This window comes from Carcharhinus amblyrhynchos, unplaced genomic scaffold, assembly GCF_965287045.1.
Source record: "Carcharhinus amblyrhynchos unplaced genomic scaffold, sCarAmb.v2.hapA chromosome_200, whole genome shotgun sequence".
Taxonomy (NCBI): Eukaryota; Metazoa; Chordata; class Chondrichthyes; order Carcharhiniformes; family Carcharhinidae; genus Carcharhinus; species Carcharhinus amblyrhynchos.
This window is the reverse complement of record NW_027649940.1, coordinates 169518-313696: the sequence shown is the minus strand read 5'-3', so window position 1 is coordinate 313696 and position 144179 is coordinate 169518. Positions and strand designations below refer to the sequence as shown.

The 144179-nt window shown below is 45.6% G+C and overlaps 1 protein-coding gene across 1 annotated transcript; it reads right to left on the bottom strand.

Moving 5' to 3' along the window:
• Positions 1-82586: 82586 nt before the first annotated feature.
• On the bottom strand, positions 82587-142592 carry LOC145338836 (NACHT, LRR and PYD domains-containing protein 3-like). Its single transcript, XM_080183246.1, has 10 exons — positions 142509-142592; positions 139987-140082; positions 138268-138434; positions 126437-126608; positions 126268-126333; positions 114919-115505; positions 104543-105669; positions 98351-98437; positions 85086-85256; positions 82587-82713 (listed from the first exon to the last, which is right to left on the bottom strand). Exons 2-10 carry the CDS (start codon positions 140048-140050, stop codon positions 82587-82589), a joined length of 2568 nt encoding a protein of 855 aa, XP_080039372.1. The 5' UTR covers positions 140051-140082; positions 142509-142592.
• Positions 142593-144179: the final 1587 nt, after the last annotated feature.

Genomic DNA, 144179 nt, shown 5'->3' with positions numbered 1-144179 from the left:
AGGACTTGTGGACTTGCACACCGAGGTCCCTCTTGTTTCTATACTCTTAATGGTCCTACCATTTATTGTATAAGGATCTTGGGGTCCGGGTCCACAGGACTCTTAAATCGGCCTCGCAGGTGGAGGAGGTGGTCAAGAAGGCGTATGGTGTACTGGCCTTCATTAATCGAGGGATTGAGTTTAGGAGTCGGGAGGTAATGCTGGAACTTTATAAGACCCTTGTCAGGCCTCATTTGGAGTATTGTGCGCAGTTCTGGTCGCCTCACTATAGGAAAGATGTAGAAGCTATTGAAAGGGTGCAGAGGAGATTTACAAGGATGTTGCCTGGACTGGGAGGCATGCCTTATGAAGTTAGGTTGAGGGAGCTGGGACTCTTTTCCCTGGAGAGACGAAGGTTGAGAGGCGACCTGATAGAAGTTTACAAAATGTTGAGAGGAATAGATAGGGTGGACTCTCAGAGGCTATTTCCCCGGTTTGAAATGGTCGCTACGAGAGGACACAGATTTAAGGTGCGGGGAGGGAGGTTCAGGAGTGATGTTAGGGGTAAGTTTTTCACTCAGAGGGTGGTGAGTGAATGGAATCGGCTGCCGTCAGTGGTGGTGGAGGCGAACTCGCTGGGGTCTTTTAAAAGACTTCTGGATGAGTATATGGGGTTTAATGAGATTGAGGGTTATAGATAGGTCTGTAGGTTGGTAGGTGATGTGGTCGGCGCAACTTGTGGGCCGAAGGGCCTGTTTGTGCTGTAGTGTTCTATGTTCTATAACTCCCCCCTACATTATTTCTTCCAAAATGCATCACCTCACATTTATCTGGATTAAATTCCATCTGCCATTTCTCTGCCCAGTTTACCAGCGTATCTATATCCTGCTGTATTGCCTGACACTGCTCCTCACTGTCAGCAAATCCAGCCATCTTTGTGTCATCTGCAAACTTGCTGATCACACCAGTTACTCCCTCTTCCAAATCATTTATATATATTACAAATAGCAGAGGTCCCAGTCCTGAGCTCTGCAGAACACCACGGACCTCCAGCTAGTAAAAAACCCTCCCACTGCTACCCTCTGTCTCCTGTGGCCAAGCCAGTTCTCAATCCATCTAGCCCCCTGTCCTCAACCTTTTTCATCAACCTACCATGAGGGACTTTGTCAAACGCTTTACTGAAATCCATATAGACAACATCCACGGCCCTTCCTTCATCAATCGTTTTTGTCACCCCCTCAAAAAATTCTACCGGTTTTGTAAGGCACGATCTCCCCTTTACAAAGCCATGTTGCCTGTCACTAATTAGAGTACTATGTTCTAAATGAGTATGTATCCAATCTCTAAGAATCCTCTCCATCAACTTCCCTACCCCTGACGTTAAGCTCACTAGCCTATAATTTCCTGGCTTTTCCCTACTACCCTTTTTAAACAACGGTACCACATTCGCTATCCTCCAATCCTCTGGGACCTCACCTGTGTCCAAAGAAGAGACAAAGATTTCCATCAGAGGCCCATCAATTTCATCTCTCACCTCCCCTGAGCAGTCTAGGATAAATGCCATCAGATCCCGGAGATTTATCAGTTTTAATGTTCCCGAAAAACCCTAACACTTAAGAACATAAGAACATAAGAACATAAGAAATAGGAGCAGGAGTAGGCCATCCAGCCCTTCGAGCCTGCCCCGCCATTCAATAAGATCATGGCTGATCTGTCGTGGCTCAGTTCCACTTTCCCGCCCTCTCCCCATAACCCTTAATCCCCTCTCTTATCAAGAACACATCAACCCGCTTCTTAAAAATATTTAGCAAGGCAGCCTCCACCACTTCAACGGGCAGAGAATTCCAGGGATTCACCACCCTTTGAGTGAAGAAGTTCCTCCTCAACTCCGTTCTAAACCGCCCCCATTTATCTTGAGGCTGTGCCCCCTAGTCCTACTGTCTTTTTTGAACGGGAAGAGTCTCTCCACCTCTATCCTATCCATCCCATTCATCATCTTATACGTCTCAATGAGATCTCCCCTCATTCTTCTAAACTCTAACGAGTACAAGCCTAGTTTATTCAGCCTCTCCTCATAGCTCAACCCCCTCAACTCCGGTATCAGCCTAGTAAACCTCCTCTGCACTCCCTCCAGGGCCAAAATATCCTTGCGCAGGTGCGGCGCCCAAAACTGCACACAGTACTCCCTTGTAATGGAGATTTCCTCCAACGGATCGACAACTCCCTTCAGGACACTTCCAGACAACAAGTCCCTTTCCTTTGTGAATACTGACGCAAAGTATTTATTCAGGATCTCCCCCATTCCCTCGGGGTCGAAATATAGTTCCCCTCCTCTGTCCCTGAGAGGACCGATTTTTTTCTCTAACAACGAGTATAGGGCTAACGGGAGGACTTTGAATAGTGTGGATGAACAGAGGGATCTAGGTGTGTGTGTACATAGATCCCTGAAAGTTGGGAATCAAGTAGATAAGGTTGTTAAGAAGGCGTACGGTGTCTTGGCGTTTATTGGTAGGGGGATTGAATTTAGGAGTCGCAGTGTAATGTTGCAACTGTACACTACTCTAGTGCGGCCGCACTTGGAGTATTGTGTGCAGTTCTGGTCCCCGCATTACAAGAAGGATGTGGAGGCGTTGGAGAGGGTGCAGAGGAGGTTTACTAGGATGGTGCCTGGTATGGTGGGGAGGTCCTATGAGGAGAGACTGAGGGATTTAGGGTTGTTTTCGTTGGAAAGAAGGCGGCTAAGAGGGGATCTTATTGAAACATATAAGATGATTAGAGGTTTAGATAGGGTGGATAGTGATAGCCTTTTTCCTCGGATGGAGAAAGCTAGCACGAGGGGGCATGGCTTTAAATTAAGGGGGGGTAGCTACAGGACGGATGTCAGGGGTAGGTTCTTTACCCAGCGGGTGGTGAGGGATTGGAATGCCCTGCCTGCTGCAGTTGTAAATGCGTCTAGTTTGGGGGCGTTTAAGAGATCTCTGGATAGGTTTATGGACGAAAAGGGATTGGTATAGGCTAGTGGGTCATTGTTTTTGTAACTGGTCGGCGCAACATCGTGGGCCGAAGGGCCTGTTCTGCGCTGTAATGTTCTATGTTCTATGTTCTAACTCTTTTGTTCCTAATGTACGAATAAAATGCCTTTGGATTGACCTTAATCCTGTCTGCCAAGACCATTTCATGCCCCCTTTTCGCTCTTCTAATCTCCTTCTCCCCCTTTATTCCTCCAAAGCTCTCTCTGTCCTCAGTTGCCTGGACCTAACATACTAATTAATTGTCACTTGTTAGTCTTGTTAGCCTTTCTGTGCTGATGATCGAGAGTAGACTGATGGGATGGTAAATGGACAGATTGGATTTGTTCTCTCCTTGTTGTTTACTGTCATATCTGGGCAATTTCCCACCATTTTGGGTAAATATCAGTTGTTGTAGCTCAACTGGAACAGCTTGGCTAGGAACAGAGCAACTTCTGGAGCAGTAATCTTCAGTACTGGAATATTGTCAGGATCTGTGGTCTTTACAGTATCCATTACCTTTAGATATTTCTAGACACCGTGTGGAGTGAATCGAATTAGCTGATGACATATCTGTGAAGCTGGGGACCTCTGGATGGTTCAGTCACTGAAGTTAGTTACTAATGTTTGGGCCATATCTTTTGCACTGATGTGTGAGTCTCCTCCATCTATGAGGATGGGATATTTGTGGATCCTCCTCCTTCTGTTATTTCATCGTCCACGACCATTCACAGTTAAATGTGGCAGGACTGCAGAGCTTCGATCTGAGCCGAGGAAACCAGAATTTCCTGAATGAGGAAAATCTCCAGTCAAACTGTCAGTGATATGAAACAAGATTTTCGGATAATCCTTTTCCTATGTGAGGATCTCCTGGGAAGAGGGAACTCCCAGGAATTCCCAGAGATAGAACACTAGCCATACCTGCAGTAAATATAGAGCCTGTTTACTGTGGAATGTAACGGGAGACACCCCTCCCCTATAAACTAATCAAACAGAAATATATCAACTTTCTAATGGGAGAATAATCTTTCCTTGTTGTATAAAATCAAGGGGATGGATCTTAAAGAAACAGTTAGCACAGTTTCACACTTTAACTCACCCTGAGATATTATACAGGTGATATAATGTCAATAGTTAAGAAGTACAGAGAATCCTGAGAGATCCACCCTCACAGCTTTACCATTTAACTCTCAGTAAAATCTACAATTCTTATAAAATCCTGGGTTTATGTAACAGCAGAAATGATTGGAATTTCTGGAAACGTAGCAGGGTCAGTGAGATTCAGAAAGGTAATTCTGATGATCAGGAAATGAGACCAGAATGTGGGACATGTTTAAAATTACTTTCTTGTTCACAGGATGTGGGCATCTCCTCCTCTAGGGGCCATTAGCAGTGGGAAATAAATGCTGGTCTAGCCATCGACACCCATATCCCATGGACAATTCAACAAAATATTGTTCCTTTTGTGGTACTGCCTGCCAGATCGCGGTGTCAGGCTCCTGGCATAAACCACTTCTGCAATCTCCCCCCACAATCTCCCCCGTGGCAGATGCACCCCTTGTGCTGGGGCCCTGCCTGGGGAAGAGAGGATGACACCTCTCCCTCACGGTATCGGGCAGCTACACATGGTCGGCCTCAGAAAATCTAACAGCCGGTTTTGGTGCAGACATTGTTGTGGTGTGACTGACTGTGTGTCCATCCCTGCAGCTTGTATAGAGCTCTGGTTTATGAGGGGGGTGCAGGCGCAGTGAGTGGGGCCACTCAAGGGCAGGTTGGCATCAAATCCTTGTGGAAGATTTTGAAGGCTGTGTTCAGGTGAGTGTCATTCATCCATCGGGCAGCCATTCAATAGGCTGCTGTGTTCAGGGGGGATTTAATACTAAAGATTCAATTCGAGAGAGGGAATGATCACATGTCAGGACAACACTAGTTCACTGCAGGGCAGCAGTGTGGATAATATGTTTGCAAATGTACAGGGCACTGGTGAGGCCGCAGCTGGAGTACTGTGTGCAGTTTTGGTCACCGTACTTACGCAAGGATATTTTGGCCTTGGAGGGAGTGCAGAGGAGGTTTACTAGGCTGATGCCGGAGTTGAGGGGGTTGAGCTATGAGGAGAGGCTGATTAAACTAGGCTTAAAGAGGTGGATGGGGGTAAGGCAGTTGACGTGGTATACATGGATTTGGAGAGGGTGCAGAGGAGGGTTACTAGGATGTTGCCTGGTATGGTGGGGAGGTCCTATGAGGAGAGACTGAGGGATCTAGGGTTGTTTTCGTTGGAAAGAAGGCGGCTAAGAGGGGATCTTATTGAAACATATAAGATGATTAGAGGTTTAGATAGGGTGGATAGTGATAGCCTTTTTCCTCGGATGGAGAAAGCTAGCACGAGGGGGCATGGCTTTAAATTAAGGGGGGGTAGCTACAGGACGGATGTCAGGGGTAGGTTCTTTACCCAGCGGGTGGTGAGGGATTGGAATGTCCTGCCTGCTGCAGTTGTAAATGCGTCTAGTTTGGGGGCGTTTAAGAGATCTCTGGATAGGTTTATGGACGAAAAGGGATTGGTATAGGCTAGTGGGTCATTGTTTTTGTAACTGGTCGGCGCAACATCGTGGGCCGAAGGGCCTGTTCTGCGCTGTAATGTTCTATGTTCTATGTTCTATGTTCTATGTACTCGTTAGAGTTTAGAAGGATGAGGGGAGATCTCATTGAGACGTATAAGATGATGAATGGGATGGATAGGATAGAGGTGGAGAGACTCTTCCCGCTCAGAAAGGACAGTAGGACTAGGGGGCACAGCCTCAAGATAAAGGGGGGGGCGGTTTAGAACGGAGTTGAGGAGGAACTTCTTCACTCAAAGGGTGGTGAATCTCTGGAATTCTCTGCCCGTTGAAGTGGTGGAGGCTGCCTCGTTAAATATTTCTAAGACGCGGGTTGATGGGTTTTTGATAAGCGAGGGGATTAAGGGTTATGGGGAGAGGGCGGGAATGTGGAACTGAGCCACGACAGATCAGCCATGATCTTATTGAATGGCGGGACAGGCTCGAGGGGCTAAATGGCCTACTCCTGCTCCTATTTCTTATGTTCTTATGTTCAATGGATGGAGGACTTGCATGTCTGCATTGGGGGCATGAGGTAAGTGGGCAGCCATGTCTGTCCGTGTGTGTTGCGGGGGGATGTTAGGGGTTAGCGATGCGGTTAGTGACGTGGTGGGCGGCTGTTGTAGGGGCCAGCCATGAGGTCAGCGGTGTGGGTAGGGTTGCGAATTGTTGTAGTAGCTAGAGATGAGGCTAGAGATGTGGGGACAGGTTGTGGGTGCCATCAATGAGGCCAGCAATGATGTGTGTGTGTAGGGGGGTGGGGGGGAGTTCGGTGTTGTGGGAGCCAGCGATGTGACTGGGGTGTGTGTGGGGGGGTGGGAGGGTGGCTGGTCGTTGTGGGGGCCAGCGATGAACCCACGGATATGTGTGGGGGGTTTGACAGCAGTGATCTGGATCCTGGGAAGTGTTTTCCACAATCTCTGAGTGATTTGTACATTGACCAACAAAACGGCCCTGGCTCGATCTCATTGTACTAAATGAACGATGGAATCGGGGTTTCTGATCATTTCATTGGCTGGTTATCAAGGAACCTTTGGAGTTTGAACTCTGCTAACACAAGTGCTTGTTTCTAAAGGCAGTGTGAAAATCCCAGGAACCAAGCAGACATGGAGAAATCACACCTGGAAGAAATGACTAATTCCAGCTCACAACAAAACCCTGGCCAGGTTTTAATTTCTAACAAAAACCAACCTTAAGTAAAGTGACAAGCGTGGGTGGTGTGGGGGCAGAGGGGTTCACATTGGGTGGTGTGGGGGCAGAGGGGTTCGCATTGGGTGGCGTGGGGGCAGAGGGGTTCACATTGGGTGGTGTGGGGGCAGAGGGGTTCACATTGGGTGGCGTGGGGGCAGAGGGGTTCACATTGGGTGGTGTGGGGGCAGAGGGGTTCGCATTGGGTGGCGTGGGGGCAGAGGGGTTCACATTGGGTGGTGTGGGGGCAGAGGGGTTCGCATTGGGTGGTGTGGGGGCAGAGGGGTTCATAGAACATAGAACATAGAACATAGAACATTACAGCGCGGAACAGGCCCTTCGGCCCACAATGTTGCGCCGACCAGTCTTATTTTTAAAAAAAAACATTGACCCACTAATCTAAACCAATCCCTTTTCGTCCATAAACCTATCCACCAATCTCTTAAACGCCCCCAAACTAGGCGCATTTACAACTGCAGCAGGCAGGGCATTCCAGTCCCTCACCACCCTCTGGGTAAAGAACCTGCCCCTGACATCCGTCCTATAACTACCCCCCCTTAATTTAAAGCCATGCCCCCTCGTGCTAGATTTCTCCATCCGAGGAAACAGGCTATCACCATCCACCCTATCTAAACCTCTAATCATCTTATATGTTTCTATAAGATCCCCTCTTAGCCGCCTTCTTTCCAGTGAAAACAACCCCAAATCCCTCAGTCTCTCCTCATAGGACCTCCCCTGCATACCAGGCAACATCCTGGTAAACCTCCTCTGCACCCTCTCCAAAGCCTCCACATCCTTCCTGTAATGTGGGGACCAGAACTGCACACAGTACTCCAAGTGCGGCCGCACCAGAGTTGTGTACAGTTGCAACATGACGCTGCGACTCCTAAATTCAATCCCCCTACCAATAAACGCCAAGACACCATACGCCTTCTTAACAACCTTATCTACTTGATTCCCAACTTTCAGGGATCTATGTACACATACACCTAGATCCCTCTGCTCCTTCACTCTATTCAAAGTCCTCCCGTTAGCCCTATACTCAACACATCTGTTATTCCTACCGAAATGGATTACCTCACACTTCTCCGCATTAAACTCCATCCGCCACCTCGCGGCCCAGCTCTACAACCTGTCCAAGTCACCCTGCAAACTTCGACACCCTTCCTCACAATCTACCACACCTCCGACTTTGGTGTCATCAGCAAACTTACTAATCCACCCAACTATACCCTCATCCAGATCATTAATAAAGATTACAAACAGCAGTGGCCCCAAAACAGATCCCTGAGGCACACCACTCGTAACCGAACTCCATGATGAATAATTACCATCAACCACCACCCTCTGTCTCCTATCTGCTAACCAATTCCTGATCCAAGTACCTAAATTACCATCAATCCCATACATCTGCATTTTCTGCAGAAGCATACCATGGTGAACCTTATCAAACGCCTTACTAAAATCCATATATACCACATCTACTGCCTTACCCCTATCCACCTCTTTGGTCACCTTCTCAAAGAACTCAATAAGGTTAGTAAGGCACGACCTTCCCGCTACAAAGCCATGCTGACTATCTCTAATCAATTCATTACTCTCCAAATAACTATAAATCCTATCCCTAATAATTCTTTCTAAAACCTTACCCACTACAGAAGTAAGACTCACTGGTCTGTAATTCCCAGGGAAGTCTCTGCTCCCCTTCTTAAACAATGGGACAACATTCACTGTCCTCCAATCTTCCGGTACTATACCAGAGACCAACGACGACCTGAAGATCAGAGCCAGTGGCTCTGCAATCACCTCTCTTGCCTCCCATAGAATCCTAGGGTAAATCCCGTCTGGACCAGGGGACTTATCTATTTTCAACCCATCTAGAATATCCAACACATCCTCTGTATCAACTACAATACTTTCTATTTTACACCCCTTCACCCCAGTGACCTCCTCAGCTACATTCATATCGTCCTGCGTGAACACCGAAGAGAAATAATGGTTCAATGCCTCTCCAATCTCTTCCGGTTCCACACACAACTTCCCCCTACTGTCTGTAACTGGCCCTAATCTTGCCCTAACCAACCTTCTGTTCTTGACATACCTATAGCACGCCTTAGGATTCTCCTTAATCCTATCAGCCAAAGTCATCTCATGCCCTCTTCTAGCCCTTCTTAACTCCCTCTTCAACTCCCTCCTAACCAATCTAAAGCTTTCTACTGCACTACCCGAGTCCTCAAGCCTCATCCGAACATAAGCCTCCTTCTTCTTCCTAACCAACAAATCAACTTTTTTTGTGCACCACGGTTCCCTAGCCCTACCAATTCCTCCTTGCCTGACAGGGACATACCTATCACAGACCCACAGTAGCTGCTCCTTGAAAAAACTCCACATTTCAGACGTTCCTAGTCCCTGCAATCTCCTAGTCCAATCAATGTTCACATTGGGTGGTGTGGGGGCAGAGGGGTTCACATTGGGTGGTGTGGGGGCAGAGGGGTTCACATTGGGTGGCATGGGGGCAGAGGGGTTCACATTGGGTGGTGTGGGGGCAGAGGGGTTCACATTGTCGCCTCACAGTCCTTGAGACACAGGCTCGATTCCCGGTTGGGTCACTGCCTGTGTGGATTTTGCACCGTGTCTGTGTGGGTTTCCGCTGGGTTAGATGTGTGGGTTAGGTGCCCTGGCCATGTAAAATTAGCCCCTTGCGTCCCAGGATGCGCCGGTTAGAGGGATTATGGGGGTAAATGTGTGAGTTGCGGTAATAGGGTCTCAGTGGGAATATTGTCAGTGCAGATTCATTGTGCCAAATGGTCTCTTTCTGCATCGTGGGGATTCAATGATTCGATGATAGGGAGTGCTCGGTTTACACATTGCAAGTGTAATGCTTATGCAACTACAGAAAGTTAACATTGTGCCTTTATTCACTGCAGATGTTAAAACACAGTAAGAAGTCTCACAACGCAAGGTTAAAGTCCAACAAGTTTACTTGACATTAAACCCACAAGCTTTTGGGGTTTCCCCTTCATCAGGTGAGTGGAGAGTTCTGGTCTCAAACAGGGCATATAAAGCCACACACAATTTACAGAACACTGATTAGAATGTGAGTCTTTACAGATAATCAATTGTTAAAGGTGCAGACAATGTGAGTGGAGATAGCATTAAGCATAGGTATTTTGTCCAGACAGTACAGTAAGTGAGGTTTTGCAAACCCAGGCAAGTCACAGGGGTTACAGTTAGTGCGACATGAACCCAAGATCCCTGTTGAGACCGTCCTCATGTGTGTGGAACTTGGCTATCAGTTTCTGATCAGCGACTCTGCGCAGTTGTATGTTGTGAAGGCTGCCTTGGAGAACACTTACCCGAAGATCAGAGGCCGAATGCCCGTGACCACTGAAGTGTTCGCCAACAGGAAGGGAGCAGTATTGTCTGGAGATTGTCGCGTGGTGTTCATTCATCTGTTGCCATAGTGTCTGCATGGTCTCCCCAGTGTACCATACCTCGGAACATTCTTTCCACATCATGATGTTAAAACATGCAGGTATGCAAAACAGGGCTATGGGCAGAGAATGGGGCAGTGGGATTAGTTTGTTGATTTATACGTAGCAATAGGGATTGAGCAGGACAGGCTCATGTATTTGGGGATTCATACAGGGCTATGGAGAGAGAGTGGGATTCATTTTGGGATTGCTCAAATGGCTATGGGGAGGGTACAGGCAGTGACGTTACTTTTGGGATTGATCCAGGGCTATGACAGTGCCGGTTAGTGGTAATAATTTGGGATTGATATGGGGATTGTGGAGAAAATGGGACTTTGGAATTTCATTGCAGGTTGATACTGGGCTACTGAGAGACAGTGGGGAAGAGGGATTAGTGTGGGAACGAATACAGAGAGATCAGAATCAAGCAGGACAATGTGATTAGTTTGGGAACTGATGCAGAGCTATGGGAGAAAGTGGGGCAGTGCAGACTCAAGGCAGACAGTCATTCGAGGCTGGAATTGAATCCCTGTCCCAGATGCTGTGAGGCAGTAGGACTAACCATTGTAACACCCTCCCATTGTTTCACTGCCGACTTGAAGTTTGCAAGCAAAAATGAGATCAATTGTTTTTGTTATCTCAGGACTCTCGTCTGTTCATGGCTTTTTCATTGTTGTGATGATCAGTGTCATTGGGTATGTCACTGCTTTCTTGACCTGTTCTCTGAACTTGGACTGAGTTACACCATAAATGAATGTTCTATGTTCTATGTTCTATGAATGTGTTTGTGCAGCAATTTAAGTACAGCAGCATAGATCCAACGGTTGTACACACGTATTCGGGAAATGTCATGTATATATACCCTTTAAATTTAGTATAAAATACATCAACAACATTGACAGTCCACAGGATTATGAAGGCGCCAGATATGGTGAAGATAAGAATTATAGACTTCCTTCTGCTCTCCATTTCTGGGTCATTCTCCTTCTTGCTCTGTCCCCTCAGTCTCTTACATACTTGACTGGCCACTAAAATGTATCTGATTGCCAGAGCATTGATTAACAGAATTAGAATGAATGGGGTAACTGGGATGACAATCTTTTCCAAGGAGAAATATGCCTTCCACCCAGGATGAGTAAAGAACCCTGGTGTTGGTTTAGTGAACCACGGTACATTATCAATGATCTCCCGAGGTACATACGTAAAGTACCAAGGCATGCATTTTAGACAAGACAGAATGCAGACTGTTGCAAGAACCACAAGCGAAGTCCTCTTCGTGCAATATTGTTCCTTTAGCTTTGGGAGACAGATGGCCACAAACCGATCAAATGAGAAGGCTGCAGTGAACCAGACAGAACAATCCGTGGCTACCTCCGACAGAACTTTCTTACCAGCCCTGACAGGGGTGATGTCAAGGAAAGACACTGGGAAATGAAATTGATTGACTTGGCCAAGTATGACGTCAATGATAACGTAAAGTAGATCTGCAACTGCCATTGCCACGAGGTAACGAATGGTGATGGCGGAAAGGCCTCACTTTCCCCCAGATAGGATCACAATTGTCACTAAATTAACTGCAAGAGACAAAGGAAAATGATACAGAAAATTAATGATTATTTATTCTCTGTGGCTTTATCAGGCAGTAAATATTTTATGAGCAAAGGCTGTGATGTTAGCCATTAAATTTACAGCAAAGTCACCCCAGTACCTAAGAAGGGATGGAGAAATAAATTAATCTAATGGATCCTGTGAGTAAGAAGTTTTCGGAAGGCCAGTATTTGAAACTGTTATAAAGCTTATTATACTCGATAACCATATAATTACAAAATGTAACATATATGGGCAAAGGCAACACGGATTATTGAAAGAGGAATTATGTATGACAAACACATTACTCTTTGAGGGCTTTCCTTCGGGAAAGGGGAAGTGGATAATCTGAGACCATCATTCAGATACCACATGAAATAAGTGCCGCTGATCTAACAGGTAATATTTTGGATTTCAATATATATTCCATCCCCCTCGCTATAAAGGCCAGCATCCCATTTGCCTTCCTGGTCACCTGCTGCACCTGCAGACTGGGTTTTTGTGACTCCGTTTAATTCCATTATTTTTCCAAAATTGTACATTCCAGCCCTTCTGTTTACATGACAGAAATGTGTTCCACTATCGTTTTTATTCACAAAAACTCTTCCAGAAGACAAAGAATTTCTCAAGATGTTTTATTCTATGCTTCTGTTGAAAAGAACATTTCCAAATGTATTGTGGTCGAACTTTGTGAGTAGGCACAGAGTTATTGCCCTCGATGCATTTTCCAGCTTTATCTGAGAACATCTTTGTGCTCTTGTTTTCACATTAATATCTCAGTCACTCCGAGTCGTACGCCTCCGTGTTATATTTGACTCCGTTTTTCACAATTAGAATCTGAACAGGAAGATTGCTGTCCTTCATTCCTCACTGTTATTCACAATAAATATCCAGATGTGCGGTGGACGAAAGTTCCGGAATATAAAAATAATCTGTTGTTCAGAAAAAAACTGCTCCAGCTGTATCGTGGAACTGTACTTTTCTTTCCAATACACTCTGCTTTTTATGATAAGAAATGGCATAGAACATAGAACATAGAACATAGAACATAGAACATAGAACATTACAGCGCAGAACAGGCCCTTCGGCCCACGATGTTGCGCCGACCAGTTACACAAACAATGACCCACTAGCCTATACCAATCCCTTTTCGTCCATAAACCTATCCAGAGATCTCTTAAACGCCCCCAAACTAGACGCATTTACAACTGCAGCAGGCAGGGCATTCCAATCCCTCACCACCCGCTGGGTAAAGAACCTACCCCTGACATCCGTCCTGTAGCTACCCCCCCTTAATTTAAAGTCATGCCCCCTCGTGCTAGCTTTCTCCATCCGAGGAAAAAGGCTATCACTATCCACCCTATCTAAACCCCTAATCATCTTATATGTTTCAATAAGCATCGCTCTTTGTAAGATCATCCCTGTATTCTTTTCTACAAAATCGTCCAAGACGACTGCAGAATAAATCAGTGTCACTTCTGGTTCGCAAAAAAAAAAGCTACCCTCTGACTGAGACACGGTAGCAGTAGTGTGTGTCATCTACAAATTGTACTGCAGGAACTCACCACGTTTCCTTCGGAAGGAAAGGTTTACCAGGATGTTGCCTGGTATGGAGGGTCTTAGCTCTGAGGTGAGATTGAGTAAATTAGGTGTGTTCTTCCTGGAAAGATTGAGGGGCGACCTAATAGAAGCTTATAAAAGGACATCGATAGGGCGGAACAGTTGGAAGTTCTTTCCCAGGTCGGAAATAACAAACACAAAGGGCCAGAATTTCAAGGGAAGGGGGGCAAGCTTCATTACAGATATGTGGGGGACGTTTTCTACACAGAGGGTGGTGGGGGCCTGGAATGCACTACCAAGCAAGGTGGTTGAGGCAGACACGTCAGGATCATTTCAGCCTTATCCCAATAGCCACGTGAACAAACTGGGAATAGTGGGATACAGAAGGATCGTCTAGTTCGGAACATATGATCGGTGCAGCCTTGGAGGGTCGAAGGCTCTGTTCCTGTGCTGTATTGTTCTTTGAAGGAAGTTCCAAAGCCACCCCCCCACCACCACCTTCCCCACCCCACGCACCCCCATCGCACCACCACCTATAAGGACCGGAGAGGATAAATACCCGGGAATACTAGAACCTGGAACTTTTTCACTCAGAGGGTGGCGAGTGAATGGAATCGGCTGCCGTCGGTGGTGGTGGAGGTGAACTCGCTGGGGTTTTTTAAGAGACTTCTGGATGAGTACATGAGATTTAATGGGATTGAGAGTTACAGATAGGCCTGGAAGGTATGGATATGATAGGCACAACTTGTGGGCCGAAGGGTCTGTTTGTGCTGTAGTGTTCTATGTTCTGTTATGTTGCAGCCGTATGAGGTGCTGGTGAGGCCACACCTGAACTACTGTGTACAGTTTTGGTCTCCTGACTTGAGGAAGGATATACTGGCGCTGGAGGGACACAGATAACATTCAGTAAGTTGATTCCGGAGTTGAGAGGGTTGGCTTATGAGGAGAGACTGAGTAGACTGGGGCTATACTCACTGGAATTCAGAAGAATGAGGGGAGATTTTATAGAAACATATACGATTATGAAGGGAATCGATAAGATCGAAACAGGACAGTTGTTTCCACTGGAGGGTAAAACTAGAACCGTGGGGCATGACTATAAAATAAGAGAAGCTGATTTCGGACTGAGTTGAGGAGGAACTTCTTCACACAAAGGATTGTGAACCTGTGGAATTCCCAGCCCAGTGAAAAAGTTGAGACTAACGTATTGAATGATTTTAAGGCAATTTAGATTAATTTGTAAAGGAAATCACTGGTTATGGTGAGCAGGTGGGTAAGTGGAGCTGAGTCCACAAAAAGTTCAGGCATGATCTTATTGAATGGCGGAGCAGGTTCGAGGGGCCAGATCGCCTACTCCTGCTCCTAATTCTTATATTCTTATATCCTTATATTTATGAAATGGATGTCAAGTCGCTTGTCATGCTTCTCTCAGCAAATACCCAGTCATTCAAATATATCGCCTGAGGCTCAGTCAGGTCGGTCAATATTGGTGATCCCGTTCATTCTACATGATCGACATTGCTAACCCCTTTCCAGAGTAATTTTTGATATTTGTCCGAGTTTCGGTGCTTTTCCCTGTTGTGGATCAACAGAGGAGATTATTGAGTCATTAGATGAGGGATGACAGGAGGTGATGAGCTGCTGAGGTTACAGAGATTTTGGTTGCCCTGATGCAATGAAACATGATGGAGACTGGCTACTGGGATGTCCTCCGGCTAGAACTTTCTGACTGCATGAAGATGCACTACTACAGCTTATAAATCTGTTTTGAGAGTGGGACATGATCTACACAATGATATTAATGGACAATTATGGGACACTTGTGGAAAAGCCAGATACCGTGACTGATGCCACGTTGGACGAAATGGATGATTGGCATTTGTGGCCTTCCCTCCCACCCAGTCAATGTAGTAACACAACGCCTTCAAATAAGAAATAAGAGACAGACAAGAAGCAGTGATTAATGCAAATTTATTTCATGGCAGGACTGAGACAGCTGGTGTGAGGGAGTCTGCCTGATCAGAGAAATCATGAGTCACAACGTCCTGTAGCCTCGGACAGCCTCACAGCTCGGTGCATCTTGTAATTGGATGTCATTGATGTACGCAGCAATGGTGGCCCCAGGGGCAGAGGTCGGGTTTCTCAATCATTCCCGATCCGCAGTGACCTTTGAAGCAAAAACCACCAACGGAGGTGCATCCGAAGTCATCACCTGTAATCAAGCAAGGAGCATTGATTTGGTCAATAATTCTAGGGGTGGAGTGAAGGTGGCGATCTTTGAAACATCCCCACGTTATACCTGTCAATATCACACTCAAGGTGAAGTACTGAGGAACACAGTGTGACATAAAATTACATTTCTGACTCACGTCCTTATCCAGATTCACCTTAAATGTATTCATAAAGTCATCTGAAAGCCTCCTCTTGGGTAGGAGATTGAATATTCTCACCACTCTCTGGTCAAAGACATTCCTCCTAATTCCTTCACGGCATTGTGATTCCGATAGCACCTAGATTTTAACTCTAGACCACAAGTGGAAAACTTTCACAACTTCCAGTCCACAAGAATTTTCCACATCTTAGTCACAAAACAAACAATTAGTGTTGAAACCGAATACAATTCACCACGGGGATTTTTGATGAGAATTGTCACATTAATTCACTCATTCCCCGACCTTGGCAAATACCAGGGCAGGTGGCCAGAAGCCAGAACAAATCAAATGGGGACAGGCTGAAGAGGTTTTAGGGAAATAATTCATCGGTCTGTTTCACTGGGGTTTTAACGCCACGGCAAATGATGCTTTGGTTCGTATGAGCTGGACTCTAATGGCCCGAATTGGAGGAGTTGAGAGATCTTGGCGAACAGTTAGACTGAATAAGATTGCAGAGATAGTGAATTGGCGAGGCCATGGTTAATTTGAAAACAAGCATGAGACTTTGAATGCTAAATAATTAAATGGACTCGAACCAAGGTAGCTTGGTGGATAAGGAGTCCCTGCGTGAACAGGACTTGGTGAGAGTAAAGACATTTCCGCAGCTATTTGGAAGGTGTATCTTTACAGAGCCAGGTGTGCATTGGGATTGTGGTGTATACAGATAACCAAGGGCTGGGTTTGGATTGCAGCGGTTGATGAGATAAGACAAGAATATTATCGAGTGATGCTGTACCGCTTGTAGTAGGCAGTACCAGAGGTATGCGATTGCATTTGCATGTTGGAATGGAATAACACACCTATGCTACGGAGAGTTTGCTCCAGCACTTACCTCCAGTTTTAGCCCAATCGCCTCTCTTATCCAGGATGTTGCTGTGGGCCAGTGACATGACACCAAGCATCAAGAGCAGTGTTTTCATCATCTTCGGTTCAGTTTGTCACCTTACTTTGCAAGCGGACTGGAGTTATATCACTTCAGAAAGCATTATCTAGTTAATGATCATACACCCCCTCTGCGGATTGGCTAGAACTTGGGCGAATTATATTGTCAGTTCAGTAACTGACAGCGATAATAAGTCCAATCATTGACTCAATATTTCTCCAAGGAAAGCCTTTGATTAATAACCAAAGCAAAACCTGAGGGAATAGAGCTGATTTATAGAAACAAAGTGCTTTGATTAAATTGACTCCTTTCAGCAGAACAAGAGGTCATTGGAGAACAGTATTTCCAAATTTTCATGAAAAACACAATCCAAATGTATCCAAACATCCTCCACCCACGGCGCACACTCCCCACCCAGCTCCCCAATGGCCTGACACAATTTCATTGTCTATTTGTTGATGCTTTTCATATTTTGATTTTTTTTAATAATGAATGTGTTTCCACCACCCTTTAAGAGAACGCAGTGTAGATCATTGATGCATCAAAATAAATTATCTACAACTTTGATATGGCCCTGATCTCCCAACAGCAACCTTTGAAATATTCCAGCTCCATCCATTGATGAAGAGTTTGGAACAATTCCTTTGCGCCCTGAGGCCAATGGCTCAGAAAACGGCACACAAAACTAACAAAGCTCATCAGGACTTGCTGTTGGCAAGATATTTCGGCACACACTTTGTCTGTCACATTAACTGTGCTATGATATTGACTCCAAATCAAGGGTATTTCATTGGATGTAGGGACCTTCCAATCATCGATTTGATGGTAACAGCACGATAGTAATACAAATCTTTACCATTTCTACATTGGATCTAAAGCCCATTGAACGTCATGGAATCACAGAATGACTGATCAGATATCTGTTGCAGCGCTAATGGAGTCCATTCTGCCTTTTGCAACTATAGCCGTGAAAATTGGATTTTTGGCTCAGTGTTTTTGGCTTGTGTGTTTTTTTTTCTCTGTATTCCTGAACAGTGTTTTTATTCAGATAATTTCCTCTTGCAGTGCCCTCTCGCCCCGACACATTTTTCCCGCTCTAACTACGCAATGTGTAGGTGCTCCAAATAGATTACTGCCATATGGAAAGGCAGGGGATGAACAATTCTTCAAAGACATATAGCAACGGCTCATCAAAGTTGGCCTTGTAAGTGGCTTTCACGTCCTAAGAACTTGTAATAATGAGATGTGGAAGGTGCCTGAATATTGGGTCGCAGTTTTGGGGGTCAGACTGCATTCCACGTGAATACAACAATTCCATTCTTGCCATTTGTGTTGCAACATGTTTTGCTGGTTTTGAGCTGTTATATATTTACCTGCATCACGGAACTGGCCAGCCACCAGTTGCCATCCTGTCTGATGGCCGTGAACATGGTATGAGGATCTGAGAGTGATGGATAGGATCCAGCCTCATATTGACTGAATATGAAGACAATTCACAGGCCAACATTCAACAAGGTTGTGTAAAAAAATGACCTGAATACAATCAGCCAGATTGTTCCCCCTTAACCATATTTCACTTGGCTATGATAAATCTACCAAACGCTGCATTAAAAATACCAATTCCTCTAGAATTGATTCTTGTTTGCAGAACACCTATTATAAAGATTCAGAGATATTTGTTTGTTTATAGTACAGACATCTGTAATTATTCATCTATTTCCTTCCATCGCTGGGATAGAAATCATCCTACACTGTGGAAATATCACTCCATAATCCCATTATTTCCTGAATTTGTGTATCATTACTTTTTCCAGCTCTTCAATGGGTATTTTATGTTTATTTGATCTGTTTCACTGGTGAGACACACATTCGTATCTTGTCGCTAGTTTTCTGTGAAAGGCTCACTGCGCTGTTTCCGAGAAGAATTAAATGTCAAAAAAAAAACTTTGTTTAGTGTCTGGAGTGATATAGAGGCCAATTCAGGGAGACTATAACTGCACTGTATCCTCTGCTCCTGGTTTTATATTTCCCATGAATGGTTTTCCCATTCAACAGAATAGTATCATTGTAATGTCACTGTGCCGATAATCCAGAGACATCAGTAAATGGTCTGGAGATGTGGGTGTAAATCTAAACGCCACATTCGAACAATCTCAATATAAATCACTCATTCTTTCTGTAATGAAAAGATGGGTCCAGAAATGGTGACTTGAAACTGGGAGATTGTCATCAGAGCTCATTGTAATTGCAATGCTTGATAAAAAAAGGACATTTGCTGTGCTTATCTTATGATTCAGTTATTTTGCAACAGAAGGTGGGTATTCGAGACGTGGGGGCAATGCCAGCTCTCTGTAGAATCATCCGCTCAGCCTCATTCCTCCTGCTGTGTGCTTGCCGCTCTGGGAGAATTTTAGCTTTGTCAAGTGAAGACCCCATGCCCTTTTTTAAAGTCTTTGATCATCTCACCTTCCAGCATCATTTACAGGGGCACTCATACTTGACAGAGGGTCACTTCTAAATGACAGGGGGCACTCCTGAATGACGGGGCACTCCTAGTTGACATTGGCATCCTAGTTGAGGTGTGGGCACTCGTAACAGTAATAGTCCCTGCTGCAAATCCAAATGGGGGGCACCCCAATCGAGATAGAAGGCTCCATTATTAGTGATAGGGAATTCGCCAAATCGACAATCCATATTGAGGAAAGGGACACTCCTAATTGAGACAGCCACCACACCTAATGGGGGCACTCCAAATCCAGAACTGGGGCACTCCAATTTGAGATGGGGGCACTCTAAATCGAGATGGAGGGGACTCCCAATCTGGATAGGGGTACACCAAGTCCAGATAAGGTACATTCCAAATCAAGATAGGGCACTTCATACGGGTACTCCAAACTGAGGTAGGGTACAGGAGACCCCCCTACTCAATTAGGAGTGCACCCTGTCATTTAGGAGTGTCCCTGTCCATCAGGAGTGCTTGTGGCAATTTTTAGTGCCCCCTGTCAATTAAGAGCGCCCCCTGTCTCGATTTGCAAATGCATTTTGATAATGTATTTCAGACAAGTAAATAAAGTTCTACTATCACCTAACCAGGTAGAGAAAGTCACCAGGAAAGATCCGGTTATGAGGCTTGTGGAGCTTGTCCTGAGAGGGAGGACGGGTAGACAGCACCCAGAGTTATGGTGATAAGTGTACAGAAGCTGGGTGTTGACAGTGTTGTTGGATGTTTATTCTGGGCTATGGGAGCCCCATTCCCCTATAATTAAGAGGAAAGGTGCTGGAACGGGAGCACCAAGAGCACCCGGAGATGCTGCCAATGGAAGAAATAACAAGAAACTGCTTGAGGTGCTACCCAAATGGAAGAGAAAGTGGGATGATGCGAATGTTGCCTTTGGGGGCAGAGGGCACTGCCCTTAGGGACAGAGGGTGCTACCCTTAGGAACAGAGGGCACTGCCCTTGGGGACAGAGGGTGCTGCCCTTGCCACCTCTTCCAGGCTGGGATTATCCAATCTACAGCGAGAAACTGCTTCATCACCATGTGCCCTAGTGAACCCAGACTGGCTGTCAATCATTCTGCTGGAGTGGGTTCCTCTTGGCTGTGGTTGTTGCATAAGGTTAAATCTCACGGGATCCAGGGTGATGTAGTTAAATGGATAAAAAACTGACTTGATGACAGAAGCCAGAGAGTGGTTGTGGAGGGTTGTTTTTCAAACTGGAGGTCTGTGACCAGTGGTGTGCCTCAGGGATTCATGCTGGGCCCACTGTGATTTGCCATTTACATTAATGATTTGGATGAGAACATAGGATGCATGGTTAGTAAGTTTGCAGATAACACAAAGATTGGTGGCATAGTGGACAGTGAAGGAAGTTATCTCGGATTGGAACGGGATCTAGATCAACAGGGCCAGTGGGATGACAAATGACAGATGGAGTCTAATTTAGACAGATGCCAGTAGATACATTTTGGTAGACTGAACCAGGGCAGGACTTATTCAGTTAATGGTAGGGCACTGGGGAGAGTTACAGAACAAAGAGATCCCGGGGTACAGGTTCATAACTCCTTGAAAGTGGAGTCACAGGTGGACAGAGTGGTGAAGAAGGCATTCAGCATGTTTGGTTTCATTGATCAGAACATTGAATACTGGGGTTGGGACGTCTTGTTGAAGTTATACAATATTTTGGTAAGGCCACACTTGGTCACCCTATTATAGAGAGGATATTATTAAACTAGAACGCGTGTCCTTTGTTTGAACAGAGGGGAGTACGGTAGGATGAGAGAAGAATTGGCGAATGTGGACTGGGGGAGCGTGTTGGAAGGTAGGTCTGCTGAGGAGCAGTGGAGGATCTTTAAGGAGATCTTTCTTGGTGCTCAGCAGAAATTTATTCCGATGGTTAAAAAGGACCATAGGAGGAGAGGTAATAAGCTGTGGATAACGAAGGAGGTGAAGGAAAGTGTTAAATTAAAAGTGGAGGCGTTTAGAAGAGCTAAGAGTAGTGGGCGAGAAGAGGATTGGGAGAGGTTTAAATGTCAACAAAGATTGACAAAGAAGTTGATAAGGAAGGGTAGGATAAACTATGAAGCTGGGCTTGCGCTTAATATAAAAAAGGATAGCAAGAGTTTTTATAAATATATAAAAAGGAAGAGGCTGGCTAGGGTGAACGTTGGTCCCTTAGAGGATAAGAAGGGGGACTTAGTGGTAGGGGATGGGGATATGGCTGAGGTCCTGAATAACTTTTTTGTTTCTGTCTTCACGGAGGAGGACGTGAATAATTTGCCGGGTGTTAGAGATGGAAAGGTGGTAGGACTGGAGGGTCTCGATGACATTACTGTTACTAGAGAGGTGGTGCTCGACAGACTGGAGGGGCTGATTGTGGACAAGTCCCCAGGACCGGATGGAATGCATCCGAGGGTTCTGAAAGAAATGGCGGAGGTGATAGTGGATGCCTTGGTGGTTATTTTCCAGACGTCGCTGGATTCCGGGGAAGTGCCGGAAGATTAGAAAACGGCTAATGTTACGCCGTTGTTTAAGAAGGGTGCCAGGCAAAAGGCAGGGAATTATAGGCCGGTTAGTTTAACGTCTGTTGTAGGTAAAATGTTAGAATCCATCATCAAGGAGGAAATAGCGAGGCATCTTGAGAGGAATTGCTTGATAGAGCAGACGCAGCACAGTTTCGTTAAAGGGAAGTCGTGTCTGACAAATTTATTGGAGTTCTATGAGGATGTGTCGAGGGCGGTGGATAGAGGAGAGCCGGTGGATGTGGTCTTTCTAGATTTTCAGAAGGCGTTTGACAAGGTACCTCACAGGAGGTTATTGCAGAAGGTCAGGGGACATGGAGTTGGGGGTAGGGTGTTAGCGTGGATAGAGGATTGGTTGTCAAATAGGAGGCAGAGACTGGGGGTCAATGGGTGCTGTTCGGATTGGCGGATGGTGACTAGTGGAGTGCCTCAGGGGTCGGTGCTGGGGCCTCAGCTATTTACCATTTATATAGATGATCTGGAGGAGGGAACCGAGTGTAGGGTGTCGAAATTTGCTGATGACACCAAGATTGGTGGAAAGGCAAATTGTGCGGAGGGTGTGGAAAGTCTGCAGAAGGATCTAGATAGGCTGGGCGAATGGGCCAGGAAATGGCAAATGGAATTTAATGTTGGCAAGTGTGAGGTGGTCCACTTTGGTAGGAATAATGGTAGGAAGGATTATTACTTACGTGGCGAAAAACTGCAGCAGGCGATGGTGCAGAGGGACCTCGGGGTCATTGTGCATGAGTCGCAAAAACCCAGCTTGCAGGTGCAGCAGGTGGTCAGGAAGGTGAATGGGATGCGGGTCTTCATAGCGAGGGGGATTGAATATAAAAGTAGGGAGGTCTTGCTGCGGCTGTACAGGGCATTGGTGAGGCCACAGCTGGAGTACTGTGTGCAGTTTTGGGCACCGTACTTATGCAAGGATGTTTTGGCCTTGGAGGGAGTGCAGAGGAGGTTTACTAGGCTGATGCCGGAGTTGAGGGGGTTGAGCTATGAGGAGAGGCTGAATAAACTAGGCTTGTACTCGTTAGAGTTTAGAAGAATGAGGGGGGATCTCATTGAGACGTATAAGATGATGAATGGGATGGATAGGATAGAGATGGAGAGACTCTTCCCGCTCAGAAAGGACAGTAGGACTAGAGGGCACAGCCTCAAGATAAAAGAGGGGCAGTTTAGAACAGAGTTGAGAAGGAACTTCTTCACTCAAAGGGTGGTGAATCTCTGGAATTCTCTGCCCGTTGAGGTGGTGGAGGCTGCCTCGCTAAATATTTTTAAGACACGGGTTGCTGGGTTTTTGATAAGAGAGGGGATTAAGGGTTATGGGGAGAGGGCGGGAATGTGGAACTGAGCCACGACAGATCAGCCATGATCTTATTGAATGGCGGGGCAGGCTCGAAGGGCTAGATGGCCCACTCCTGCTCCTATTTCTTATGTTCTTATGTTCTACCTATGCTACAATATTGACTACAAGTCAAGGGTATTTCATTGGATGTAGGGACCTTCCAATCATCGATTTGATGGCAACAGCATGATAGTAATACAAATCTTTACCATTTCTACATTGGATCTAAAGCCCATTGAACATCATGGAATCACAGAATGACTGATCAGATATCTGTTGCAGCGTTAATGGAGTCCATTCTGCCTTTTGCAACTATAGCCGTGAAAATTGGATTTTTGGCTCAGTGTTTTTGGCTTGTGTGTTTTTTTTCTCTGTATTCCTGAACAGTGTTTTTATTCAAATAATTTCCTCTTGCAGTGCCCTCTTGCCCCGACACATTTTTCCCGCTGTAACTACGCAATGTGTGGGTGCTCCAAATAGATTACTGCCATATGGAAAGGCAGGGGATTAACAATTCTTCAAAGACATATAGCAACGGCTCATCAAAGTTGGCCTTGTAAGTGGCTTTCACGTCCTAAGAACTTGTAATAATGAGATGTGGAAGGTGCCTGAATATTGGGTCGCAGTTTTGGGGGTCAGACTGCATTCCACGTGAATACAACAATTCCATTCTTGCCATTTGTGTTGCAACATGTTTTGCTGGTTTTGAGCTGTTATATATTTACCTGCATCACGGAACTGGCCAGCCACCAGTTGCCATCCTGTCTGATGGCCGTGAACATGGTATGAGGATCTGAGAGTGATGGATCAGATCCAGCCTCATATTGACTGAATGTGAAGACAACAGGCCAACATTCAACAAGGTTGTGTAAAAAAATGACCTGAATACAATCAGCCAGATTGTTCCCCCTTAACCATATTTCACTTGGCTATGATAAATCTACCAAACACTGCATTAAAAATACCAATTCCTCTAGAATTGATTCTTGTGTGCAGAACACCTATTATAAAGATTCAGAGATATTTGTTTGTTTATAGTACAGACATCTGTAATTATTCATCTATTTCCTTCCGTCGCTGGGATAGAAATCATCCTACACTGTGGAGATATCACTCCATAATCCCATTATTTCCTGCATTTGTGTATCATTACTTTTTCCAGATCTTCAATGGGTATTTTATATTTATTTGATCTGTTTCACTGGTGAGACACACATCTGTAGCTTGTCGCTAGTTTTCTGTGAACTGAAAGGCTCACTGGGCTGTTTCCGAAAAGAATTAAATGTCAAAAAAAAACTTTGTTTAGTGTCTGGAGTGATATAGAGGCCAATTCAGGGAGACTATAACTGCACTGTATCCTGTGCTCCTGGTTTTATATTTCCCATGAATGGTTTTCCCATTCAACAGCAATAGTATCATTGTAATGTTTGGTTTAGATTAGTGGGTCAATGTTTTTTTTCAAAAATAAGACTGGTCGGCGCAACATCGTGGGCCGAAGGGCCTGTTCCGCGCTGTAATGTTCTATGTTCTATGTCACTGTGCCGATAATCCAGAGACATCAGTAAATGGTCTGGAGATGTGGGTGTAAATCTAAATGCCACATTAGAACAATCTCAATATAATTCACTCATTCTTTCTGTAATGAAAAGATGGTTCCAGAAATGGTGACTTGAAACTGGGAGATTGTCATCAGAGCTCATTGTAATTGCAATGCCTGATAAAAAAAAGGACATTTGCTGTGCTTATCTTATGATTCAGTTATTCTGCAACAGAAGGTGGATATTCGAGACGTGGGGGCAATGCCAGCTCTCTGTAGAATCATCCGCTCAGCCTCATTCCTCCTGCTGTGTGCCTGCCGCTCTGGGAGAATTTTAGCTTTGTCAAGTGAAGACCCCATGCCCTTTTTTAAAGTCTTTGATCATCTCACCTTCCAGCATCATTATAGGCAGCGAATTCCAGGTTAATATAACTCACTGCATCATAGACTCACACAGTGCAGTAAAGGCCCTCCGTCCCATCAAATCCACACTGACTGCAATGGGCAACATTAATTTGTACTGATTAATCAGCTGGGGAGAATGTGAGGTGTGAATCATCAGGAAATATCACAGGCCATCCCTGACCGGGTGCCATGTGCCCATGTTGTATATTACCTGTGAGAGCAACTCCTGAATGTCCATCACTGTTCCCTGGCTGCCAGTGGGTCAGTCCTGCCAGTGCGAGAAAAGGTGTGGATCGTAGTGTCCGTGACTGGGAAAATGTCCCATTGTACATTGTGTGAGAATAAGTAAATTGGCGAGACCGGATATTAAAGTTGTCATGTTAAATTCCCCTCCCTCTCAGTCAATATGCTGAGACACTGACCCCAGAGAACAATCAGATAGAGTCAGGGGGGACAGTCATGAACGCAGCTACTTCTGTTCACATGATTCAGAAAACAGTGGGTCAGAGGCTATTTAATCACCCACTGCAATAGATCCTGAAACATGGAACTGTGACTGTCTTCAGTTGGTTTAATGGATCGATCTCACAGTGGGGAACATATTCTCTGGAGATAATGGTTTGAAGTCTGCGGCACTGCCAAAAGAAGCAGCAATATTCCCGGATCCATTCATTTCCTGAGCAGGATTCAGTTCTCCAGGTGCTCCATTCCTTGAGGCATTCTGGGAAACAGGAAAATGATAACTTTCAGGAATCTGTGGGGTCCACATTTGATCCCAGGTGAAATGGGAAATATGGCTGTGCAAAGTTCTTTCCCATCAATGAGAACCATGGAGAGCACTGCTGGGCACAGTGTTCAAACTGGAGGCTAAATGAGTGATTTAGGACCAAAACTCGACAGTGTCTCCAGTTCTGTGCTAATGATGGATATTGATGTTACAAATGTGTCCATAGTAAAGTCCCCAGTGCTGCGGTATTAAAGACTATGGATTAAAAACAAAACTGTGCAGATCTCCATATGTGGTCTCAGTTAATAATATGGAGATCAGGGCTGTGCACAGTGATTGCAGTGTGGCCAAATAGAGGATTAAATCTGTCTGGATTGTGCACCATTATCACACAGTTCCCCAAATGACAGATATGAATACAAAAGTTGGGCTGTGCTCCAATCGTGGTCCAAATGAGGCAAATGGAACAAACATCTCCAAGCATTGTCTAAATGAGAGTTAGGGATACCGATACGATGTACACAGCAAACAATATTGTCGGTGATATTTAGTATCAGCGCCCTACCAGTGATATCCGATATTGAGGGGACAGCTGTGCAGAATGCTGATGTATAACAGTGAGATATGGAACCAAAGGAGAGTGCTTCAGGATATGTGCAACTGAGGGTGATGGAAGGCGGGTTTGTGCACAATGAACCCATCAGTGTCTACATGAGGGATTTGGATTTCAGAAGTGTGCACAGTGCTCCAACTGTTTTCAAGAACAGGGAAATGGGGAAATGAGCAGTACTTAATATTCCAGGTGTGGTCTCAAAGATGGTTATAGATACAGGATCTGCACAAAGTGCTCTCATGGTTTGCCTGAAAGGGGGGTTACTGATACAATAACGGGGTATACAGCACCGACTGATCCTGGTGTGATGGAGGTGCAGACCACAACTGTACAGTGATGACACTGCTGTCCATATGACAAGTCTGGGGATCCACAATTAGCTCAGTGATCCATGTGTGGTCTACCCGAACCACGTGGAGACGATAACTCTACACAATGTGCTTCCTGTTGTCTAAATGAACGGCCTTGATATCAGAGTGGGACAGAGTAATTTCAGCCTTTCCTAAAAGCTGCACCCTGTGTTTTTTTCCATTAGACTAAATAAGGGAGAAGGATCGGGAAATGTGCACATTGATGTCGTTCTGATTGAATCAATACGTATGGAGAACTAAACTGTGCTCACTGATCTCAGGATATTAGCAGAATCATCCCATTCTGACCCTTTGTGTTATACAACAACGTGTTAATTTCGAGCTGTTTCCCTGTCTGTTAATTATTTTCCTCTATCCCGGAAATGACCCGCTATCAGTTGCCACAATGTCTGACAAACATTCCCGTGCTTTAAGGACCTGACATTACTGATAGACCAGGATAGGATCCTACAGCTCAGTGGCGCCCCTGCAGGACACACACAGGCTGCCACTCAACAATGTTCTGAAAGATTTGTGGTCAGAATCCTGATGTCCAGTTTTGCACCTTAACCTGAAGAACTTTGATCACCATAAATCCATTAAACCTGCAGTTAAAGTATAAGTTGCTCTGGAATCCATTCCTGTGCCCAGAACAACTAAATATTTTACCAAACATTTTGTGAAAGAGTGTTTCATAAATTTGCTAATGCAATGCCTGGCTAGACTTTGTCGAATATTAAACAGAGTCAGACTCCTTAAACAGTGCTGTAATTTTCTCTGTTTGTTGTTCTCTGATCTTTAATCAATGTTTCAAATAAATTTGAAATATCAGCGTAAATGTTTTAAATCACAATTACTTGTTTAAATTTCTCGCTGTATTTCCGTGCGTGTAAACTGCTCTCTTGTTCGATTGTATTCTTTCTCTTTTTGAGAACCATTTCACACTTTGCTGGTTATTCTATCAGTGCCTTAATATCGAATGTTTAAAACTCGTGTTAACCTGTGAGGAGCCCCACATCCATCCCCGATCTGACCATTGGCCAATACTAGGCCAGTAAATAAAATGACCCAAAACTGAAGAAGCGATTGGTCCTTAAACTTAATAGTCATTGCCAATGTTATACAAGCTGTATATCACTATTTAAAATATTATCCCCATTAATACTAAAATACCAAGAAAAAACACGATTATTTCATGTTGTGTAGATAGATGTCTGTCAATACATATTCTTATATTCTGGAGGAACGCTTGGTAATAAGGACAGTTCCTTGCTCACCTGGATCGATGCTTCTGCTGCTGCACCTGCTGTGGATTTTGCTGCTAAATAACAGCAGCATTGAAAAGTTGTACAATCACAATGAACATTAAGATAGTAATGAAGAAAAAACCCCAGCCCTTGAACAAGGTTTGGCCCAGATAACCCATCCAGCCAGTTGGCCAGTTCCACAGGGAAAGTTATGTTTGTCGTTTCAGTTTTTCAACTGGTGGGTGACCAATCCGTTCTCTTTTCTGAAGTGTTGGTTATGTGTGAGCAACACTTCATTCCACTGAAAGCAGAAGGTCAAATATTAGCTGCAAAAATGGAGACTAGTGTCGTTTAATTCTGTAGCTCAACAGTTCGCATTGTAACCATCTCATGACTCCACTCAATGAGAGCTGCCGCAGTGTCATTGAGAACCTGTTTCAAAACAGACTTAACAGCTTCAACATCAGTTAATATTCTTTCAAACACAAACGGGGGGATCATAATACCAACAAATTGGTGTCTTCTCACAAGGACACTTCGATCTCTCCCAAAATAAGCCGATAAGAATGATACATATATGGGAGTACATTTCGAAGGAAACACAATCCTTTCCACCCAATCGGTAGCTATGGATATTCCTTGTTCCCAAAAATATCCAGTAAGTGCCATTGAGGGTGGGATAAATGGCAGTACAGCAATATAGAAAGTTGTTGAACCAATCATTACTGAATGGATTCAGAAGAAAAACATAGAACATAGAACATAGAACATTACAGCGCAGAACAGGCCCTTCGGCCCACGATGTTGCGCCGACCAGTTAAAAAAAAACAACAACAATGACCCACTAACCTAAACCAATCCCTTTTCGTCCATAAACCTGTCCACAGACCTCTTAAACGCCCCTTAAACGGCTGGTTATATCTACTGAATGTTAACATTTGCTTGTGGCCATGTTCACACCAAACTCTTTATTCATTCTTCTCGGGCAATATTCCTTTTGGTTTTGCTTCTGCTTATTTAAAAATAAAGTTGGGTGTTGGACTGAATGTTGGACTAAAGATGAAGAAGGGGAATGGAATAACTGGAAATGTGAAAATGGCTGAGTCATTGAACAAGTATTTTGTTTCTGTCTCCACAGTGGAATACACAAATAGCATGTGAAAAAAATGATGCCAGGAAGACAGGTGAGGACTGGGAAACAATCATTGACACGAAAGGGGTAATGTCGGGCAAGTTAATCAGGCTAAAGTTAGACAAGTCTCCTGGTGCTGATGGAATACATCACAGGATACTGAAAGAGATGGCGGGAGAAATAGCAAATATACTAGTGGCAATTTACCAAAATTCACTGGACTCTGGGGTGGCTCCCACAGATTAGAAAACAGCAGGTTTGATGCCATTGTTTACAAAAAAAAGATAGACTTGAGGGGGGAGGAGGAGGGGCAGAAGGGATTCACTCGGTTGATTCTAGAGTGAAGAGGGTAGGCTCATGAGGAGAGGCTGAGTAGACTGGGGCTATACTTGCTGCATTTCTGAGGAATGAGAGGAGAACTTACAGAAACATGGAAGTTTATGAAAGGAATGGATAAGATAGAAGTGTTGCAGTTGGTTCCACTGGTGGGTGAAATTATAACTCGGGGGATGGCCTCAAAATAAGGGGAAGCCAATTTAGGACTGAGATGCGGAGGAATTTTTCACACAAAGAGTGGAGAATCTGTGGAATTCTCTGCCCAGTGAAGCAGTTAATGCTGCCTCATTCAATGTTATTAAGGCAAGGATAGATACATTTCTGAACAGTAAAGGGAATAAGGGTTATGGTGAGTGGGCGGGTCAGTCCACCAAAAAGATCAGCCACAATCTGACGGAACAGACTGGAGGGACAAACTGGCCCACTCCTGCTCCAAGGTCTTATCTTCTTGTATTCTTATCTAACCGAGGAAGTGAGTGAGCCCGAGTCATCAACTGACCAGCGAGGGAGGCTGACTGACCAAGATGGCCTGACTGAGTGGCACACTCAGTAATTGAGGGTAAGGGACATACTGAGTGAGGGATGCCGACTGACCGGCCAGCAAATGAGGCGATTGGCTGATGGAGTGGGCCAAGCCGACTGACTGATTGAGTGTGTGAGGCCCACTGACCAACTGAGAGAGTGAGGCTGACTAATTAACACAACAAACAATACTGAGAAACCAACCAAATAACGGAGATGGAATGGCCACCAACCTGAGCGAAGTGAACTGACTAACCCAGCAAGCAAGGCCAACTTACTGACTGAATGAGCAATATCGGCTGACTGAGCGAGTCACGGTGACTCACTGCATGAGCAAGGACGGCTGGATTCACAAGGGAGTCCGACTGACTGATGGAACAAGACTGACTGACTGTGTGACTGAGACTGACTGACCGTCCGACAGATCGAGGCCGACCGACTGACTGATTAAACCAGAATGACCGACCGAGACCGATTGACCACGTGGGAGAGGACAACGAGGGGCCATGGCTTTAAATTAAGGGGGGGTAGTTATAGGACGGATGTCAGGGGTAGGTTCTTTACCCAGAGGGTGGTGAGGGATTGGAATGCCCTGCCTGCTGCAGTTGTAAATGCGCCTAGTTTGGGGGCGTTTAAGAGATCCGTGGATAGGTTTATGGACGAAAAGGGATTGGTTTAGGTTAGAGGGTCATTGTTTTTTAACTGGTCGGCGCAACATTGTGGGCCGAAGGGCCTGTTCTGCGCTGTAATGTTCTATGTTCTAAATGACCAATGGAGCAAACAAGATGGACTGACTGACTGAGTGATTAAGGTGAACTGAGTGGGGAAAGGCTCCGACTGACTGAGTGAGTGTGTGAGTCTGAGTGAATATCGGAGTCAGTAATGCAGAGTGACCATTCGGCCGAGTGAAGCTTACTCGGTGGGACAGCGGCAAAGTGGTTAGTACTGCTGTATTACAGAGCCACAGAGCCGGGTTCGAATCCCAGCTTGTGCCATTGTGTGTGTGAAGTTTACACGTACTCCCCATGTCTGTCTGGGTTTCCTCTGAATACTCCGCTCCCTCCCACATTCTGAGAGACCTGCTGGTTAGATACATTGACCCAAACAGGCGCTGGATCTGGCGGCTAGGGGAATTTCATAGTGACTTCATTGCAGTGTTAATGTGGCTTGTGACTGATAAACAGATGAACAAATGACCAAGCAAGTTTGTGAGGCTGAATGACTGACAGACTGAGTGAGGCTGAATGACTGACAGACTGAGTGAGGCTGAATGACTGACAGACTGAGTGAGACTGAATGACTGACAGACTGAGTGAGACTGAATGACGGACAGACTGAGTGAGACTGAATGACGGACAGACTGAGTGAGACTGAATGACTGACAGACTGAGTGAGACTGAATGACTGACAGACTGAGTGAGACTGAATGACTGACAGACTGAGTGAGACTGAATGACTGACAGACTGAGTGAGACTGAATGACGGACAGACTGAGTGAGACTGAATGACGGACAGACTGAGTGAGACTGAATGACGGACAGACTGAGTGAGGGTGAATGACTGACAGACTGAGTGAGACTGAATGACTGACAGACTGAGTGAGACTGAATGATGGACAGACTGAGTGAGACTGAATGACTGACAGACTGAGTGAGGCTGAATGACTGACAGACTGAGTGAGACTGAATGACTGACAGACTGAGTGAGACTGAATGACTGACAGACTGAGTGAGACTGAATGACGGACAGACTGAGTGAGGGTGAATGACGGACAGACTGAGTGAGACTGAATGACTGACAGACTGAGTGAGACTGAATGACTGACAGACTGAGTGAGGGTGAATGACTGACAGACTGAGTGAGACTGAATGACGGACAGACTGAGTGAGACTGAATGACTGACAGACTGAGTGAGGCTGAATGACGGACAGACTGAGTGAGACTGAATGACGGACAGACTGAGTGAGACTGAATGACGGACAGACTGAGTGAGACTGAATGACGGACAGACTGAGTGAGACTGAATGACTGACAGACTGAGTGAGACTGAATGACTGACAGACTGAGTGAGACTGAATGACTGACAGACTGAGTGAGACTGAATGACTGACAGACTGAGTGAGACTGAATGACGGACAGACTGAGTGAGACTGAATGACTGACAGACTGAGTGAGACTGAATGACGGACAGACTGAGTGAGGCTGAATGACGGACAGACTGAGTGAGACTGAATGACGGACAGACTGAGTGAGACTGAATGACTGACAGACTGAGTGAGACTGAATGACGGACAGACTGAGTGAGGGTGAATGACGGACAGACTGAGTGAGACTGAATGACGGACAGACTGAGTGAGACTGAATGACGGACAGACTGAGTGAGGGTGAATGACGGACAGACTGAGTGAGACTGAATGACGGACAGACTGAGTGAGACTGAATGACTGACAGACTGAGTGAGACTGAATGACGGACAGACTGAGTGAGACTGAATGACTGACAGACTGAGTGAGACTGAATGACTGACAGACTGAGTGAGACTGAATGACGGACAGACTGAGTGAGACTGAATGACGGACAGACTGAGTGAGACTGAATGACTGACAGACTGAGTGAGACTGAGACTGAATGACGGACAGACTGAGTGAGACTGAATGACTGACAGACTGAGTGAGACTGAATGACTGACAGACTGAGTGAGACTGAATGACGGACAGACTGAGTGAGACTGAATGACGGACAGACTGAGTGAGACTGAATGACGGACAGACTGAGTGAGACTGAATGACGGACAGACTGAGTGAGACTGAATGACTGACAGACTGAGTGAGACTGAATGACTGACAGACTGAGTGAGACTGAATGACGGACAGACTGAGTGAGACTGAATGACGGACAGACTGAGTGAGACTGAATGACGGACAGACTGAGTGAGACTGAATGACTGACAGACTGAGTGAGGCTGAATGACGGACAGACTGAGTGAGACTGAATGACGGACAGACTGAGTGAGACTGAATGACTGACAGACTGAGTGAGACTGAATGACTGACAGACTGAGTGAGACTGAATGACTGACAGACTGAGTGAGACTGAATGACGGACAGACTGAGTGAGACTGAATGACGGACAGACTGAGTGAGACTGAATGACGGACAGACTGAGTGAGACTGAATGACTGACAGACTGAGTGAGACTGAATGACTGACAGACTGAGTGAGACTGAATGACGGACAGACTGAGTGAGACTGAATGACGGACAGACTGAGTGAGCTGAATGACTGACAGACTGAGTGAGACTGAATGACTGACAGACTGAGTGAGACTGAATGACTGACAGACTGAGTGAGACTGAATGACGGACAGACTGAGTGAGACTGAATGACGGACAGACTGAGTGAGACTGAATGACTGACAGACTGAGTGAGACTGAATGACGGACAGACTGAGTGAGACTGAATGACTGACAGACTGAGTGAGACTGAATGACTGACAGACTGAGTGAGACTGAATGACGGACAGACTGAGTGAGACTGAATGACGGACAGACTGAGTGAGACTGAATGACGGACAGACTGAGTGAGACTGAATGACTGACAGACTGAGTGAGACTGAATGACGGACAGACTGAGTGAGACTGAATGACTGACAGACTGAGTGAGACTGAATGACGGACAGACTGAGTGAGACTGAATGACGGACAGACTGATGAGACTGATGACAGACTGAGTGAGACTGAATGACTGACAGACTGAGTGAGACTGAATGACGGACAGACTGAGTGAGACTGAATGACTGACAGACTGAGTGAGACTGAATGACGGACAGACTGAGTGAGACTGAATGACGGACAGACTGAGTGAGACTGAATGACGGACAGACTGAGTGAGACTGAATGACGGACAGACTGAGTGAGACTGAATGACGGACAGACTGAGTGAGACTGAATGACGGACAGACTGAGTGAGACTGAATGACGGACAGACTGAGTGAGACTGAATGACGGACAGACTGAGTGAGACTGAATGACGGACAGACTGAGTGAGACTGAATGACGGACAGACTGAGTGAGACTGAATGACGGACAGACTGAGTGAGACTGAATGACTGACAGACTGAGTGAGACTGAATGACGGACAGACTGAGTGAGACTGAATGACGGACAGACTGAGTGAGACTGAATGACTGACAGACTGAGTGAGACTGAATGACGGACAGACTGAGTGAGACTGAATGACTGACAGACTGAGTGAGACTGAATGACGGACAGACTGAGTGAGACTGAATGACGGACAGACTGAGTGAGACTGAATGACGGACAGACTGAGTGAGACTGAATGACTGACAGACTGAGTGAGACTGAATGACTGACAGACTGAGTGAGACTGAATGACGGACAGACTGAGTGAGACTGAATGACGGACAGACTGAGTGAGACTGAATGACTGACAGACTGAGTGAGACTGAATGACGGACAGACTGAGTGAGACTGAATGACGGACAGACTGAGTGAGACTGAATGACTGACAGACTGAGTGAGACTGAATGACTGACAGACTGAGTGAGACTGAATGACGGACAGACTGAGTGAGACTGAATGACGGACAGACTGAGTGAGACTGAATGACTGACAGACTGAGTGAGACTGAATGACGGACAGACTGAGTGAGACTGAATGACGGACAGACTGAGTGAGACTGAATGACGGACAGACTGAGTGAGACTGAATGACGGACAGACTGAGTGAGACTGAATGACTGACAGACTGAGTGAGACTGAATGACGGACAGACTGAGTGAGACTGAATGACTGACAGACTGAGTGAGACTGAATGACGGACAGACTGAGTGAGACTGAATGACGGACAGACTGAGTGAGACTGAATGACTGACAGACTGAGTGAGACTGAATGACGGACAGACTGAGTGAGACTGAATGACTGACAGACTGAGTGAGACTGAATGACGGACAGACTGAGTGAGACTGAATGACGGACAGACTGAGTGAGACTGAATGACGGACAGACTGAGTGAGACTGAATGACGGACAGACTGAGTGAGACTGAATGACTGACAGACTGAGTGAGACTGAATGACGGACAGACTGAGTGAGACTGAATGACTGACAGACTGAGTGAGACTGAATGACGGACAGACTGAGTGAGACTGAATGACTGACAGACTGAGTGAGACTGAATGACTGACAGACTGAGTGAGACTGAATGACTGACAGACTGAGTGAGACTGAATGACTGACAGACTGAGTGAGACTGAATGACGGACAGACTGAGTGAGACTGAATGACTGACAGACTGAGTGAGACTGAATGACTGACAGACTGAGTGAGACTGAATGACGGACAGACTGAGTGAGACTGAATGACGGACAGACTGAGTGAGACTGAATGACTGACAGACTGAGTGAGACTGAATGACTGACAGACTGAGTGAGACTGAATGACGGACAGACTGAGTGAGACTGAATGACGGACAGACTGAGTGAGACTGAATGATGGACAGACTGAGTGAGACTGAATGACGGACAGACTGAGTGAGACTGAATGACTGACAGACTGAGTGAGACTGAATGACGGACAGACTGAGTGAGGGTGAATGACGGACAGACTGAGTGAGACTGAATGACTGACAGACTGAGTGAGACTGAATGACGGACAGACTGAGTGAGACTGAATGACGGACAGACTGAGTGAGACTGAATGACGGACAGACTGAGTGAGACTGAATGACTGGACAGACTGAGTGAGACTGAATGACGGACAGACTGAGTGAGACTGAATGACTGACAGACTGAGTGAGACTGAATGACTGACAGACTGAGTGAGACTGAATGACGGACAGACTGAGTGAGACTGAATGACGGACAGACTGAGTGAGACTGAATGACGGACAGACTGAGTGAAACTGAATGACTGACAGACTGAGTGAGACTGAATGACGGACAGACTGAGTGAGACTGAATGACGGACAGACTGAGTGAGACTGAATGACTGACAGACTGAGTGAGACTGAATGACGGACAGACTGAGTGAGACTGAATGACGGACAGACTGAGTGAGACTGAATGACGGACAGACTGAGTGAGACTGAATGATGGACAGACTGAGTGAGACTGAATGACGGACAGACTGAGTGAGACTGAATGACTGACAGACTGAGTGAGACTGAATGACTGACAGACTGAGTGAGACTGAATGACGGACAGACTGAGTGAGACTGAATGACTGACAGACTGAGTGAGACTGAATGACGGACAGACTGAGTGAGACTGAATGACTGACAGACTGAGTGAGACTGAATGACTGACAGACTGAGTGAGACTGAATGATGGACAGACTGAGTGAGACTGAATGACTGACAGACTGAGTGAGGGTGAATGAGGGACAGACTGAGTGAGACTGAATGACTGACAGACTGAGTGAGACTGAATGACGGACAGACTGAGTGAGGCTGAATGACTGACAGACTGAGTGAGACTGAATGACGGACAGACTGAGTGAGACTGAATGACTGACAGACTGAGTGAGACTGAATGACTGACAGACTGAGTGAGACTGAATGACTGACAGACTGAGTGAGACTGAATGACTGACAGACTGAGTGAGACTGAATTACGGACAGACTGAGTGAGACTGAATGACTGACAGACTGAGTGAGACTGAATGACTGACAGACTGAGTGAGGGTGAATGACGGACAGACTGAGTGAGACTGAATGACGGACAGACTGAGTGAGGCTGAATGACGGACAGACTGAGTGAGACTGAATGACGGACAGACTGAGTGAGACTGAATGACTGACAGACTGAGTGAGACTGAATGACGGACAGACTGAGTGAGACTGAATGACTGACAGACTGAGTGAGACTGAATGACTGACAGACTGAGTGAGGGTGAATGACGGACAGACTGAGTGAGACTGAATGACGGACAGACTGAGTGAGGCTGAATGACTGACAGACTGAGTGAGACTGAATGACGGACAGACTGAGTGAGACTGAATGACGGACAGACTGAGTGAGACTGAATGACGGACAGACTGAGGGAGACTGAATGACGGACAGACTGAGTGAGACTGAATGACGGACAGACTGAGTGAGACTGAATGACGGACAGACTGAGTGAGACTGAATGACGGACAGACTGAGTGAGACTGAATGACTGACAGACTGAGTGAGACTGAATGACGGACAGACTGAGTGAGACTGAATGACGGACAGACTGAGTGAGACTGAATGACGGACAGACTGAGTGAGACTGAATGACTGACAGACTGAGTGAGACTGAATGACTGACAGACTGAGTGAGACTGAATGACGGACAGACTGAGTGAGACTGAATGACGGACAGACTGAGTGAGACTGAATGACTGACAGACTGAGTGAGACTGAATGACGGACAGACTGAGTGAGACTGAATGACGGACAGACTGAGTGAGACTGAATGACGGACAGACTGAGTGAGACTGAATGACTGACAGACTGAGTGAGACTGAATGACGGACAGACTGAGTGAGACTGAATGACTGACAGACTGAGTGAGACTGAATGACGGACAGACTGAGTGAGACTGAATGACGGACAGACTGAGTGAGACTGAATGACGGACAGACTGAGTGAGACTGAATGACGGACAGACTGAGTGAGACTGAATGACGGACAGACTGAGTGAGACTGAATGACGGACAGACTGAGTGAGACTGAATGACGGACAGACTGAGTGAGACTGAATGACGGACAGACTGAGTGAGACTGAATGACTGACAGACTGAGTGAGGGTGAATGACGGACAGACTGAGTGAGGGTGAATGACTGACAGACTGAGTGAGACTGAATGACGGACAGACTGAGTGAGACTGAATGACTGACAGACTGAGTGAGACTGAATGACGGACAGACTGAGTGAGACTGAATGACGGACAGACTGAGTGAGACTGAATGACGGACAGACTGAGTGAGACTGAATGACGGACAGACTGAGTGAGACTGAATGACGGACAGACTGAGTGAGACTGAATGATGGACAGACTGAGTGAGACTGAATGACTGACAGACTGAGTGAGACTGAATGACTGACAGACTGAGTGAGACTGAATGACGGACAGACTGAGTGAGGGTGAATGACGGACAGACTGAGTGAGACTGAATGACGGACAGACTGAGTGAGACTGAATGACGGACAGACTGAGTGAGACTGAATGACGGACAGACTGAGTGAGACTGAATGACTGACAGACTGAGTGAGACTGAATGACGGACAGACTGAGTGAGACTGAATGACGGACAGACTGAGTGAGACTGAATGACGGACAGACTGAGTGAGACTGAATGACGGACAGACTGAGTGAGGGTGAATGACGGACAGACTGAGTGAGACTGAATGACGGACAGACTGAGTGAGACTGAATGACGGACAGACTGAGTGAGACTGAATGACGGACAGACTGAGTGAGGGTGAATGACGGACAGACTGAGTGAGACTGAATGACGGACAGACTGAGTGAGACTGAATGACGGACAGACTGAGTGAGACTGAATGACGGACAGACTGAGTGAGACTGAATGACGGACAGACTGAGTGAGACTGAATGACTGACAGACTGAGTGAGACTGAATGACGGACAGACTGAGTGAGACTGAATGACGGACAGACTGAGTGAGACTGAATGACGGACAGACTGAGTGAGACTGAATGACGGACAGACTGAGTGAGACTGAATGACTGACAGACTGAGTGAGACTGAATGACTGACAGACTGAGTGAGACTGAATGACGGACAGACTGAGTGAGACTGAATGACTGACAGACTGAGTGAGACTGAATGACTGACAGACTGAGTGAGACTGAATGACGGACAGACTGAGTGAGACTGAATGACTGACAGACTGAGTGAGGGTGAATGACGGACAGACTGAGTGAGACTGAATGACGGACAGACTGAGTGAGACTGAATGACGGACAGACTGAGTGAGGGTGAATGACGGACAGACTGAGTGAGACTGAATGACTGACAGACTGAGTGAGACTGAATGACGGACAGACTGAGTGAGACTGAATGACGGACAGACTGAGTGAGGCTGAATGACTGACAGACTGAGTGAGACTGAATGACGGACAGACTGAGTGAGACTGAATGACGGACAGACTGAGTGAGACTGAATGACGGACAGACTGAGTGAGACTGAATGACTGACAGACTGAGTGAGACTGAATGACTGACAGACTGAGTGAGGGTGAATGACGGACAGACTGAGTGAGACTGAATGACGGACAGACTGAGTGAGACTGAATGACGGACAGACTGAGTGAGGGTGAATGACGGACAGACTGAGTGAGACTGAATGACTGACAGACTGAGTGAGACTGAATGACGGACAGACTGAGTGAGACTGAATGACGGACAGACTGAGTGAGGCTGAATGACTGACAGACTGAGTGAGACTGAATGACGGACAGACTGAGTGAGACTGAATGACGGACAGACTGAGTGAGACTGAATGACGGACAGACTGAGTGAGACTGAATGACTGACAGACTGAGTGAGACTGAATGACGGACAGACTGAGTGAGACTGAATGACGGACAGACTGAGTGAGACTGAATGACTGACAGACTGAGTGAGACTGAATGACGGACAGACTGAGTGAGACTGAATGACGGACAGACTGAGTGAGACTGAATGACTGACAGACTGAGTGAGACTGAATGATGGACAGACTGAGTGAGACTGAATGACTGACAGACTGAGTGAGACTGAATGACGGACAGACTGAGTGAGACTGAATGACTGACAGACTGAGTGAGACTGAATGACGGACAGACTGAGTGAGACTGAATGACTGACAGACTGAGTGAGACTGAATGACTGACAGACTGAGTGAGACTGAATGACGGACAGACTGAGTGAGACTGAATGACGGACAGACTGAGTGAGACTGAATGACTGACAGACTGAGTGAGACTGAATGACGGACAGACTGAGTGAGACTGAATGACTGACAGACTGAGTGAGACTGAATGACGGACAGACTGAGTGAGACTGAATGACGGACAGACTGAGTGAGACTGAATGACGGACAGACTGAGTGAGACTGAATGACGGACAGACTGAGTGAGACTGAATGACGGACAGACTGAGTGAGACTGAATGACTGACAGACTGAGTGAGACTGAATGACGGACAGACTGAGTGAGACTGAATGACGGACAGACTGAGTGAGACTGAATGACTGACAGACTGAGTGAGACTGAATGACGGACAGACTGAGTGAGACTGAATGACGGACAGACTGAGTGAGACTGAATGACTGACAGACTGAGTGAGACTGAATGACGGACAGACTGAGTGAGACTGAATGACGGACAGACTGAGTGAGGCTGATAAATGTATCAAGTGTGCGGGGCTGACTGACTGACTGAGGAAGCCAGGTCGACTGACCGACTGATTGAGTCAGACAGGCAGGCAGAAAGAGAAATGCAGACTGACCGAGTGAGTGAGACTGACTGACTGAGGATGCCAGGCCCACTGTCTGACTGAGTGAGTCAGACAGAATCACCAAGCGAATGAGGCCGCTTCTCCCCGGCAGGAATATGAGAACAACTGAAATAAAAATGCAACGTGCACCATTATCTAGCACAATATCAAAATAAACACTCACATGGACCGCAGGCATTAATATCAAACCCAATAAAGCAATTCATTGCTCGAAAATGCTCATGGATCTTATTAACTATGCAGAGTGTAACAATGAACTGAAAGTTTATTCAACTGTGTGTGCTTAGGAAGTCCTGTGTATCCTGGTAACTAACACTTCGTTTTGCCACTTAGAATTGCGTATTTTCACCTGTATATTGACTATCAGGCTGGTTTTAAATTCACTGCAACGAAAGAAAAATATCGCGGTGTTACCGGGTGGAATGTAAAATGATAATCTAAGGCAACAGCTGATACACTGTCCAATGTTACAATTAATTGTGAATTGATCATAGAATTCGCTGTCACAGGAATACACCGACTAACAGAATCTTATACCCGGAAGGGTGACATCACTCTCCATCAATTCCAGCCTCCTGAGTTATGGAGACATGCACCAGTGGATTTCTGATTCTGGACCCTAGGCTCACAGGAAATCTATAACCATTATGTTGTTGTTATTGTCGTCTTGCTGTGTACCACTTCATTACACTTATTCATCACTGTTAGTATCAATGTAAAATAAAAGCAGCAGGGAGTCCTCATAACTCTTGCTGCGTTAACTGAATATGAATAAAAACAAAGCCTCTTATGTTTCCTGGTCTCAATTTTACTGCGAGAATTTCCATGGAGAATTCAGTCACTGCAAACTGACGGGTTGTGGAAAACACACGAGCACATATGGAGGGATAACTAAGAAATCAAAATCCCCTTTCTTTAATGGTCTCTTTTTGGTGGGACTTTGGGGGGGGTGGGGAGTCGGTGGGGTAGATTGAGAATCAAAACTGTTTACATTAAACCCACTCTCTGTCCCTCACACTTGGCACACAGCTCACCGGTTATCAATTGTAATCTGCAATCTGATTAACACTTGAATTTGTTGTCACAATAAAACAAACAATTGCATCCTTTATAGTTTGCAGCTGTTAAATGTGAGGCTGCCATATCCCTCAGGGGAAACTGGTCACAGCAGGTTTACAACCGATATAAAATAATGAATCATCTAAAATCACAATAAATACATTTCAGAGCAATTATCATGTTATATATTAAAGGTCAGAGGTTAAGAAAAAAGTAAAACATATAGCAATTAAAACACTAAACACATTTAGAGAGTTAGTTGAACTTCATAAACTTTTCCCAAAGGTTTTTGCTTAAGTAAACTCAGATCTTAAACCCCTCTTGACAGCCTGTTGCTGGGGTATCTGACCAGCAGAGTCAGGAAATCTCAGACAATGTAGCCCGTGTTTCTGAATAAAAGACGTGGCCTTATTTCACCAGCAACTGGTAACAGATCATCAGAGGGTCGAGTCAGCTCTCAGATGGAGCAGCTGGATTACTGCGAATAGATCTGACCTTTATCATTCAAAACAGATTTATAATCGTGTTTTTATCATTCATTCCCACCTTACCTTGCTTGATTACGATCACCTGCAGGATATACTTATCAATAATAATCCCTGGCGTGAATTTCAGCCAATTCCAATTTACCATCCAGCATTATGAAGTCTCATTTGTCTATTAAAACTGGACGCTAACTGGCATCTTGTCTACAGTCATTTCCCCATTGGCAGTTACCCTCGACACTCAATATTGAGGTCAACATGAATGTTCCTCCTGTATCATCGCCAAACTATACAGGCACGTGGACCCACACCCGGGCAAGACTTCATTCTGACTAAATAATGAAGGCAGCAAATTATAAACTTTCTGATATGAGTTTTGCAAATACTGACGTTCCCAGGGCTTTGGCTCTGAAATATTCGACTTTTTTATATTTTTAAATTATATAAATTTTTTATATTTTTTTGTTTATTCCGTTTAACTTTTTATTTTTAGTGTTAAGTCGCGAGTTTCGGCGGTTTTTTTTAAATTAGTTAGAAACCGGAAGTCGTCACTAGGACGCTTACCGGTAGTTGTAGTTTTTTTTTCGGGTTTAAAAGCACCTACCTCCGTGTCTCGGCCTCATTGTTCCTGTGGAGCTGAGTCGAGAGGCAGCGATTTTTGGGCGTGCGAGGAGGCAAAAATAAGGTATATTTTTCTGTTTATTCCGTTTAACTTTTTATTTTTAGTGTTAAGTCGCGAGTTTCGGCGGTTTTTTTTTAAATTAGTTAGAAACCGGAAGTCGTCACTAGGACGCTTACCGGTAGTTGTAGTTTTTTTTCTCGTGCCCCTAACACTATAAATTAGTGCAGAGAGGATTCCCGATTCTCTACACTGGTAGAGAATCCCACCCTTCCACCTCCTCTAACCTAATTATAAGTGTGAGGGAAGTTTTTTTTTTATATTTTTACTTTTCTGCTGGTAATTGATTCAGGGATGGCAGTTCAGGCTGTAAGCTGCATCTCCTGTGGGATGTATGTAGTGAGGGACTCCCACAGTGTTTCAGGTGATTTTACTTGTGGGAAGTGTGTTAGATTGCAGTTTCTGGAGGAGCGTGTAAAGGAGCTGGAAGGGGAATTAGAGGAGCTCCGCATAATTCGGGAAGTGGAGCAGGACATAGAAAGGAGTTATAAGGAGATAGTCACTCCTAGGAATAAGTCTTGGGTCACTGCCAGGAAGAGGGGCAAAAAGCAGTTGGGGGGACAATCCCCTGGGGCTGTTCCCCTCCAAAATAGGTTCTCGGTCCTGGAGGCTACAGTTGAGGAGAAATCAACTGGGGATAGCCAAAGGGAGCAGGTCTCTGGGGGTGAGCCTATTGGCAAGCCTCAGGTGGTTAGGGGTAAGAGATTGGGCCTCGTGATTGGGGACTCCACAGTTATGGGGACGGATAGGAGAGTTGGAGGTAAGGGTAGGGACTCTGGGCTGGTGTGTTGCCTACCAGGGGCTGGGGTCCAGGATGTATCGGACAGAGTATTCAGGACTCTTAGGGGAGAGGGAGATCAACCCCAAGTTATAGTTCATGTGGGGACACATGACATAGGGAGATTAAGGGAAGGGGATATTAAGCAAAGATTTATGGAGTTGGGGTGGAAACTCAAGGCGAAGTCAGAAAGAGTAGTTATATCTGGACTCTTGCCTGTGCCACGGGATAGATTAGAGAGGAATAGGGAGAGGGAAAGTTTGAACTCGTGGCTGAGGGGATGGTGCAGGAGGGAGGGGTTCAGGTACTTGAGCAATTGGGGCTCATTCTGGGGAAGGTGGGACCTCTATAAGAGGGATGGTCTACACCTGAACCAGAGGGGAATCAATATCCTGGGGGGTAAATTTGCAAAAGCGATGCAGGAAGGTTTAAACTGATTCGGAGGGGGGGAGGGATAGTGAGGAAAGGGGGTGAATGTGAGGGGGGCATAGTTGGGGAATGCAAGGCACGGCATAGTGGGGGTGGGGCGGAGCAGGGTTTGAAATGCGTGTACTTTAATGCGAGGAGTATTCGCAATAAAGTGGATGAACTTGCAGCGTGGATCAGTACCTGGGACTTTGATGTTGTGGCCATTTCTGAGACTTGGATAGAGCAGGGTCAGGAATGGATGTTGCAGGTTCCGGGGTACAAATGCTTTAGTCGGAGTAGAGAAGAAGGTAGAAGGGGGGGTGGGGTAGCATTGCTAGTCAAGGACTGTATCACAGTGTCGGAGAGAAAGTTTGATGAGGACTTGTCAGTTGAGGTAGTATGGGCGGAGATTAGAAATAGGAGAGGAGAGGTCACCCTGTTGGGAGTCTTTTATAGACCTCCTAAAAGTTCTAGAGAGGTTGAGGAAAGGATTGCGGAGACAATCCTGGTTAGGAGTGAAAGTAATAGGGTAATTGTTATGGGGGACTTTAACTTTACGAATATTGATTGGAGTTGCTATAGTTCTAGCTCGCTAGAGGGGTCAGTGTTTGTACAAAGCGTGCAGGAAGGTTTTTTGTCTCAGTATGTAGACAGGCCAACTAGAGGTGAGGCTATATTGGATTTGGTGCTGGGAAATGAGCCAGACCAGGTGCTAGACTTGGAAGTTGGTGTGCATTTTGGTGATAGTGACCACAATTCGGTTACGTTCACCTTAGTGATGGGAAGAGATAGGCGTGAACCTCGGGTCAGCAATTTTAGCTGGGGTAAGGGCGATTATGAGGCTATCAGGAGTGAATTAGGAAGCATGGATTGGATTAGGGGATTACAGGGACTGGGAACATCTGAAATGTGGAATTTTTTCAAGGAGCAGCTACTGCGAGTCCTTGATAGGTATGTCCCTGTCAGGCATGGTGGATTTGGTAGATCTAGGGAACCGTGGTGCACTAAAAGAGTTGAGTCGATGGTTAAAAAGAAAAAGGAGGCTTATGTTCGGATGAGATTGGAGGGCTCAGATAGTGCACTAGAAAGCTTTAGATTGGCTAGGAGGGAGTTGAAGAGTGAGTTGAGAAGGGCTAAAAGAGGACATGAGAAGACTTTGGCTGATAGGATTAAGGAGAATCCTAAGGCGTTCTATAAGTATGTCAAGAACAGAAGGTTGGTCAGGGCAAGATTAGGGCCAGTTACAGACAGCAGGGGGAAGTTGTGTGTGGAACCGGAGGAGATTGGAGAAGTATTGAACCAATATTTCTCTTCGGTGTTCACGCAGGGGGACATGAATATAGCTGAGGAGGACATTGGGTTGCAGGGGTGTAAAATAGACAGTATTACGGTTGATAAAGAGGATGTGCTGGAAATTCTTGAGGGGCTGAAAATAGATAAGTCCCCTGGTCCGGATGGGATCTACCCTAGGATTCTCTGGGAGGCTAGAGAGGTGATTGCAGAGCCTCTGGCTCAGATCTTCAGGTCGTCATTGGTCTCTGGTGTAGTCCCGGAGGATTGGAGGATAGCGAATGTTGTCCCATTGTTTAAGAAGGGGAACAGAGACTTTGCCGGGAATTATAGACCGGTGAGTCTTACTTCTGTTGTGGGCAAGGTTTTAGAAAAAATTATTAGGGATAGGATTTATAGTTATTTGGAGTGTAATGAATTGATTAGAAATAGTCAGCATGGTTTTGTAGCAGGTAGGTCGTGCCTTACTAACCTTATTGAGTTTTTTGAGAAGGTGACCAAAGAGGTGGATGGGGGTAAGGCAGTTGACGTGGTATACATGGATTTTAGTAAGGCGTTCGATAAGGTTCACCATGGTAGGCTTCTGCAGAAAATGCAGATGTATGGGATTGTGGGTAATCTAGGAAGTTGGATCAGGAATTGGCTATCAGATAGGAGACAGAGGGTGGTGGTGGATGGTAAATATTCATCATGGAGTGCAGTTACGAGTGGTGTGCCTCAGGGATCTGTTTTGGGGCCACTGTTGTTTGTAATTTTTATTAATGATCTGGATGAGGGTATAGTTGGGTGGATTAGTAAATTTGCTGATGACACCAAAGTTGGAGGTGTGGTAGATTCTGAGGAAGGGTGTCATAGTCTGCAGGGAGACTTAGATAGGTTGCAGAGCTGGGCCGAGAGGTGGCGGATGGAATTTAATGCGGAGAAGTGTGAGGTAATTCACTTTGGTAGGAGCAACAGATGTGTCGAGTATAGGGCTAACGGGAGGACTTTGAATAGTGTGGATGAACAGAGGGATCTAGGTGTGTGTGTACATAGATCCCTGAAAGTTGGGAATCAAGTAGATAAGGTTGTCAAGAAGGCGTACGGTGTCTTGGCGTTTATTGGTAGGGGGATTGAATTTAGGAGTCGCAGTGTAATGTTGCAACTGTACACTACTCTAGTGCGGCCGCACTTGGAGTACTGTGTGCAGTTCTGGTCCCCGCATTACAAGAAGGATGTGGAGGCGTTGGAGAGGGTGCAGAGGAGGTTTACTAGGATGTTGCCTGGTATGGTGGGGAGGTCCTATGAGGAGAGACTGAGGGATCTAGGGTTGTTTTCGTTGGGAAGAAGGCGGCTAAGAGGGGATCTTATTGAAACATATAAGATGATTAGAGGTTTAGATAGGGTGGATAGTGATAGCCTTTTTCCTCGGATGGAGAAAGCTAGCACGAGGGGGCATGACTTTAAATTAAGGGGGGGTAGCTACAGGACGGATGTCAGGGGTAGGTTCTTTACCCAGCGGGTGGTGAGGGATTGGAATGCCCTGCCTGCTGCAGTTGTAGATGCGTCTAGTTTGGGGGCGTTTAAGAGATCTCTGGATAGGTTTATGGACGAAAAGGGATTGGTATAGGCTAGTGGGTCATTGTTTTTGTAACTGGTCGGCGCAACATCGTGGGCCGAAGGGCCTGTTCTGCGCTGTAATGTTCTATGTTCTATGTTCTATGTTCTATTTGTCATCACAACTTGTGATAAATTGCCTTTGGCTGAAATGAACAATGATTTATAAAATATTTGCAACACATTTCAAATATCAGCATATATGTTTCAAACCATAATTACTTATTTCAATCTCTTCCTGCTTTTACGTATGTGTAAACTATTCTGTTTTGTTAGATTATAATCTTGATTTAAGAATAATTTAATAATTTTCTGGTTGCTCTGCCTCTTCTTTAAAGCCAAAGTTTTAAAGATCTTTCAGGGCTGGGACATCTTAAATATTTGATTGACACCAAACTCCAATAATATTAACACTTCATATGAATACCCCGCTGCTCCTATGTCGAATTTTATGCTCCCTCTCCTTTCTGATTGCCTCAGGACATTGGCTTTCATGAGTCTAATGTCAACACATTCTGCCCCGTTCGAGATCTCCCAGCCACTTACCACAGACTTCAGTCTCGCTTTATATACCAACCCTGTGATGTTCCTCTCTCCTGTTTGTACAATTCTTTATAGGCCCCTATTCCCACAATTGATGAACCAGATTTGCTGTTACTTTATGGCTACAGTTATGAACCATGCAAATGTTCAATCTGAGCAGAAGCAAATCGCAGAGGAAAACTTGGAATGTTTGTTTTAGAACCATACAACCATAGAGCATTACACCACAGAAACAGGCATTTTGGCCCTTCTTGTCTGTGCCAAACCATTTTTCTGCCTAGTCCCACTGACCTGCACCTGGACCATATCCCTCCACACCCCTCTCATCCATTTAGCTGTCCAAGTTTTCCTTAAATGTTAAAACTGAGCCTGCATTTCCCACTTCATCTGGCAGATCATTCCACACTCCCACCACTCTCTGTGTGAAGCAGACCCCCCCACCCGCCACCACATTCCAAACAGTCCCTTTAAACTTCCCCCCTTCACCCCTAACCAATGTCCTCTAGGTTTTTTTCTCTCTCTCCCCTGGACTCGGTGGAAAAAAACCTGCTTGCATTCTTCCCAGGGAAACAACTTGACTTCCCCCCAGCCCAACAGACGATGCCCTCCTCACCACCGGACCAGGGCACTTGCTTCTCAGTTCCATTTTCCTCCTGACCCAGATTTTCTCTCCCTTCCCTGCCATTCTCGATTCCCCAAAACAGAGTAAAGGTCTGAGTGTATTTTTCCTATTCACACGTTGAATGAGCTTTCAGATCTCAATAGGATCACCTCTGAGTCTACTACACCCCAAAGAGAAAAGTCTTTATCTGTCCAACTCTCCCTATAACAGTTCTATAAGCCTCTCACTGCTGATTTGCTCTGAGTTTCTTTTTTGGGTTTTCTTTTCAGTGTGACATCCCCCGATACTGATATATACCGAAATAACAAACAATGGAAGTGTGTATCGCCGGTGGTCGGGCCTTTCAGGATGGCCTACGCAAGAATATCTTCCTGAGCCCCAGCTGCTCCCAGGATCTCGGGGCCTTTCCATTGAGAGCAAACCCCTCCCCCCCCCCCCCCCCCCCACCGGAATGAAGAGTCACACACACTCTGCCAAGATGACAGAGGCCTGTGTCGACCCCTTGGCCAATGCTGCCGCCTCTAAAATGTTCATGATGGCAATTTTCTGCCTGAGGACCGAGTGGGTGGTCCAAATGGAAAAGGGCATGGTGGGAGGACACATCTTGGAGATGGACCCTTTCATGGCCACTGTCTTACATTTAATGTTATGCAATGTTCCTCTCTTTGTTAACAATGGGCTCCTGCTCTCCCACCATCATCCTGTTGGGTGGCTGTGTTCAGGGTGGTGTCTCACTCAGTCTGGGAGACCGACATTCGCCACATCCCCCAACAGGCCGCAGACATTAATATGCACGGCCAAGAAGGAATCACTCGCCGGGAATTTTCCAATTATCCAATGATGGAATCGCGTCCCACATCTTTCAGGAACAGGATGACGTGATGTGCCATGTGTGCGAGGGGCAAGAACTACCCCTTCCCCAAAGCAGCAGCTGCAATCCTGGCTGCTGGGGGTGGGGTGGGGGGAGTGGGGGTGGAAGGAGCACTGGTGCAGCTGGAATGTGAGGCAAAAGGTAAAAAGGTGAGATGCTGCCTTCATACCCAACGCATCTGGGAAACTGGCCACTGGCTAGGGTAATAATCACACCTGTCATCGCGATACAATATCAAACGCCGGGCCTCTGGACACCTCAGTGTCATGTGCTAGGCCTGGAAATGTTCATTGTCAACTCCCAGGGTCCAGCATGACCCCGGCATCATGATGGTTCTCTGTCCATGGTCTTAGTCCAAAGGGTGGAGAAAGCAGGCCAGCGGTGATTGCAGCATGGGTCATGTGGAAGGCACCAGGAGAAACGGACAACACACCGACTGTCACAACCCCCTGACCATGATGCCCCGGGGTTTGATGAGAGCGGGACAACCGGCGTCTCATTCCGCCTGGAGTAATTTTCCACCAGGGATGTGTCCATAAATCTTATCCTTGTTCAAAATGCACCAATCCCTTACCAAAATGCATCACTTGCATTTATCTAAATTAAAACGCAATCTGTGATTCGTCAACGCACTGGTCTAATTCATCAAGATTCTGTCACAATCCTAAATAACCTTCTTGTCTCCACGATGCCACCAATCTCCGTGTCATCTGCAAACTTATAAAGTGTTCCTCCTAAATTCTCATCCAAATCAATAAGATAAATGCCAAATAACAGTGGACCTAGCACCGATCCCTGAGGCACAGCGCTGGTCACAGGTCCCCAGCTTGAAAAACAATCCTCTTCAACCACGTTCTGTCTTCTTTCATCGAGCCAATTCTGTATCCATTTGGTTACCTCTCCCTGGATCCCGCGAGGTTTCACTTTATACACCAATCTACCATGAGGTAACTTGCTAAAGAACTTGCTAAACTCCATTTAGACAACATCAATAACATTACCCTCATCTACCTTCTTGGTTACCCCTTCAAAAATCCCAAACAAATTCCTGAAATATGATTTTCCACTTTTAAAGTCATACTGACTGTCCCTAATCTGTTCTTGCCTCTTTAAATGCCTGTACATCCCATCGCTCAGAATACCTTCTGACAACTTACCCAGTACAGATGTTAGGCTCACCAGCCTCTCGCTCTCAGGATTTATCAGGAAATCTCAGACCATAGAACATTCACAAAGCCAGAGTCTCCGAACCAATGACCAAACTTTATTTAACCAGCAGCTGCCAAGTGATCATCAAAAGGTCGAGGCAGCTCTCAAATGGAGCAGCAGGACCACCCTGAATAAATCTGATCTTTACAATTCAGGACAGATGAAAAATAATGTTCTTATTGATCACTCCTGCTTATATGAGCTTAACAAGAATCATCTTTATTGTGTACCTACCAACACTAATCCCTGATATTCACTTCAGCCAATTAACTATCCAGTATAATGAGGTCTCATTCATCCTTTCACGCCGGATATGAACGCCCATCACTTCACTACAGTCACTTCCCCATTGACAGGACACCCTGGACTCTCACTATCGGGGTCAAAGTGAATGTTCCTCCTGGATCATTGTCAAACTATAGAGCCCCGTGGACCCCCGCCTGGGCAAGCTTCCATCCAAGGTCTGGACAGTGAAGAAACAAGTCATGAGGTTACAATGTGAAACTTTCTGATGAGTTTTGCGAACACTAAAGTTCCCAGGGTTTAGGTTCTGAACTATTTGTCTTTACCGTTATACCTTGTGATAATTTGCCTTTGGCTAAAGTGAAGAAATGATTCGTACAATACATATCAAATATCAGAATATGTGTTTTAAATAATAATTATTTGTCTATGTCTCTTATTGCATTTATATATGTGTAAATGATTCTCTTGCTAGCTAATGATCTTGTTTTAAGAATAATTTAACTCTATGCTCATTGTTACGCCTGTGCCTTCATGTCAAATGTTTAAAAATCTTATTAACTCATCAAGAGCACCCCAGCAACATTAACACACAGTACCCTGCTTTTCCTATGTCAAATCTCACACTCTTCTCCTCTCTGTCTCAGAACACTGGTTTTCACTGGTCCAACATCAACATGGGCTGCCCCGTTCGAGATTTACCAGCTACATACCATACACTGCAGCCCGCTTTTTATATCCATCCATCTCACTTATTTGCATAATTCTTTATAGGCTCCTATCCCCACAGTTGATGAATTAATTTTTCTATTACTTTATGGCTACAGTTGTGAACCTCACAGATGTTCAATCTGAACACATCCCGAATCACAGAGGAAAACCTGGAATGTTGGTTTTAAATTATTCATTGTCGCCATTGGAACAAATATGAGGAACTAGCTGAAACCCAGGGAGGAAAAAGTGTTCAGACCTTTTGGAAGTTATTGAAACAAAATATTGTTAAATTGTAAAACAAACAACAGGATTGGCAAATTTACAATAATCAGTGAACAATATTTACATTTAACAATGAAAAACAACGTTAAGGAGTAACGTTTAGAGAGAAACCAGGAGTGCAAAAAGGAGATGCAAGATTGCTATGGCAAACAAGGCAAAGGAGAATTTAAAGGGATTATTCAAATACATAAAGGACAAAATAGCAACCCGCAGGAGTGTGGGACCGCTTAAGTGTCAACAAGGTCATCTATGTGCAGATCGTCAAGAGATGGGTGAGATCAGAAATTAATATTTGCCATGGGTAATTATTGTTGAATTGGTTTGTATGCCAGGGAACTCGAGGAAATAAGTCGTGAGGTTTTGAAGAGTTTAACACGTTACAGATAAGTAGGTGTTGGAAATTCTAAAAGCCATCAAGATAGATAAATCTCCGGACCTGATGTACTGTATCCCATGACGTTCTGGGAAGCTAGGGAGGAGCCCTGTGGAAAGATATTTGAAACATTGAGAGTCACAGGTGATGTACCTGAGTATTAAAGGGAGGCAAATATCGTGCCTGTGTTAAATGAAGCTCTCAGGAGTTGAGAAGGAACTTCTTCACTCAAAGGGTGGTGAATCTCTGGAATTTAATGCGGAGAAGTGTGAGGTAATTCACTTTGGTAGGAGCAACAGATGTGTCGAGTATAGGGCTAACGGGAGGACTTTGAATAGTGTGGATGAACAGAGGGATCTAGGTGTGTGTGTACATAGATCCCTGAAAGTTGGGAATCAAGTAGATAAGGTTGTTAAGAAGGCGTACGGTGTCTTGGCGTTTATTGGTAGGGGGATTGAATTTAGGAGTCGCAGTGTAATGTTGCAACTGTACACTACTCTAGTGCGGCCGCACTTGGAGTACTGTGTGCAGTTCTGGTCCCCGCATTACAAGAAGGATGTGGAGGCGTTGGAGAGGGTGCAGAGGAGGTTTACCAGGATGTTGCCTGGTATGGTGGGGAGGTCCTATGAGGAGAGACTGAGGGATTTAGGGTTGTTTTCGTTGGAAAGAAGGCGGCTAAGAGGGGATCTTATTGAAACATATAAGATGATTAGAGGTTTAGATAGGGTGGATAGTGATAGCCTTTTTCCTCGGATGGAGAAAGCTAGCACGAGGGGGCATGGCTTTAAATTAAGGGGGGGTAGCTACAGGACGGATGTCAGGGGTAGGTTCTTTACCCAGCGGGTGGTGAGGGATTGGAATGCCCTGCCTGCTGCAGTTGTAAATGCGTCTAATTTGGGGGCGTTTAAGAGATCTCTGGATAGGTTTATGGACGAAAAGGGATTGGTATAGGCTAGTGGGTCATTGTTTTTGTAACTGGTCGGCGCAACATCGTGGGCCGAAGGGCCTGTTCTGCGCTGTAGTGTTCTATGTTCTATGTTCTATGTTCTATGTTGAAGTGGTGGAGGCTACCTCGCTAAATATATTTAAGACGCGGGTTGATGGGTTTTTGATAAGAGAGGGGATTAAGGGTTATGGGGAGAGGGCAGGAATGTGGAACTGAGACACGACAGATCAGCCATGATCTTATTGAATGGCGGGGCAGGCTCGAAGGGCTAGATGGCCTACTCCTGCTCCTATTTCTTATGTTCTTATGTTCTTCCAGCAGTGCTGCAGACTTCAAACCATTATCTCCAGAGAATATGTTCCCCACTGTGAGATCGATCCATTAAACCAACTGAAGACAGTCACAGTTCCATGTTTCAGGATCTATTGCAGTGGGTGATTAAATAGCCTCTGACCCACTGTTTTCTGAATCATGTGAACAGAAGTAGCTGCGTTCATGACTGTCCCCCCTGACTCTATCTGATTGTTCTCTGGGGTCAGTGTCTCAGCATATTGACTGAGAGGGAGGGGAATTTAACATGACAACTTTAATATCCGGTCTCGCCAATTTACTTATTCTCACACAATGTACAATGGGACATTTTCCCAGTCACGGACACTACGATCCACACCTTTTCTCACACTGGCAGGACTGACCCACTGGCAACCAGGGAACAGTGATGGACATTCAGGAGTTGCTCTCACAGGTAATATACAACATGGGCACATGGCACCCGGTCAGGGATGGCCTGTGATATTTCCTGATGATTCACACCTCACATTCTCCCCAGCTGATTAATCAGTACAAATTAATGTTGCCCATTGCAGTCAGTGTGGATTTGATGGGACGGAGGGCCTTTACTGCACTGTGTGAGTCTATGATGCAGTGAGTTATATTAACCTGGAATTCGCTGCCTATAATGATGCTGGAAGGTGAGATGATCAAAGACTTTAAAAAAGGGCATGGGGTCTTCACTTGACAAAGCTAAAATTCTCCCAGAGCGGCAGGCACACAGCAGGAGGAATGAGGCTGAGCGGATGATTCTACAGAGAGCTGGCATTGCCCCCACGTCTCGAATATCCACCTTCTGTTGCAAAATAACTGAATCATAAGATAAGCACAGCAAATGTCCTTTTTTTTATCAGGCATTGCAATTACAATGAGCTCTGATGACAATCTCCCAGTTTCAAGTCACCATTTCTGGACCCATCTTTTCATTACAGAAAGAATGAGTGAATTATATTGAGATTGTTCGAATGTGGCATTTAGATTTACACCCACATCTCCAGACCATTTACTGATGTCTCTGGATTATCGGCACATTGACATTACAATGATACTATTGCTGTTGAATGGGAAAACCATTCATGGGAAATATTAAACCAGGAGCAGAGGATACAGTGCAGTTATAGTCTCCCTGAACTGGCCTCTATATCACTCCAGACACTAAACAAAGTCTTTTTTTGACATTTAATTCTTCTCGGAAACAGCCCAGTGAGCCTTTCAGTTCACAGGAAACTAGCGACAAGCTACGGATGTGTTTCTCACCAGTGAAACAGACCAAATAAATATAAAATACCCATTGAAGATCTGGAAAAAGTAATGATACACAAATGCAGGAAATAATGGGATTAAGGAATGATATCTCCACAGTGTAGGATGATTTCTATCCCAGCGATGGAAGGAAATAGATGAATAATTACAGATGTCTGTACTATAAACAAACAAATGTCTCTGAATCTTTATAATAGGTGTTCTGCAAACAAGAATCAATTCTAGAGGAATTGGTATTTTTAATGCAGTGTTTGGTAGATTTATCATAGCCAAGTGAAATATGGTTAAGGGGGAACAATCTGGCTGATTGTATTCAGGTCATTTTTTTACACAACCTTGTTGAATGTTGGCCTGTGAATTGTCTTCATATTCAGTCAATATGAGGCTGGATCCTATCCATCACTCTCAGATCCTCATACCATGTTCACGGCCATCAGACAGGATGGCAACTGGTGGCCGGCCAGTTCTGTGATGCAGGTAAATATATAACAGCTCAAAACCAGCAAAACATGTTGCAACACAAATGGCAAGAATGGAATTGTTGTATTCACGTGGAATGCAGTCTGACCCCCAAAACTGCGACCCAATATTCAGGCACCTTCCACATCTCATTATTACAAGTTCTTAGGACGTGAAAGCCACTTACAAGGCCAACTTTGATGAGCCGTTGCTATATGTCTTTGAAGAATTGTTCATCCCCTGCCTTTCCATATGGCAGTAATCTATTTGGAGCACCCACACATTGCGTAGTTAGAGCGGGAAAAATGTGTCGGGGCGAGAGGGCACTGCAAGAGGAAATTATTTGAATAAAAACACTGTTCAGGAATACAGAGAAAAAAAAACACACAAGCCAAAAACACTGAGCCAAAAATCCAATTTTCACGGCTATAGTTGCAAAAGGCAGAATGGACTCCATTAGCGCTGCAACAGATATCTGATCAGTCATTCTGTGATTCCATGATGTTCAATGGGCTTTAGATCCAATGTAGAAATGGTAAAGATTTGTATTACTATCGTGCTGTTACCATCAAATCGATGATTGGAAGGTCCCTACATCCAATGAAATGACCTTGATTTGTAGTCAATATTGTAGCATAGGTAGAACATAAGAACATAAGAAATAGGAGCAGGAGTGGGCCATCCGGCCCTTCGAGCCTGCCCCACCATTCAGTAAGATCATGGCTGATCTGTCGTGGCTCAGTACCACATTCCCGCCCTCTCCCCATAACCCTTAATCCCCTCTCTTATCAAAAACCCATCAACCCGCGTCTTAAAAATATTTAGCGAGGCAGCCTCCACCACCTCAACGGGCAGAGAATTCCAGAGATTCACCACCCTTTGAGTGAAGAAGTTGTTCCTCAACTCCGTTCTAAACCGCCCCCCTTTATCTTGAGGCTGTGCCCCCTAGTCCTACTGTCCTTTCTGAGCGGGAAGAGTCTCTCCACCTCTATCCTATCCATCCCATTCATCATCTTATACGTCTCAATGAGATCTCCCCTCATTCTTCTAAACTCTAACGAGTACAAGCCTAGTTTATTCAGCCTCTCCTCATAGCTCAACCCCCTCAACTCTGGTATCAGCCTAGTAAACCTCCTCTGCACTCCCTCCAAGGCCAAAATATCTTTGCGCAGGTGTGGTGCCCAAAACTGCACACAGTACTCCAGCTGCGGCCTCACCAATGCCTTATACAGCTGCAGCAAGACCTCCCTGCTTTTATATTCAATCCCCTTTGCTATGAAGGCCAGCATCCCATTCGCCTTCCTGACCACCTGCTGCACCTGCAAGCTGGGTTTTTGCGACTCATGCACAAGGACCCCGAGGTCCCTCTGCATCGTCGCCTGCTGCAGTTTTTTGCCACGTAAGTAATAGTCCTTCCTACCATTATTCCTCGAAAGGTGGACCACCTCGCACTTGCCAACATTAAATTTCATTTGCCAGTTCCTGGCCCATTCGCCCAGCCTATCTAGATCCTTCTGCAGACTCTCCACACCCTCCGCACAATTTGTGTTTCCCCCAATCTTGGTGTCATCAGCAAATTTCGACAACATACACTCGGTTCCCTCCTCCAGATCATCTATATAAATGGTAAATAGCTGAGGCGCCAGCACCGACCCCTGGGGCACTCCGCTAGTCACCATCCGCCAATCCGAATAGCACCCATTAACCCCCACTCTCTGCCTCCTATTTGACAACCAGTCCTCTATCCACGCTAACACCCTACCCCCAACTCCATGCCCCCTTACCTTCTGCAATAACCTTTTGTGAGGCACCTTGTCAAACGCCTTCTGAAAATCCAGAAAGACCACATCCACCGGCTCTCCTCTATCCACTGCCCTAGACACATCCTCATAGAACTCCAGTAAATTTGTCAGACATGACTTCCCCTTAACGAAACCGTGCTGCGTCTGCTCTATCAAGCAATTCCCTTCAAGATACTTCGCTATTTCCTCCTTGATGACAGATTCTAACATTTTACCTACAACAGACGTTAAACTAACCGGCCTATAATTCCCCGCCTTTTGCCTGGCACCCTTCTTAAACAACGGCGTAACATTAGCCGTTTTCCAATCATCCGGCACTTCCCCGGAATCCAGCGACGTTTGGAAAATAACTACCAAGGCATCCACTATCACCTCTGCCATTTCTTTCAGAACCCTTGGATGCATTCCATCCGGTCCTGGCGACTTGTCCACAATCAGCCCCTCCAGTCTGTCGAGCACCGCCTCTCTAGTAACAGTAATGTCATCGTGACCCTCCATTCCTACCACCTTTCCATCTCTAACACCCGGCAAATTATTCACGTCCTCCTCCGTGAAGACCGAAACAAAAATGTTATTCAAGACCTCAGCCATTTCCCCATCCCCTACCACTAAGTCCCCCTTCTCATCCTCTAAGGGTCCAACGTTCACCCTAGCCAGCCTCTTCCTTTTTATATACTTATAAAAACTCTTGCTATCCTTCTTTATATTAAGCGCTAGCCCAGCTTCATAGTTTCTCCTACTCTACCTCATCAATTTCTTTGTCAATCTTTGTTGACATTTAAACCTCTCCCAATCCTCTTCTCGCCCACTACTCTTAGCTCTTCTAAACGCCTCCACTTCTAATTTAACACTTTCCTTCACCTCCTTCGTTATCCACGGTAACGCGACAGACAAAGTGTGCGCCGAAATATCTTGCCAACAGCAAGTCCTGATGAGCTTTGTTAGTTTTGTGTGCCGTCTTCTGAGCCATTGGCCTCAGGGCGCAAAGGAATTGTTCCAAACTCTTCATCAATGGATGGAACTAGAATATTTCAAAGGTTGCTGTTGGGAGATCAGGGCCATATCAAAGTTGTAGATAATTTATTTTGATGCATCAATGATCTACACTGCGTTCTCTTAAAGGGTGGTGGAAACACATTCATTATTAAAAAAAATCAAAATATGAAAAGCATCAACAAATAGACAATGAAATTGTGTCAGGCCATTGGGGAGCTGGGTGGGGAGTGTGCGCCGTGGGTGGAGGATGTTTGGATACATTTGGATTGTGTTTTTCATGAAAATTTGGAAATACTGTTCTCCAATGACCTCTTGTTCTGCTGAAAGGAGTCAATTTAATCAAAGCACTTTGTTTCTATAAATCAGCTCTATTCCCTCAGGTTTTGCTTTGGTTTTTAATCAAAGGCTTTCCTTGGAGAAATATTGAGTCAATGATTGGACTTATTATCGCTGTCAGTTACTGAGCTGACAATATAATTCGCCCAAGTTCTAGCCAATCCGCAGAGCGGGTGTATGATCATTAACTAGATAATGCTTTCTGAAGTGATATAACTCCAGTCCACTTGCAAAGTAAGGTGACAAACTGAACCGAAGATGATGAAAACACTGCTCTTGATGCTTGGTGTCATGTCACTGGCCCACAGCAACATCCTGGATAAGAGAGGCGATTGGGCTAAAACTGGAGGTAAGTGCTGGAGCAAACTCTCCGTAGCATAGGTGTGTTATTCCATTCCAACATGCAAATACAATCGCATTCCTCTGGTACTGCCTACTACAAGCTGTACAGCATCACTCGATAATATTATTGTCTTATCTCATCAACCGCTGCAATCCAAACCCAGCCCTTGGTTATCTGTATACACCACAATCCCAATGCACACCTGGCTCTGTAAAGATACACCTTCCAAATAGCTGCGGAAATGTCTTTACTCTCACCAAGTCCTGTTCACGCAGGGACTCCTTATCCACCGAGCTACCTTGGTTCGAGTCCATTTAATTATTTAGCTTTCAAATTCTCATGCTTGTTTTCAAATTAACCATGGCCTCGCCAATTCACTATCTCTGCAATCTTATTCAGTCTGTTCGCCAAGTTCTCTCAACTCCTTCAATTCGGGCCATTAGAGTCCAGCTCATATGAACCAAAGCATCATTTGCCATGGCGTTAAAACCCCAGTGAAAAAGACCAATGAATTATTTCCCTAAAACCTCTTCAGCCTGTCCCCGTTTGATTTGTTCTGAAGTTATGTGATAAAGCAGGAGGCTTCTGGCCACCTGCCCTGGTATTTGCCAAGGTCGGGAATGAGTGAATTAATGTGACAATTCTCATCAAAAATCACCGTGGTGAATTGTATTCGGTTTCAACACTAATTGTTTGTTTTGTGACTAAGATGTGGAAAATTCTGATGTGCTGGAAGATGCAAAAGTTTTCCACTTGTGGTCTAGAGTTAAAATCTAGGTGCTATCGGAATCACAATGCCGTGAAGGAATTAGGAGGAATGTCTTTGACCAGAGAGTGGTGAGAATATTCAATCTCCTACCCAAGAGGAGGGTTTCAGATGACTTGATGAATACATTTAAGGTGAATCTGGATAAGGACGTGAGTCAGAAATGTAATTTTATGTCACACAGTGTTCCTCAGTACTTCACCTTGAGTGTGATATTGACAGGTATAATGTGGGGATATTTCAAAGATCGCCACCTTCACTCCACCCCTAGAATTATTGACCAAATCAATGCTCCTTGCTTGATTACAGATGATAATGGAGGATGCACCTCCGTTGGTGGTTTTTGCTACAGAGGTTACTGTGGACTGGGAACGATTGAGAAACCCAACCTTTGCTCCTGGGGCCACAATTGTTGCAAATATTAATGACATCCAATTACAAGATGCACCGAGCTGTGAGGCTGTCCGAGGCTACAGGACGTTGTGACTCATGATTTCTCTGATCAGGCAGACTCCCTCACACCAGCTGTCTCAGTCCTGCCATGAAATAAATTTGCATTAATCACTGCTTCTTGTCTGTCTCTTATTTCTTATTTGAAGGTGTTGTGTCATCACATTGACTGGGTGGGAGGGAAGGCCACAAATGCCAATCATCCATTTCGTCCAACGTGGCATCAGTCACGGTATCAGGCTTTTCCACAAGTGTCCCATAATTATCCATTAATATCATTGTGTAGGTCATGTCCCACTCTCAAAACAGATTTATAAGCTGTAGTAGTGCATCTTCATGCAGTCAGAAAGTTCTAGCCGGAGGACATCCCAGTAGCCAGTCTCCATCATGTCTCATTGCATCAGGGCAACCAAAATCTCTGTAACCTCAGCAGCTCATCACCTCCTGTCATCCCTCATCTAATGACTCAATAATCTCCACAACAGGGAAAAGCACCGAAACTCGGACAAATATCAAAAATTACTCTGGAAAGGGGTTAGCAATGTCGATCATGTAGAATGAACGGGATCACCAATATTGAACGACCTGACTGAGCCTCAGGCGATATATTTGAATGACTGGGTATTTGCTGAGAGAAGCATGACAAGCGACTTGACATCCATTTCATAAATATAAGGATATAAGAATATAAGAATTAGGAGCAGGAGTAGGCGATCTGGCCCCTCGAACCTGCTCCACCATTCAATAAGATCATGCCTGAACTTTCTGTGGACTCAGCTCCACTTACCCACCTGCTCACCATAACCATTGATTTCCTTTACAAGTTACCTTGACTGGAACTGTAGGGCACAGCCTCAAAAGGAGGGGAAGTGAGGGGGAGAGGGGTGGGCAGTGGGGGTGGGGGGGGGGTGGTACAGCTTAGAACAGAGTTGAGGAGAAACTTCTTCACTCAGAGGGTGGTGAGTCTCTGGAATTCTCCTCCCATTGAAGTGGTGGAGGCAACATTGTTCAATCATTTCAATTCACGGGGAGATAGGTTTCTGATAGGAAAGGGAATTAAAGGTTTCGGGGATCAGGCAGGAAAGTGGAACTGATCCACTTCAGATCAGCCATGATCTTATTGAATGGCGAGGCAGGCTCGAAAGGCTAGACAGCCTACTCCTGCTCCTATTTCTGATGTTATTTTGTTCTTACAAGCTGGTTATAGCTGTGTGCTGATGGAGCTGGTTGATGCTGTTTGCTGATGGAGCTGGTTGATGCTGTTTGTTGATGGAGCTGGTTGATGCTGTTTGTTGATGGAGCTGGTTGATGTTGTTTGTTGATGGAGCTGGTTGATGCTGTTTGTTGATGGAGCTGGTTGATGTTGTTTGTTGATGGAGCTGGTTGATGCTGTTTGCTGATGGAGCTGGTTGATGTTGTTTGTTGATGGAGCTGGTTGATGTTGTTTGTTGATGGAGCTGGTTGATGCTGTTTGCTGATGGAGCTGGTTGATGTTGTTTGTTGATGGAGCTGGTTGATGCTGTTTGTTGATGGAGCTGGTTGATGCTGTTTGTTGATGGAGCTGGTTGATGTTGTTTGTTGATGGAGCTGGTTGATGCTGTTTGTTGATGGAGCTGGTTGATGCTGTGTGTTGATGGAGCTGGTTGATGCTGTGTGTTGATGGAGCTGGTTGATGCTGTGTGTTGATGGAGCTGGTTGATGCTGTTTGTTGATGGAGCTGGTTGATGCTGTTTGTTGATGGAGCTGGTTGATGCTGTGTGTTGATGGAGCTGGTTGATGTTGTTTGTTGATGGAGCTGGTTGATGTTGTTTGTTGATGGAGCTGGTTGATGTTAACAACATAAGAACATAAGAAATAGGAGCAGGAGTAGGCAATCGAGCCCCTCGAGCCTGCCCCGCCATTCAATAAGATCATGGCTGATCTGTCGTGGCTCAGTTCCACTTTCCCGCCCTCTCCCCATAACCCTTAATCCCCTCTCTTATCAAAAACCCATCAACCCGCGTCTTAAAGATATTTAGCGAGGCAGCCTCCACCACTTCAACGGGCAGAGAATTCCAGAGATTCACCACCCTTTGAGTGAAGAAGTTCCTCCTCAACTCCGTTCTAAACTGCCCCCCCTTTATCTTGAGGCTGTGCCCCCTAGTCCTACTGTCTTTTTTGAGCGGGAAGAGTCTCTCCACCTCTATCCTATCCATCCTATTCATCATCTTATACGTCTCAATGAGATCTCCCCTCATTCTTCTAAACTCTAACGAGTACAAGCCTAGTTTGTTCAGCCTCTCCTCATAGCTCAACCCCCTCAACTCCGGTATCAGCCTAGTAAACCTCCTCTGCACTCCCTCCAAGGCCAAAATATCTTTGCGCAGGTGTGGTGCCCAAAACTGCACACAGTACTCCAGCTGCGGCCTCACCAATGCCCTATACAGCTGCAGCAAGACCTCCCTACTTTTATATTCAATCCCCTTTGCTATGAAGGCCAGCATCCCATTCGCCTTCCTGACCACCCGCTGCACCTGCAAGCTGGGTTTTTGCAACTCATGCACAAGGACCCCGAGGTCCCTCTGCACCGTCGCCTGCTGCAGTTTTTTGCCATGTAAGTAATAATCCTTCCTACCATTATTCCTACCAAAGTGGACCACCTCACATTTGCCAACATTAAATTCCATTTGCCATTTCCTGGCCCATTCGCTCAGCCTATCTAGATCCTTCTGTAGACTTTCCACACCCTCCGCACAATTTGCCGTTCCCCCAATCTTGGTGCCATCAGCAAATTTCGACACCCTACACTCGGTTCCCTCCTCCAGATCATCTATATAAATGGTAAAAAGCTGAGGCCCCAGCACCGACCCCTGGGGCACTCCACTAGTCACCATCCGCCAATCCAAATAGCACCTGTTGACCCCCACTCTCTGCCTCCTATTTGACAACCAATCCTCTATCCACGCTAACACCCTACCCCCAACTCCATGTCCCTCGACCTTCTGCAATAACCTCTTGTGAGGAACTTTGTCAAATGCCTTCTGAAAATCCAGAAAGACCACATCCACCGGCTCTCCTCTATCCACCGCCCTAGACACATCCTCATAGAACTCCAGTAAATTTGTCAGACACGACTTCCCTTTAATGAAACCGTGCTGCGTCTGCTCTATCAAGCAATTCCCTTCAAGATGCCTCGCAATTTCCTCCTTAATGACGGATTCTAACATTTTACCTACCACAGACATTAAACTAACCGGCCGATAATTCCCCGCCTTTTGCCTGGCACCCTTCTTAAACAATGGCGTAACAGTAGCCGTTTTCCAATCTTCCGGCACTTCCCCGGAATCCAGCGACGTTTGGAAAATAACCACCAAGGCATCCACTATCACCTCCGCCATTTCTTTCAGAACCCTCGGATGCATTCCATCCGGTCCTGCAGACTTGTCCACAATCAGCCCCTCCAGTCTGTCAAGCACCGCCTCTCTAGTAACAATAATGTCATTAAGACCCTCCATTCCTACCACCTTTCCATCTCTAACACCCGGCAAATTATTCACGTCCTCCTCCGTGAAGACAGAAACAAAAAAGTTATTCAATACCTTAGCCATATCCCCATCCCCTACCACTAGGTCCCCTTTCTCATCCTCTAAAGGACCAACATTCACCCTAGCCAGTCTCTTCCTTTTTATATATTTATAAAAACTCTTGCTATCCTTTTTTATATTAAGTGCTAGCCCAGCTTCATAGTTTCTCCTACCCTTCTTTATCAATTTCTTTGTCAATCTTTGTTGACATTTAAACCTCTCCCAATCCTCTTCTCGCCCACTGCTCTTAGCTACTCTAAATTCCTCCGCTTTTAATTTAACACTTTCCTTCACCTCCTTCGTTATCCACGGCTTATTACCTCTCCTCCTACGGTCCTTTTTGACCATCAGAATAAATTTCCGCTGAGCACCAAGAAAGGTCTCCTTAAAGATCCTCCACTGCTCCTTAACAGACCCTCCCTCCAACGCGCTCCCCCAGTCAACATTCACCAATTCTTCTCTCATCCTACCGTACTCCCCTCTATTCAAACAAAGGACGCGTGTCCGGGAACCCACTTTCTCCTCCTCCATCTGCACCAGAAACTCCACCATACAATGATCACTCTCCCCAAGAGGATCCTCCACCGCAAGGTCCCTAATTCTACCCGCCTCATTACATAGCATAGTTCCAAGATAGCTCGCTCCCTCGTTGGCTCCAACACACACTGTTCCAGGAAACTATCCCGGCAGCATTCCAAGAACTCCTCCTCGAGCCCACCGCGTCCAACATGGGTCGACCAATCAATATGCAGATTGAAATCCCCCATAACTACGGACGTCCCATTCCTGCACGCCGCACTTATTTGCGCGTTAACAGCCCGCCCCACCTCCAGATCATTATTCGGGGGCCTATAGACGACACCCACCAGCGTCTTCCTCCCTTTGCTGTTCCTAATCTCCACCCACAACGATTCCACGTTGTTTGCTGATGGAGCTGGTTGATGCTGTTTGTTGATGGAGCTGGTTGATGCTGTTTGCTGATGGAGCTGGTTGATGCTGTTTGTTGATCGAGCTGGTTGATATTGTTTGTTGATGGAGCTGGTTGATGCTGTTTGCTGATGGAGCTGGTTGATGTTGTTTGTTGATGGAGCTGGTTGATGTTGTTTGTTGATGGAGCTGGTTGATGTTGTTTGTTGATGGAGCTGGTTGATGCTGTTTGTTGATGGAGCTGGTTGATGCTGTTTGTTGATGGAGCTGGTTGATGCTGTTTGTTGATGGAGCTGGTTGATCCTGTTTGTTGATGGAGCTGGTTGATGCTGTTTGTTGATGGAGCTGGTTGATGCTGTTTGTTGATGGAGCTGGTTGATGCTGTTTGTTGATGGAGCTGGTTGATGCTGTTTGATGATGGAGCTGGTTGATGTTGTTTGTTGATGGAGCTGGTTGATGCTGTTTGTTGATAGAGCTGGTTGATGCTGTTTGTTGATGGAGCTGGTTGATGCTGTTTGCTGATGGAGCTGGTTGATGTTGTTTGTTGATGGAGCTGGTTGATGCTGTGTGTTGATGGAGCTGGTTGATGCTGTTTGCTGATGGAGCTGGTTGATGTTGTTTGTTGATGGAGCTGGTTGATGCTGTGTGTTGATGGAGCTGGTTGATGTTGTTTGCTGATGGAGCTGGTTGATGCTGTTTGTTGATGGAGCTGGTTGATGCTGTTTGCTGATGGAGCTGGTTGATGTTGTTTGTTGATGGAGCTGGTTGATGTTGTTTGTTGATGGAGCTGGTTGATGTTGTTTGTTGATGGAGCTGGTTGATGCTGTTTGTTGATGGAGCTGGTTGATGCTGTGTGTTGATGGAGCTGGTTGATGCTGTTTGCTGATGGAGCTGGTTGATGTTGTTTGTTGATGGAGCTGGTTGATGTTGTTTGTTGATGGAGCTGGTTGATGTTGTTTGTTGATGGAGCTGGTTGATGCTGTTTGTTGATGGAGCTGGTTGATGTTGTTTGTTGATGGAGCTGGTTGATGTTGTTTGTTGATGGAGCTGGTTGATGCTGTGTGTTGATAGAGCTGGTTGATCCTGTTTGTTGATGGAGCTGGTTGATGCTGTTTGTTGATGGAGCTGGTTGATGCTGTTTGTTGATGGAGCTGGTTGATGTTGTTTGTTGATGGAGCTGGTTGATGCTGTTTGTTGATGGAGCTGGTTGATCCTGTTTGTTGATGGAGCTGGTTGATCCTGTTTGTTGATGGAGCTGGTTGATGTTGTTTGTTGATGGAGCTGGTTGATGCTGTTTGTTGATGGAGCTGGTTGATCCTGTTTGTTGATGGAGCTGGTTGATGCTGTTTTTTGATGGAGCTGGTTGATGCTGTTTGCTGATGGAGCTGGTTGATGTTGTTTGTTGATGGAGCTGGTTGATGTTGTTTGTTGATGGAGTTGGTTGATGCTGTTTGTTGATGGAGCTGGTTGATGTTGTTTGTTGATGGAGCTGGTTGATGCTGTTTGTTGATGGAGCTGGTTGATGTTGTTTGTTGATGGAGCTGGTTGATGCTGTTTGCTGATGGAGCTGGTTGATGCTGTTTGTTGATGGAGCTGGTTGATGTTGTTTGCTGATGGAGCTGATTACAAACTGGTCTACACTTTATCTGCCCTGTTTTTATATATTTTTATCTGTGTCTTTATATGCCTAGATTGTGAACTGAAATCCCACTCACCTGATGAAGGAACAGTACTTGGAAAGCTCGTGGCTATTGCTGCCAAATCATAGAATCATAGAGATTCACAGCATGGAAACACACCCTTCAGCCCAACTTGTACACACTGCCCTTTTTGTTTTAAAACCCCTAAGCTAATCCCAATTGCCCACATTTGTCCCGTATCCCTCCATGTCCATTTAACTACCTGAGTGCTTTTTAAAAGACAAAATTGTACCCACCTCTACTATTACCTCTGGCAGCTTGTTCCAGACACTCACCACCCTCTGTGTGAAAAAATTGCAGTAAAAAGTCTGACAACACCAGGTTTTAGTCCAACCGATTTATTTGATAATACTCACAAGCTTTCGAGGGGACTGCCTCTTCGTCAGGTGAATGGAGAGTTCTGGCCTCAGAACTCTCTGTCTGAGGCCAGAACTCTCCATTCACCTGATGAAGAGGCAGTCCCCTCGAAAGCTTGTGAGTCTATTATCAAATAAATCGGTTGGACTAAAACCTGGTGTTGTCAGACTTTTTACTGTGTTTACTCCAGTCCAACGCCGGCATACCCACATCATGAAAAAATTGCCCCACTTTCTTGTCTCTTTTTTGCCTTTCGTATCTCTTTTTTGCCCTCCTGATTTCTCTCTTAACTCTGTTCCTACACCTCCTATACTCTTCAAGGGATTCACTTAATCCCAGATGCCTATGCATGTCATGTGCCTGTTAAACCTGTGCCCTTAAGTTTTAGACTCCCTGACATTTGGGAAAAGATATTGACTATCGAGCTGATCTGTGCCCCTCATTATTTTATAGACCTCTATAAGATCACCCCTAAGCCTCCTGTGCTCCAGAGGAAAAAGTCCTGGTCTATCCAGCCTCTCCTTGTATCTCAATCCATCAAGTCCTAGTAGCATCCCAGTAAATCTTTTCTGCGCTCTTTCTACTTTAATAATATCCTTTCTATAATAGGGTGTCCAGAATTGCACACAGTATTCCAAGTGTGGCCTTACCAATGTCTTGTACAACTTCAACAAAACATTCCAACTCCTGTATTCAATGTTCTGACTGATGAAACCAAGCGCGCTAAATGCCTTCTTCACCACTCTGTCCACATATGACTCCATGTTCAAGGAGCTATGAACATATAGCCCTAGATCGCTCTGTTCTGTAACTCTCCCCAGTGCCCTACCATTAACTGAGTAAGTCCTGCCTTGGTTCGATCTCCCATTTGTCTAAATTAAACTCTATATGCCACTCATCAGCCCACTGGCCCAATTGATTAAGATCCCATTGCAATTGGAGATAACTTTCTTCACTGTCTATTATGCCACCAATCTTAGTGTCATCTGCAAACTTACTATATGCCTCCTATATTCTCAACCAAATCATTAATATAAATGACAAATAACAGTGGGCCCGGCACGAATCCCTGAGGCACACCGTTGGTCACAGGCCTCCAGTTTGAAAAATGACCCTCTACAACCACTCTCTGGCTTCTGTCAAGAAGCCAATTTTGTATCCATTTAGATACTGCACCCTGGATCCCATGAGATTTAAATTTATGCAACAATCTACCACGCGGTACCTTGTCAAAGGCCTTGCTAAAGTCCATGTAGGCAACATCAACTGCACTGCCCTCATCTACCTCCTTGTTCACCCCTTCAAAAAACCTGAATTAAATTTGTGAGACATGATTTTCCACTCACAAAGCCATGCTGACTGTCCCTAATCAGTCCTTGCACCTCTAAATTCCTGTAGATCCTACCTCTCAAAATACCTTCCAACAATTTACCCACCACAGATGTGAGGCTCTATATAAATGGTAAATAACTGAGGTCCCAGCACCGACCCCTGGGGCACTCCACTAGTCACCATCCGCCAATCCGAATAGCACCCATTGACCCCCACTCTCTGCCTCCTATTTGACAACCAATCCTCTATCCACGCTAACACCCTACCCCCAACTCCATGTCCCCTGACCTTCTGCAATAACCTCTTGTGAGGTACCTTGTCAAACGCCTTCTGAAAATCCAGAAAGACCACATCCACCGGCTCTCCTCTATCCACTGCCCTAGACACATCCTCATAGAACTCCGAGTGCAGGGTGTCGAAATTTGCTGATGACACCAAGATTGGGGGAACGGCAAATTGTGCGGAGGGTGTGGAGAGTCTGCAGAAGGATCTAGATAGGCTGGGCGAATGGGCCAGGAAATGGCAAATGGAATTTAATGTTGGCAAGTGTGAGGTGGTCCACTTTGGTAGGAAGAATGGTAGGAAGGACTATTACTTACGTGGCGAAAAACTGCAGCAGGCGACCGTGCAGAGGGACCTCGGGGTCCTTGTGCATGAATCGCAAAAACCCAGCTTGCAGGTGCAGCAGGTGGTCAGGAAGGCGAATGGGATGCTGGCCTTCATAGCGAGGGGGATTGAATATAAAAGTAGGGAGGTCTTGCTGCAGCTGTATAGGGCATTGGTGAGGCCGCAGCTGGAGTACTGTGTGCAGTTTTGGGCGCCGCACCTGCGCAAGGATATTTTGGCCCTGGAGGGAGTGCAGAGGAGGTTTACTAGGCTGATACCGGAGTTGAGGGGATTGAGCTATGAGGAGAGGCTGAATAAACTAGGCTTGTACTCGTTAGAGTTTAGAAGAATGAGGGGAGATCTCATTGAGACGTATAAGATGATGAATGGGATGGATAGGATAGAGGTGGAGAGACTCTTCCCGCTCAAAAAAGACAGTAGGACTAGGGGGCACAGCCTCAAGATAAAGGGGAGGCGGTTTAGAACGGAGTTGAGGAGGAACTTCTTCACTCAAAGGGTGGTGAATCTCTGGAATTCTCTGCCCGTTGAAGTGGTGGAGGCTGCCTCGCTAAATATTTTTAAGAAGCGGGTTGATGGGTTTTTGATAAGAGAAGGGATTAAGGGTTATGGGGAGAGGGCGGGAAAGTGGAACTGAGCCTCGACAGATCAGCCATGATCTTATTGAATGGCGGGGCAGGCTCGAAGGGCTAGATGGCCTACTCCTGCTCCTATTTCTTATGTTCTTATGTTCTTATGAGGCTCACTGGCCTGAAGTTCCCAAGCTTTTCCCTGTAGACCTTTTTAAATGAAGGCACAACATTTGTCACTCCGATCTTCAGGCATCTCACCTGTGACTATCGATGATTCAAATATCCCTGCTCAGGGAAACCTGTTAGACTTTAATCTGCTGTATTGAGACTTCTTACTGCATTCCACACATTAGTCAGTAAAGTATTCTGTCTGCCGGTCGAAACCACCTTATCGAGCTGTCCTGTTACCCTCAGGAATCAGTGGACTCTCAAAGATCCCCCATTCAAACACAGGGACATCATGTTCCACACTCTCTGTGGAGTTTGCACATTCTCCTTGTGTCTGCATGGGTTTCCTCTGGGTGCTCCGGTTTCCTCCCACAGTCCAAAGATGTGCAGGTTACATTGATTGGCCATGTTAAAAATTCCCCCTTAGTGTCCTGAGATGTGTAGGTTAGAGGGATTAGTGGGTAAATGTGTAGGGATAAGGGGGTAGGGCCTGGGTGTGATTGCGGTCGGTGCAGACTCGATGGGCCGAATGGCCTCTTTCTGTGCTGTAGGGTTTCGATGATTCTCTGATATCAGAGGGAGGGGGAGGGATTGTTATGGGAGATGAAAAGGCCCCCAATGTGTCATATGGTCTCAATCTGATGTCTCTCTGCCTCAGAATGATTCAATACTCGGCTCGGAGTGTGTACATCACCAGAATCAAACACACGCCGCTGTTCTTTACATCCAACTCTGTAGCTGGGCCTGGTGTCCCCTTCACCACATCAGGGTGTGGGGCTGAGTTTGGATCTCTCCGTCACATTGGGACTCACCGGCAATGTCCAATTTCAGGAGAACTTTGTTCCAATGATGTTTAACCTTGGACTGCACCCGTTGTTTTAATGTAGACCTGGTCACTGACCATCACTGAGACTGATCTGAACATGTCAGTAAATGTCCCACTGTTTTATAAATAAACATTTGTGAGAAACGCAGCTCACAGTCAAACAATTTAGTCGAGCCAAGTTCCGAAGGAGCAAGATATTTTATTTAACTTTCTTGCAAGACCGGGTGTCCAAAAGATAGGCACCCCTTACATCGAGTTTAAGCAGGGGTTATATACTATTTCTACAAGCATGTTAATCAGTTACACAATACATTGTTCTCCCCTAATTGGTGGTCCCTGTCCTATTTGTGTTGTCATTCCCCTATTGGCTTAAGGTACCCCTAGTTACAGGTTGTGCTGTATGTTGGCTCATGTCCCAAGCCCCTCTGCTCCCCTCTAACCATCTTTTTCTGTTATTGCAAGAGTGCATATTGTAGGGTTGTTTCAATATCCTTAGTTGATTAGTTCTCATGAGATTCATCCGTCTTATCAATGTTCCCCGGAGAACTGTTAACAAGTCCAGTTCAGACCGGCTGTATCCAGTCTTCTGCTAACTTAATCGCTGATGTCCCTACTATCTCAGTGACCTTTTATTCCCCTGTAGTTAGAAGGTATTCTCTGTTGCAATAACAACACATCTTGCTTACCATTTGTTTCACAATTTGGACATTTTACATTCCTACAAGATGTGATGTACATGTTTTACTTCACTCTGCACGTCTGGTGTTATCCCTACACAATAGGCAGTTTTCTTCACTGTCCTTGACTATAGTTCTGTCTAGCCTCAGCAACTTTCATCCCCTGTATTAATGATTAAAACCACAGTTGTTCCCATAATGTGGGTTGGCAATATGCCGAATCGTAGGTTTCTGTCCTGCTTAGTTTGTTCTTATGAGATAACATTCATTCCCCTTCATCCTTTCCCCATCCTGTGATGTTTAAACTATGTCTGTTTGCTGTTGTACAGTTACAAGATCCTAGTTCTATTTCTTCAGTCATAATTTTATGTTTACCACATTTTATATTCATCTCTAACACATTGGGACATTTGCAGCGTCTCTGCCTCTGGTTTGTGTCTCTGTTGGTTTGTTCACATTTGGCGATGGGTCAATGTTAAACGGACAGTTTAATGGGATTGGATAAACATTTGGATTTATAAAAGTGTTGCCAGGGGAGACGGCCCTCCGCCATCTAAGAACATAAGAACATAAGAAATAGGAGCAGGAGTAGGCCATCTAGCCCTTCGAGCCTGCCCCGCCATTCAATAAGATCATGGCTGATCTGTCGTGGCTCAGTTCCACATTCCCGCCCTCTCCCCATAACCCTTAATCCCCTCTCTTATCAAAAACCCATCAACCCGCTTCTTAAAAATATTTAGCGAGGGAGCCTCCACCACTTCAACGGGCAGAGAATTCCAGAGATTCACCACCCTTTGAGTGAAGAAGTTCCTCCTCAACTCCATTCTAAACCGTCCCCCCCTTTATCTTGAGGCTGTGCCCCCTAGTCCATCCTCTGCACTCCCTCCAAGGCCAAAATGTCCTTGCATAAATACGGCGCCCAAAACTGCACACAGTACTCCAGCTGCGGCCTCACCAATGCCCTATACAGCCGCAGCAAGACCTCCCTACTTTTATATTCAATCCCCCTCACTATGAAGGCCAGCATCCCATTCGCCTTCCTGACCACCTGCTGCACCTGCAGGCTGGGTTTTTGCGACTCATGCACAAGGACCCCGAGGTCCCTCAGCACCGTCGCCTGCTGCAGTTTTTCGCCACGTAAGTAATAGTCCTTCCTACCATTATTCCTACCAAAGTGGACCACCTCACACTTGCCAACATTAAATTCCATTTGCCAGTTCCTGGCCCATTCGCCCAGCCTATCTAGATCCTTCTGCAGACTCTCCACACCCTCCGCACAATTTGCCGTTCCCCCAATCTTGGTGTCATCAGCAAATTTCGACACCCTACACTCGGTTCCCTCCTCCAGATCATCTATATAAATGGTAAAAAGCTGAGGCCCCAGCACCGACCCCTGGGGCACCCCACTAGTCACCATCCGCCAATCCGAATAGCACCCATTAACCCCCACTCTCTGCCTCCTATTTGACAACCAATCCTCTATCCACGCTAACACCCTACCCCCAACTCCATGTCCCCTGACCTTCTGCAATAACCTCCTGTGAGGTACCTTGCCGTTGCCAGGGGAGACGGCTTGCCGCCATCTTGCCGTTGCCAGGGGAGACGGCCCTCCGCCATCTTGCCGTTGCCAGGGGAGACGGCCCTCCGCCATCTTGCCGTTGCCAGGGGTTTCAATGCGGCGGCGGCCTGCACGTGGCCCTCTGGGAGAATCCCCCTCCCGCACATGCGCACCAGCAGGTAGATGTTAATCTTTTTTAAATGTTGATGGTTTTTTATTCCTAATCCGCTCCCGGCAGAATTTCTGTTCCTGCTCAATTCGGGAAGGTCGCTTCTTGTTTTTTAATTTTTTTTTAATCCTGAAGAGGGAGTTAAGAAGGGCTAGAAGAGGGCATGAGATGACTTTGGCTGATAGGATTAAGGAGAATCCTAAGGCGTTCTATAGGTATGTCAAGAACAGAAGGTTGGTTAGGGCAAGATTAGGGCCAGTTACAGACAGTAGAGGGAAGTTGTGTGTGGAACCGGAAGAGATTGGAGAGGCATTGAACCATTATTTCTCTTCGGTGTTCACGCAGGACGATATGAATGTAGCTGAGGAGGTCACTGGGGTGAAGGGGTGTAAAATAGAAAGTATTGTAGTTGATAAGGGGGATGTGCTGGATATTTTAGAGGGTTTGAAAATAGATAAGTCCCCTGGTCCGGATGGGATTTACCCTAGGATTCCCTGGGAGGCAAGAGAGGTGATTGCAGAGCCTCTGGCTCTGATCTTCAGGTCGTCGTTGGTCTCTGGTGTAGTACCGGAAGATTGGAGGACAGCGAATGTTGTCCCATTGTTTAAGAAGGGGAACAGAGACTTCCCTGGGAATTATAGACCAGTGAGTCTTACTTCTGTTGTGGGCAAGGTTTTGGAAAGGATTATTAGGGATAGGATTTATAGTTATTTGGAGAGTAATGAATTGATTAGAAATAGTCAGCATGGTTTTGTAGCGGGTAGGTCGTGCCTTACTAACCTTATCGAGTTCTTTGAGAAAGTGACCAAAGAGGTGGATAGGGGTAAGGCAGTTGACGTGGTGTATATGGATTTTAGTAAGGCGTTTGATAAGGTTCACCATGGTAGGCTTCTGCAGAAAATGCAGATGTATGGGATTGGGGGTGATCTATGTAATTGGATCAGGAATTGGCTAGCAGATAGGAGACAGAGGGTGGTGGTTGATGGTAAATATTCATCATGGAGTTTGGTTACAAGTGGTGTGCCTCAGGGATCTGTTTTGGGGCCACTGCTGTTTGTAATTTTTATTAATGATCTGGATGAGGGTATAGTTGGGTGGATTAGTAAGTTTGCTGATGACACCAAAGTTGGAGGTGTGGTAGATTGTGAGGAAGGGTGTCATAGTTTGCAGGGTGACTTAGAAAGGTTGCAGAGCTGGGCCGCGAGGTGGCGGATGGAGTTTAATGCGGAGAAGTGTGAGGTAATTCATTTTGGTAGGAATAACAGATGTGTTGAGTATAGGGCTAACGGGAGGACTTTGAATAGTGTGGAGGAGCAGAGGGATCTAGGTGTATGTGTACATAGATCCCTGAAAGCTGGGAATCAAGTAGATAAAGTTGTTAAGAAGGCATACGGTGTCTTGGCGTTTATTGGTAGGGGGATTGAATTTAGGAGTTGCAGCGTCATGTTGCAACTGTACACTACTCTAGTGCGGCCGCACTTGGAGTACTGTGTGCAGTTCTGGTCCCCGCATTACAAGAAGGATGTGGAGGCGTTGGAGAGGGTGCAGGGGAGGTTTACCAGAATGTTGCCTGGTATGGAGGGGAGGTCCTATGAGGAGAGACTGAGGGATTTGGGGTTGTTTTCGTTGGAAAGAAGGCGGCTAAGAGGGGATCTTATTGAAACATATAAGATGATTAGAGGTTTAGATAGGGTGGACAGTGATAGCCTTTTTCCTCGGATGGAGAAAGCTAGCACGAGGGGGCATGGCTTTAAATTAAGGGGGGGTAGCTACAGGACGGATGTCAGGGGTAGGTTCTTTACCCAGCGGGTGGTGAGGGATTGGAATGCCCTGCCTGCTGCAGTTGTAAATGCGTCTAGTTTGGGGGCGTTTAAGAGATCTCTGGATAGGTTTATGGACGAAACGGGATTGGTATAGGCTAGTGGGTCATTGTTTTTGTAACTGGTCGGCGCAACATCATGGGCCGAAGGGCCTGTTCTGCGCTGTAATGTTCTATGTTCTATGATCCGCGCGGTGCAGTCTGGGAGAACACAGCGCGCAGGCGCGGTCCCACCCCGGCCTCTGGATATAAATATGGATTTGATTTAATTTTGATTCGGTTCCTGGCGGGGTTTCCGGCTCGGAATTTCTCTCACTTTCCCCATTGCTCAACACTCACTTCTTCCTTTTTATTTAAAAACAAACGGCGGGGGAGGGGGAGGGGCCTCACTGTGACATCACGGCAACATGGCAGAGGCCCCGCCCCTCCACAGGCCCCGGATGTTCCACCAACGAGCAGCGGCTGGGCCGGAGGCGGCAGGAGGTGACACTGGGAGGAGCAGCAGCTGCAGCACCAGCCGGGAGGGTTACAGTGGCCCCTGATGGCCGGGAGGGGAAACAGCAGCAGCACCGTCTCTGCCCAAAGGCTTCCCCAGTTCAGCTGCTCAGAGGCACTGGGACCCTCTTCAAATGGAAACTGCAGCTTCTCAAATTCAACATCCGTCCAACTCACCCTCCCTCTGTCCACCTCACCCTCCTTCCCTCTCTCCATCCATCCCTCTCCTACAAGAAGAACCATTCATTCAGCACAACATCTTCTCGCTCATTCCCCCAGTCTGTATTCCAGCCTTTATCAAATCCACTCTGCTCCCAGATACTTTACACTGTTAGATATTCAATTCAAACATTAACATCTCTCCAATTTAATATTTGTCCAAGGCGATCACAGACAGACTAAGGAAATTTGACATGCTCCCTGTGACTCTCAGCAACTTTTACAAATGCACCATAGAAAACATTCTTTCTGATTGTCTCACAGTTTGGTATGGCTCCGACTCTCCGTCTGAAGTTGCGTTCCAACAGACTCAAGAACAGCTTCTTCCCACCTGCCATCAGAGATTTGAATGAACCTAACTTGCTTTAGTTCACCGTAGACCATTACTACGCCCGAGCTGTGACTGTAAAATTCATTTTGTACTCTCTCTTTTCCTTCTCTATGAACGTTATGCTCTGCTTGTCTAGTGCACAAGAAACAATACTTTACAATGAATGTTAATACATGTGACAATAATAAATCAAATCAAAGGATGAATCATCAATTAAAATCCCAGTAGATGAGAAAGCGACTGGAAGCTGCATCTGAATCTCCTGCTGTTTGGTCTGTCATGGTTAACGTATCTGGGACATTGACATGTAAGAAATGATTTTATCAGCTGAGTTTTATTTGTTGACCTCAAGGTCTTTGCCACATTTAGAAATTAAAATATTTTGTGCCACCAAAACCAGGGATGTACTGCTGAAGGTTTATAAGGCTCTGGTCAGACTACCTTTGGATTATTGTGAGCAAATTTGGGCCTGTATTAAAGAAAGAATGTGCTGTCCCTGGAGAAGGTCCAGAAGAGGTTTACAAGAATGATCCTGAGAATGAAAAGTTTGAGGACTCTGGGTCTGTACTCGGAGAGGGGGTCCTCATTGAAACTTACAGAATACTGAAAGACCTGGATAGAATGGAATTGAGGAAGGTGCTTCCATTTGTAGGAGAGACTATGATCCGAGGGCACAGCCTCAGAATAAAAGGACAACCGTTTTGCACCGAGATGAGGAGGACTTTCTTCAGCCAGAGGGTGGTGAATCTGTGGAATTCATTGCCATAGAAGGCTGTGCATGGCCAGTTCATTGAGTGTATTTAAGACAAATAGATTCCTGATTGGTTAGGGGATCAAATGTTACACAGAAACGATGGGAGAATGGGTTTGGAAACTTATCAGCCATGATTAAATGGTGGAGTGGACTCAATGAGCAGATTTTTTTTATTTCAAAAACATACTTTATTCATAAAAATCTCAAACTATTGCAAACCTACATGTCTAAAAATTGCAAACAGTGCAGAATAAAAACATTTTTACAGTAGTATACAAATTAGTCATTAAATTTCAAAACTATATACTTACCTAAAAATTTACTGTGTGCAGATGAGCAGAATTCCTTAAATTCTGCTCCTGTATCTTAGTACTTTTTAGTTTCACTCTCACTGTTATCTACAGTATTTACACGAGTCCCCTGCTCTTTATTAGCTTGTGTCCGTATTAGTTTCAGCATTCCAATGGTTCCCAATGAGGGAACAGAGTTCATGTACAGTGTCTGGTGATAAAAGGGTTAATGCACCAGCCAAGGTTCCTGCTGTAAACTCCAATCCCTGTCAATATTGTTCAATATTCACACTGCAGTAACCGGTTCCCAGATGCAGACATGGGACTGACTGAACTTGTCTGAGGCTCACAAAGAGCAGCGCCTGCAGTAGGTGTGAGCCGCCAGCAGATGGTGGCATTGTGTCACTTTAATCCCCAGATAGTGAAAGAGGTTTTGAGGAGAGGCTGGTGGAGCCTTTAATTCATTCACAGAGACAGAGAGGAAACTCTGACAAGATTGACCAATCTGTCCTCTGCTGGGTACTGTCAGAATCACACACACTGTTCCATCTCTCTGGAGAATGATCTCTGCTGCTCCATTTTGAAAGGAGGGTGAAGACTCTGTTACTGAGAACACTGACAACACATTGCTGCTTAAACAATGGTTTGCAGCAATCTTTCCTTCAATGTGGAGACTAAAACTACAACAGTTTTGCAGCTGGGAAACCAGGTAAGCAGGGAAATCACTGCCAGGCCGGAGGGGCTGATGGAATAGGGAGGGAGAGGGACAGGAATGAAGGGTTTGGAAGGAGCTGTCGAAGATCTTCACAATTCAGGATTTCACTGTAACCGGTGGAGCAGCAATGTTCAGAGATTGAAATGTTCACGCTGACACTGTCAGTCCCGATCTGACTCCCCGCAGTGACTCCAGCTGTCTCTCTCCATTTTGACTGAACTGATTTCCCCTCAGCCTGAAACAGATTAAAGATGAAACAGGAAATAAACAGATTGATCAACAGGGTAAATAACAGGAGACTGGAGTTAATGGGACAAATCTTCTGGTCTCTGGATCACCAGAGACCCAGACACACAACTGAAGATGAGCATCGGGACCCTGTGGATGTCCTGACACACTGATCTACCTGGGAATTGTCCCAGAGGTAGTAACTACTATTGGGGAATTCCCCTGCTGCAGTTAGAGTCAGAGACTTGGGACAGATCCACAAAATTTACCTGGATAGTTACTCAGGTAATGTTAGACAGCTCACCACCTGGGCTAATACCTGAATAGCACAACCGAGTCCCCCAATCACTTCCCACTGATCCCCCATACTACACCTCCCACAATCTGACTAGACCCACTCATCCCTACCTCCCCTCCAGCCTGGCGACCTCCCATGAGCCCTTAAACTAATCGGACTAACCCTCCCAACTTGGCCTCATCCTGAGCCAACCTCTCCTCACCTGACATAGAAACATAGAAGATCGGAGCAGGAGGAGGCCATTTGGCCCTTTGAACCTGCTCCACCATCCATCACCATCATGTCTGATCGTCCAACTCAATAGCCTCATCCTGCTTTCTCCCCATAACCTTTGATCCCGTTCACTCCAAGTGCTCTATCCAGCTGCCTCCTGAATACATTCTTGACTAAACCTCTGATTTAAACTCATTCCCCCAGAACCAACCCCACCCCACTACCCTCTTCAAAGCTATTAACCAATCCCAACCCCCCCACCACACAACCACATCTGTTTAGACCCCAACAACATGACCAACTCCCAGTCACCATCCAAACTCCCGATTAACCCTCCAACCCAACACAATACAACTCGTCCAGTCCCCCGACACCCAGGACTAATCCTCTAACCTCTCCCCAGCTCCCAGACTAACCATTCATCCAGCGACACACCAACCCATTCACTCCCCCCATCAACTAACACAGAGCTCCCCGGGGTCACTGTGCTGTAAATAGGGTGTGTGCTCTCTCTTCCCCGACTCTGTTCTGATGGAGCTCCCCGGGGTCACTGTGCTGTAAATAGGGTGTGTGCTCTCTCTTCCCCGACTCTGTTCTGATGGAGCTCCCCGGGGTCACTGTGCTGTAAATAGGGTGTGTGCTCTCTCTTCCCCGACTCTGCTCTGATGGAGCTCCCCGGGGTCACTGTGCTGTAAATAGGGTGTGTGCTCTCTCTTCCCCGACTCTGCTCTGACGGATCTCCCCGGGGTCACTGTGCTGTAAATAGGGTGTGTGCTCTCTCTTCCCCGACTCTGACGGATCTCCCCGGGGTCACTGTGCTGTAAATAGGGTGTGTGCTCTCTCTTCCCCGACTCTGCTCTGACAGATCTCCCCGGGGTCACTGTGCTGTAAATAGGGTGTGTGCTCTCTCTTCCCCGACTCTGCTCTGATGGATCTCCCCGGGGTCACTGTGCTGTAAATAGGGTGTGTGCTCTCTCTTCCCCGACTCTGCTCTGACAGATCTCCCCGGGGTCACTGTGCTGTAAATAGGGTGTGTGCTCTCTCTTCCCCGACTCTGCTCTGACGGAGCTCCCCGGGGTCACTGTGCTGTAAATAGGGTGTGTGCTCTCTCTTCCCCGACTCTGCTCTGACGGATCTCCCCGGGGTCACTGTGCTGTAAATAGGGTGTGTGCTCTCTCTTCCCCGACTCTGCTCTGACGGAGCTCCCCGGGGTCACTGTGCTGTAAATAGGGTGTGTGCTCTCTCTTCCCCGACTCTGCTCTGATGGAGCTCCCCGGGGTCACTGTGCTGTAAATAGGGTGTGTGCTCTCTCTTCCCCGACTCTGCTCTGATGGAACTCCCCGGGGTCACTGTGCTGTAAATAGGGTGTGTGCTCTCTCTTCCCCGACTCTGCTCTGATGGAGCTCCCCGGGGTCACTGTGCTGTAAATAGGGTGTGTGCTCTCTCTTCCCCGACTCTGCTCTGATGGAGCTCCCCGGGGTCACTGTGCTGTAAATAGGGTGTGTGCTCTCTCTTCCCCGACTCTGCTCTGATGGAGCTCCCCGGGGTCACTGTGCTGTAAATAGGGTGTGTGCTCTCTCTTCCCCGACTCTGCTCTGATGGAGCTCCCCGGGGTCACTGTGCTGTAAATAGGGTGTGTGCTCTCTCTTCCCCGACTCTGCTCTGATGGAGCTCCCCGGGGTCACTGTGCTGTAAATAGGGTGTGTGCTCTCTCTTCCCCGACTCTGCTCTGACGGAGCTCCCCGGGGGTCACTGTGCTGTAAATAGGGTGTGTGCTCTCTCTTCCCCGACTCTGCTCTGACGGAGCTCCCCGGGGGTCACTGTGCTGTAAATAGGGTGTGTGCTCTCTCTTCCCCGACTCTGCTCTGACGGAGCTCCCCGGGGTCACTGTGCTGTAAATAGGGTGTGTGCTCTCTCTTCCCCGACTCTGCTCTGACGGAGCTCCCCGGTGTCACTGTGCTGTAAATAGGGTGTGTGCTCTCTCTTCCCCGACTCTGCTCTGACGGAGCTCCCCGGTGTCGCAGTGCTGAAGATTCTGGGAGAAATATGCAGCAGTTTCAGGTTGGGGGAATTTTCACACATTCCGGCAATCTGCTTACCATTGCTGCTGCTTGGAAGATTCAGGCCCATTTATATTTTAAATCCATTTATATTTTAATTGTTACACTAAAAATTAACACAAACACTCACTCTATCTGCTCCAGACTCCTGCAGGTCAGTATGAGGTGGCGGAGAGCAGGGACAGATTGATCTGTGAAGGAGTTTAATCCCAGGTTCAGAACCCTCAGTGACTGTTTTGTACAGAGAGCGGAGACGAGATCCTCAGCACAAGAATCTGTGAGAGCGTTACTACACAGACTGGAGATCAGAGAGAGAAATAACAGGAATCAGGCTCAATCCCCAGGGTTTTATATAATACTGTTAATAACAATAATAATGTATTGTAGGAGACATTCCAAAAACATAACTTGCATTTCTGTAGAATGAGGAAATACTCAATGCTGAAAATGAAATATAAATAAACTGGAAATGTTCAGCAGGTTAGGGAAATATTTGTGATGAGAGAAACAGGGGTAAAGTTTGAGCTTCCATTGGAACTGGGAACTGGCAGTGAATTGACAGGTTTGAAGGGACAGCGGTGGGTGGCTGGGGATGAAACAAAGAAAGGACAAACTGGAATGACAGGAGTGATTAAATGGTAAAAGTGATGATGGGACAGGACCATAATCACAGGATCCCCATGTCCTTACTCGGAGTGGCTCGGGAGGGACATGGGATGGTCAGTGGTTTGGGAATGCAGTTTGTGGTGAGGGTGAAGATAATGGCTGTGATTTTCCCAGAAGCTGTGAATTCCCAACATGGGGATTGGAAATGGGTGGTGTGTCTGTGTGGGCAGGATAGGCAGAGTTATGAAGGTGATATTGTCAGAGGTGGACAATTAACGGCTGGCAGGCAGGGGGAGCTGCCCACTGAGGCAGCCTGGGCAGGGGGCAGTCCCGGTTCAGGCAATGCTGGCACCATCTCCAAAGGCAGCCAGCAGGACTTTCAAACACAGCAGCTCTGGAGGGAGCAGTGAGGGAGCTCTGCTTACTGAATGAGGGGCTGAAATGTCAGAAAGCAGAGCAAGGGTTACCCCCCCAATCACTAATTCCTCCTGGAGGGACTGCTCCCGGCTGCTCAGGCTCGGAGGGAGGTCCTGTTCCCTCAGGATGGGAGGAGGTTATCCCATCATTACAAGCCAGTCTGGATGGAGATTGCTGGGAGGTGAGCAGGTTTCAGACACATGGTTACAGTGTGGAAAAGGATCAATGTCCTGATGTGTTCTGACACGGTGAGTGCAGCACAGCCTGATATATGAATAAGGATGAGAGTGATATTGTAGAAAGAACATCTCCACCCAGACACTGGCAATGCAAAGGCAGCAGCATTGACTGTCAGAGACATGTCCGTTAGGCTGGCACCAGCATAGGCTAGAGCAGGGTTCACCAACATATTCACTGGGCAAACACATGGCAATGTTTTTCTCACTCAAGGGGCCGATGAGTAAATTTCAGAATGATCAAGTTTGGCACAGCAGAAATTTCAATTAAAAACTAAACTGAGATATGAAAAGAAACAACTTGCTGAGCACAATAATGAGGAATAAATAAAGATGATGATTAGAGTTTAATCCTCATCAATCACAAATTGTTTCTCTCCCACATTTGCTGCAGATTGGCTCAAAAACCCATCAGCAGCAAACATGGGAAAGAAAGGGCCTGTGATTGGAGGAGCAGCTCCATACAGATTCTTCCATTCAAACTGAACTGTGTGACTGAGATTCTGGAAACTCGCTCCGGGGGCCGCACTGAGGGGCTTCGAGGGTCACATTCACCCCTTGGTCCACACGTTGGACAGCCCTGGGCCAGTGCATGTGTTTGATGAGTGATGAACAATTTATGTGTTTGGAAAGAGAGCAAACATCATCAGGGAGTGAGTGAAGAAGAGTGAAGACATCCAGATCTTGCCATCCTTACACCAATGGAAGATGAAGTGCTGGACCAGGAAGGCCTGGGGGCAGAGTGGGTAATTACTGCTGGTGAGATGGGTTGAGTGGGTGGCCTAATGAATGGACACAGGAGAGTGTCTGTGAGGACAAAACATAGAGCTTGTGTATCCATCACTGGTCACAGAGAGCAGTCTGAAGGACGTATTGAGATAAGAACAAAATAACTAGGAGCAGCAGAAGGCCATTCAGCCCCTCGAGCACACTCCATCATGGCTGATCGAATTGTAGTCACAATTATTTTCCCGCTCGCTCCTCTGTAACCCCTATTCACTCCTCAATCCAAAATCATTCTTAACTCAGCCTTGAATATATTCAATGACTCTGCCTCCACTAGTCTCCAGGGAAGAGAATTCCACTGACCAGCGACCATCTAAAAAATAAATTCTCCTCATCTCAGTCTTAAGGGACTGACAATTACATTTGAAAATCTGTCTCCTTGTTCTGGTCTCTCTTACAAGAGGAAACAGCTTCTCAGTAACCACCCTGTCTCATCCCCTCAATACAATCACCTTTTAATCTTCTGAACTTGCACAGATATTGCTCCAATCTGCTCAAATTGTCCTCGTAAAATAAATCTCTCCATCCCAGGAATCAGCCAAGTGAACTTTCTCTGAACTGGTTCTAATACAACTCTATCCTTTAGGTAAAGAGCTCAACACTATACACATTACTCCAGCTGTGTTCTAATGAAGGTCGTGTAAAACTGCAGCAAAACCTTCCTACTCTTACCTTCCATTCCTATTGCAATAAGAACATTAAGAAACAGGAGCAGGAATTATCCATTCTGTCCTTCAAATCCACTCCATCATTCAATGTGACCATGGCTGATCCTCTGCTTCAACACCATTTCCAACATTATCCCTGCATTCCTTGATTCACCAGCATTCTAATGGGAAACAAATACCCCTCATCTCAGCCTAAATAACTGCCCCTTATTCTCAGACTGTGTCCCAGGTTTCAGACCCTCCAGCAAGGGGAAACATCCTTTCTACATCTGGCCTACTGAACCCTGTAAAATAGTGTAGGTTTGAATAAGTTCGGCTATCATTCTTCTAAAGGCCTGAGAATAAAGTGTTTTTGTTCCTCAGAGGACAACCCATCTGTCCCTGGACCTATTTTAATGAACCTTCTTTACATGCCCAGTACATCTTTGCTTCAGTCAGGAGACCAAAACTGTCCACAATTCTCCAGGTTGGTCTCAGCAAGGCTGCATATAATTACAGGAAGACATCTTTTTCCTCAACTCAAATCCTCTGAGAATAATGACTAACATACCATTTGTTATCTTAACTGCTCTCATCTTCACTTTCAGTGCCTCATTAACAAGGACATCAAAATATCTTTATCATGGTGAATCCATCTACCATGCATATCTTTGGAGTTGTCTCAATGTCAGTTTTATTTTCTGACAAAATTAGATAACCTCACATTTTTCCACCTTGTCATCCAGCTGGTAAACATTTGGCCACTCCCTGAGCCTCTCCACATCCCCTTCAAACATCACTGCATCCTCCTCACAATTCAGATTTCCACATGGTTTTCTATTCATCACAAATTTGGAAATATTATATTTGATCCTCACATCGATATCATTGATATAGATTCTGAATAGCTGAGACCCAAACACTGATCCCTGCCGTACTCCACTAGTTAGAGGCTGTCAATCCAAATATAACCCATTTATTCCAACTCCTTGTTTCTGTCCACTAACCAGTTCTCAATCCATGCTGGTATATTTCACCCAATCCCATGTGCTCCAGTTTTCTTTAATAACCGCTTATGTGTGAATCATCCAACTGTAGTATCCCGAGTGTAGGATACACTCGGATGGAGTATTTTACCAAGATCCGCTCCCCACAACATCACAATTTACTGGGGCTTATCCACCTAACCTACACATCTTGGGACAGTAAGGGCAATTTTATCATGGTGAATCCATCTACCATGCATATCTTTGGAGTGTGGGAGGAAACTGGAGCACCCAGAGGAAACACACACAGACACGGGGAGAATGGAGAAACTCCACACGGACACCCAAGGCTGGAACTGAACCCGGGCCCGTGGCTGTGATACAACAATGCTAACCACTGTGTCACTGTGCCAGCCTTTCATAAATCCATGTTGGCCCTGTCAAATCCTGCCATTAATTTTGAAATGTTCTGTTATCACTTCCTTTAATATAGATTATTATAGGATCTTCCATACTCTCACTGTCAGACTAATAGATCTGCAGTTGCCCGGTTTCCTGTAACCCCACATATTTACATTGCTAATCCCCCCACCTACACATCTTGGACACTAACAGGCAATTTAACATGGCCAATCCACCAAACCTACACATTTTTTGGACTGTGGGAGCAGCCGGTGGAACCCACACAGACACGGGGAGAATGTGAAAACTCCACAGACTGGAATGAATCTGGGTCCCTGACGCTGTGAGGCAGCAGTGCCAATCCCAGTGCCACGTCTTCACTTAATCTAATACAATCCTTGAATTAGTGACAGTTGGAACACTTCTGCTGCTGATATTTCAAATGAAAGGAAATCTATTTTTGTTGGAAACGCCACACATTTACACATCACCCTGTCTAAAACAGCTTGTTTTGTGATTGACACTGGAACGTACTTCTCCAGGAAATTACTTCAATACATTCTGTGAACTAATCTTCTCTTCAACTTCTGACAATCTGAGTGATTTATACAGTAAGTGGAAGAACCCATAGGAACATTGACCTACAGAGGGATCTGTGTGTACAAGTCTACACATCCCTAAAATGGTAACACAGGTGGATGAGGTGGTGAAGAAGGCAGACAGCATTGACTGGGGCATCGAGTATAAAAGTTGGCAAGTTATGTTACAGCTGTATGAAACTTTAGTTGGCCACATTTGAATATTGGTTGCAGTTCTGTTTGCCACAATACCAGAAGGATGGGGATGCTTTGGAGAGGATGTAAAGAAGGTTCACCAGAATGTTGCCTGGTCAAGGGGGGGGTTAAGTTTTGAGGAAAGGTTGGATAAACATGGATTGTTTTCATTACAAAAAGGGAGGCTGAGGGGTGACCTGATGGAGGTATACACAATTATGGAAAACTTTTCACACAGAGTGTGGTGGGTGCCTTGAATGCACTGTCAATGGAGGTGATGGAAGCAGGCATGTTACCAATGTCCAACATGCATCTTTATAGATACACGAACAGGAGATAAACAGAGGAATATAAATTGGGCAGTAAGTATTGGGTTTGCATAAGGATTAAGAGTCACCGCAGGCTTGGTGGGCCGAAGGGCCTGTTACTGTGTTGTGTGGTTCTTTATTCTTCTTTGTATATGATAAAAATCACCCGTGATTATTGCAGTTTGTTTTTACAAGACCCCATTATTTTTCCTGTGTACTGTGTCAGAGATTCTCAATATTGTTAGGGGCGATTAAATGATTCCCACAAGTGACCTTTTAACTTTGTTAATTCTTATCTCTACCCAAACTGATTCTGTATCTTGATCATTGGAACTAAGTTCACCTCTCGCTGCTGTACTGTCATCTGTTACTAACAGCGAGACTCCACCACCATGTCCTGTCCTCCATTTACTGTCATCTATTCACTCTCCCCACTTTCACAAATCAATGGATGCTGTGTCCGGGGAGAGCTGTACACATCTGAGGAGGAGGAGAGAACCTCAGAGGGTGAACCATAACATTATTCCCCCACACCCTCAACATAAGGATCTGTGGGACTGACATCCCATTGCTCAGGGATCAGAGAGAGAAGCAACAGGAGTCAGAGGAAAAGCAATTTTCCTTATTCATAACTGACACCAATAGTAATGGGCAGTGTTTTTATACAAATACCAGTGGTGAAATTATATTGTTGAATATTCAGTTATTATAAACATAATCTCACACAGTCTGCTACTTACTCCAGTTTCTGTATTTTACAGTCCGGATTCCTCAGAGCCACAGACAGCCGTTTCACTCCTGAATCTCCCAGTCCATTGTTACCCAGATTCAGATCTATCAGTGAGCGGTTTGTACTGAGAGCAGAGACCAGGTCCTCGGCACAAGAATCGGTGAGAGCATTACCCCAGAGACTGGAGATCAGAGAGAGAAAAATAACAGGAATCAGGGTAAATCCACAGTGTTTTTAAGAATAAGATCATTAACAATAATAATGTACAGTGCGGGATATTCAAGAAACACAACTTCAGTTCATACAGAAGGCAAAATTATATTAATGCTGTAAATCTGAAATATGAATAAATATGTTGGAAACTCTCATCAGGTCAGGCAATATCTGTGAAGAGAGAAACAGATTTAGTTTCAGTTTAATTAGTTACAATTAGAACTTGGAAGTAGCAGTGAATTAAATTGTTTGAAGTGACAGGGAGCTGGGGATGGGCGGGTGACAAGGAAAGAACAAAATGGAAGTGTCGGAGTGATTGAATGATAAAAAGGATGATGGTGAAACAGAAAGCAGAGAACAGTACAGCACAGTACAGGCCCTTCGGCCCCCGATGTTGTTCTGACCTATGTCCAATCCCAAGATCAAGCTATCCCACTCCCTATCATTCTGGAGTGCTCCATGTGCCTATCCAATAACCGCTTGAAAGTTCCTAAAGTGTCCGACCCCACTATCACAGCAGGCAGTGTATTCCACACCCCAACCACTCTCTGAGTGAAGAATCTACCTCAGACATCCCTCCTATATCTCCCACCATGAACTGAATAGTTATGCCCCCGAGTAACAGCTACATCCACCCAAGGAAAAGAGTCTCTGACTACAGATCCTGTACCATAAAGTACAGGATTCCCATGTCCTCATCCTGAGATAAGGTCAGTGGCTCAGGAATGGAGTGTGTGGTGGGGTTGAAGATAATGTGAGAGAAACCTTTTTCACACTGTCAGTGGTTCAGGTCTGGAATTACAGCCGGGAAGTGTGGTGGAGGGAGGCTGATTCGAGGCATCACAGAGGGCAGACGATGAACATTCGAATGAAACAATGTGTAAAGATACGAGGAGAAGGCAGGAGAATGAGACAAATTCCTAATACTAGTTTGGTGAGCCGGGGCAGACACATTTCACCTTGTGGAGCTCGGTAATAATTCTGTGAAGATAATGGTTGGAAATGTATCAATATTTTAACTGGAAGCTGGTGATGTTGCAGTGTTAACAGGGTTAGATAATTTAACCAGTGTCCACTAAGGGCCATTGGTATCTCTCTCAGGTAGAATCACAGAATTGTTACAGAGCAGAAGGAGACCATTCGGCCCACACTGTCTGTACTGACTCTCTGAATCAGCAATTTACTGAGCCGTTGATGTCGTCTATATGGATTTCAGTAAAGCGTTTGACAAAGTCCCTCATGGTAGGTTGGTTGAAAAGTTTGAGGCTCATGGGATACGTGGCCAGATATCTAGATGGGTTGAGAACTGGCTTGCTAAGAGGAGACAGAGAGTAGTAGTGGAAGGGTCCTTTTCTAGCTGGAGGTCTGTTACTAGTGGTGTGCCGCAGGGCTCAGTACTGGGATCTCTTCTCTTTGTAGTGTATATAAATGATTTGGAAGAGGGAGTAAGTGGTGTGATCAACAAATCTGCAGATGACACCAAGATGGCTGGAATGGCAGGCAGTGAGGAGCAGTGTCTGGCAATGCAGCGGGATATTGATAGGCTGGTATATTGGGTAGATACATGGCAAATGGAGTTTAATCCGGATAAATGTGAGGTGATGCATTTTGGCCGGAATAATGTAGTGGGGAGTTATATGATAAAGGGTAAGCCCATAAAGAGTATAGAAATGCAGCGGGACCTGGGGGTGCAAGTGCACAAGTCTTTGAAGGTGGCAGTGCAAGTGGAGAGTGTGGTGAAGAAAGCCTATGGTGTGTTAGCCTTTATAGGAAGGGGTATAGAATATAAGAGCTGGAGTCTAATGTTGCAGTTGTATAGAACGCTGGTTCGGCCGCATTTGGAGTCCTGCGTCCAGTTCTGGTCGCCTTACTACCGGAAGGACGTGGAGACTCTGGAGAGAGTGCAGAGGAGGTTCACCAGGATGTTGCCTGGTCTGGAAGGACTGGGGAATGAGGAAAGATTGAAGAAATTGGGGCTGTTTTCCCTTGAAAGATGGTGACTGAGGGGGGATCTAATAGAGGTATATAAGATTATGAACGGTATAGATAGAGTAAACAGAGGTAAGCTATTTCCTATGTTAGAGACACACAGTACGAGGGGCCATGGGCTTAAGGTGAGGGGAGAGAGGTATAACACAGATATTAGAGGGAGGTTTTTCACACAGAGGGTAGTGGGGGTATGGAATGCTCTGCCAAGTAAGGTGGTGGAGGCAAACACGCTAGAGTCCTTTAAGAGTAACTTAGACAGGCACATGAGTGGGTTGGAGATGGAGGGATATAGGAGATTGTTTTAAATAAGGTTCATTAGCAGTGGGGCGTCCCTGGTAATGTATAAGGATGTGGAATGATAATAATGTTTTTCTCTTTTAATTCACAGGTTTTAAGTCGGTCCACCTTGTGTCCAACGAGGGGCATACACACGATGGGTCGTACTGGGGCTGCTCTTGGTTGTTCGAGATTGGCCTAGTGCTTCATGTCGTTAGTGTGTGCCTAAACTGGACCAGATACTGGGCAAGACGACAGCTCAGTGACTATCACTGATTGCTGTGCAGACACATGGATTTGGGCCGGTGTCTGTGGGAGTTTGCGCATTCTCCCCGTGCTTGCGTGGGTTTTCTCCGGGTGCTCCGGTTTCCTCCCACACCCCAAAGATGTGCTGTTAGGCTGATTGGAGGTAATAAATTGTCCCTAAATTAGTTTCCCTCAATGTGGAATGCCATAAACAACAGGAGGGGGGACTGGTAATGTTAAAATGGCGGCGCGGGCTTGTTGGGCCGAAGGGCCTGTTTCCCGGGCTGTTTTTGTTCTTTGTCATTCCCCCAAATTCTCCCCTTAACCCTGCACATTCTTCCTTTTCAGATAATAATCCAATTCCCTGTGGAAATTTTCAACTGAACGTGTCTCCACCATACTCTCAGACAGTGAATTCCAGCCGTTAACCACTCGCTGCAGGGGATGTCCCGGTTCAGGCAATGCTGGCACCAGCAGCAATTTCATAGGCAGCAGTTCTGGAGAGAGCAGTGAGGAAGGCCTGGTTACTGAACACAGGGTGAAATAGGAGGAGGAAGGTTAAACTCAATTCAATGATGCACTTGGCAACACTTGGTCGTGTTCCCCAAGGCTGCGTGAGTTTGGAGTAAATTTCTGTTCTCTCAGGACTGGAGAGTATCTGTCACATCAATCCAAGTATAACGGGATGGAGATTGCCGGAGACCTGAGCAGGCGTGGGTTATGTGGTTGCAGTGAGGCAAAAGGATGAAGAACCTGCTATGTTCTGACAAGGTGGTGAAGCATCTTATAGCATGTAAGCAGAGGGATATGGGGTTGAATGAGAATGAAATTGAAATTATAGAAAGGCCATCCCCACACAGACACAGGAAATGTCCAGACAGCAGCATCGACTGTCAGAGACATGTCAGCCTCTCTCTGCAGTGTTCTGGTTAGTCAGATAACTCTTGCACTGTGAGACTGGTCATAGGCTTTCCCTGTGTAGACACGATGGTCAGTCAGGTTGTCACCAGCACAGACTTGTGTCTTTGATGGGAGAGTGTGATAGTGTACAAATGAAGCAGTGGCCTGATGAGAAAAATGGTCAAGTATTTAAAATGATAGAGTAAGGACAAACTCAACATGCCAGACCCCTGTAAAACTGACTGACTCTGAACAAAGAAATGACTACAAACAGTGAAGGCCAAATGCTTGGCCTCAGTCGGCCTTTACACAGTTGACTCCAGATACCTTCAGATAACATACGGGACATTAGATAAGGTCGGGAAGGAGGGAGTCACAGAATTTGTTTATTACAGGAAACAAGGCATGAAGGAGTCACTGAACCAAGGTCGGGGATGAGTGAGTCACAGAATTTGTTTTGTTCAATGTCCCACTGCTTGTATTACTAACATGTACGCTGATAAGAACATGTATAATTATTGAATTGATCCTTGTAGTGGGTGCAGTCTTGGGATAGAGTCAGCAGTTTGTGCGGACTGCTCTCTGTTTCCAAGATTCAGCCATTTACTGCATGCAGTTTTGAGATAATAAAAACTAGTTGATTTTTCGAAAAGCAAACTTTGTTAAGTTTAATTATCACAACTCGGGAAATGAGAAATTCTCCAGTACAACAAGAGTAACAGTGGACCTTCACGTGCCTGTAGAAGGGTGCACGGAAGGACAGGAAATGAGTTAAAAATGCTGACAACGTCCAGATCTTGTAATCCTTACACCTAGAATTCACAGTGCTGGAGGTGGGAGAATAGCAGATTGCGTGGGAAATCACTGACTGTGACATTTGTTGTGAAGCTCAGAGTGAGCAGTTGAATGAATGGGTACGGAGACTCTCTGGCACACAGAGCTCGTTCGCCCATCACTGGTAACATGGAACCAGCTGAAGGATGTGTTGGAATGTACATTTTATTACAAACTATACCCTTAAGAAATATACTGAATATTGAAGGATATTGAATTCGATGACCAGCCATGAACAAAATGAATGGAGGAGCAGGCTCGAAGGGCCGAATGGCCGACTCCTGCTTCTAGTTTCTATTTTAATCATGTTTCTGTGCAGGTTATACTGTCCACACCATGCTATCTGTAACCGGTTTCCTTTATTGTTACTGAAGCAGTATAATTGACATCATGTTGATTTTAATCTGAACTAATGCAGTGTTCTGTTGTTTCACTGTTCCCCTGGGATGGCAGAGTAGAGCTTGATTGTGGGTGATTGACAGGTTATGTCATGTGACTGAGGGACAGCTATTTTTCATAGAACATTCTAGTTTTTATTCTGCTTTCAGAAGCTGCTTGAAGTTAAGACAAACAGCAGTGCTGTTTCCCTCTCTGAAGTTGGAGTTTTTGCTGCTGAAGTGTTGCTGTGTTGGAAGCTGTCAGAGACTGGGGTTACCTCTCTGTGATTGGGCTGTTCGGAGGCTAAATCCTTCTTTGAAAACAATTGTCGGTTGGCTGTCTGGAAGTGTTAAAAAGCTGGAAAATCGGCAACACATGAGCATACTTGTTTTTGTGCTAACTAATGTTGGAGAAGGGTGTGTGTCTGTAGGTATTGCTTTATATTGGAACAACAGAGATAGCTAGCTGTTATGAGTTATACTGTGTCATGTTTATGTCTTGCAATTGGTAAAGGTTATGCTAATTTTTGTTGTTATATTCTAACTGCATTCTTAAATAAACTGTGTTTGATAAAAGCATCCTAGTGGGTCACCTGATTCATACTTGGAGTGAAACACCTCATGCTCATCAATACCAAAATCAAATGTAAAACCAAGGGTTCAGGCTAACTTCACAAAACACCTTGGATTTTCTGGCCTGTGTCTTAACAATTGCCTCCGTTCACTCTTTTCTCTTTCTCACAAAAGAAGGATTGTGAGACTGGGTGACACCTGTCCCCCTGTAAGCATGTGAACGGTTCCTCATGGGGTCACCATTACATTATTCCCCCACACCCAGGGCACAAAAATCAATGTGACTGACATTCCATTGCATTGGGATCAGAGAAATAACAGGGATTAGTGAAGATTCAGGTTCTGGTTCATAACTTCCAATCCCTGGGCCTTTATAGAGGTTTTCAGCACAGAAAGAGGCCCTTCGGCCCATCGTGTCTGTGTCAGCCATCAAGCACCAATCGATTCTAATCCATTACCAGCACTTGCTCCATAGCCTTGTACCCTGCGGCATTTCAAGTGCTTGTCTGAATGCTTCTTAAATGTTGAGAGTGTTCCTGACTCCATCACCCTTTCAGACAGTGAGATCCAGATTCCCACTACCCTCTGGGTGAAAAAACATTTCCACAGAACCAGAGAATCCCCACTGTGCAGAAGGGGCCCAATCGCCCCATCCACTCTCCTCGTGGTCCCATGATGGGCAGTCTGGCAGCACCATAGGCTTGTGTGTGTCTTTGATGGGTGAGAAACAATGGAAATTTATGTGCTTGTAGAAGAGGGCACAGAGAGTCAGAGGAGGAGCCAAGAGTGACAGTGTCTGGATTGTGTTATCCTTATGCCAATGGAAGATGAAGTGCTGGAGCTGGGAGACCTGGAGGCTGGGTGGGCAATCACTGATGGTGAGATGGGTTGTGGATCCAGACAGAGTGAGTGAGTGAGTGATGGGCACAGGAGAGGCTCTGCTGCTGAGTCCAAAACCTGGTGTTTGTGTGTTCACCATTGGTCAGATGGAGCTCTGGGTTAGGAACAGTCTCCAGGACATGTTGGAATGTGCATTACCCTCTAACAATCTTCACTCTCTCACAGATCAACAGCTGTGGTGAGAGGGAGATGGGTGTGCAGCTCTGAAGATGAGGAGGGGTTGTCAGAGGGTGTTCTGTCACATTATTCCCCATAACATCCACCAGGGCAGATACTGTCTCACACGATTAGCAAAGGGGTTACTATCTGGCAGCACAGGACAGCACACACAAACCCGAGCAGCTGATGGAGGCAGCAATAGCTGAGTTCACTCACACTCTTGAGGGGAGAGGGCAGAGCCAGCTTGTGGAAGGTGAAATGTGACTGGAATCTTTAACAATGCAGCAGATACTGGAGCTGCAGTGTAAGGTATTTTAACATCCGGTGGAGTTTCCAAAGGCTGTGTGTATCCATACACAAAGGATGGGGGAGTCAATCCAGACCAGCAGTGTTACCATGTCTCAGGTATGAACACAAATAACATCCTCCACAGGGAGATTGGTGACCTTCATGGAGAGTCACATCCAGCATAGCACCCACAGCAAATACACATGAGCTGCATGTTCTCACCACCTCCAGGAGCTCTGTGGAACACGGGCTGTGGGAGGGATGGGAAAATGTGCCTGGAGTCACTGTCAGGACTTCCCAGCTGAACAGGGAGGGTCCAGTTTGCCCTGAATGGATAGAGGAGCGGCTGCCTGCAGCATTTGGGAGCTCCTCTCAGGATGCCCCTGGTGTGGGCAGTGGGTCCTCTTCTGCTCCGACTGTAACACAACCACCTCATGAAGCTATGATGACAGAGACAACTCCAGCATCTGTGCAGAGGATTCACAGTCGGTCACATCCTTCCAGGACTCAGGAAATCTGAGGACAAAGATCGCAGCCATCGAAATTCCTAGAGGAGAGAGATAAAGATCCTGCCGGTAGCTCAGGGACAAGTGTGGGGATGGGGGTGGTTGTCATAGAACATAGAACATAGAACATAGAACATTACAGCGCAGAACAGGCCCTTCGGCCCACGATGTTGCGCCGACCAGTTACAAAAACAATGACCCACTAGCCTATACCAATCCCTTTTCGTCCATAAACCTATCCAGAGATCTCTTAAACGCCCCCAAACTAGACGCATTTACAACTGCAGCAGGCAGGGCATTCCAATCCCTCACCACCCGCTGGGTAAAGAACCTACCCCTGACATCCGTCCTGTAGCTACCCCCCCTTAATTTAAAGCCATGCCCCCTCGTGCTAGCTTTCTCCATCCGAGGAAAAAGGCTATCACTATCCACCCTATCTAAACCTCTAATCATCTTATATGTTTCAATAAGATCCCCTCTTAGCCGCCTTCTTTCCAACGAAAACAACCCTAGATCCCTCAGTCTCTCCTCATAGGACCTCCCCACCATACCAGGTAACATCCTAGTAAACCTCCTCTGCACCCTCTCCAACGCCTCCACATCCTTCTTGTAATGCGGGGACCAGAACTGCACACAGTACTCCAAGTGCGGCCGCACTAGAGTAGTGTACAGTTGCAACATTACACTGCGACTCCTAAATTCAATCCCCCTACCAATAAACGCCAAGACACCGTACGCCTTCTTGACAACCTTATCTACTTGATTCCCAACTTTCAGGGATCTATGTACACACACACCTAGATCCCTCTGTTCATCCACACTATTCAAAGTCCTCCCGTTAGCCCTATACTCATGGTGGGGTTGCTTCCTTGGGTTTCACAGGGTTATACTTTGTTGTTATCGGTCACTTTGTTAAGTTTGTATTTTCAGTAAATTCAGAGATGGAACACCACTAAATAAATCCTTCACCATATTACTGGGTCTTTAACAGTTCACTGGGAATGTGAGGTGGGAAATACAGCACTGAATGAGCTCAATACAATTCCAGTGCCTTTGTTTCATGTAGTGACGGCTCCAGGGAAATTATAAAACATTCACAGAAACAGTAACAGTGCTGGAGAAGGTGGAAGATTTATTACACTGAATGGCTGTGTGAGTTAAGGTCCATGGAAAACATGTCTGTATTACTGAATCTCCATCCTCCCTGACACATATCCCATGTCCCTGGCCTGTGGGCCATGGGGTTCCTCATCATGAAGCATCTGGTCAACATTGTATTGCATCACATTTTGTTCAAAGCTTCTCCACTCTAACTCCCGGTTGTATAGAACACAGCACAACACCAGGACATTGAGACCCTTGCTGGGTATATTGAATAGTTCCACCAGATCTATCTTTAGAATTCGTCTGGCCTGTGCAATCATCACACAATTTGTCCTATCGCAGCTGTTTTCTCTCCACTGTGAGGGTGTTTGGGTTACACACAGGCACAATTACCCATCCCTTCAGTGGGTAGCGCTGGTCTTTATTAATTATTTCAGGGGATGATGGTATCACGGGCAATGCAAACACTTGCAGCCCATCCCCAATTGCCCTTGAGAAGGAGGTGGTGAGCCATCTCCTTAAATTCTGCACAGAATCTGGTACAAAATCTAACAGGCTTTTTCCCAGATTGGAGACAAATATCACGAGGGGCCATGAGCTTAGGGTGGGGGGGGGGAAAGTATAATTTGGATACTAGAGGGAGGTTTTTCACACAGAGGGTTGTGGGGGTATGGAATGCACTACCAAGTAAGGTGGTGGAGGCAGGCACGCTGGACTTGTTTAAGGTTTACTTAGATAGGCACATGAGTGAAACAGGGATGGAGGGTTATAGGAAACGGTTTTAAATAAGGGTCAGAGCCTCGGGACGATACTGGAAATCTAATGCTACATGTGTTGATGTTTTGTCCCTTTTACTCCGCAGGTGTGTTGGTCCACCTTGTTGTCTACCGAGGGGCATACACACGGTGGGTCGTGCGTGGGCTGCTCTTGGATGTTTCGAGAGTGGCCTAGTACTTTGCGTCGTTTGTGTATGCTTAAAACTGGACCAGCAGATGGGCACCACGACAGCTCAGTGACTATCACTGTTTGCTGTGCAGATACATGGAATTGGGCCGGTGTCTGTGGGAGTTTGTGCATTCTCCCCGTGGTTGCGTGGGTTTTCTCCGGGTGCTCCGGTTTCCTCCCACATCCCAAAGATGTGCTCTTCGGCTGATTGGTGTAACAAATTGTTCCTAAATTATTCTCCCCTGAATCTGGATTCTAATGGGGGTACCATGAGCATAGACACAGGTCAAGGGAGGTGGAGGAAAAATACATTGTTAAGATGGCGCCGCGGGCTCGTTGGGCCAAAGGGCCTGTTTCCCGTGCTGTGTTGTTCTTTGTAAAACCGTTAGGAAGGGATATCCTGGATTCTGATCCCACATCAGTGATGGAAAAACAATATATTCCAAGTCAGAATGGTGTGTGGTTTGGAAAGAAATCTGAAGCTGGTTGGTGTTCCATCCTTCTGATATTCTTGTCCATCTCAGTGATGGATAGTGCCTGTTTGGATGATGCTGTCTCAGGAACCTTGGTGAGCTGCTCCATTCCACCTTGTATGTGGTAAAATCCTGCCACTGTGTGTCAGTGGTAGAGACATAGAACATAGAACATAGAACATTACAGCGCAGAACAGGCCCTTCGGCCCACGATGTTGCGCCGACCAGTTACAAAAACAATGACCCACTAGCCTATACCAATCCCTTTTCGTCCATAAACCTATCCAGAGATCTCTTAAACGCCCCCAAACTAGACGCATTTACAACTGCAGCAGGCAGGGCATTCTAATCCCTCACCACCCGCTGGGTAAAGAACCTACCCCTGACATCCGTCCTGTAGCTACCCCCCCTTAATTTAAAGAGACAGTCAATGTTTAATTTGGTGAATGGCCAGCTGATCCAGTGGCTCCTTTTCCCTGGATGAGCTTCTTCAGTGTTTCTGAAGCTGCATCAATCCAGCAAGATGAGCGGATTCCATCACACTGCTGACTTGTGCCTTGGGCAACAATTTGGGAGACTGGAGGTGAGTTCCTCATCTCCGAATTCCCAGGCTGTGATCTACCCTTGGAGCCACAGTGTTTACAGTTCAGTGTCTGTTCAATGGTCCCAGTGCAGCCCCCTCCACTCAGGATGTTGCTGGTCGCGGATTCAGTGATGGTGCTGCCATTCAATGTAAAGGGAATATGGTTTTGATTCCCTTCTGTTGGAGATGGTCCTTCCCTGGCGTTTGTGTAGTGAAACATTACTTGCCATTTATCAGGTTAAGCCTGAACGTTCTTCAGACCTTTAGACTCTAGCTCTGTCGAGGAGTCATCCAGACTCGAAGGGTTAGCTTTCTCTTTCCACAGAAGCTGTTGGACATGCTGAGCCTTTGCTTTGTTCAGATCTTCTTGTTTATGGACATGGACTGTTTCAGTATCTGAGGAATTGTGATCAGTACTGAGCATTGTACAATCATTAGTGAGCATCCTCACTCTGACCTTATAATGGAAGGAAGGACATTGGTAAAACAATTGAAGGGCTTCGGACATCACCCTGAGGAACTCCTGCAGTGATGATCATGAGGCACTGGAAGGATGACACTTTACTGATGATCAAGAGCAGACTGATGGAGTAGTAATTCACCAGATTGGATTTGTCCTGCTTTTTTCCACATTGTCCGGTAGATCCAGTGTTGTAGCTGTACTGGAACAGTTTGGCTCGGGGAAAGGCTAGTTATGGAGCACAATTCTTCAGTACCATTGCTGGGGTACTGCCAGGCTGACAGATTTTGCAGTGTGCAGTGCCTTCAGTCATTTCTTTACCTCACATGCAGTGAATCAAATTGATATCTGTAATGCTGGGGACCTCAGGAGGAGGCTGAGATTAATCATTCTACTCAGCACTTCTGGCTGAAGGTGGCACTGATGCTCTGGGTTCCCTCATCAGTAATGATGGAATTCTTGTGGTATGTTTATAGAATCATATAATTCCCACAGTGTAGAAGGAGGCCCTTTGGCTCATCGAGTCTTCACCAATTCTTTGAAAGAATATCATACCCAGGCCCTATCTCTGTAACTCCACATACATGACCCATTAATCCCCCTAATCTACACACCCTGAGACATCTAGGGACAACTTAGCATAGCCAATCAACAGAACCTGCAGGTCTTTAGGCTGTGGGAGAAAATTGGAGCACCCAGAGGAAACCCGCACAGTCACTGGGAGAACATGCAAACTCTACACATGATGTCACCCAAGGCTGGAATTGAACCCTGGTCCCTGGCGTTGAGAAGCAGCAGCGTTAACCACTGTGCCACCGGGTCGCCTAATGTAAACGGCATGTCCAACATTTGTGGCATGTCTAACACGATTTCTGACTGGATACGGTAAGACAGGAAATCTCTAATCTGATCCATTGGTTTTGGTGTGATGGAGCTCGGTCTATCATATGCTACATCCACTCTGTGGTCTGGTGGCCATGTGCTGGAGCTTCACCAGGTTCACATCTCATTTTTCAATAAAGCCAATTCTCATTTGGTGATATATGTAAAGAAAATTAATCGTAGAAACACAGTACTGGTTGCTGGGGAAATCCACTGTCAGCTTCCTATAAATGAAAAAGTACAGTTCACCTCTCCTGCCTGTCCCCTGTCAGGATGTGGAGATGCCTTCATTGGACTGGGGTAAACAGTCAGTCTGACAACACCAGGTTTAAGTCCAACTGATTTATTTGATAGTAAACTCACAAGCTTTCGAGGTTTCCCTGTACGTCAGGCGAATGGAGAGTTCTGGCCTCAGACAGAGCATATAACAGCACAGACAGTTTACAGATTACTGATCAGAATGCAAATCTTTCCACCTAACCTGCTATTCAAGTCTTAAAGTGGCTGACAATGTGAGTTGAAGGAGCATTGAGCACAGGTTAAAGAGATGTGTATTGTCTCCAGACAGTACAGTAAGTGAGGTTTTGCAAACTGAGGCAAGTCACGGGGGTTACAGATAGTGCAACATGAACCCAAGATCCCTGTTGAGACCGTCCTCGTGTGTGCGGAACTTGGCTATCAGTCTCTGTTCAGCGACACTCAGATAACTTCATATCCAGCCTGCCTTTATCTCTTTTATTTCAGGGTCTCCAACTTTGCTTCTAAGCTTATTATATGTCTATTAATAGTGGATAGTGTTTTTAATAACAGGAATACTGATAGCAATGGTATATTTAGTATCACTGTTTTTAATAACATAAATAATGTCCAATATTAATAGGGACATGATTCAGACTATTCTGCACTGTGATTATTGCCATTGCCAGCTGAGCTGTGCCTTGAACTGCTGGGCTGTAAGCTCTGGAATTCTCTTCATAACCCTCCCCACCTCCATCTCTGCATTCTCTTTTAAGATGTTCCGTTTAATATAAATTTGAGAGTGGATCCCTCGGGATAAACTTCATCAGAATTCCAAGTAGTTTGTAATCTGCCTTACCAATATACAGCAGTTTTCTAGTTTAATTAAACTGAGCAGCCGATAGACATAAACATCTATAATCTGAATGACAAATTAAACTAAACATGTGACCAGCCATATCTGGTAATTCTATAAACATTTAATTGTTTTGTCCATCTTTTTTATTCTCATGAATGGTTTTGAGAATAATTATAAATGATTAATTAAATCTTTCACTCCTGAATCTCGCAGTTTATTGTAACTCAGGTTCAGACACATCACTGACTGGTTTGTACTGAGAGCAGAGGTGAGAATATCTGAGGCTGTTACTCTCCAAACTGGAGATCAGAGAAAGATTTCAGGAATCAGAGTGAATCCGTGGTGTTTAACACGAATACTGACAGGAATGATGTGGAATGGTTATTAATGACGCTATTACTGACACTGATAATAATTTACAGTGTTAGACATTCACTGATTATTAACACAATCTCACAGTCTGATACTTACTCCAGTTTCTGTATTTTACATTCTGGATTCCTCAGAGCCGCAGACAATAGTTTCACTCCTGAATCTCCCACTTTAATGTCACTCAGACTAAATGGAGAAAGTGAGAAACACATTAAATTCAGATTAATGTTCAGCAGGAGAAATAGCAGGATCTATTTTTGTGTCAGAAACTTAGCACCAGTGATGAACTGATTCCAGTTACAATACTATACCTCACCCAAGTTGATCTTTCTCTACACCCTAGCTGTGACTGTAACACTACATTCTGGACTCTTTCCTTTCCTTCTCTATGTATGGTATGCTTTGGCACTAATAAATGTGACAATAATAAATCAAATCATATCAAACCCTTTCTGTTGAATGGAAAAGGCAATAGTCAGCATTGAAAAATGATGAACAATTCACTCTCACTGGTTTGCCTACTGGGGGAAACCACTGTTACACCTCTCAAAATATATATTTTGTTGAATTGTCCATGGGATATGGGTGTCGCTGGCTAGACCAGCATTTATTTCCCACTGCTAATGGCCCCTAGAGGAGGAGATGCCCACATCCTGTGAACAAGAAAGTAATTTTAAACATGTCCCACATTCTGGTCTCATTTCCTGATCATCAGAATTACCTTTCTGAATCTCACTGACCCTGCTACGTTTCCAGAAATTCCAATCATTTCTGCTGTTACATAAACCCAGGATTTTATAAGAATTGTAGATTTTACTGAGAGTTAAATGGTAAAGCTGTGAGAGTGGATCCCCCTTAGTGCCTCTTAACTATTGACATTGTATCATCTATCTCAGTTTGTTGGAGTGAATGAAGTGAGGGCCAGGAGCCAGTAACCACAACCTAAAAGAGTGGGTCTATCTAATGTAATCAAGTCTGTGGCTCCAGCCTGGAGCAGTGCTGTTAAACTTAGCTGATTGTCGGAGGGTCAGTTAATCATTTAACTACTCTGAGGCAGCCCACACTGAGTTCAAAAGGGAAATGGTGAATCAAATCGTGAGACAGAGGAAAACTAAATCCATTGGTTGGTAAACAAAAAAAATGCTGTTTGCTACTGGCTTTATATTGCTGTGAATTGGACGAAGCAACAGAAAGGGACAGTGATGGTTCTGCTGTTGATGTGGTGAACACGGATATTCAAAAATCATCTGATGCAGTGACACAACAGACTTGTGGCGTAAACTCATTAAATAAATGGGAAAGTATTAATGTGGATACAAAATTGGATGAACAAAGAGTAATGGATATTTTCCTGGCTGGAGGATGTCAGTAGTGGAGAACCCTAGCGGTCAGTATTGGGATTCCTGCTTTTCCCTGATATTTATGAATCATCTCGGTGTTTACAGTCTTGAGGAAAACTTCAAAGTTTGTTGATCACAAAAATCTTCTGAGGCATCGGAAACTGTGAGGAGGGGAGCTTGGGACTGAAAAACAGACCATGGTGGAGTGTACAGATAGGAGGCAGATTAAGTTCAATGCAGAGACGTGTGAGGTGATACTTTCAGGAAACATGTACATGAGGAAGCAATATAAAATAATCGGTAGAATTGTTAGTGGATTGCAGGATCAGAGGGACTGGACGTATATGTACATCGATCATTGCTGTTAGCAGGGTAAGTGTAGGTAGCAGTTAATAAAAAATACAGCATCTTGGGCCTTACTGTTATCAAATAGTTTATGTTTGTGGGTATCAGATAATAATCCCTGAATTTAAGTTTAATTTGTGTTTCTGTGCTTGTGAGCTCAGAAAGGGCCAAAACTTTAATTTCCCTTCATGTTAAACAAAGCTGCCTGCCTGGTTTCACTTTAAACTGTCCCTGCATTTTAATTTAAGGGTTACGATATTGTAAGAGTTGTAGAGGTTAAAAAAAAGGTTGCTTATATTCAGAGGCCCACAATGAATGATAGAAACACAGTTTCAGTTGTAACCAGTTAACCCAAGAAGCAAGACAGTGTTCACAGAGGCTGCCAGTAGAGGCAGGGCAATGCAGGGATTCAGAAAGCAGAACCCAAAAGATAAATCACCATCAGAAACCAAGAAGGAAAAGAGGAGTGTCAGGAAGATAGAAGTCAAAGTGACAATAAAACCTGAATCTGAACAAGCTACTGTTCCCAAAGATAAAGAGAGGAGCAGAGAGAGGCTCCCAGTTACAGACAGAGCTGCTAAATGCAGACATGGTAAAGTCTGCTCATGAGTATCCAAACACCTGATATCATCCTAAAGTTGGTGACATCTTCATACAGCCAAGAGGTGCTGTGTATTGTTGGCCTGGCTGAGTATGGAGGAATACTGAAAGGAAACATTGAAATATTACAGGGGGATCCTTGGTGAAGGCATCTGAGAGGAAGTGTTGTTTGGGAAAAGATTCCAAAGGCTTTTTTTTCCCCCTAGAGTGAAGTTTCTGGAGCGGAAGGAAGAGTCCCAGTGAGACGAGTTTTCTCACATTGTTACAAACATTTGGGGGGGGATTTGAAGAAGAATCCACTGCAGTTACTTTGGGCGGCATCTGTCACTTGGTTTCAGAGATGGGGTAGCTGACCATGGGTGACTTGTTGGTTTATACTGACTGTGTACATACTGAGAACATTAAAGCATAAGATCTATTCTGTAACTCGTGTCATCCTTACAGATCTGCAGACATCTGTGAAGTTAGATGGGTGCAGTAGTGGGGCACTGTAGTTTTCTTCTTAACAAAGGCTTTAGTCTTTTGTTAAAAGTTAATGAACTGCCTTGTTGTTCTGTTCATCTACATTTCTAAATAATAAATAAAAGTCATGATTTACTAAGCTGGTGTTCTGCTCTTAGACCTGACTGTCCAGAAATCAGCTGGGATCATAACATTGTCAATAGGGGCATAGAGTACAAGAGCAAGGAGGCTGTGCCAAATCTGAAAAAAGATCTCACTGCACCGTGTCATACTTTAGGAAGGCTTAGAACACATTGGAGAGAGTGAAGACGTTTACAAGATTGGCTACAAGGATGTGAAACTTAAGTCACGAGGATCGATTGGAGAGGTTGTTCTCCTTGGAAGGAAGAATGCTAAGAGGAGATTTGAAATGTTCAAAATAGTGATGGTGCTGGACAGAGCAGGTAGCAAATCAAAATATGCTGTTTGGACAAGGATCAACCACTCATTGTTCTCCAGAGCAGTGTACCTGGTGGCTGTGGCGAGTACCTGATTTACTTGAAAATCGCTTTGTGACTGTACTTCCGGTTCGCTGGGTTTGCCAGAGTGTAGTTTACTTCCGTACCGGAAGTTAGGCGAGGGGATTGTCGGGAAGGGGGAGCGGGGGGTATAAAAAAGGAGGTAGCGGCATACAGCGGGCAGCGTCGGGAGCGGGCAGCGGAGTGAGTGGGAGCTGAGTGAGAAGGGCTTTGGTTCGCTGGGCTTAGGCGAGAGCAGGATTAGAGAAGGGGCGTTGCAGATTTCTACCTTTCACCACATACAGGAGGTTGGGACATGGCAGGGGCTACAGGGAGGAACATAAGCTGTGTTAGGTGCCGCATGTGGGAGTTCTTGGTGGCGTCTCCCCAAGGTCCACATCTGTGCTAAATGTTTAGAACTGCAGCGCTTGAGGGCCCAGGTCAGGCAATTCGAGGGGCGTCTGGAGGATGTGTTTCTGGTCAGGGAAAACGAGGAGATAATGGCTAGGAACCACGAGCAGGAGGAGGTCCCAAGGGCTGAAGAGCAGGAAGGGTGGACGACTGTTAGGAGGAAAAAGAGGAAGAAGAAGAGTAGTCATGGTACCCCGGCCTCCCCAGTGGCCCCCCAAGATTCATCGACAGGGGCACAAAATGATAGGCAGGAGGGCCAGAATGAGTTAGAGGGACAGAAGGGGGCTGGCAAGGTGATAGCGGTCGGGGATGGGAGGGTCCAAAGCATTGACAGGAGGTTCTGTGGGCAGAGGCGCGACTCCAGGATGGTGGTCTGCCTCCCTGGAGCAGGGATAAAGGACATAACAGAAAGGGTAGAGGAAATTTTGAAAGGGGAGGAGACCCAGGCAGAGGTCATAGTACACATAGGGGAGGGGGACATAGGAAGGAGTAGGGTAGAGGTCCGTAGGCAATTTAGGGAGTTGGGGTCCAAACTAAAGAGCAGGACCTTCAGGGTGGCACTCTCTGGGTTGCTGCCTAGTACCAGCAGGGCAAAGAATGACGAGATCATAGAACATAGAACATAGAACATTACAGCGCAATTACAGCTGAATGCATGGTTGAGGGATTGGTGTAGGGTAGAGGGCTTTACTTTTGTGGACCACTGGGAGGTATTTATGAGAGAAGGGCAACTGTACAGGAGGGGTGGGGAAAATTTGAATGGGAGGGGAACTAGTGTCTTAGCGGGAAGGTTCAGGAACGGTTTAAACTAATAGGGAGGAGGGGTGGGGATATGGCTGGGAGAGAGTTGGGTGAAAGGAAAAATTATCAGGGAGGAGGTGGTTCCGAGTGACACTGGTGGGTTGGACTGTGTCTGTTTCAATGCAAGGAGTGTGACAGGAAAAACGGATGAGCTTAGGGCCTTGATGTTTGTGAGGAAGTTAGATGTGGTGGCTGTAACGGAGACGTGGTTATAAGAAGGGCAGGACTGGCAGCTGAATGTTCCTGGGTATCAGTGTTTTAAGTGTGACAGAGGAGGGTTGAAGAGAGGCGGAGGGGTCATGATCTAAGGGTGAGGGGGGGAGAGGTATAATTTGGATGTGAGAGGAAGATTCTTCACGCAGAGGGTCGTGGGGGTATGGAACGCGCTACCGAGTAGGGTGGTGGAGGCAGGAACGTTGGGCTCATTTAAGGTTCACTTAGACAGACACATGAGCGAAACAAGGATGGAGGGCTATAGTAGGGGGTATTAAATCAGATCAGAGCCTCGGGAGACACCGGAAATGCAGACTTGTATGTTAACGTTTTTTGTCTTTATTCCACAGGTGGAGGTCCACCTTGTTGTCAAACAAGGGGCATGCACACGGTGGGTCGTGCGTGGGCTGCTCTTGGAGGTTCCGGGAGTGGCCTAGTACTTCGTGTCGGTGTGTGTGCTTGATCCTGGACTGGTAGATGGGCGCCACAACAGCTCAGTGACTAACACTGCTAGCTGTGCAGATACATGGATTTGGGCCTGTGTCTGTGGGAGTTTGCGCATTCTCCCTGTGGTTGCGTGGGTTTCCTCCGGGCGCTCCGGTTTCCTCCCACACCCCAAAGATGTGCTCTTAGGCTGATTGGTTTACCAAATTGACACTATTCTCCCCTGAATCTGGCTAAGTTAGGGGTTCCATTCGTAGACACGCAGGGTAGAATAGGTGTAGGATGATGCGGTGGCGCAGGCTCGCTGGGCCAAAGGGCCTGTTTCCCGTGCTGGGTTGTTCTTTGTTATTCTACCCTGCGTGTAACATGATTTAAATTGATTTGCAAAAGATGCAAATACAGTGTGAAAAAAACAACTTTTTTTTAAACACAGTGAGTGGTTCAGGTTTTATGAGGCTGCAGTCAGAACCATGAAAGAGAAAACTGGTGGGCTGCTGTAACCTAACAGGAAGTTTTTTTTTTCATAACTGCCCACTGTAAAGTTTAATACAAGACTGAACTTCCACTGCAACCCTGACTGATGTCACTGGTGATCACATGAATTATAAAGGGACACTGTCCAATATAACACACACCAACTATAATACATAAGAGAGGCAGCGTATAGGAAAATAATCCTGATAATAATTAGCTACAAACTGTAATCTGTACTGAACACAAACAATTTTTTTTCTAGCATCATACATAATCAGATGGTTTTTGTTGGGAGAGTGAAATATTTATTTTTAAATTTTGTAGGGAGGCCTTTTACACCTCTAATTATTTAAAATTTATCCCAATAATGTTTTCATTCACTCAAGGAATGTGATCATCACTGGTTTTGCCAACATTTACTGCCCATGCCTATTTGCCCACGAGAATCTGCCTTCTTGAAATGATGTAGTTTTATCAGAGAATCATAGATTTATTACAGGTTCAGAATGAGGCCAATCAGCCCATCATGTCTGCAGCTGCTCTGAAATGAGCATTATTACTTTACACCATTCTCCCACACTTTCTCTGTGACCATTGGACATTGTTTCCCTCTCGACTTCCTCAACTGAACATGCTTCTGTTTTATTAGAATGTATTTATTAGAACAATGAAAATATCAGGGACGGGACCAAACAAACAATTACCTCAACTTCTGACACTTGTGCAGAATGGGTCCCAGCCGCTGGAGCCCTTCACACTGAATGTGGCATTGCTGTAGATCGAGGTGTTTTATTGTATCACAGAGTCCAATGACATGAGACAGGATCACACAGTCAATCGGGGTCAGTCGCAATTCACTAAATGAAAGTGTTTTCATAGATCCCACTGTGTTCTGAGCCAGTGCTTTATTCTGAGACTCAAACAGGTAGTGGAATGTGTTCAGGAGCTTCCTTTTCCCAGTTTCAGTCTGTGTGTCTCCAATCTGCCCTTCAACCTTCTCCTTCACCCAGTCAATCACTCGGCAGGTTGTTTGATGAAGAAACGGACCCAGAAACTCCTCCAGGGGTCGAGCTGACTGAGGGGAGGAGAGACCAGCAACAAAACGGAGAAATATCTCAAATCGCCCATCTTCCTCACTGTGGGCTTCACTGAGGAGTTTCCCGATCTCCCTGGGATCTGGAGTCAGGAATTGTGTGAGTGCAGATACAAACTCTTGGATGGTGAGATGTGGGAATGTGTAAACCACACTCTGGGCAGAATCATCTCTCTCTAAAAGTTCCATCAGGAACCCAGACAGGAACTGGGAAGGTTGTAGATTGTACTCAATCAAATCTCCATTTCTAAACACAATCTTCTTCTTGGAGACTCCTGTGTAGGCCATCTCACCAAGCTTCAGTAACACATCACGGGGGTTTTCAATCTCTCGGCCATGGTTTTTCAGAATGTTGTAAATATAGTAGGAATATAGTTGGGTGATGGTCTTGGGAACTTGCTGCTGTTTCCTGTCTCTTTGTGTAAAGAAGGGACCCAGTGACAGAGCGAGGATCCAGCAGTAGGAAGGGTTGTAACACATGGTGTATAGGATCTCATTCTCCTCCACGTGTTTGAAAACAGCTGCTGCCACCGTCTGATCTTCAAAAAACTTGCTGAAATATTCCTTCCGTTCATCACCGACAAATCCCAGGATTTCAGCCCAGACAGCGATCTTAGCCTTTTCTAATAAATGTAATGCAGTGGGGCGGCTGGTCACTAGCACTGAACATCCTGGGAGCAGCTTGTGCTGTATTAAACTGTACACAATGTCAGACGCTTCACACCAGCATTCAGGATCTGTGCACATGGACTGAGGTTCTGTATTTCTCCGATTGTCGGTGTCGTGGTTCCCCAGGACGACAACTTATGTAGCCCGATTGAAACAGAGAGTCTGAGTTGTAATCTTCCAAGCAGTAGACTTTATTTTCCAGCACAAGAGAATAAAGCCGGGAGGTCCGGAACACTCCAACGAGCCATCGGCTTACAGTCTTTTTAAGCACATTTCAGCTCCATACCTCAAGATCCTTATCTCGCTTTTACGACCCACTGACCCTTTATCTGTTTTGCTTGAGATTGGTCACTCCCTGTTTCCTCTCTTTTCTTCTTGAAACCATGGTGGTTACATCCCTTGCTTTCATCTTTACGACTCTGCTTGTACACTAATAGTGGTTTAGCTGACTTAGGCCGAATGTGAAGAAAAACATGCTCACTTTATTACTTCCTTTTTATTACGGTCAATCTCAAGCTGGACAGCTGGGTTGTGTCCATTGTCCCCCCAAGGGACTATTGTTTGCATTTGCTAATAAGTAACTGCTATACTACTTCTCTGGGTCTCCTGCTTTGATCACATTTGCTACACTTGATTATATTGGGTTACAAATCAGCTATACTTGATTACCCATCCTAATTCTACTTCAAGGAAGACATTCTAATACTATCCGTGATTCCGTATTTCATATCCAGTTTAGGTACAATTATTCAGTACAAATTCTCTAAGTACTAACATGCTTACATATTGAGTACAAATTTCCTTACATATCCCCCCTTTGAGACTATCCCCTAGTCTCATCCCAATTACCAAGGCCAGCTCAGATAGTCCCCCTTGTTTGACCCTGTTCACATGCACATATTTAATCACACTTGTAGGCAACGTGGGGGAGCCAAGTACTTTGGTCAGGGATCAATGTCCCCATTCTAGTCTTATCATGGCTTGTCTAGCAAAAGTCCTGATTTTTAGGTTGCTCCCCCAGATTGCCTGCTCCTAACAGTCATCAGCCAAAAACCTTCCCACCCTTGTCTAGGGAAGGGAAAAAGACTGATTCCTGTGTACAGACTAAGTCTCTTGGTCTCCGTAGGCATCGGTGAGGTTGTAGAACGATCCTCCACTAGTGCAGCTATTTCGCAAACTGACAGGTTTCAATTTCGACCAGGGTCATTGTGAATTCATCCAGCGGGGGCAGTTCAATGTTTCCCCATTCCTTAGTTGTCCCTCCCAAACGTGGGTTGCTTGTCACTTGTGTCACCATTTGTCGCACTGCCAATCTAGCAAGGAGGGATCTCAAGACAGGTAAAAAAAAAAGCAAAATATTAATCCCAGGATGGTTATTGTCATGGCTGTCACAACTCCAGCTTTAGCAAACCAGGCCCCCCATCTTCCTAACATATTGTCCAGCCAATTCCATACCCCATGCCCGAACCCAGCATTCTCCTTCACCTCTCTCCTGAGATTTTTCAGCTTATTCATGGCCTGTGTGAATGACCCCTCTGGGTCAGTGTTATTAGGGATAAATGTGCAACACTGGTCCCCAAACATAACACACACCCCTCCTTTTTCTGCCAGGAGCCAATCTAATGCTTGTCGATTCTGCCAGGTCATTTCGCTCGTCGCATCCAACTGCTCCCCTATCCTTCCACATTGTCTTTTCAGCCACAGAGGCTTCTTCCTGCGCTTGGGCCACATCTTCTAATGTAATTTGGGGTTCGATGTTTCCCTGACCTGGCCCTGGATGCGATCTTGCTATTTCTACCGGATACTTTGTGACCTCCTTCTGCTAATCTTTCCAATAGTTTTAAACTGTCCTTCCTGCATTGCTCTCTTGTCTCTGCGCATAATAATAAATCATCCACATACTGTATCAATGTTCCCTCCAACTGTATCCCCTCCAAATCTGCCCTCAATACCTGGTTGAATGCATGTGGGGAATGCTTGAATCCTTGGGGCATCCTGTTATACGTGTATTGTTTCCCTTCAAACGTAAATGCAAAGAGATACTGGCTTTCTTGAGCTAGCGGCACGCTAAAAAATGCTGAGCATAGGTCTACTACAGTGAACCATCTGCTTTCAGGCGGTATATTAGTCAACAGGGTGTAGGGGTTGGGAACCTCTACTGGCATGTCTTCCTCTACCTCATTTACTGCCCTCAAGTCATGCACCAATCTCCATTTTTCCCCATCCGCCTTTTTTACCGGTAGCAGTGGTGTGTTACACTTGCTCCGAGTTTCCTTTAATACCCCTGCTTCTATCAGTCCCCTAATTGTTCCTCTAATTCCCTCAATTGCTTCTGCCTTAATCGGATACTGTGGTCTGTAAGGTCCTTGTCGTCCGGTCTTTAGTCTAACCTCCACTGGATTAGCATTTTTAACCCTCCCCACATCAGTGTCCTGTCTGGACCACAACTCCTGTGGGAGGGAATTCAAATCCTTTTCTAAGCTCTCTCTCCACTCCTGCTCCTGCTTCTCAATCTCTGCCTCTATTTTTACCTGTTTTGGCTTCCCGATCATTTTAACATCCACGATTATCTCCAACATTTGTCCATTACTGGACATCCAAATATCTACATTTTCTGTCTGAACAAATTCTAATTCCCGTGCCCTCAGTACCATTGGTCCTAGGTCTTTTGATCTGTGTCTCGGATTCACTTTTAATGTAACATGTGGTTCCGACCCAGACACAGAGAACCATTTGTTAACCCATTCATCCCTCACGACCGTGAGGGCCGCTCCCTCTGGGCCAACTAAAATACTTTCCGACCTTATCTCTTGTTCTCGTCCTGCCTCCTTTTCCCATTTCTCCTGTACCTCGGGTTTCTGTTCTTCATCAAATATCATTGTGCTGTGCAGTTCTGTCCTTGGCCATTCGGCCTGTGGAACCCAAGTATCTATCAGCTCCCCCCAAACTTCCCATACCTGTTTTTTAACTTGCTCCTTTATGTCTCCCAACCAGTACACATTAACCCCTTCCTTTCCTGGTACTCCGAGTAAATACACTCCCATCAAATCAATTCCTTGTTCTGTACATTCTAATTTTAGTCCTAAACCTAGGATTGCATCTCTTCCTAATAAATTTAATGGCGTTCTATCACACACTAATATAGGTACATGAGTAGTTTTGCTTCCAATGGTGACAGGTACCGGCGTTGTCATCTGAGTTAACGTTACTTTCCCCGAGAACCCCACAGTTTTCACAAACTGGTTTGATAATGGTAGGTGATTCGCATATTTTGTTTGTATGCACGTACACGTGGCGCCGGTGTCTATCATCATGGGGACCTCAACCCCTCCTACTCTAACACTAATTATGGGTTCCTGATCTGCTGTATCTGTTATTTGTACGTACTGTCCTACCATTTCAGGGTTCTCAGGGCCCCCCTATAGGGAGCTCTGAAAATTCACAGGTCCCTGCAGCACGGGAGTGTTATTCAACGGCATTTGCGCCATTTGCTGGCCTATCTGCTGCTGGTTTTCTCCCTGCCTGTAAGAGTTCTGTGGGCAATTTCTTTTTATATGTCCTGCTTCCCCGCACCCCCAGCATACGCCTGGAGGGCCAGGCGGCGGTCCCTGCCTTGGAAGCTGCTGATTTCCCTGTCCCTGTCCTCTCTGATTCTGATAGGGTGGCCTACCACCTCCTTGTCCTTTCCCATTTCTATTCCAGTCAGTCTGATTTTGTGGAGCATAAGGGTTTTGATAATTTAAGCCATAGCCTCCTGGGTTCATGGACAGCGGGAAGGCAGAAATGTTGTAGGTTATGATGGGCTGGCCTCCATCTCCGTTTCTCCCTAGCATCGGTGCAGGTATTTCCTCTGTCTTTTGGTTCACCACCATCGGTGCTATTTTCTTGAGTGTGGGGTCTTCTTTCACTTTCAGCTTTTCCTTACTTTTAATTTCTTCCAGCTGGGCTTGCAGGAGTTTGCGTTGTATCTCCTTCAACTGTTTGTCTGCATTTTTTTCCTCCCTGCGGTGTCTTTCCACTGCATGGGCAACATAGTCCACAAACTCTCGGTAGTTTTTCGAATCCAGGCCCACCACTTCTTCCAGTCTTGCCTTAGCTGAAGTCGGCAGGCCTTCTAAGATCGTGGCTTGGAACAGGGAGTTGGTTAGTGGATCTGTTAGAATGTCCCTCTCCGTGTCCCTTCTCCACCTTCTTAATTGGTTTTCTATGTACACGGCCGCATTCTCTTCCTCACCCAACGGTTCCCCTCTCAGAGTTTTTATATCCATCCGATTGGGGTACATATCTCGTAGTGCTTGCCAAATGTCGTGGCGGTATGGATCCATTAGTGTTCCATCCACATCTGGGTCATAGGCTGCGGTCGGGATGCCAGCACGTCTCATTACTTCAGCCATTTGGTCCATTCCCAGCACTTTTGTCAGGAGAGCTTTGATGTCACCCAGCGCCATCCTCTTTCCCACCATTCCAGCCTCCAGCTGTCCAATCCACCTTCCGGCTCAGTCCAAAATATTGGGTAATTCGTTAATTAAATTGGGCAAGTCCTGACCTGACCAAGGGATATATTGCAGTCTGCCACCCTTCAGAATCACCGGGAACACCCCTTTCTGCCTTCGTTCCTCGGCTGGATATTTTACAGGTTGGTGTCTTTTCCGCATTAATTTTCTTCGTCCCCCTAACACTGACTGTCTCTCCTCCTCTTCACTACTTTCTTCTGTCCCTCCTTCCATCCCTTCCTCTATTCTTTCTCTCTCTGGGTGCTTCCATGTCCACCCTTCTATTTTCTGAATTTTTTTTTAACCCCACTCCACTTCTTAGTGGAAGTAACTACTTGTTCAATTAGTCCAGCTAACTGATGTATTAACAATACTGCTATTTTCTTTGTTTGGTTTCTCTTTTCTAACTCTCTATAGAACATAGAACATTACAGCGCAGAACAGGCCCTTCGGCCCACGATGTTGCGCCGACCAGTTACAAAAACAATGACCCACTAGCCTATACCAATCCCTTTTCGTCCATAAACCTATCCAGAGATCTCTTAAACGCCCCCAAACTAGACGCATTTACAACCGCAGCAGGCAGGGCATTCCAATCCCTCACCACCCGCTGGGTAAAGAACCTACCCCTGACATCCGTCCTGTAGCTACCCCCCCTTAATTTAAAGCCATGCCCCCTCGTGCTAGCTTTCTCCATCCGAGGAAAAAGGCTATCACTATCCACCCTATCTAAACCTCTAATCATCTTATATGTTTCAATAAGATCCCCTCTTAGCCGCCTTCTTTCCAACGAAAACAACCCTAAATCCCTCAGTCTCTCCTCATAGGACCTCCCCACCATACCAGGCAACATCCTAGTAAACCTCCTCTGCACCCTCTCCAACGCCTCCACATCCTTCTTGTAATGCGGGGACCAGAACTGCACACAGTACTCCAAGTGCGGCCGCACTAGAGTAGTGTACAGTTGCAACATTACACTGCGACTCCTAAATTCAATCCCCCTACCAATAAACGCCAAGACACCGTACGCCTTCTTGACAACCTTATCTACTTGATTCCCAACTTTCAGGGATCTATGTACACACACACCTAGATCCCTCTGTTCATCCACACTATTCAAAGTCCTCCCGTTAGCCCTATACTCGACACATCTGTTGCTCCTACCAAAGTGAATTACCTCACACTTCTCCGCATTAAATTCCATCCGCCACCTCTCGGCCCAGCTCTGCAACCTATCTAAGTCTCCCTGCAGACTATGACACCCTTCCTCACAATCTACCACACCTCCAATTTTGGTGTCATCAGCAAATTTACTAATCCACCCAACTATACCCTCATCCAGATCATTAATAAAAATTACAAACAACAGTGGCCCCAAAACAGATCCCTGAGTCACACCACTCGTAACTGTACTCCATGATGAATATTTACCATCCACCACCACCCTCTGTCTCCTATCTGATAGCCAATTCCTGATCCAACTTCCTAGATTACCCACAATCCCATACATCTGCATTTTCTGCAGAAGCCTACCATGGTGAACCTTATCGAACGCCTTACTAAAATCCATGTATACCACGTCAACTGCCTTGCCCCCATCCACCTCTTTGGTCACCTTCTCAAAAAACTCAATAAGGTTAGTAAGGCACGACCTACCCGCTACAAAACCATGCTGACTATTTCTAATCAATTCATTACACTCCAAATAACTATAAATCCTATCCCTAATAATTTTTTCTAAAACCTTGCCCACAACAGAAGTAAGACTCACCGGTCTATAATTCCCGGCAAAGTCTCTGTTCCCCTTCTTAAACAATGGGACAACATTCGCTATCCTCCAATCCTCCGGGACTACACCAGAGACCAATGACGACCTGAAGATCTGAGCCAGAGGCTCTGCAATCACCTCTCTAGCCTCCCAGAGAATCCTAGGGTAGATCCCATCCGGACCAGGGGACTTATCTATTTTCAGCCCCTCAAGAATTTCCAGCACATCCCCTTTATCAACCGTAATACTGTCTATTTTACACCCCTGCAACCCAATGTCCTCCTCAGCTATATTCATGTCCCCCTGCGTGAACACCGAAGAGAAATATTGGTTCAATACTTCCCCAATCTCCTCCGGTTCCACACACAACACACACAACTCTAATCTGTGATTCTGACGTTTCAATTCTCTCCTTGTCGTCAGCCCAATTTTTTTTTACCCAAGACTGAGATGTGTTCAATTAATCCAGTTTAAACCTGTTTAATTAATTCAAACTAAGAGAATTCCAATTATCTTAGTTCCGTCCTTTTTTTTCCCAATCATTTCCATTGTTGATCTAGTGGGTGAAATGGATCCCACCCCTAGGTCGCTCTTATCACAGTCCGGTGATACCTATCAGGGGTGATCAGTCCCCTCCGTACCACCGCTTACACTCGTGGGCTTACACCCTTAAGCTCACACTATTAAGCCGGCTTTCCCTTCTACTCCGGCGATCTCTCAGACAGATTCTTTCTTACTCTCATCTGAACATCACATCCCAGGCATCCTTTTCTAGCCTTTACACTCACTTCAAACTTCTGAGCTTCGCATAGGGGGCTACCCCTCTTAACAACTGGTCTAAGGCTGGGTGTAAAGACAGACACCTCCTTATTTGCACGTGCTCAGCTCAGACCTCTCACACACTCTCACACTCTTTCATCACAGATGAGCACCTACTGTACTTTGATTCACTCCCTTAAATTTGGTAATCTATTCCGGAGCTCCGGTTGTGGCCATTCAACCGGACCCGTAAACAGATCCCAGGTTTCAGCACCAATTCTTGTAGGTAAAGATACCTCTGAGACTAATTGTGAGTCAAAGTACAGCAGTTTAATTAACTAAAGCCTGATTCAGAAAATCCAAAATAAGATTTATTTTTATCACCTTTAAATATCCTCACTAAATCAAGACCCTTGCACCTTCTTACAATTCTGGTACAATAAAACAAAACATCACTTGGAACACAGATGCACGAAGAAATACTGAAAGCATTCTAATGTGCAATCTACATGTTTAATTATTTCTACAGCTCTGCCTTTGTAACCAACACAGGCAAGTACAAAATCAAATCTACTGTATGCCTAAATGGTTAACTCTCCTTACAACTTTAAGATGCAATGTAATGCCACCTTTCCCACTTGGCAGAATTCAAATCTCTGTCCGATCCCTGTATAATTTAGTAAACTTAAAGCAATTCACTTTGATTGGCTATACCTATTACATCACCTGAGGGTCTCAATTACACAGTTACATCCTCTCTCTCTCTCTCTCTCTGTACCATACAGAGTCAGCCTGCTTGTCTCTTTTTTTTAACCCTTTACTGGTGGGAGCTCACTGGCCTCTAATAAATTTGACCTGTTTGATTTGGGTGTCTCATGTCGTGACAAATCCCCTTCTCTCTCAAACAGTCATATAGTCATGCACAATTCCAAATACATAACTGCTATTAGCGTTCACCCCGCACCTCAGTAAAAGCCTATGTCAGGGTTCCCAGTTCCACTGACATACTTCTCTCTACTCTTTCTGCTCCCTCATCACATAACCTCCCCTTAGTTTTAACTACCGTATTAGGTAAGAGAGCAATCTCTCACAGATCTCTCTCCCTCTCGGTTGACGTCTTTTCCCCGAGGTCCTGGGTAGGTTCGGACTGGCAGGCCTTCCTACACTTACTCTCCTTGGGCAAGTCGTAACCTGGAATCCCGCTCCAAACCGCTTGACTTAACCTAGTTGCATCAATTAGCGTTCGGTTCTTTTTGCGTCGCACTTTTTACCCACTCACAGACAACACAGTATTCGCAGCGCGCTTTGCATGCAAAACTCTACCCTTCAGATCAGACTCAGTCTCTCAAAGTGTTTTTCCCCAATTTAGTTTTACCTATGCAGGATGTTCTTTGGGTTGGGGAGATCCAGGACCAGCAGAGAGCCGGGTGCGCTGGGCCTCGAGATCCCTTTTTCCGACAACAAGGATTTACATGCAATATAAGTCTGCTTACCTTGCTGTCAGAATGCCGGCTTTGGGATGTCCAGCTCCAGTCGGACCACCGTCTCCGCTACTCCTTCCAGATGCTATTTTCCGGGCGGTCTCCCACAACACCCTGCTCGCAGCGCCAATTTTGTCGTGGTTCCCCAGGACGACAACTTATGTAGCCCGATTGAAACAGACAGTCTGAGTTGTAATCTTCCAAGCAGTAGACTTTATTTTCCAGCACAAGAGAATAAAGCCGGGAGGTCCGGAACACTCCAACGAGCCATCGGCTTACAGTCTTTTTAAGCACATTTCAGCTCCATACCTCAAGATCCTTATCTCGCTTTTACGACCCACTGACCCTTTATCTGTTTTGCTTGAGATTGGTCACTCCCTGTTTCCTCTCTTTTCTTCTTGAAACCATGGTGGTTACATCCCTTGCTTTCATCTTTACGACTCTGCTTGTACACTAATAGTGGTTTAGCTGACTTAGGCCGAATGTGAAGAAAAACATGCTCACTTTATTACTTCCTTTTTATTACGGTCAATCTCAAGCTGGACAGCTGGGTTGTATCCACTGTCCCCCCAAGGGACTATTGTTTGCATTTGCTAATAAGTAACTGCTATACTACTTCTCTGGGTCTCCTGCTTTGATCACATTTGCTACACTTGATTATATTAGGTTACAAATCAGCTATACTTGATTACCCATCCTAATTCTACTTCAAGGAAGACATTCTAATACTATCCGTGATTCCGTATTTCATATCCAGTTTAGGTACAATTATTCAGTACAAATTCTCTAAGTACTAACATGCTTACATATTGAGTACAAATTTCCTTACATCGGCAAAATCAATCCTGTCCTTGAATTCATCGAAACCATCGAATATAAACAGCAATCCCTCTGGGTTCTTCCAGAGCTCTCCCAGAATATTCCCAAAGTGAGGATACTGATCCAATATCAGATTCCTCAGGTTTATTCTCCCGTTAATAGTGTTCAAATCCCGGAATTTAAAACTGAAGACAAATTGAAAGTGTGGGTACATTTTCCCAGTGGCCCAGTCATAAACAATCTTTTGTACCATTGTTGTTTTTCCAATTCCCGGGACTCCGCTCACTGCTGCTGAATTCCCAGATTTGGATTTTTTCTGGGCAAAGCTGCTCTGGAACAATTGATCAGTTCGGATTTTTTCCAGTTCTCTCCGGAGATGTTTCTCTCTCCATTTTTCATGGTCTCGGCCTCTTGCCAGCAGTTCATGTTCGACAAGTCTCCGATCTCGAACATTGGAAATAACCGTTAGCTCAGCGTACCGATCAGCCAGCTGGAAAATCTTAACCTTCTCCTTTATGAGGATAGTGTTCACTCTCAGTGTTTCAGTTTGTACCCGGAGTGTCTCCTTGTGTTTCTGTTGGAGATCTTCAATTAGAACAGAGAGAAAATGTTAGTTACATTAAAACGCTGTCTTTGCTGATTTGAGAGATTTATTTTACACTGTCAGTCAAGGTTTGAGTCGGATATAAAATTGCGTTATTGGAAACCTCATTTGACAATGATTAATTTCCACTTAAAGTTTCAGATTGTCACTGAATTCCAATATTTCTATAACATGCCAGGGGTGATTCTCCCAGGAAGGAATCTAAATGTCGAATGTGTGTAAAAACTGGAGTAAATCATGCTGGACTTTTCAGCGGGAGTTTCAAAATGAATCTCCCACAATCTGTGCACAGCAGAGTGGACGGAGCCTATTCCGGTTGGAGAGACCGGCAGCATCGCACTGAGTGGCCACTGTGTGTGCGATGATCTGTCAGCGCAGAGATCAGCACATGGGTAGTGGCCCCACCATGGCGGCGGCCAGCATTTCTCCCCCTCCGACACGTCCTGACGCCCTCTCCCCCGCCTCACCTCCCCCACCCCAGCAGACTTACTCCGCTGTAAACTTGACACCCCCCAGCAGGCTGATCCCCCCTCCCCACCCTGATGGCCAGCCCCAATCACTGTCCTCCCTCCCTCCAAAGCGGGACTCCCCACCCTCACTCCCACAGGCCCGATCCTCATTAGGCCCCGAACCCTTGGCACTCTTCAATACCCAGTAGGCAGTTCCAAGGTGTCCTGGACATTAGCATTTTGCCCCTTGGCAGTGCCGGGGGACCAGGCTGGCAGTGCCCAGGGTACCCCAGCCACCCCCAACCTGGGGGCCTCGATGTCATCCCCTTCACTCCAGCGGGGTCTGGTCTCCAGCTCCCTGCAAATGGGAAGTTCTACAAAACCCCTCCTGATGTGAGGGGGTGGTGGGGCGAGACGCTAGAGGGCCTGGAAATTTCAGTCCTGGGCTCGCTAATGGCTTTTAAGCAGATTCAAATGTGCATTGTAATAATTTATACAGCTCCACGCCAATCTCTCTGGCACAGAGCTGACGGTGCCCGAAATCCAGCTGTGGGAGGCACATGCAGGCTATTCCCCCAGCGGGGAGCCTGTGAAACAGCTCTGCACCGGTCTCCTGGTCTGCTGCCCTATAAAACCAGCACAGCGAGCTGGGAGAATCACCCCCATTGATTTTACAAAGGTGATGTTTTAGCTCTGATGGTTAATACTTTCCTCCCTGCCCTTATTATAGGCATCTCATTGGTAGATCTTGGTTGTATAGCAGTTATATAGTTTGTGAACTAGTCAGAGCTCCCAATCTGCTGCAGAAATGGTAAGTGGGATATTAGAGACTGTGTGTGAGCGGGAGAGACTGTAATTGTTCAGGAGTCTCACTGTTACTGTACTTAAACTTCAGTAGGTTCTCTGTCATACTGTGTGCATTGGAAAAGCAACAGTTTTGAACATGTGAAGTTCTGCTATTCTGTCAGGCTGTTACCGCATTAAGCGAGTTATTGGGGAGCCGTTTGGCTCAGTTGGATGGAAGCTTGATGTGGTTTCTGTTCTAACAACAGCCTGACGACCGATCTCTGTTCTTTCTAAGGTGAATTCAGGACCTCGCTCGTTGCCCTGCCCATGGTGGAGATACAACCTGCCTTTAGACAGAGAGCTCAGAAAAAAAACCTTCCCATTTTATAGTGTGTCAGTAATCACTAATTATATTTCAGGGATTGTACACACAGATTTAACAATTCTGCTTTGATAACAGTTGTGCCACAACAGCAACAAGAAATAGAACAACAAGCCACTTTACGAAGTGTAATATGAAAGCAGTAAACATTCAAAGTTCATTTGAACTGTTTACCAATAATTATAACGTTTGATTAATTCTGTCTCTTGTTTCTTTGTAATGCAAAAGTGTCACTTTTAGTTCTCACACTGACTTCAAACATAACCTCTGAATTAAAGGATTGCTGAGTAGACCAGTGTGCTGTCTTTCACTGCTATTCAGAAACAACCAGTAATTCTGCATCAAGCCCAGATATTCTCTTTTCCTCAGATTTCTGCTTCAGATCAATGTTCAATTATGTGATCAATAGTTAGTCTTATTTATTAAATATTTATGATGGCAAATTCTTTTCCATGAAAGTTTTCTTCACATTTCTCACCCCTCCCGCAAACCAACCCCCCCCCCCCCCCACAACCACCAATCGTTTAGCCCTACATGGGGTAAATACACGCTTATCAGCCTGATGTCTATAGTCTAGTGGATGATGCAAGGGAAAATATAAGATATTCTTTATGATTGCTGGGAAAAGGGAGAGACAACTAGACATTCACAACTCTCATTCTACAATAAATAGATTGTGCTGGGACTTGAGAAATTGAGTCTACCAGTGGATTGGGGAATCCGGTGGACATTGTCATTCTAGACTGATAAGATTCCTCACACAAGGTCACTGTGAGACAGCGTTATTGTTTCAGTGGAAATGAGAAAGTCTGGATTTGGAATGGTCTTCAAATGTCATGATTAAAACTTAAGTGATTAAAAGATGTGAGTTCAGTTTGAAGACATATTACAAACGAGCTTCCCTGAGAATTAGTCTGAAACACATTACTCTTAACGGTCCACATTCATGCGATGAACAAGATTGAACAAGCTCGGAGCAGTAGTAGAGTATGCGGTGTACAGTAAATTTGCCACTGAAAATATTAATTGGATGATTAACACTGAAGAAAACAATCATATAAAAATATGCATATGAGTGAGTGCAGTGAGAACACACAGGTAAACAATGTTCCATTAAGATAAATATGTCTCAAATGTAGCCATTGAGACAATGTTGAATAGGGTCATCATTTATCAGGAATAATAGAGATAGAGTGAGAGGAGAAAAGAGCTTGGTGTTACTGGGGGCAGCACAGTAGTTAACAATTCTGTTTCACAGCGCCAGGAACCTGGATTCAATTCTGGTGCTCAGGTGACTCTTTATGGAGTCTGCACATTCTCCCCGTATCTGTGTTGGCTTCCTCAGGGTACGTTGGTTCCCTCCCACAGTCCAAACATGTGCAGGCTAGGTTGATTGGCCATGGACTAATGTTTGCATACATCAGGCAGTTGTTTTGCTTTGCTTTCTGTAATGAAATATGTTCCTTTCCCAGTTGGCTTCCCAAGTCATTACATTCAGCCAGCATTTATTGACAATCCCTAATTCCCGTGAAAATGTGCTTGTCAGCTGCCTTCTGGACTCGCTGCAGTCCACGTGATGTAGTTACACCCGCAATACTGATACAAAGACAGTTCCAGGATTTTGATCCAGTACGGGATCAGCAGAGAGCTGGCTAGATGGGTACAGAACTGGCTTGGCCATAGAAGACAGGGGATAGCAGTAGAGGGGTGCTTTTCTGAATGGAAGTCTGGGACTAGTGATATTCCACAGGGATCAGATCTGGGACCTTTGTTATTCATAGTATATATCAATGATTTGGAGGAAAATGTAACTTGCCTGATTAGTAAGTTCGCTGATGACACAAAAATAGGTGGAGTTGTGGAGAGTGAAGAGGATTTTCAGAGGATACAGCAAGATATAGTCCTGTTGGAGATTTGGGTGCAGAAATGACAGATGGAGTTTAATCTGGAGAAGTAACAGATAATGTATTTTGGAAGGTCTAATGATGCCAGAATTATTAGTAAATGGTAGAACCTTTGGAATACTGACAGGCAGAGAGATCTAGGTGTAGATGTCTACCGTTCGCTGAAAGTGGCAAAGCAGAAGGATAATAGAACATAGAACATAGAACATTACAGCGCAGAACAGGCCCTTCGGCCCACGATGTTGCGCCGACCAGTTACACAAACAATGACCCACTAGCCTATACCAATCCCTTTTCGTCCATAAACCTATCCAGAGATCTCTTAAACGCCCCCAAACTAGATGCATTTACAACTGCAGCAGGCAGGGCATTCCAATCCCTCACCACCCGCTGGGTAAAGAACCTACCCCTGACATCCGTCCTGTAGCTACCCCCCCTTAATTTAAAGCCATGCCCCCTCGTGCTAGCTTTCTCCATCCGAGGAAAAAGGCTATCACTATCCACCCTATCTAAACCTCTAATCATCTTATATGTTTCAATAAGGTAGTCAATAAAGCATACGGCATATTTGCCTTTATTTGTCTGGGCATTGAGTATAAAAATTGGCAGGTTATGCTGCAGCTGTACAGAAACTTAGGCCTCATTTACAATATTGTGTACAATTTTGTTTGTCACACTACCAGAAGGATGTGGATGCTGTGGAGAGGGTACAGAAGAGGTTAACCAGAATGTCGACTGGTCAGGAGAGTATGAAGAGAGGTTGGATAAACTCGGTTTGTCCTCACTGGAATGAGGGAGGTTGAGCAGTGGCCTGATAAGAGGTTTACAAGATTATGAGTGGTATGGACAGAGTGCACGGTCAGATGCTCTTTCCTAGGGTAGAAAAATCAAGTACTCAGGAACATAGGTTTAAGGTGCATGGGAGAAGTTTACAGCAGATGTGCGAGATAAGTTTTGTTTTACACAGAGGATGTTGAATGGGGCGTGCTGTCTGGGGAGGTGGTTGGAGCAGATACGATAGCAGCACTTAAGGGGTAAACTAGACGAATACATGAATAGGATGGGAATGGAGGATATGCACTGTCTATGTGCATACAGTTTTAGTTTAGACAGGTATCACGATTAGCGCAGACTGAGAGTGCCAAAGGGTCTGTTCCTGTGCTGGATTTTACTTTGTTCTTTGTTTTTGAACAGAGATATTTCCAAGTCAGGGTGGTGAGTGACTTGCAGGAAAACATAGTGGTGTCCCCGTGACTGCTGCCCCTGATCTTCTGGATGGCAGCAGCCAAGAGTTTGGAAAGTGCTATCTGAGCAGCCTTGCTGTGTTCGGCTGTGCATCTTGTAGGGGTAAACACTGCTGCTTTTTTTCGTCGGTGGTGGGGGATAATTTTTGTGGGTGGGTATTAATCAAACAGTCTACTTTAAACTGGTACGTGAGGAATTCCATGTGTGTCGTTGAGCTGCACTTACCCAGGGTGAGGGCAGAGAATTCCATCACATTTCTGACTTGTTCTTTGTGGATGGTGGAAAGTTTTCGGGGAGTAAGAGACGATGTTCACACTGTAGGATTCTTAGCAGCTGACCTATTCTTGCAGTCACACTGTTTATATGTCTAATCCAGTTCAGTTTCTGGTTAATGGTAACCCTCAGGTTGTTGATAGTGGGGGATACAGCAAACAGTAATGTCATCGATTGTCAAGGGGCGATGGTTGAATCCACTCTTCTTGGAGATAGAATCATAGAAATCCTACAGTACAGAAGACCATTTGGCCCATCGAGTCTGCACTGACCACAATTCCACCCTGGCCCTACCCCCATATCCCTACATATTTACCCACTAATCCCTCTAACCTACGCATCTCAGGACACTATGGAGCAAGTCGAGATAAAATGCAGGTGGAGCTGGAGCAAAATGAACTGGCCTTGTGACAACGACATAAAAGAAATTCCTATGGAGATGGCTTCATGTGGATGTAATTGTGATCATTCCAGGGCAACTTGACTACTTGGGTGAGTTCTACATGGATATAGAATCAATTTAAGTAGGGAAAAAGTCCTGGGGCAACATGTGCTGAAGACTGCAGCATGTCACTGATGTCAGTGTGAAGAGTGGACTGTGATCCAGCCAGATGAACAAAGAAAATGGGGACAGGGGTCATAGAATGGGGTCAAGGGCATTGGAGGTATGATGAAGCAGGGCTGTAAGGAATGTGAACTTTGAATATAGTGTAGATGACAAGCAGGTCTTTTGAGGATAGTTGATTGAATGTTAATGTGAGCATCAGTGGCTATGGATAGGATACATTGGGTGCTTTGTGGCAGGTTCAAGGCAGGTAATGAAACCAGTTGGCAAATTAACAAAGCAACTGTGTAGGTTAACACTGCTGCTAAGGTGCATGGGTAATACTAGATCTGGGGAAAAAGCAGGGCGCTGATGTGGCCAGCTGTTTTCCCCCTATGAAAGGGTGAAATGGCAAGATTTGATGGATGGTTGGTTTAGGATGCTTTGGTAGTTGTCTGAAAAGTAGGCTTGTTTCCAGCTGATAGCTTGTAGAAACTGAATATGGCTGAGGTTGGCTTAATCTTTTTGGTGTTCATGGTATAGAAATTGAGTAAAAATTGGTGAATATGGCTGATTGTGTTGCTTATGAGTTGAAGTCATATTTTACAATTAAATTTCTAAATTTTCATGCAAGCCTACTTAAACCTGAAGCCTGGTCACTTTGCATGTAGCATTGGGCAAATGAGGTCTATCCCAACTGAACCTTAACAATAGATTTATGATGTTGGAAACGCCTAAAAGAATAAACCTGTAGTCCTTGCTTTATTCTGCAATAACCTCTTGTGAGGTACCTTGTCAAACGCCTTCTGAAAATCAAGAAAGACCACATCCACCGGCTCTCCTCTATCCACCGCCCGAGACACATCCTCATAGAACTCCAATAAATTTGTCAGAGGTTATTGCAGAAGGTAAGGGGGCATGGAGTTGGGAGTAGGGTGTTAGCGTGGATAGAGGATTGGTTGTCAAATAGGAAGCAGAGAGTCGGGGTTTAATGGGTGCTATTCAGATTGGCGGTTGGTGACTAGTGGAGTGCCCCAGGGGTTGGTGCTGGGGCCTCAGCTATTTAACATTTACATAGATGATCTGGAGGAGGGAACCGAGTGTATGGTGTCGAAATTTGCTGATGACACCAAGACTGGTGAAACTGCAAATTGCGCAGAGGGTGTGGAGTGTCTGCAGAAGGATCTAGATAGGCTGCGCGAATGGGCCAGGAACTGGCAAATGGAATTTAATGTTGGCAAGTGCAAGGTGGTCCACTTTGGTAGGAATAATGGTAGGAAGGACTATTACTTATGTGGCGAAAAACTGCAGCAGGCGACGGTGCAGAGGGACCTCGGGGTCCTTGTGCATGAGTCGCAAAAACCCAGCTTGCAGATGCAGCAGGTGGTCAGGAAGGCGAATGGGATGCTGGCCTTCATAGCAAGGGGGATTGAACATAAAAGTAGGGAGGTCTTGCTGCAGCTGTATAGGGCACTGGTGAGGCCGCAGCTGGAGTACTGTGTGCAGTTTTGGGCGCCGCACTTACGCAAGGATATTTTGGCCTTGGAGGGAGTGCAGAGGAGGTTTACTAGGCTGATACCGGAGTTGAGGGGGTTGAGCTATGAGGAGAGGCTGAATAAACTAGGCTTGTACTCGTTAGAGTTTAGAAGAATGAGGGGAGATCTCATTGAGACGTATAAGATGATGAATGGGATGGATAGGATAGAGGTGGAGAGGCTCTTCCCGCTCAGAAAGGACAGTAGGACTAGGGGGCACAGCCTCAAGATAAAGGGGGGTGCGGTTTAGAACGGAGTTGAGGAGGAACTTCTTCACTCAAAGGGTGGTGAATCTCTGGAATTCTCTGCCCGTTGAAGTGGTGGAGGCTGCCTCGCTAAATATTTTTAAGATGCGGGTTGATAAGTTTTTGATAGGCGAGGGGATTAAGGGTTATGGGGAGAGGGTGGGAGTGTGGAACTGAGCCACGACAGATCAGCCATGATCTTATTGAATGGCGGGGCAGGCTCGAAGGGCTAGATGGCCTACTCCCGCTCCTATTTCTTATGTTAATTTTTAGCATGGCCAACCAACCTAACCCGCACATCTTTGGGCTCGGGGGCTTGGTGTGTGGTGTGAAATTTACATACAACCTCATCAGACCAAACCTAGATTTTGTTCAGAATTTGCTGCATTTGGACATGAATTGCTTCGTTATCTGAGGATTCTCTAAATTTGCACCCCTTTATTGTGGAGTCCACAAGATGTAGACAAAAGTCGTAGGTAGAAGGAGGATTGGAATGAGGCACTCACTGAGTGTTAAAATGGCTGCGCGGGCTTGTAGTGCCGAAGGGCTGGTTTCCTGTGCTGTTCCTTGTTCTTTGTCATCAACGTTACAGAACATTGTACAGTCATCAGTGGACATCTCCGCTTATGAACACTGAGCCCTGGTGGTCTGAGTCTGGCTTAATGGGTCATCTGGGATTTTGCTGCTCACTAATTTGATAATGTCTACGGTGGGAATGATTTCTCAGGTGCAGCGAACCCTTTACATCTGACTCAAGGCCCGACTCTTCACTGTGAGCCCAGAATATAAGAACTAGGGGCAGGAGTAGGCCAATTGGCCGCTCAAGCCTGCTCCGCCATTCAATAAGATCATGGCAGATCTTTTTGTGGACTCAGCTCCACTTACCTGCCCGCTCACCCATGACCCTTAATTCCTTTACTGTTCAAAAACATTTAATGTGGTAGTCTCAACTACTTCACTGGGCAGGGAATTCCATAGATTCACAACCCTTTGGGTGAAGAAGTTCCTCCTCAACTCGGTCCTAAATCTGCTCCCTCTTATTTTGAGGCCACGCCCCCTAGTTCTAGTTTCACCCGCCAGTGGAAACAACTTCCCTGCTTCTATCTTATCTATTCCCTTCATAATCTGGTATGTTTCTATAAGATCTGCCTTCATTTTTCTGAATTCCAATGAGTACCTTCACAGTCTACTCAGTCTCTCCTCAAAAGCCAACTCCTTCAACTCCGGAATCACCCAAGTGAATCTCCTCTGCACCCCCTTCAGTTTCAGCATATCCTTTCTCAACACAGTCCTCCAAGGTATGGCCTCACCAGCACCTAATACAGCTGCAACATAACCTCACTGTTTTTAAACTCCATCCCTCGAGCAATGAAGGACAAAATTCCATTTGCCTTCTTAATTACCTGCTGCATCTGCAAACCAACTCCTTGAGATTCCTGCACAAGGACACCAAGGTCCCTCTGCACAGCAGCATGCTGCAATTTTTTAACCATTCAAATAATAGTCCATTTTGCTGTTACTCGTACCAAAATGGATGCCTCACATTTACAACATTGTACTCCATCTCTATAAGAACATAAGAAATAGGAGCAGGAGTAGGCCATCTAGCCCTTTAAGCCTGCCCCGCCAATCAATAAGACCATGGCTGATCTGAAGTGGATCAGTTGCACTTTCCCGCTTTCTCCCCATAACCCTCAACTCCCTTGTCTGTCAAAAACCTATCTAGCCGTGACTTAAATATATTTAGCGTGGTAGCCTCCACCACTTCAACGGGCAGAGAATTCCAGAGGTTCACCACCCTTTGAGTGAAGAAATTCCTCCTCAACTCTGTTCTAAACTGCACCTCCCCCCATCTTGAGGCTGTGCCCCCTAGTCCTGCTGTCCTTTCTGAGCAGGAAGAATCTCTCTCTCTACCCTATCCATCCCTTTCATTATCTTATACGTCTCTATAAGATCCCCCCTCATCCTTCTAAACTCCAACGAGTACAGACCCAGTCTATTCAGTCTCTCTTCATAGTCTAACCCCCTCATCTCCGTTATCAGCCTAGTGAACCTCCTCTGCACTCCCTCCAAGGCCAAAATATCCTTGCGCAAGTGCGGCGACCAAAACTGCACATAGTACTCCAGCTGTGCCCTCACCAGTGCCCTGTACAGTTGCAGCAAGACCTCCCTGCTTTTATATTCTATCCCCCTCGCTATAAAGGCCAGACCCTCGCCCACTCACATCTGGGATGCTGAAAATTAAAGACTGGAAATTGGGTAGAGCATCATTTGGTTTTGTCAGTAATGTGCAACCGTATGTAGCTTCAAAATTACAATTCAAATTTTTTGGAGAGAAAAAAAAACATTGCCACATCTCATCAGGATTTCCTGGTAAATCACAGCATAATTTAAGTGTGTGAGGGAAAAGTGGATAATGTTGTCAATCAGTAATCGAATAATCAAATTAATCAGTAATCGAAATCTGCCAGACCCTCGCCCACTCACAGACTATGTATATGCCTTTGCAGACTTTGTGTCCTCTGCACATTCTGCTTTGTCACACATCTTAGTGTCATCTGCCAATTTTGATACACTACACTTGGTCTCCAATTCCAAATCATCTGTGTAAATCGTAAGCAATTGCGGTCCCAACACTGATCCCTGAGGCACACAATTGGTCACTGATCGCCAGTCAGAAGAACACCCAATTACCCCCACTCTTTGCTTTCTGTTAGAAAACCCAGGCACACAGGAACTCTGTACTGAGATTCACACGGTACCAGGTTCCCGCCAGATGTGTAGAAGACTTCAGAATTGATAGCAAGTGAAAAGATGCAACAGTCACACATTTTTTGGGGGAAAAAAAAACACGTGTGTGGGTTTCCTCCTCGTGCTCCGGTTTCCTCCCACAGTCTAATATGTGCGGGTTAAGTTGATTGGCCATACTAAAATTGCCCCTTAGTGTCCTGAGATACTTAGGTTAGAGGGATTAGCGGCTAAAATGTGGAGAGATAAGGCGGTAGGGCCTGGGTGAGATTGTGGTTGGTGCAGACTCGATGGGCCAGATGGCCTCTTTCTGCACTGCAGGGATTCTATGATATTTGATTACTGATTGACAACATGATCCGCTTTTCCCTCACACACTTAAATTATGCTGCGATTTACCAGGAAATCCTGATGAGATGTGGCGATGTTTTTTTTCTCTCCAAAAAATTTGAATTGTAATTTAAAGCCATGTATGGTTGCATATTACTGACAAAACCAAATCATGCTCTACCCAATTTCCAGTCTTTAATTTTCAGTATCCCAGATTTTCACAATCTCTTAAAAAAAGGCTCCAATCAGTCATTCAGACCCTCAGAAGTGAAATAGTTTATAATCTCCATTTCCTCTCTTACCTTTCAGGTTACTGGATAATTCAGATAAACCATGTGCGATGTTCATATAATCAAACGGATCAGCACCTGTTTAAATAAATGAACTTCCATGAAATCAGCTCTGTGTAATATTACAGTGATATCGGCAGTGTTTAAATGGGAAATTGAATTCGCTGTGATTTTACCGTACCAAGCTCCTGTATTTCTTTCAGTATTTTATCCAGCTTTGGGACTGCGTGACGCATTCTCACAAAGGATTCCCACATCACCCTTCGAGCCCGAGATCCTTTTCTCATCACCAGACTGAGGAGAAGTTTGGAACTGTCCGCCCGGTTTCCCTTATCCACGAGATCAGTGACTTTCTATGAAGAATAATAATGAAGAATAATGAGACACAGAGTGAAAGATAAACACTGAGAATGAGAAGGAAAGGATCTGCTCAGTGATGGGATTTCCCAGTTGTTTTCAGCTCAGAAATCAGTCACTGGGCCGGGTCCTGATCCATAATAAACACGGACTGAAAATTCTCTTGAAATCTCCTTCCAATAATTAACAATAAACAAATGTGAATCAACTGAACTAGAAATCAAAAATACATTTCAACTAGTGTGAGGAATCACTAAGAATCTGTAATATTTTCATGTGATAGTTGTCTGTCCTTCAGTGTCCAACATGATGGGACAGCACGGTAGCACAGTGGTTAGTGCTGCTGCTTTACAGCTCCAGGGACTTGGGTTCGATTCCTGGATTGGGTCACTGGCTGTGTGGAGTTTGCACATTCTCCCCGTGTCTGCACGGGTTTCCTCCTCCTGCTCCGGTTTCCTCCCACAGTCTAAAGATATGCGGGTTAGTTGAATTGGCCATGCTAAAATTGCCCCTTAGTGTCCTGAGATGTGTAGGTTGGAGGGATTAGTGGGTAAATGTATAGAGATAAGGGGGTAAGGCCTGGGTGGGATTGTGGTCAGTGCAGACTTGATGGGCCAGATGGCCTCTTTCTGTGCTGTAGGTTTTTTTATGATATTCGATTACTGATTGACAAAATGATCCACTTTTCCCTCACACACTTAAATCACGTGATTTACCCGGAAATCCTGAGATGTGGCAATTTTTTTTCTCTCCAAAAGGGTAGTGCACCTTTGAAACACACTTCCTGAAACGGTGGTAGGAACGGAGAGGTGGATGGCGTCTTGGTAAGCAAAGAGTTCTGGGTATCGTGGATAGGCAGTCTGCAGATTGGAGGCTACAATCAAATCAGACACGTTGTTATTAAAGAGCGGGGCAGACTCGAGGGGCTGAACATAGAACATAGAACATTACAGCGCAGAACAGGCCCTTCGGCCCACAATGTTGCGCCGACCAGTCTTATTTTTAAAAAAAAACATTGGCCCTCTAATCTAAACCAATCCCTTTTCGTCCATAAACCTATCCACCAATCTCTTAAACGCCCCCAAACTAGGCGCATTTACAACTGCAGCAGGCAGGGCATTCCAGTCCCTCACCACCCTCTGGGTAAAGAACCTGCCCCTGACATCCGTCCTATAACTACCCCCCCTTAATTTAAAGCCATGCCCCCTCGTGCTAGATTTCTCCATCCGAGGAAACAGGTTACCATTGCCGTCTCACAGGTTTGATCCCCGCCTTGGGTGACTGGCTGTGTGGAGTTTACACATTCTTCCCATGTCTGTGTGGGCTTCCTTCAGCTGCTCCTGTTTCCATTGTCTAAAGATGGGCCTGGGTAAGCTGCTCTTTCAAAGAGTTGGTGCAGAATGATGGGCCTCCTTACGGACTGTAGGGATTCCTGCTCTCCATGTGTACATAGAACATAGAACATTACAGCGCAGAACAGGCCCTTCGGCCCACGATGTTGCGCCGACCAGTTACAAAAACAATGACCCACTAGCCTATACCAATCCCTTTTCGTCCATAAACCTATCCAGAGATCTCTTAAACGCCCCCAAACTAGACGCATTTACAACTGCAGCAGGCAGGGCATTCCAATCCCTCACCACCCGCTGGGTAAAGAACCTACCCCTGACATCCGTCCTGTAGCTACCCCCCCTTAATTTAAAGCCATGCCCCCTCGTGCTAGCTTTCTCCATCCGAGGAAAAAGGCTATCACTATCCACCCTATCTAAACATAGAACATAGAACATAGAACATAGAACATTACAGCGCGGAACAGGCCCTTCGGCCCACAATGTTGCGCCGACCAGTCTTATTTTTAAAAAAAAACATTGACCCACTAATCTAAACCACTCCTTTTTCGTCCATAAACCTATCCACCAATCTCTTAAACGCCCCCAAACTAGGCGCATTTACAACTGCAGCTAATATAATCATAATATAATATAATATAATATAATATAATCATCTTATATGTTTCAATAAGATCCCCTCTTAGCCGCCTTCTTTCCAACGAAAACAACCCTAGATCCCTCAGTCTCTCCTCATAGGACCTCCCCACCATACCAGGCAACATCCTAGTAAACCTCCTCTGCACCCTCTCCAACGCCTCCACATCCTTCTTGTAATGCGGGGACCAGAACTGCACACAGTACTCCAAGTGCGGCCGCACTAGAGTAGTGTACAGTTGCAACATTACACTGCGACTCCTAAATTCAATCCCCCTACCAATAAACGCCAAGACACCGTACGCCTTCTTAACAACCTTATCCACTTGATTCCCAACAATGTGTAAGTAAACTAAACAGCAGAGAATCAGAACTCAGGTGGCAGGGAAATAATGAGTCTGATCCTTCAGTTATTGAAATAGAAGCAATGTTAAAATGAAATTCGAATGACAAATTACCATTGATTAATCCAAATACCGACTGCTAATTTAGGTCAGGAGAATGAGCCAATGACAATGGTGAAAAATCTAATGTAATCTTTACTGCTCAGTAACTCAAATTCCAAAAACAAAACATTTTTCATTTTTAAATTTCTAGTATGAAATCCCGGTAAAGAGGACAGGGGAGTTAGGTAGGATTTGAGAGATAGTAACACAGTTACAAGTGGGGTGTGAAGGAGGGGCTGGGCAAGATGTCAGAGTCATGCTAATGGAGAATTTCAGACTGGAGTTTAAAGGAATGGCTCAAACTCATTGACTCGTAAACTAGAAGAATGGGAATTTTAAATCAAAGACATCTGAGGACTGGGTGCCATCGTGAGTACAAAGTGATATCTGCAGTCTGACGGGGAACACAGTAAAGGCAGCAGAAGCTGAAAGGTAAAGGACAATGTGGGAGGTCCAACAGGAGAACATTAGAACAGACGAATCTGGGGGTAACACAAACATAGATTCAGATTCAGAAGGAGCAGTGCTGAGGGGGGGGAGTAGAAATTTGTAGTGTTACATTCAGAGAATAAGGATATTTCTGCACTGACAATTATGCAGGAAATGGAGTTCAGCTTGATTCTAAACACTGAAATCACAGTCTGACCAGGTCTCTGTCAGCGGCTGGGAATGGAATAAAGTCAAGTGGTGAGGAAGTGGACTTTGTGTCAGGGGTAGCAGACAATGATTTTTTTTTCGGCGGTTAATAAGAAGGGGAGTAAATTATTTTCCCAGAGCACAGCAACAGAAAAAAAATCACAAAATGAATATATGTTAGGTTCCCCACGAAGACTGACTTTCCGCAATGAAAAAAAAAACAGGGGCAGCATTCTTTTAACACGATTCCAGCTTCTATTCTGTAAGATTCTGAAACTACAAGGATCAAAAATTGATACAACTCAATGTCAGTTGCAGTAAACTAAGTGTTGTGGTGTATCATGAGGACAATATTGAGTCAAAGAGTGAGTTAATCCAGCTCGTTCCTAAAATCATTGATGAGACTATATTTAGAATATTGTATAAGTTGTGGTTTCCTCAGTGCAACAATATTATTGCAGCTTCTGAAAACAACTGGAATGTTCGAGATGATTGTGGTTGGACGAGGACCCATTGTGGAAAGTCTTCACTGAAAATAAGTTTCAGAGGTGATAGGATTATAGATTTCCATTGACTCCAGTTTTGCCAGAAAGTTTTGATGCTAATTGAGTTAAAATGCTGCTTTGATGTGAATGACACACCCTTTCACCTCTCCCCTGTAACTCTTTTAGCCATGTCTGAACCAAAGGAGCTCTGCAGCAGAGTGGTTCTGGCAGAATGCAAACTAAGTATCTGTGAGCAGGTTATTGCTGAGGAAGTCCCACGGCAAGAACTGCTGATGATACCTCCCGTCATTTTGATGACTGTGAATAGACTAATAGAATGGTAATTCCTGGAGTGGGTTTGTCCTGTTTACGCTGGCAATTTTTCCATATTGTCGGGTAGATGTCAGTGTTGAAACTGTACTGAACAGCTGGGCTCACAGTGCAGCCTGTGCTTAAGCACAAAGCTTCAGTATCAGAGCCAGGATGTTGTCAGCGTTCCCACACACCAAGCACTAAGTTATTCCTTTAGATCACGTGGAGGGAATTGAATTTGTTTTCCCCTGTGGTCATGGGGATCCCATGAAGAGGCTGAAATTAATAACTCAGTAACATGTCTGACTGATTATTATTGCAAATGTTTCAGCCTTGTCTTTTGCACTCATGAGCAGGACTCTGATGTTTTTGATGTGGAACTTTGTGATATCCTCTCCACACCTTTGCTGTTTAATTATCCAACATCATATGCCTGGGGTGGCAGGATAGAAAAGCTTTATGTTGTGTCAGTTGTGGCTCAACTTGCCTATCTATAGCATGGTGAGGGGTTGTAGATTCATCAGGTTGGCACATTATTTTCACGTATCCCTGCTGCTGTTCCTGCAGTACTCTCTGTAGCAATTCAGAAAAAGACAGTTTCCTCTCTCCAGAAACCCTTTAGTGGGACTAACAAGATGAGTTGCATCCATTAGAACAAACAAGTTTGTAAACTTGGGACCTACAACAACAGTGTGGCTTAAAGCAAAAGATTTTAAACTCCCATCACTATCTTCCCATTGGGCAAGTCTCCTTTTGCTTCATAAGTGACTTTGTACTCTGCAAAGCCCATTGTTGACAGGTCTATCAACAATCCCCCGTGTCCTCCATACCCGTGTCGCCCAACCCTCCCCCCACCTTGAGTCTGTTTCTCCCCCAACACTCCCACCGTGAGGAGTTACTGTCAATCACTTAGCGTTTGGTCTGTGGTGCACTGAAGGTGGGCCTGGGTCAGGCAGCGTAGTGAATAGGGTCCTCTGCTTCGACGGAGCAACGCAGGTTCACTGATGCAGTCTCCTCCTTTGGTTTTGTTGTAGCCTGGACACCCACTTCCCCAGCTTTCACCTCCGAGTCCATGCCTTCTTTATCTGGAGAGGCTAATGCGGACTCAGCTTCGAGTTGAGGGCCAACATTGGAAGTGGCTGTCTCCATGGGGAGTGAGACTTGTTCAGAAGTGGACAACCTGCATCCGAGATGTTGCTTTAAGCTTAAGATACATAGAACATAGAACATTACAGCGCAGAACAGGCCCTTCGGCCCACGATGTTGCGCCGACCAGTTACAAAAACAATGACCCACTAGCCTATACCAATCCCATTTCGTCCATAAACCTATCCAGAGATCTCTTAAACGCCCCCAAACTAGACGCATTTACAACTGCAGCAGGTCCTGTTTTCTCCATAACAGTCACAGGGTCCCAACTAGGACCATCACCGAAGTTGACTGTGTGAATCAGGTGACCTGCTTCAAATGTTCTTTGTCCTTGTAGAATCTTGATTTCTCTTGATTGTCTCATTGGGTCTCCACCCTCCCTGCCAGGTTCGGAAACAATAGTCTCTGTCTGATATGAAGCTGCCATCCCATTAACAGATCCACAGAGGCAACTCCATTTGTTACATGTGGTGTGATCCTGCAGTCAAACAAATATCACGCCAGTCTGCTATCCATGGTTGCCATCAGTTGTTTCTCTCATGCCATTTCTGAAGTTTTACATTGCCTGTTTTGCCAATCTGGTCGTGCTGGGTCGGGTGATTTGAACACCATTAGAGAGCTGACATCCTGAAGATCACTATGGCCATACCATTATTGGAAACCAGGACTTCTGCTGCGTACCACAGCTTATCACAATTTATTGATCATAGCCTGGGATAAGTCATGGAACTCGGGCAGTGCATCTCCAACCATTTGAAGTGCATATGTACCATGATTAAAAACATTAAGAGTCCTACAAAGTCCTCATGTACTTGTACCCATAGCCTGCCAGATCATTTCCATGGATGTCAAGAGGCTGAGGGAGTGAACTTTTGATTTTCTTAGCACAAGTCACACTGCTTCTCCAAGTCTGTAATGACTGAGTCGAGGCCAGGCCAGCATTTTCATCTCTGATACTCCAAGGTGGCCATTACGTAGTTCCATTAATATTGGATGTCATCCTGGGGGCGGAACAACACTCGAGACCCTCAGTGATCCCATCCCCAACACTGCTAGTCTTTCTTAGCTAGGTAAGGTTACATTTCTTCACAGGGTCACCATTGGAATCCTCCATGTAGGATCAAATACTGTAGATTGATCTATGTCCAGGCTCTAATCTGTCTTGTGGAGACTGGAAAACTCTCCAAATGATTTAGTGTCATCACGACCTGATGCAATGCTGGTAAAGGAGACAGGCTTGTGGGCAATGGGAGGTGACTCAGTGAATTGGCAATCTGGATTCCAGAAAAGTGCTCTGTACGATATTTGTAAGCAGCCAGTAAAAAGGCCCAACGCTGTATCTGGATGGAAACAATAAGGGGATGCCTTGTCCTGGTTGAAATGTCCCAATAAGAATTTGTGGTTGGTAACGATTGTGAAATGTCTACCGTAGACACACTGATGGAACTTTTCCACACCAAATAGACTACCAACCCTTCTTCCTCAATCTAAGAATATCTTCACTCTACATCCAGCAAGGTCCTGGATGCACACACGATGGGCTTCTCCGTCCCATCTTTCTAATGCTGTAAAAACACTGGTCCAACCCTGTACAAGGAAATGTTACACGTCAGCACAAGTTATTTGTCAGCAGCAAAATGGGCCACCAAGTTAGATTACAATAGCTAATGTTTGACTTTGGTGAAAGCCTCTGGCTGTGGACCTTCCCAGGACCATCTCTGTATTTTCATAGTAGGGCGTGCAAGGGGGCCAGCATGGAAGGCAAATTCAGGATAATTTTTCCATAATAAGTAACTAATCCCAGAAAAGATTTCAACTCTGTGGAGTTCCTTGGAGTTGATGCGTCCTTGATTGTTTTTAGCTTACTCTCTACTGGGTCTAACCCATTGCCATCTATCCGGTAGCCCAAGTAGGTTACCTCAACTGCTTGGACGATGCATTTCTTCCTCATCAAGCACACTCCCGTTTTTGAAAGCTCTACAACACTTTTTTTTAAATAAAATATGGCAGGTATTCCTGTTCCCAAGCCCCCATGGCCAGGACGTCATCTATCTACACTGCTACTTGGGCTACCCTTGAAGAATGTTCTCCGTGACCCATTGGAAAAGGGTACACTGATGAGATCGAAGGACAAGCGAGTTTACTTCTATTGTCCCTTGTTCACATTTATCACATATATCTAGGACGACTCATCCAATACAAGCTGAAGATAGACGTGATCCATGTCCAAGTTGGTGGACATCTGGCCACCTGTTGAGTTAGCATAGAGGTCTTTGATTCTGAGCAGGGGTGCCTATCAAGTTTGGAAAACAGGCTGACAGTTTATAATTCCTATGACAAACTGCTTTTCTGGACTTAAACAGCCACTACAGGCACTGCCCATTATGGAAATTGCAGAGGCTTTATTCTACCTAAACTTTCAAGACAGCCTAGTTGTTTCCAATTTCTCCAGCATGCAGTATGGTTTGCCCTAGGTTTAGCATCAGGGTCGATGTCGATCTTGGCCTTGACCCCACTTTTTTTCCCCAAGGCTTTCTAGGAAACTTCTTCTCACCAGAGCGATGGGGGTTGACTGGCGATCTGATAGAAATTTACAAGATTATGAGGAGCATGAACAGAGTGGATCAGCAGAAGCTTTTTTTTTCCAGGGTGAAGAGTCAATTACTACGGGCACGGCTTTAAGGGACGAGAGACAAGGTTTAAAGGAAATGTACGAGGTGGATTTTTTTTTTGTACACAGAAGCTGGTGGGTGCCTGGAACTCGCTGCCGGGGGAGGTAGTGGAAGGAGATGCTATAGTGAGTTTCAAGGGGCATCTTGACAAATACGTGAATAGGATGGAAATGGAGGGATTCGGTCCCTGGAAGCATAGAGGGTTTTAGTTAAGTCGGGCAGCATGGTCGTTGCAGGCTCGGAGGGCCTGTTCCTTTGTTCTTTGGGGTTTGCCATTTACCAGAATTCTATAATTATAAGGGTAGCCTTTGTTGTGGTGATGTGATTCCGTTGTACATCCCTGACTCTGGAAGAAGGAATAGCAGCACGGTACGGTCAGGTATTGGCCATGGTTTCTTCACTAGGCAGCACACGTTTTGTCTATTCCTGTAATTTCACCTTGGCTGTGCCCTTTGGCTGTACTTGTAATAATTTGTCTGGCATCCGCAACTCTGGTACATGTTCCCTAACACTCAGGGTCATCACTGCCTTTCGTTGACTGTTTCATGGTGTTTTAAAGTCCTCATCTCGCAAAGGATCCTTTAACACCTGGTTCACACAAGCCCTCTCTATTAAAGACTGTTTACACAATGACACTCTCCCCAGTTGGATGACTTTGCTGCCTGACGCCCCTTGTGTTCTTGAGCACCTTGTCTGCTTTATTCTCACATTAGGTTATTGGAATTATTTGTTGTAAATCCAGACTGAGTTATACCAACAGCTTCTTTTGTCCAGTTAGATTATTGATGCTGCAGACCAATCTATGTCACCACAATTCATCTTGAGGCAGCATGACTTCACAAATGTTCTGCTAGTTTTCATCATCCAGACAGGAATTGGGTGACAGGTTCCCGACAGGTTTCTTGGCCACGTTGAAGTGGTATTTCTGGAGTCTAACAGAGGGATTCGGGTCATGGAGGTTTCGCCCCCCCCCCCCCGATCTATCACTTCATCAGAAGTTTAAATCAGGGACGTGCAGCAAGGTCAAACTTTTTAAATCATACTGAATGTCAGGGCATCGCATGCTGTCAACAATATTACATTTGTTTTTCATCTCCTTCAATGTTACTCTGTACACTGTTATCACAGGGCTCACATTTCCCAAAAACAAACACATTTACTTTTCATTACTGAACCTACTTGACAAATGACGGTCGACCGCACAGGAGAAAATGCTTTTTTATTCACTCCTCATCGCCAATGCAGTAAGCCTCCAAATCCACTTTCTCATCACCAGAAACCATATATTGAAAATCAAAAGGAAGAGCTGCAATCACAACTTACAGCAAGCATGTCTGTATCCCAGGGCCAGCAGTCCGGCTAAAGCCTCTGCTCAAGCAGGAAGTTTGTATTTCAAAAAGCTGACAGGAGATTTAATGACCATCACCCATGTCCTTTATGGCTATCATAACACTCATCTACACAACTCATTGAACCAGGGTTAGGCCTCTGGTTTGATTATAATGGTGGAGTGATGGATGTGTGATGCTATTATCAAATAGATTGAGGTGATAAGCAATGCTGCACCTGATAATCTGTCACATTTCACAGGGACATAACATCGCACAACACCACACTCACTCCTCAGTGTAAAGAAGGTACTTCATCTCCAACACAGACTGTGCGCTGAGTCTTACCAACACTGTCATGAACAAGTGAATCTGCCACAAGTTCAGCCTGGACAGTTCAGTCAGTAATCGTGCTGCCAAGACATCCTTGATTGGAGAAATTAAACTGTTTTGCCTCTTTTTCTCGACCATTTCAAAGGGCAGTGAGTAGTGAGCCACATTGTGTGTCTGGATCCACATACAGACCAGCTTGAGTCAGGACAGCAGGATTCCTCACCTAAAGTCACAGGTAAGATGCCTGAAGATTGAAAGGTGGCAAATGTTGTGCCTTTAAGGAGGGCTGCAGGGAAAAGCCTGGGAACTACAGGCCTGTGAACCTCATTTGTAGTGAGTAAGTTGTTAGAAGGTATTTTGATAGAGAGGATCTACAGGCATTTAGAGACGCAACGATAGGAGACAGTCAGCATGGTTTTGAGTGGAAAATCATGTCTCTCAAATTTGATTTGAGTTTTTTGAAGGGGTAACCAAGAACGTAGATGAGGGGAGGTGCAGTTGATGTTGTCGATACGGACTTTAACAAGGTCTTTGATAAGGCACCACATGGTAGGTTGTTGCATAAGGTTAAATCTCATGGGATCCAGGGTGAGGGATCGAAATGGAGACAAAATTGGCTTGACGACAGAAGATAGAGGGTTATGCTATAGGGTTGTTTTTCAAACTGGAAGCCTGTGACGTGTGATGTGCCTCAGGGATCGGTGCTGGGTCTACTGTTATTTGTAATTCATATTAATGGGTTGGATGAGACTTCAGTAGGCATGGTTAGTAACTTTGCAGATGGCACCAAGATTGGTGGCATGGCAGACAGTGAAGACAATTATCTAGCATTGCAACGGAATCTTGATCAATTGGTCCAGTGGGCTGACGAATGGCACATGGAGTTTAGTTTAGGTAAATACGAGGTGATGCATTTTGGTAGATCAAACCAGGGCAGGACTTACTCAGTTAATGATAGGGCATTGGTGAGTGTTACAGAACAAAGAGATCAAGAGGTACAGGTTCATAGCTCCTTGAAAGTGAACAGATGGTGAAGAAGGCATTCTGCATGCTTGCTTTCATTAGTCGGAGCGTTGAACACAGGATTGGGATGTCTTCAAGTTGTACAAGACATTGGTAAGGCCACACTTGGAATACTGTGCACAGTCCTGGTCACCCTATTATAGAAAGGATATTATTAAACTAGAAAGAGTGCAGAAAAGATTTACTAGGATTCTACCGTGACTTGATGGTTCGAGTTGCAAGGAGAGGCTGGATAGACTGAGACATTTTTCTCTGGAATGTAGAAGGCTTAGGAGTGATCTTATAGAAGTCTATACAATAATGAGGGGCACAGATCAGCTAGATAGTCAATGTCTTTTCCCAAAGGTAGAGGGAACTAACCTCGAGGGCATTTCAGGTGAGAGGAGATAGATACAAAAGGGTCCAGAGGGCAATTTTTTTTCCACACAGAGGATGTTGCATGTCTGGAACAAGCTGCCAGATGTAGTGTGGAGGCGGGTACAACTTTGTCTTAAAAAACAGTCAGAGAGTTACATGAGATGGGTATAGAGGGATATGGGACAAAAGGGAGCAACTGGCATTAGCTTAGGGGTTTAAAAATGGGGCAGCATGGACAAGCTGGGCCAAAGGCCCTGTTTGCATGCTGTAAATTTCTGACTCTATAACAGGGCCTTAGTGAAACAAATTGATGTTGACGAAAATCAAATATTAATATACAAACTGCCACAGTGAGATCAAAGCATGATTTATGGTGTTTTAAAGCTCCGATCTCACAAGGGCTCCTTTAACACTGGTTTACACAAGCACCCGAGTGGATTTCTGGATTTTAAGACCAGATCTCCAGGTTGCACATCCAGTAATATCCCAATACGCTGCGGGGCGAGTGCAGCCGAGCTGCTGTTCCCGTGCGGGGAATCTCTGGATAGGTTTATGGACGAAAAGGGATTGGTATAGGCTAGTGGGTCATTGTTTTTGTAACTGGTCGGCGCAACATCATGGGCCGAAGGGCCTGTTCTGCGCTGTAATGTTCTATGTTCTAAGTGCAGCCGAGTTGTGGAGTATCCAAAAGGATCTCCAGGTCCCAAAATTCCCAACCTCTGAGGTTTCCCTCTCCTCATACCTGGGTCTAGTGTCGACTTAAAGACAGGAATATTATTAGTCAGTAACTGAATTATCAGTGCAGTATGTGATTCCTTGTATGCTAGAAGATTATCTCGATAGAACTTGCTCTTTTACCATCATTTGTCAATATATCCTGAAAGTTCTGCACTGATTGAAATAATGCATTCTGTGTTCCTCACACTTACCCAATGTTCTTGTCCAGTGAAAATCCTCTCGTATGTTAACGATAAGCTGACTCCATCCACTCCTCCTTCCATCGCCTGCTCTAGTCTGTCCCGGTAGAATTTTGTCAATTTGAACAGTTGGTAATCATCACAGTTTGTCAGGAACTCAGGGATTGTGGAGTTTGGATCTGTGAACACAAATGGAGAAAAATAAATTTGTCAATGAGTTTCTATCCATGTTGTTACTCTTCCCTTTACAAGAAGCAACTGAAGCCCCCTGTGAACCGTATTATCAAATGCCTTCTGGGAACAGAGAAGCATTCAGTGACAGCATATTTGACCTTTACTCAGGAACATTCCGCTTGACTCACCCTTCGACAACTGGGCATTGTAAGGTTGACAGTTGGACAGTTTGAGGACATTGGGGCTCCCTCCACCTGTAAATGTGATCTCACTCTGGATCAGGCTTGTTCACCTTTACAACCTGAGGACCATTTATGCATTCTTAATCACTCAACAGGCCGAATCTTAGAGATAATGGGTGAAAGGTCCTGATATTTTTGTCTGTTAACTCAGCTGGAAAAGTGGGATGTAGACCACCAGCAGCATTGGCGGATTTTCATGTCCGATTGTTTTGACAATTAACAAAGCAAAACAGGCGACGGTTCCCAGAGAACCAGCTCTTAAAATGTTGGCATCCCAATGTTAGAAAGGACAAAAGAAAGAAAAAGACCCCATGGACCCCTACCCCACTGAGACACAGAGAGCCCTCCCCACACTGAGACCCCATCCCCCCATAGAGACAGCGAACCACCCCTTCACTGAGAGGCAGAGCTACCCCCATCCCCAGTGACACACAGCAAACTCCTGCCCCCTCCCCAGTACAAATGAGACACGGACACTGATACTCACCACAGATTTTCTCCCTTTTACAAACATGAAACTCACTTATAGACATGGAAGTGTCATGGCACACATTCTCCTCCCCTCTGAGACAGTGCCCTCGACAGTGATGTGGAGTGGGTGGGGACAAGTGAGAGTACATACACTCAGTCTAAATTTTCTCTCTCACTCTCACCACCCCACACAGATACACGATCACTCTTTCTCGTACACATCCCCTCCCACACACCCTCATTAATTCACACATCCCTTTAGTCACTAGTTTCATGAGAATGACAAACATTCTATCTTTGACCCTGATTTGATTTTACCCTATTGACTTGCCAAGACTTCACCCACCCCGGCCCTGCCAGGCCTGTTCCCTCCCACCAGGCTCCAGCCTCACTGCAGTTTCCCCACCCAGAGATACCTTTGCTTCTTTTTCACACCAGCCTTCAGCACGCTGTTCACTGTGTCACCAATCATAGAACATAGAACATAGAACATTACAGCGCGGAACAGGCCCTTCGGCCCACAATCATGGATAGTTTCTCCCATTCACACTCACTAGTCAGTCAATCAGCAGCAACGGCAGAGAGAAACACCCTCTGATTAGAGGAGCAGCTCCAAGTACAATCTTAAATTTGAACTCAGCTGTTTGACAACAATTTGAAAACTGCCTCCGGGGACACATAGAGGAGATTCACAAATCACACCCGGCCCCTGGGCTGAACTTTGGATCACCCCGCTCTAGATGGTGCCTCACTCCCACTTTCTACTCAGTCCCTGTCCTGTTCCCTCTTCCTGTGTGAGCAGCAGACAAGACAGAAATTATATCTGTATTTTTTGTGGTCCTACCTGTGTCCAATCTCATTCTTTTTGGAGATGTTGAACATTCTCCCCTGTTTGAACCTTCAGCCATGATATTGACAGACGTTCCCTGATTCTGAGACTCTGTAATAAGGATAATATCAGGGTCAGGGTCAGATGTAAATATGAAAATCAGAAGCAAAGCATTGAGATCTTCATTGTGATGCAAGATATATTTCAGAATATTACAATTACACGTTACCACAATATTAGCAGCAGCTGTTTCACAAAATACCAGTCACCCTCATCAGGTCCCCTGAAAAATCCACCCTTCACCCTTGCGATCCTCTGTCCCAATCCCAGTTTCCACTTCCCTCTCCAAAGTCATCGAACATGTTGTCACCTCCCAAATCCAGGACCATTTCTGCAGAAACTCCATACAGTCAAGTTTTTACCCTGCCACTGCTCTTAAAAATCATAAATACTATCCTATCCGACTCTGACAAAAGTCAATGAAGTATCTTCATTCACCCGTCTCCAACCTTTAACGTGCTTGACCATGTCATCCTTCTCCAACTCCTGCCTCTTGTGCAGCTGAGTGGAAATGCATCAAAGACACTTGGTTTAATTCTTATTACATCCAGAGAATCAGTGACATTGCTTTCTCTCGCCACCCCCACACCATTATTGCTATTATTGTCCCTCTTCTATTTCTCATCAACATGCTGCCCCTTGGTAACCTGGCAGCAGGTGCAACATGCAAACTGCTGGTATCCAGCTCTGAAACTCTGCTTGCGAAATCCAAACCAACTCACACCATGTTTCAGTTAATTCACCTGTGTTTATCAACTCACACTGTCTCACAGCCTAACAACACCTCAATTTTAAAATGCTCAAACGAGCTTTTCAATCTCTCCACAGCCCCTGTCTTCCTATTCATGTAGCCTACAGCAGCCCTAGAAACTAGTGACATCTCCACCTTGCCCAATATGACAAGTTGTGTGTATTGAGGATAACTTGTCCACAATTCAGGCCAACTCCTGAGCTCCGGAATTCCCTCTCTAAACTGCTCGGCTGCTTTACTTTTCCCTCTTCTCAGATTCACCTTCAAAACATTAACAATCTGACTAAAATTAGTCACCTGCCCAGCTGCTCCTTCCAATGTTTTATGTCTTTGTTTCCCACTGAATTTTTCTCTTGTTGAGTATCTTGGGATGTTTTGCTACGTTAAAGATGCTATACAAATGCATGTGGCTCCATATTCTCCACTTGTGCGGACGTGTCAGTGTCTGTGTACACCCTAATCAAACTCAGCTGATGTCCTCTCCTTTCTCCAATAGGGAAATGGAAAAGTGGTTTAGACATTTAATTTCTTCAAATCAGAATTCAAAGTTATTTAACAATAATAATTTACAACCAATGTTTAAAACCAACAATGTAAAATGCAGTTCCCCATTTCATTCTTAATCTCATACAACAACTCATATTTCCAGTGTGTCTGAATTTGTGAACAAAAATCCCAAAGCACAAATTTATTCTCCCTTATGGGTCTCTTCAATTTGACACTAAATTTACAATATCATTCCAGGAAGGCTCTGTAATACACATCTAGTCATCTGAACAGATCCGGATTTATTCCTCATTAACCCCAATGACCATCCTCACCCACACCGAGCCAGCATCAGTTATTGGGTGAAGCCACAGCGACTTTCAAGCAAGCCCCAGAAATTTCTCAGTGGATGGAAATGGCTGCAATGCCAAAGATATCCAGGAGACCAATTTACATGGTGTTTACACACACACCAGGCCTGGATTGTAATAACTGGGATCTCTCCCTTAAATTGCTGCAGGGCAGGAGGAGGCCATTCAGTCCATCCAGACAGATCCTATCCCCCTGATCCTGCCCAGTCTCCCTATGCTGCTGATGTTTGGAGAGTGTGAGGAAAGGCTCCCCCCGCAGACACGGGGACAATGTACAGACTCCACACAGACACTGAGCCCAAGGCCGCCAATTGAAGCCGGGGCCTCCCTGACGCTGTGAGAGCGCAGCACCAACCACTGAGCCCCCACCGTGCCGCCTCACAGTGTAACTGACCATCCCCCCGGCCCTGTTAATATTATGATGTGGGTATGCCGGCGTTGGACTGGCGTAAACACAGTAAAAAGTCTGACAACACCAGGTTTTAGTCCAACCTATTTATTTGATAATATACTCGCAAGCTTTCGAGGGGTTACCCTCTTCGTCAGGTGAATGGAGAGTTCTGGCCTCAGACAGAGCATATAAAGCACAGACAGTTTAGAGATTACGCATTTTAATCAGTAATCTCTAAACTGTCTGTGCTTTATATGCTCTGTCTGAGGCCAGAACTCTCCATTCACCTGACGAAGAGGGTAACCCCTCGAAAGCTTGCGAGTATATTATCAAATAAATAGGTTGGACTAAAACCTGGTGTTGTCAGACTTTTTACTCTGTTAATATTATACAGAGACACGCTGTATTTACACAGTAAATCACCATTTTAATCCTGAAGCTGAATGTTGAACCTTTTTCTGGCCCGTTAATTCCTTACCGTTATTCACAAATCCGCGCGCTCCGCTCGACGCCGGTCAGTTCCCGCCGAAGAAGAAGATTCCCGCTTCTCCGGTCACGTGACACCAGTCCGCCCCGCCCCCGCCGCGCGCAGAAACCGTTTAACGGCCGCTTCCCGACACGTCAGTGGGCGGGACCGTACGGCGTTCGCATTCTTCATTGGTCCATGCCGCTGTCCATCAGATGGAGACAGCCAATAGGAGCCCGCTCCAGCAGAATGATTGACAGCTGGTCTGGGTGGACTCGGGCAGATTGTGATGAGTCAGTGTCCTGGCTGGAGATAACAGCACAGCCTCTGTAAGCTGCTGCTCAAACCCTCTCTCCACTCACACTGTCTGCACCTTTAACACTTGGAAAGACCCACATTCCAACCATTATCCTGGAAATGGAGTCTGTGCCTATATACACCCTGTTTGTGAACACATCTCCCGCTCACCTGAAGAAGGAGCCACACTCCGAAAGCTCGTGCTGCCAAATAAACCTGTTGGGCTGTAACCTGGTGTTGTGAGACATCTTACTGTGTCCACCCCAGTCCAACACCGGCATCTCCACATCAAGATTGTGATGAAGCAGCGACTCGCCGTGGATTCACTGCCATTGGGGACAATCCCAGCCAGCGAGAGGCAGCACCTTCCGTCCCCAAGAGCAGCATTCGCACCGTCCCACTTTCTCCTCCATTTGGGCAGCACCACAAACAGCTTCTTGTTATTTCTTCCATTGGCAGCACCCACGGGTGCTCTTGGTGCTCCCGTTCCAGCACCGTCCCTCTTAATGATGGGGGAATGAGGCTCCCATCGCCCAGAATAAACATCCAGCAACACCGACAACTCCCAGCTTCCACACACTTATCGCCGTAACTCCGGGTGCTTTCTACTCATCCTCCCTCTCTGGACAAGTTCCACTCCCTGCCTCATAACCGGATCATTCCGGGTGACTTTCCGTACCTGGTTAGCGGTTACCAGAACTTTATCTTGTGTGAAATACATTATCTTCACATTCCAGCCGAGAACATCTTTATCTCCAGGCAAAGGCAGCTTGGACAGAGCATCCACATTGCCGTGTTTCTCTGACTGACAGCACCAACACCCAACTCTACAATCAAACTGCTGCCATGGACGCTATCCCAGTGTATGGTCCAAGGATGGAAGATAAAACATAGGAATTATGAGTGGGAGACGGCAATTCAGCCCTTCGAGCTCGCTCCGTCATACAACATCATCATGGCAGAGCTTTTAATTTCTTGACATAAAGATGATGCCGAAGCCGCTTTCTTCCACCCGAGCAGACTTTTCCTCAGCTTTCGTCAACAATCTAGAAGTGAATACTCTGGATCTTCCTCTCCGTTTGACATAACGTGAGACAGGATGACACCAATCCCATTGGGTGAGGAGTAACATATAAGCTGCAGCAGTAACTTTTTTAAGTTGAACTAGTATTTCCAATCTCTTCAAAGCCTGCTTTACCGCTAGGGAAGCCTCCTTTTGTTTTGTTCGCTTCCACGCTGTCCTTTCACCAGCAGCTGGAGCATCAGTTTCAACACTGTCACCAGATCCAGAATGAGCTTGCCATATTAATTGATTAGACCCAAAAACAACCTTAATTGGGAAGCATTGTCTGGTCTTGGGGCCTTCATGATGACGCCTTGTGTAAT

Bases quoted from the DNA above. Each gene is read 5' to 3' on its own strand.
- LOC145338836 (XM_080183246.1), bottom strand. From the start codon at position 140,050: ATGGCTGAAGGTTCAAACAGGGGAGAATGTTCAACATCTCCAAAAAGA. The intron at 126,609-138,267 runs GTAAGTGTGAGG...TATTCTTCATAG, and splicing joins TCACTGGACAAGAACATTGG to AAAGTCACTGATCTCGTGGA. The intron at 82,714-85,085 runs GTAAGTAGCAGA...TGTGATGAATAG, and splicing joins TGTAAAATACAGAAACTGGA to AAAACCATGTGGAAATCTGA.